The sequence below is a fragment of the Monomorium pharaonis genome, chromosome 3, assembly GCF_013373865.1.
Source record: "Monomorium pharaonis isolate MP-MQ-018 chromosome 3, ASM1337386v2, whole genome shotgun sequence".
Lineage (NCBI taxonomy): Eukaryota > Metazoa > Arthropoda > Insecta > Hymenoptera > Formicidae > Monomorium > Monomorium pharaonis.
This window is the reverse complement of record NC_050469.1, coordinates 24,178,161-24,322,339: the sequence shown is the minus strand read 5'-3', so window position 1 is coordinate 24,322,339 and position 144,179 is coordinate 24,178,161. Positions and strand designations below refer to the sequence as shown.

The following is a 144,179-nucleotide window of genomic DNA, read 5'->3' as shown; positions in this document are numbered from 1 at the left end:
TAAGTCGTTAAACAAGTGTTTGAACTTATTACTCAGCCTATTGACAAATCTGTTAGAAGCGGTGATGACTTTATCGACTCAAAAGTTAATAATATTTAAAATATAATCTTATAAAAAAAAATACAGATTATATTCTGTAACATAAATGAGTGTAAATACTCCTTCTGCGATATAAAGTAAAGATTAACAAACTTAAATTAAGAAGTCATAAAATCAATTTTTATGTTATAAATGCATATAAACGGAATATACAAATATTCAAATTTGGAACTGATTTCTCAACCGTTTGTTCCAAGTGTAATATATTATAATTACAATATAGAACTGCAAAAATTATAGATATAGACATTAATTACACGATTAAAGCTTCATTAATTATAGATCCGCTCCTGACAGGGGTGAAAAGAGAATGAGAGAAAGGGAGAAATAGAAGGGAAAGGAAGGAGAAAGAGAGGAGGCCGGGGGGGAGATAGAAAGACGGTTTCCATGGAAACGCGGAAGGAGGCTTTCCTACGGAAGCAGGACTCGGCTTGTCTCAGACCGCGATAAGAATTTTTAAGCACAATCATGGGGGTGACTTAACGCATTTGCTCTCGCAAAGGTGTCGCCGTAAATGTTCGAAAATACAAATTGCGATATATTTCAATCGCAAAGACGGAATATGAAGGAACTTGTGAAATAATTTGAGAAAAAAATTAAGATTTTTATTTGAATAGGCGCGATTTTTAAAGTAATGTAAATCTAAAGAAACTGACTTCACATTTATTTCCTAAAGAAAATCCATCCTGAATTCAGGCGAGGTCCTCGGGAATATCTCGTAAAATTTTAGACCGCATTGTATCACATTCCCTTGTGAGCCCCGGTGTTCCGTACGCATGAACTTGCGCTTCGCATAAATCCCGTTCCTGGAGCATCACCGACGTCGCGTCCGCGATAAATTTCGGCGGCGACCGTTATATTTACATTAGTTAATAAATTCACGTGCGCGCGCATACGCGCGTGCAGCAGCCAGATCGCACAAATCGCGCATACACTTCCGAGAAGTGAACAGTCGTTGCAGCCGTAATCGCGTTAGACTACCGCTTATGAAGTTCTCGCATGAAGCTCGCGAAACTTCGTCCTGAAACGCGCGCGGAATAATAAAACATAAAAGAGGAATACGGCCGTCTAGACGCGTTGAAAGCGGGAACTGTAAAATGTATAATAATGGGTTCGCCAACCATTATTATTAGTTAAACCGTTCATCGCAGAAGTTTTGCTAAAGTGTCTAAAAATTTAGGTAGATACATTTAGCTAGATCTGAAAAGGTTTGTTAGACTATTAACATAATTATGGATACTCAAGCTAGTTATTAGAGTGTCAAAAAAGTTTTGCAGCGTTACTCATCACGCTTGAGCGTGAGAGATTCTACATAATTATTTTACAATAACACTACAACAAAATTACTTTCCGACTTGTACTTAGGTAAATTTTTAGATATTTAGCAAACTTGTTCTTTTCGTGTGCTTCACGACGAACGAACTATCATTATCTGATCATAAATTTCTTTATTATAAAGAGAGAGAGACAGAGTTATTTTAATATATTATAAGACCGATGTCATACAACATAATTAAAATTGAAAAAAGGTTAGTTATATCTTCGTGCTCAATAATATTTTTTATGTATTTCATATACAGTTTTTATTTCTTCAAATTGCGTGTCATTATTTTCGGTCTTGAAACGCAGGTCTTTGAATCAAAATCATAATATCACAATATTAAATTGTTAACCATGTCAATAATACTGGATGCTACTAAAAATATCATCAATAGATTCTTCTTAGTATCAGCATTATTAAATTGATTATTAATTTAATATTGTTATATTCTGATTCAATATTTAAGAACTGAGTTTTAAGATCGAAAGTAATGGCGTTTAAGGAACTAGAAAATGTATATAAAATTACATAAAAAATGTTATTGAGCAGATCTTCTTTTCAGTTGTGTTATTATAAACTAAATTCTAGATGAATACTAAAATCTTTTCTTTCGTTTGTGCTATTAGATGATTACACACAGAGATAAGGAAAAAAAGTAAACAAAAGGTATTGAGATACTATATGATCAGCTAGTAATCAAAGCTACCTACAATCGATTCTAGGACATAGATTGAGTCACGCTATCCCTAGAAGAAAACATGTTCCACTGCTTGTACATTATGATCATGCGAAAATGCAACTTTTCAACTACGAGTCAAACAATATAAATTATCTCTCTCTCTAGGTTTCATATAGAAACATCAAAAATATCCTCGTTCACTAAATGTTAAACAAGGCTAAAATGACATCTGGGTGCACTCGGAAATGCACGCGGATGATGTTTGTTTCTGTACGTAGCCCCAGAGAGAGATTGTTCACGCGATGCACCGCGTTGCGATTAATATCGCCGCTTATCGACACAATTCATCGGTTGATTCTGCGCGGAGCTACTAATAAAAATATCAATAACCCTATCCGATTAATCGAATGAACGCGGCAAACAACCGAGAGAGATGGATAATAAATCGCGCACGTTAATGGGACCCTTTACGATCTTGATGATAAGGCGCGTGTAAGTGTACATGTGTGTGCGCGCGCCGGTTTATTACGCGAGATAACATCGCTTATTGTCCCTTTAATAAACGGCCGGGATGGTCGCTTAATGGCGACCGAGAAGAAGCAGCCGGCTACCGTTGTTGCGGCTCCTGACGAGTCGCGGATTCCACCTCGATCGCCCGGAGTCGCTTGGTAGCGTCCTCAGAAGCGAGTGATTTACGTTAGTTAATCCACGACGGGTGTACCGCGAGGTGAAATTGGATTTCTCGTTTCACCTCGCGTTATAAATTCGCGAGATGATTCTGCGTCGCGGCGGCGCCGAGGCCAGTTCGTTTCGAACCTAGATTGCTTTGAGGTACTCTTATCTCGGCGCGCGATCTGGCGAACGAGAAAAGGATGATGGGATAGACGGTAGAAATTAGGAATAAATATAGCGGTATTATAGAGAGAGTAGTTGGAAGTAGAGTGGCAAAAAATACCGGGAATAACATGCGTGCAAATTTCCTTTATAAAAAAATGTAAAATGTAAAAAAATTGTCCCTTTCTATAAAAATGTTTTATAAAAATGTGAACCTCTGTAGATCCTTTTTATCCCAGGTCCCTTGTACAGAATCCCTTTTACATTGCCGTTAATCATGGCGTGAATAATCGCCGAGTCGAGTGGAGCACAATAAAGACGCTGTCGACGAGCCTCGACGACGAGGACCTCTTAATGACTCGTGTAAATAGGCTTTTCCTGGTAAACGGAAGGTGGGATCACGCGAGACGCGACATGCAACGACGATCTCTCGAGGCGGCCTCCTCCGGACGATCACGTGTCGACGGAAACGAACACGCCTGTGGGTGAGAGGGAAATTAAGATCAGGCAGGGAAATTGTGCGGCGAGCGGAAATCTGACCGGAGACGAGGGGCAACGAGGAGACGGGGAACTCTGTTTGCAGTCCGCCGAGGGGAAACCCTTTCCTTCGGAAAGCTGGAAATGAATGGCAAGACTCGACCAGGTCGACACGAGTGGAACGACGAGGGCTGACGCGTAACTTCGGCGCGTTTTTCACGGAAACTATTGCGATAGAAACGAATGAGAAAAAGGAACGTTCCTCGTTAACAACACAAAGGAGTTTTTCTTAGACTGGGTTTTTTAATCTAACGAATGTGCTCGCGCGATTTTTTTCCTCAATGAATGTTTATACTAGAACTAGAATGTTTATAATAGATTGAATTAATAAACTGAATGTCTGTTATATATTAGTAACTTTCATATACAAAATCTCGATTAATTAGAATACTGGAAATAGAACGCTCTGGTCCAATCAAGCGGTTGCCCACTTATGTTCCTGTTACACCCTCGATCGGATTTTGTCTTTCGGCTGTGTCGCAGATAAACGGCGGCCCTAATTAATCAATGACCTAAGTAAATGAAATTCACTATTTATCTCTATCAGCATGGACCTTTAAACAATACAGCTACTATCATGCGGAACAGCTTGTCGTTAGTGAGAAAGTTAATGAGAAAGAACAAATTAGGCGTGTCGTGATGTGATAAAGAGCTGAGGCGTGACTTCAACGCGTTTCCCGTGGTAACCGTTACGAAAGAGGGCGAGAAGTATCGTTCGAAAGGCAAGTCTTTGGGCTCTAACGAGCGCGCTCGCGATCTGTTTTCCTTTCAACAACTTTTTCTCGGAAAAAAATTTCGAGAGCAAACTTGTTTAAATACAGTTCTTTTAACAGGATCGAAACAACTTATCTACACGTGATCGTTTTTTAGAAATAGGAGGAGTAAAAAAAAGTTAACGAGAGAGCTGCGAGCAACTTTTGCTGCCTCATATGGCGGCAATGAAGAGACACGTCGGCACGTGACTCCGACGCGATTTTCTGGAAGCCGTTACGAAATAGGAAACGCATCTTCCTAATGTCGGATTCCTTTGACTTGGTCTAACGCTCTGTTTCTCTCTTCGAGAACATTTTCCCTCGGGAGAATTCTTCAAGCAGGAGATTTTGTAATTTTTATCATTTCTTTTAAGTAAAAAGAACTGATATTTATACGTGCATGTATACACTTGTACACATAACAAGGTAATATATATTTTAATTTAACAGCCCTTTTTAAGCGGGACAATTTAGATTACACGATCCTTTTAGATAAAACGATCAACAGTGATTGAGAGATCGACATTAAGCTGAGTGTCTCATAAATACGATGAGAGTCTGCGCGCAGAATAAGTCGGAGTAGTAAACGAAAACGGTCTCGATTCGCGGCAGATGCCGTAAAAATGAACCAGATAGAAGACCGGTCGTGCCTCTGCGATCAAAAATTCGCAAAGAACGCGCTAAAAACGAGTAGGATAATCCCACGCGAGTTTCACAGTTCATTGATAACGGCCGTTAAAGACAGGCTCGGCCCACGTTCAGCAACTCCCGTCTCAGCGAAGTATATCTTCCCCGATATCCGTCGAGCAGGCCTGTCTACCGTTCCCGCTATTCTGCCTGCTTCTCCTCCTCCTCCTGCCTTTTCCATGCCATTTTCAGCCGGTGCAACGCGGCGGTGCGGTTTGTCTACCCGCCCGTCGCCGATGGCAGCCTCGAGAAGCATTCGCGCCCCGGGCGGAGATCATTCCGTTTCTCCCCTTCCTCCTTCCCCCGGCATATCGTTATCGCGCGATACCATTTGCGCTCTCAAAGCGAAAGGTATAAGAGGAACGAAAAAGACGGTCGGTGGGCGATTATCCTTGCAATTTAAATGCGCGAGAACAAAATATTCGCATTTTTTTTTTTTAATCTCTTCAATAGCAGGCAGATAAGGCGATATAGCTAGAAAGCTGACGTTTCGCTAGTCCTAAGAATTTCTATTTGATCTTATCCTATTCGTTTCGCTTGATTGAACTGCTCTCTATTTCTTTGCGTTTGCAACAAATCGGCGATTTTATCAGATATTCATATAACCGAGATTTTTTCGATTTTTCGATACTTTAAAATGTGCTCGTGAAATATTTGACTGTGATTTATCGTAATGGGGAGGGACAAAATTTCCAAATCACTTCTCACGTTCACCGCCCACGCGGAAATACGAACAAGTTGCGACTTGTCGTATTGAGTTTGCAAATTTGAATCGTGTACGTCACTGGCACGTTGCGGATCGAGGTAGTCAAACGTGTCATGAGCTGGTTATTCTAGTTAACATCACCGGAGTACGAAGCTCCTTTCGTATATACGTCGTACGCGGTCGTGTTTCTCCTCTTTGTATGTCTTCAAGAATTTAAATACTCGCAACAAACAGGCAGTGAATATAGTAGTCTATATATTACGAAATGTCTCGTTTTCATAAACTATTAGCAACGCAAATTTCTTGATATAAATTAAACGTAGTTGTCTGAGAGATATATCCAATGTATAAAGAAATAGTATGTATTCATCTCTTTCCGAAGCATAAAAAATGCTTAAATAAAACATGAGAAACACAATATATATATATAAATATTACATTTTGTTTAAGAATTTAAGCTGCATAAAATATAACTTTAAAACTGAAATTAATTGTTCTAAAAATATTTAGCAAAAAGGCTTTATTAAATCATGCGTATTTGTTTTTAATAGAGAAATGTCAAATCCATTTTCCACTTAAAAAAAAAAACTGCACAAAATCTAGCAATGCATTTATAAAGTTATGTATTGAAATTGAAGAGTTTTCTATAAAAACTAAACAAAAAGTTAAGTTTTCAGAAAACAAAAAACTTCTCATCTTCAATACATTATATAAATATAATGCTTTTAATAATAAAGTTGTAAGCTATAATTAATACTTTAAAAATTTATTTAAAGGAAAAAAAACATCTGGACTTGTTCATGCAAAAATTTTATATTTATCACCTATTTATTGCATAATATTTTACATTTACCTTTTTCTTTTATAAAATTTTAAAGATGCTTTTACAAAAATACTTTTTATTTCTCTTTGTAAATGTGATAATTTTTCTTGGGATATATAATAGATATAAAAATAAAGATTTAGACTTTACGAAATATTTTAAGAAGAATCCATTAAAAAAACTTTTAATTTTTTGAAAAGTATATAGTCTAAAGTATTACATATTTCAAATTAAAAAAATGATGTATTTGAAAATAAAAGATATATTCGAAAGCTTCAAGATACAAAACTTAACACACGTAATTATGTATCATGTTTCACCTTTCTATTTCTTATTTCGGATTTACTCATCTTTCCATTACTGTCCTTTAACTTATCCTTTATCATTGATTTATAGTTGTTTCGTGTAACAATTCGGACAGGAGAAGGAGAAAGCACCCGGTCTCTCTACATGTAAAAACATGGACCACGAGCTATTCTCGGAACTCGGAAAAGTAACTGGCGAAAGACGGAAGAAGAGTGCGAGGGTGCGTATCCGAGGAAGAGAGCTTGTGGATGTACACAGATGCAGGATGAAACGCGTCCGCTCTTCTTTGAGCTTAACCGCCCGAGACATTCCATCGAGATGACTCCATGGGATCCCACTGCGTGGTGTGCGCGCGGGTGTGTTCCCATACGTATTCCCGTTGCAGAGGAAACGTTGCAGAGGTGGAGGAGGAGAAGGAGGGGAGAAGCAGAGAGTAGCGACATCAGAAAGTGGAGACATTGTCCAGAATCGGCGGACATATAAGGACATCCGCAGACCCTCGCGTCTGCAAAGATAGCCCTTGCAAGGCATCCTGCAAAATGGGCTTCTTGTAAATCGTTTCGGAACGCGATGGTATGTCACTATTGCGATAGATGGGATGAGAAAGTGAAACGATTTGGGGCAGTTTCGTAGAGAGTGATAATATGTGCCGCGAAGTATTCGAGGATCCATCGCGTATCAATTGTTTTCGAGCTGAAAAATTTACATTCCTGGAGTTATTTGATCGCAAATATACGCGAGAATAAATATACTGACAAGGGAACCTCGCGAAATCGAAAATTCATATTTTAATAAAACTTGGCATAAATATAGAGGGGGTAAATAAATTAAAAAATTTTTAGTTGAGGTGCCCAAAAACGGTTTTAAGGGTAAAACCACCCTTCAAAGTTAAGACGATTTTTGCGGTTTTTCGATATATCTCGTAAATTAAACAAAATATTAAGAAATGTTTCATACGAAAGATTTACAGTATAAATAGCTTTATTTAACTATGCTATTTATTAAAAAAAATATCAAATTTTTACAATACACGAGTGTTGTAAAAAATAATTTCTGCAATAGGCTGATAATTCCAGAAAATATCGAATTTTTACAATACACAGAGTGTTGTAAAAATTAATTTCTGCAATAGGCTGACAATTGCAGAAAATATCGAATTTTTACAACACACAGAGTGTTGTAAAAAATAATTTCTGCAATAGGCTGACAATTGCAAAAAATATCGAATTTTTACAATACACAGAGCATTGTAAAAATTATTTTCTGCAATAGGCTAACAATTGCAGAAAATATCGAATTTTTACAATACACAGAGTGTTGCAGAAAATATCGAATTTTTACAATACACAGAGCATTGTAAAAATTATTTTCTGCAATAGGCTGACAATTGCATAAAATATCGAATTTTTACAATACACAGAGCATTGTAAAAATTATTTTCTGCAATAGGCTGACAATTGCAGAAATAATCGAATTTTTACAATACACAGAGCATTGTAAAAATTATTTTCTGCAATAGGCTGACAATTGCAGAAAATATCGAATTTTTACAATACACAGAGTGTTGTAAAAAATAATTAATGCAATAGTCTGACAATTGCAGAAAATATCGAATTTTTACAATACACAGAGCATTGTAAAAATTATTTTCTGCAATAGGCTGACAATTGCAGAAAATATCGAATTTTTACAATACACAGAGTGTTGTAAAAATTATTTTCTGCAATAGGCTGACAATTGCAGAAAATATCGAATTTTTACAATACACAGAGTGTTGTAAAAATTATTTTCTGCAATAGGCTGACAATTGCAGAAAATATCGAATTTTTACAATACACAGAGTGTTGTAAAAAATAATTTCTGCAATAGGCTGACAATTGCAGAAAATATCGAATTTTTACAATACACAGAGTGTTGTAAAAAATAATTTCTGCAATAGGCTGACAATTGCAGAAAATAATGAATTTTTACAATACTCTGACAAGGGAACCTTGCGAACCTGTAAATTTTGATTTTACTGAAACTTGGTATAAATATAGAGGGGGTGAATACATAAATTTAGAATTTTTTAGTTGGTGCCCAAAAACGATTTGAAGGAGTAAAACCATTCTTCAAAGTTTAGACATTTTTGTGGTTTTTCGATATATCTCGTAAACTAAACAAATTATTAAAAAATGTTTCATACAAAAGTTTTACAGCATAAATACCTCCATTTAACGATGCTATTCATTTCTCGAAAAAAAAAAAAAATTAAATAATTATCATAGTTAAATAAAGGTATTTATATTGTAAAACTTTCGTATGAAACATTTTTTTATATTTTGTTTAATTTGCAAGATATATCAAAAAACCGTAAAAATCGTCTCAACTTTGAAGGGTGGTTTCACCCCTTCAAACAGTTTTTGGGCACCAACTAAAAATTTCTAAATTCATGTACTCCCTCTACATTTATGCCAAGTTTCATTAAAATATGAATTTTCGAGTTCGCGAGGTTCCCTTGTGAGACAAATGTGTTTGATATTTGTGATTACAATTGCATGATAAAATAATTACGGTTTCAGAGCTTTATTTTTATAGTTATTATTGCTAAAATAACAATGTTAGTAAAATAATCTTATGTTTATAGTTTTATTAACTATGACAGAATTTTACTGTAATAACGATATGATATAATATTTACGTAATAACAAAAAATAATAACTATAATTTGCATAGTTAAAACAATTATAAATATATACTGGTACCAAAAATAATTATAAATTATAATTAAATTATGACAATTACAACCGCTTTTTCTTTAATGTATGCAATGTTTGTTTTATGATCATCGATGCGTTTTCTTAAAATTCAAGTTTGATTCACGTTCATGTTAAGTTACACAAATTGTTCAAATTTGATGTGACATGGTATGATAAATTATACGTTACTCATATAAAATTTTATATCAAACAGATTTATGTGTTAATTTCTTGCTTTTAACTCTACGTAAAGTTTACGTGGATATTTCGTTGTCATGGAAAGAAAAAGGATTTAGAGAAAAATTCTAAAAGAGAAAAAACAAAGGATAAGAAAGAACGTTAGGATCCAATCATGGCAAACTAAAACTGAATCTCTCGTATTACCTGCTTGCGTTCCAGTGCAGTCACCCGCGTGACATAGCCGATGCGGGAAAGCACATTCGCGTTACATTGACCCTGCAACGACGACGGCGACAGCGTCGTATTTCTATCGCAGAAACGCGGCACATGCGCGACGACGACGACGACGACAACGACGACGACGGAGATGTGTCCGGATGTTCATCCGTGAAGATCGCGTGCGGAGCAAAAAGTTCTCGCAGCCAGGAAACAAGAAGAGCTCGAGAAACTGCCAGCGCCGACAAGGAGCCAACCGTCTTCGACGCGCTTTAGTACCTCGAAATGCATTGCTCGCGAAAGTCCAAAGTATCGAGACATTCGGAAATAATTCGAGACGAACGTATTGGAAAATATTCGTTCATGTAATAATAATAATTCCATCGCTAGAGAAATATGTACATTAACATAAGTAATTACATTGAGAAGAAAAATATTGTTCACTAAATTGTTTAACTTGATTAAATTTATTTAGTTTAATAAAATACTTAAACTTTAATTCAATTATTTATATATTTGAATTAAAGAAATAAGTTGAAAGATTTAGTCAAATTAACAACTTTTCTTCTCAATGTAAAGACTTAAAAGTAAATAGAAACTTTAAAGGTGAATCGCAGTTAGACTAAAGGAAATTGAAAAAAATTTGAAAGAGTCTTCAAAAAGAAGAAATTCAAGATTAAAATGTTTTGCATGAATACATATGTAATTCGAATAATTTAATTGTCACAGCCAAAAAATAAATTCGAGGGATGAAAAATAAAACAATTTCCCAAACTTTTTATTTGCGTGCGTTAAACCAATTTAGGAGAAATCAGCGATATTTTTAAATTCCGAAAACAAAGAAAATTACTTGCACTCTGACGCTATGTAGTGGACAAACGCAACGCCCTAATCGACCGTATTCATTTAATCGAATCGATGTCAGTGGCAGATGTTAAATCGCGACAGAGCCAGATACGCAACGATAGCTGTGACGACGGGCATTCGGAAGAGCTGAACGAACCAAGTGGTAGTCAGCTGATTTTGACAGATCCTGTTTCAGCGAATGTGAGGGGGCGTAAAAGGTCGGCCCCCACGACGAGCACAATGAACTGTCGCCATTGTCAATTCTGCGGCGCAGAGTCTCTCAATCCGTGACCAGCGAGGCGATATAATTGTTCGACAACCAAAAAAAATCAGGAAAGTTACACGAACGCTCGCGGTTTTGTTAAATAGCTCTCCCGCGTACCGATGAAGAATTGACTGTCACATCCGCGAAAAATCGGAGCGCCAGGATACATTGTATGAAAAATAAACGGTGTTTACACGAACAGAGCTGCACGAGGGAGATAATTTAGTATTCGTATTCCTCGTGGATAAACGAACGTTTCGTTTCACTGAAGTTTCCTGTCGTAGAACGAAATTTATATGCATTTATGACAAACGATTATTTTTCCGATAATCAAGTTTCTAGTTGTCTGAAAGAAATATTTCCAATCTATAATGAGCGACTACTTTATCGGCAACTGCGATTACTTTTTATTATTTGTTATACGATTACGCTTTCAAGCCGCGAAAAACGATGTCGGAAAGATTTATTTTCTCATCATTCGATTTGTAAATTGTCTGGTCTGTAAGTACGTTTATAATTTAAAATAAATTAGAAAAATTATTAATAAGAGAGGGCGCTCTTAATTGCTCTTAATAAATACAATTATTTGAATAAGTAAACTGTATTTTCTCAAATCAAGATTCTTTTCAAAGAAACGTATAAATCTGTAGACCGATCAGATATATCGCGTTTGGGAAACCCTGTTCATTGCGTTTACAAATGATTGATCCCCGGATAACTAAAGTAGTCCCCCGTTGCTCTCGTGTGCCTTTTCAAATCGCGGATATATTAATCCAAGAAGCCAGCTGTTGCAGCCGGACCAATAAAATGCCATTCAAATACGGAGGCACGGGAAGATAATCGTCGTAATCACGTGTTCGTGCAAATCTTTCAGAAATTCACTTTGTGAGCATAAAAAACTCGCATTTAAGTGTAAAGCTAGAGAGTCATAATAATCAAATGGTATTCATTGCGATCTAAAAACACGTTTAATATATTATAGTGTGTATATATATATATATATACGTTACGTTTCGATATTCATGTATAAATAAAAAATAATAATTAAAGTATATGAATCTTTAACTTTTGTTTTTCTTTGTTAGCTAATAATTATGTATCAGTTTTGCAATTGTTCATATATCTGTTACGAGATAACTTTTGGCGTAATTCTAGTTTAATCCAAGCTTACTCTAGGATTGAATAATAACAAATATATCAGTTTGCGAACAAAGACTAGCTCAGTAATACGTAGTAACGTAGTAACGTAGAATCTACTTCCGCTTGCGATTTAAGAATAGGAACAGACGTGTGAAATGCAATGTCTATACATATACATATGTATATAAGTCTATACACATATAGGCATTTAAACGTGCGATTTAAGAATAGTTTCAAATAACTCACCCTGTTGGGTTGTACGTGCCAGCTACGCCTTTTCCCGTGTCTCTGTATGCCATCCTCTGCAATGGTTAGGTCGGCCCTGCTGCCGACCAAACAACCCCCCGTATCGTATTGGCCAACCAGAAGCCTCAATCGATTTCCTGGACAGATGCCCTAGGGCAGAAAAAAAAATAATGTAACAACTACTCGACTCCGACGCGCCGCGTGAATAAATTTTTAATTGTGCATGTTCTGTCGATATATCTTGAACAAAATTCCCTTTCTCTTATAGCTAAAAATGTCTTAAAGCAAAACAAATAAAAAGATAATTTATATTATTGTTACATTTATGGGGTAATTCTATTCAGTTTTAAAAAAATTGCAACTTTTTTATTTATTAAAGAGATTTTCAATTGAGTCAAAGTCCACAATAAATTTTTAAATGTTAAGCAAATAAATTTTGATTTTTTATTATTATTTACATTATGTTGTATTCATCTGTTCTTGATTTTTATCCGCCTACTCTTGCTCCCTAAAAAGGTGTGGTAGCCTTTCGGCCCACTCGTATGTGCATCGGGAAGAACTTTTGAGCGAAAGAAGGCCCCCATTAACCGTTTGTGAGTGCATCGTGAGTTTGTGTAATTTCGTGAGATCGAGACGAAAATAAACGTTACACCCTCCATTGCTCTGTCGCCTTGAGGAACGAGCGTCGTCGCTGACTGATGCATGCCGCGTAACTCATTCGTTTATCTCGAGTGTTGCGAAGCTGTAAGTCATAAATCTCAAGAGATACGCGTTTTCGGTGGAATGGCACTAACGTTACCAAAGCGGGTAAGATCTCGGGCTTAGCGATACTCGTCGAGAGACTTCAGATTTCTTGATATAAATTTTTCAGCAGGAAAAAAAAAACGCGAGGGAATACGTGAGAAACATAGAAAGAGCACCCCCGCGAGTTGAACGTATATTGTTTTTGATCTTGCAGGCAAGCAACTCGTAATTCTGCGCCCCAAATTTTCATCAATCTTTTCTATAATTGGCCTTCACGCTATTTTCATCTGTCCAAACGCAATCAAGGCAGAAGCGTGATGAAACAAGCGAGACTGATAGAATCAAGTTAAAATCAAAGAGTCATTTAATTTTAATTAAGCTTCTCCCCGACCGAGTGGCGAATTTCTCGCTAAAGAAGGATAAGAATCCAATAACTCCAATTCATTAATAGGTCGCAGAAATATCCGTCGTGGACCCGCGAAACCGCCGGTTCGACCGATACTTCTGACAATAGTCTATTCCGACGACATCAAAAGTTTCCAGTTTCCAATAAAGACCAGGAGACCGTATCATTCAATCATCCTCCACCCACATCACGTCGCCTTTACTTTCAATTACCGTCGCACACATGTATCCAAATGGATTGGTAGTGCGTTGGTAGTGGTAGCGACGATGCGCCGAGCGGAGATCATTTCGGGAAAAGTGGCCCGATAAGATCGACGTGTGCGGCGAGGAGGTTGCCCGAGGTTGTGGATCCGATTCGAGGCTACATTGAACGCGGAGATGAACCTTGCGGAATTTTCGAAACATTCGCTACGATGCATGCACACGCGAATGAATCAATCAGGCAGCTTGAAAGCTGAATCAATCATTACGCGAGACGTTTTGTTGTTAGAGAGAAGTTGCCAATACTGATATATTACTTTGTTTTTGGAAAGTGTATTTTCCTAAATGAACACTTTAGAAAATATGCAGAAACTGGAACTTTTTTTTTAATCAAATAATAATTTTTATAATTATATTTATCGTCTTGAATTTTGATATAGTTAAGTTTTTTGTAGGATAAGCAAAATAAAAAATGTCTAACAATTATATCTAATAGTATAAGCCTCAATACCAAACTAGCAGGTAGTGTGAGTACAATATTTTCCTTCTCTTCTCCTTTAACAAGTTATTTGTATAAAATATTTACAAATTAATATATATATAAATTTATAGATGCTTTTCACTTCGACATAAAATATTTTTTGTCGATTTACATAAATACCTTAAGTATGTTGTTATGTAAAAAGCAACATGTACAAATTTAATAAAATGTTGTCTCTTAATGTTGTGTCTTTTGTTTTATCCTATCTAGCTTTCATTATTTTATATACCTAACTTATCGATACAGGTGTGCGAGTTTACGCTGTACTCAGATTTCGTGTAAAACCATTTTCTGAAAAAAATAAGAAAGAAAAATAGACATAAAAGATACTACAAACATGTAAAATGCTATAATATTATCAATAATATTCGCTGTTGTTTGAGTTATGCAATTAGCAAAAAAATCGTGCAAATTTTATATATTCTCGCTTTTGATTAATTTGTTTTAACGGGTTTTATAGAGAAAGCCAAGAATATATGAACTATGAGTTCTATTTCTTTAATTATTTAAGCAAATTATGTTTTTATTAGTATATTAATAAAGTGTAATATTAACTTTTAGAGAAATGAGAGTATTGCTTTAGGAGATTTATGTCAGTATTGGCAATTTTTCTTTACGTTTTATATTGGTTCATCATTACTGAGAAACTTCAAAGACAGTTGTCTGCTTTCCTTATTGTGAATTGTCACGAAACTTTACGTGTGTTACTCTAGACGAGTTTTGTATTTCTAATTTCAAGAGTGGCTGCTTAGTAAATGCAAAAGTATTTACGATAGCTAGTATCGCAGACACAAGCCTGTTGCTATATCGAAGGTAATTGCAATGCACGATCGTTAGTCCCATTTCCGTGATAATAACGTTGCCTCGTCATACCTCAAGAACCTGCGGGGCTGCTTTGGTGCATTGGCTTTTATGCATTATACAGATGTGCATAAGCAGTCTCGTACACGCGAGGCATTTGTACGCAGAAGCCGACGACAGCTTTGTTACCGCTAGAGATAAATTCGCTGTTTGAATGAAGCAGCATCATGAAGAGCAGTCGAGAATGAGGTACAAAATTAAAGGAGCGAAATATTAGGAGCTCAAAATAAGATGGAAGATGTTTCGTACAAAGAAGTATATATGTTGTATAAAATAAACGGCAATAATGTAATTTACAAAATTTATAAAAAAAATTATCTATTTTTAATCTTAAAAATATAATGTTGAACCTAATTTTTCATTTAACAAACGGAAAAATCACACAGGCAAGATACAAAATTATGAAATCAAAGAACAATGAAGCAATTATCAAATTAGTACAGTCAAAAGTAGTACATTTATTATTTAGCAGTTAATTAACTAAATATTTTAAGTTAGTAACAAATTTTCCGGCGCATTTTGTATGCTTGCATTGAATTGCCTTGTCGACGAAACATCATTACTTTGATTGCCAGTATAATTTGGAGGGAAATTTTATTTGATTTTTGTCCGCTCGTTTTTACCATTCTGATTGAACGAGCATATTGCCGATTCTTACTAATTGGTAATCACGTCTATGTACAGTCATGTCTGACATCAGCTCGAAGGCAGAGAACACGAGGCTAGATCATCGCAGTCGGAGGTTCTATTTTCACGTTAGCATCTCTGGGGAGAGAAAGAGAGAGAGAGAGAGAGAGAGGAAATCTCGTTCTGGATCTGCTCTTATGTCTTATGCATTATGGAAACGCGCATAGATAATACGAAGTACGTTCGTGGAAGTATCCGGACATGTGCTCTCGTTAATACGATGGATAAACTCCATTAGAACGTAATAGAACGAGGAGAGACATAGCTAATGGAGATGCGGGAGCGGAATTTCGAAACACGATCAAGTTTCATGTATTACCACGTACACCTAATACGCATTTTCGATTAGCGGAAGTGCAATTGGATCGTAATCGGATTTAGAATTTCGATATTTACAGACCGGGGGGGATACGTAAGATACGGGGATTTAAGGTAAAAACACCGAGTCGATCATCTCTCGAGAGATAAAATTGTAATCTGCAAATAAATTCGTTCGAAGTAGAGAGCTCGCGGACTTATGCGCAGCGACTTCCTACGTTGCACGATGTGATATTTCACCAAGGGATCTCGAGCTTCCAAGAGTTCTGTTTGCGGAGAGAGGATCTGTAGACGTGAAATTTACGTCGTTTAAAATAACTACCTGTCGACCTCGCAGAGCACACAGCCACCATCCTTCAAGACCAGCGGTGTTCTGCTCCAGTACGGTGAGGACGTCGCCTTTTCGAAAAGCCAGCTCGTCGGGCGCCTCGGCGATGTTGTCGTACAGAGCTCGCGCTTTCACGCACTTCTGCTGCAACGCAAAGAGAGAGAAAAAAAATGTGAGCACAAAAAGTTGAAAAATAATAATGGATATTGTTTGGACGGGGAAAAAGTCGTCGCGAGTGAAACAAAATTTACTGTTATTCGCGATTGTTCAATAAATCGATATTCCTAATGTCACCGACGGTGTCTCGTGTGCGAAATGAGCTTCACCGAGAGATCGATTCCCGCATACCGCGGCAACGCGGTCTCCCCTGGAGACACCCCCGATGTGTTTCTGACTCGGCACTTTCGAACTCGGCAGCGGATATTGTGCGATACGTATTGCGGGCAGATGGCACGTCGTCGTATCGGTGCCGCAGAAGCAATTAGTTTCATTCGAGGAGTCAACGAGCCGGTGGTTCCTATACGCGCGCGCCAATTGGGCACGCAGCCCCGGCACACAGAGATGCGCCCTTTGGCCAATTTAAATCCATAAAATCCTAGCACTACATCCAACCCGCCTCTCTCCACGCCACCGCTCACCCATCCATCTGTCGCGTCTATTTCGAGCGATCGTCCGTCCCGTTGTTCCGCCGGCGAGAATGAGAGACGTAACGATCACTTAAACGGCGATCCCGTCCCCCGAAGTGCAGCGCGCGTTAGATGCGAGTTTTACGAGGAAGCTGCGGCGAGAGAGAAAGAGATCGTACGCCCGTCGTCATCTCGAGGTTCAATTGAACGACGCCTGTTGTCCCTCTCGCGTATCTCTAAGAGCTTTTTTTTTCTCTCGCTCACTCGCTGACGTCAGGGTTCTTCGGCGAAGTTTCCGGCGGCGGTCGTCGTGGTATTAACGCGTCGCTACGATCATTAGCGCGGGCGCTTCTATTAAATGTAATTGCCCTGCACTTTCATGAAGACCGCGTGGAAAATCGAGCTCACGTGCGGTGGTGATAATTCGTACTAACGCGGCGCGTTTAAGCGAAAGGAAGATGTGTACACGCGGGGAGAAATGTTCTCTGGGAAAGGAAGTTATCTATGTAATTGTGATTAAATGTAGCAATAAAAATGAGAAATATTTAGGGGAGGGAAAATTAGACAAAGTTTGATACCATACAATAATAATAATAAATTGTAATAGAAGCAAAAAGCTGGAATTCAATTTTCACGAATAAACTGAAATTCCATCAGCTGTTAATCTATATAAATAAAAATGTAAATGTTTGTTCCTCATTTAAGATCTCCGTAAGTTTTTCACCGATTGCTTTGAAATTTTGACACAACGTTGCATTCGTAACTGGGAGTGTTCTTATGGGGTCTGATTTTGGAAATAACATGTGTTTAAAAAATGATGGCCATAATTTAAGTGTAAAAAATAGTTTTTCATTAATATTATTGAAATTTTGACACATTGAGACGGAGAGAGACCGGGAGAGACGGGTAGAAATGGGGAGAGACGGGGAGAGACCGGGAGAGACTGGGAGAGACGGGGAGAGACGGGTAGAGATGGGGAGAGACGGGGAGAGACCGAGAGAGACCGAGAGAGACGAGGAGAGACGGGTAGAGATGAAGAGAGACGGGGAGAGACCGGGAGAGACGGGGAGAGACGGATAGAGACCGTGAGAGACGGGGAGAGACCGGGAGAGACGGGGAGAGACGGGTAGAGATGGGGAGAGACGGGGAGAGACCGGGAGAGACCGAGAGAGACGAGGAGAGACGGGTAGAGATGAAGAGAGACGGGGAGAGACCGGGAGAGACGGGGAGAGACGGGGAGAGACGGGAGAGACCGGGAGAAGCGAAGAATGTTTCTATTGTGTTTAAAGTAAGGTAATAAGAAAAATAAAGATGGCTGTTATTTTATTGAAAAAAAGGAACGTATTTAAAACAGTCTTTTGAATGGATTTCTAAATCCATGGCAGCTTTTAGAAAAAAAAGTTAAAAGTACGTGAATAAATGAATATTAGATTTATTAAAGATAGATAAATGCTTATTTAAAAATAAAATTAAAAGAGCAACAGTAAGGCTCTTGAAAGTTGAACAACGAAAGCAAAGAAAATTGGAAAAAAACGTAGCATAAAAATAGAGAGCCACAGCAACGCGTGGCAGGGCATAGCTAGTCAATCAATAAAATAGTTTTATTCCGTTGCTACTGGTTTGCTAATGGTTTGTCTTTGACAATTAATTTTGATATGTACAATAATATAATGATTGGAGAGGCAAACAGATGAAATTTTCTTGAATAAACTGGAATAAAATTCCATCCGCTGTTAATAAATCGATAAAATAATTCATTCATCACAAAGTTCATTCTTATTCCGTTGCCATTAATGGTTTGGGTTTGATAATTAATTTGTACCAGAAGTATCAAAAAAAGATGGGAATAATTAATCGGGAATTAACGGTAAAATGTGTATGTTCGTGCGCGCGGTTAAATGGATGTCAAATAATATAAATGTTAATGAAGTTGAATTATAATTGCTTTCACAAACAAGCACGAAAGTAACTTTTCGCCACAATCCGTTATAACTCTGTTAGGTTAATAATACTTCAGTTGCATTGAAATTCTATTTTGTACATAACATATGTAATATACAATTCTACTGTTCTATTCGTGTCCCCTTTTTCTCTCACAGTCAGCTCTTTAGTATGGAATCGCTACCGTTTCAACAAGTGTGATAAAGGCTTTCTACTCTTGCATTAGTACTGCACAACGAATACCTCATTGCATTGCGAAGCATACGTTTACATGTACATAACTCGGATAATACTTATGTATAATTCATAATGTACAATATCTAACAAATGCATGAAATATACCAGTGCTATAAATAAATACTTGATTTTCTATGCGAAGCCTCTTAATGAACCCTAAATTAAATATCTTTTAATATTAATAAAGATTAGGGGTTTTAAATACTTAAAAACGTGTAATTATTTATCAAAAAAATAAATAGTTAAAAAAAATTAAAATAAATTTTTAAAATATAAATTTACTTTTCCTCTTTAAAGAATAATCTATAAGATTTAAGATGTTAATTTTTATTTTCTGATAATTCATTTTTTACTTATTTTTTAAACAATTTTTTATTTAGATAATAGACTTTATGCTACTACACAGAAAAAAAATGTAATACAGCCAATAACATATGTGATTGCGGGCTGCCAACTACATAAAATACTCAATACAATAATATTTGCTATTAATGCAAGTACAATGTTGATACTGCAATAGCATATATTATTGTATTGAGTATATTTTTAATTGGCAGCCCGCAATAACATATCTTATTAAATATATTGCATTTTTTTTTCAGTGTATATATTCCATTTCAATTGAAGGGATAGGGCTTATACTTTATCTGTGTATCTATCTTTACATAGAAAGCTTATCTGTATCTCTGATCTATCTCTCTAATGTATTGATATTTCAAGTTCATTGTGGATCGAATACCTACATCGATCCTATTTTCGGAACCAGGTTGCGCGCTGTGAACGCGATGGAAAGTCCGTTAAGAATGCAGTTCGTGAAAGGACTTGTTGCCATAAAAGGACGCTCGTCTGCCCCGAACATTAAGCCAGACGGCGCAGGTACATGCACTCACGACCTTTGCACTGACACGTTTCTCCAGACATAGTTGTGCTCAAGTGTTCAAAGATTAAAGCAGTCTACATAAAATTTTATAAAACAATGTTTTTTTTTAAATAAATTACTACAGAATACTTAATTTACTTAAATTAATAATATACTGACATATATGTGTATGCACGTTTTTTCCAAGATTAAGGCGAATTTTACGTATAAAATATAAAATAAATATGATACAATACACTTTATAAAAAAGAATATTTTATTTATATATAAATGTTATATGTATATTTTAATAGAATTTTGTATTAAAAGATTTTTTTTTAATGTACAATATATTTTTATTTATATATTTTAAAAAGACTTTATTGATGAAAGTAATGAAATATTTTTCACCATATAGAATTTTGTATTTTTAATTTTGATACAAAGTGAATAAAGTCACAAAATTTACAATTAAAATTTTCATGAAATAGATAAAAATACTACTTTACTTTTAACTTTATCAATGTAAAATATTGTAACAGATGTGCTAATATTAATCGAATTTTAAATTCACTGACGCTGCACATAAAAAATTTGATTTTAATAGTGCAGACTGAAATCAAAAGCGACGGGCGTTGATGCTGCGTATAAAACGCCGGTCGAAAAGGGTGGTTCTGTGCTCTACCGTATATTTACGCAGCCTTCCTATTGTTCAGGGTAAAAAAGAGCATCTGCGTTTGTTATTGTTGAACCAAGAGAAAGAATATCCGAAGCAAAGTCAAATGCAGCTCTTTTACGTTTACACTTAACAAAGTTAGTTTCGAAACGCGTCGAGGGAAGTGCAATTTTGTATTTTTTACGGATTCTTTTTCCGGGTCTTTCATCTAACAAATCTAACTGGTTGAAACTCGAGGATTAAAAGATCGCTCAATGATTCACGCACGACTAACTCGATTCATCAAACCGTTTTATCGAGGGAGAGGCACGCTTTGCCGTTCGCGTTAGCTCTTTTGCATAATCCCATCGATAAGAATAATCACATCTATTCGATTGGAAGGAACTGAGCTGACAGGATCGAAATTGGATCGAATTACGACTCGTACTGCACGCAAACGTGTATTTGTCTCACTAAAGGATTTCAAATTTACTATATACAGGCACTAAACAACTGTGTATCTATGAATATATTCATTTAACTTCATTTATTATTTTCCGACAATTTCTTTCTTTTAACTGAATCACTTTTTGAATCAAATCAAAATTTCTATTAAATTAGTTATAGATGTTGAACTTGAGCAATATATAGTTTTGCTGAATCAATCCAATCTATTTTTTCCGTAAAGTTAATGTAAAATTTAAAAATGTTTAAATTAGAACAATTTACAAATTTATAAATTTACAAATTCAAGCTGTATTAAATAATGGTTTTTTTATTTTTTGGCTTGAAATACATATATTGTTCTATTTGAAAGATTATACAGAAAGCGGAAAGAATGCTAAGAGCGGAAGAGCACTAATCAGACGGCGTATCGAATTTTTCGATATACTCCTTAATGACGATCCATTTTGAAATTTAAATTATAAGGGATATTTAGCAGTCCCCATCTTCTCCCGCACACGTATGCGATCCGAACACGTGCGTCATAGGTAAGTAGCCCTATACAAATACTACGTCCAACGGAGCATGTTTTGCGGAGGGTTAAAACCGCTTTGTAGACACGTGCCGTTTCAAGAGCAGGCGAAGGAAGTATCGTCACGGTTACGTGGCTCCGGTTTTTTTCCTGCCGGCATTATTGTTATTGTACGTTCAATGAGTTAATATGTTTCCCTGACTGCACAAAAATGCTCCCACCATTATTACAATGTAAATTACCATCTTGTATACGTCTATAATAAAATGTTAAACCCACGCTAATGAGAAATGTTTATGATATATCTTTATGATATACTTGTCGGAACATATAATGGAATCACTCTTGATATTATCACTTCCTGAGAAATTAATCCTTTTAAATGTTTATTTTAAGGCTGGTGCACTGTCTAATTGTATCATTTTTTTATTACTAGTATTAGATCATACAAATTTTCAAAATTATTAGAATTTATAATAAGATTTTGAAGTACTCTGTACAAAATTTGGAAGATAAAAAGTTTTAAAGACTGTTCAAGCATGATAAGCTACAAAAACTACAAAAAGTTTTGGCATTCTAGCAATCAATTTGAATATCCTATGTAATTATTTTAACAATTCAACAAAACTGACTTTCATATTTGTATCTATTCACATTAGCTAAACTTTCAGACACTTCAGCAAACTCGTTCTTTCCGTACACGCGTAACTAGAATTAAAATTATCGCCATAAATATTATGTAAAAGAGGAGTGACACTTTTGCATCGGAGTGTACGAGTGTTCTGTAAGTCTGTAATCCAATTACAAGTAGCTTATAAGCAGTGGCACGTATTATGAAGGGTCTGTAAGTGTTACTCGCGTGTAATGCCGGGGTTAACGTTTCGTCGAAGCGCGCGTAGCGCGAATAATACGATTTAGTTAATCATGTGTAAATGAAACATGGGGAAGCACGCCTGTGTCAACTCCGATTTTTTGAGCTCAAGTGATATCTCGTTGCACGAACACCGGATAATCTTTATCGTTTGAGATACAATATAAAAACGAGGTGATCGGTTTTAGATCTTTTTTTTTTATCGATCGTTTTAAACATTAAGACATCACAATAAGTTCAAACAGACACATCCTTTTGAGAAAAAGTTTCTCTTCCGAGATTGCACTCAATTACGCTGGTCAAATCAAGAATCTGCGGAAGCTGTATTGTTTATTGCTTTTTTAGGCTCACCATGTTTCCAATTTTGATATTTATTTTATTGAATTTATTAAACATAATAAAATAAAATTTAGCAATAATTTTTGAGACCAAATGGAGACAGCTAGAAAAGAAAAGGGCAAAACAAATCTTATCTGGTCACGTTACAAAAGAGATTCGTTTCCGTCGGGGGAAAACGTCCACAGGGAGAAAGCTTCTCGATCGAAATATCATCGCGAATAATTACGAGGCAATCCATGCGTGAATGAAGAACGAGCGGGTTTCGTAGCTTTCGGACCCCTGGAAAATGAAGAAAGGCGATTATATTAAACCGTCGGCGGGCGGCCTTTCGCTTTTAGGGGTTCCCGCATCGACGGAAACGATTGATTAATGAGGAACGTGCGTGTACGCCGGGACAATTATGCCACAGGCAGACGCATTCGTCGCCCACGCACGCATGATCGCGTGCGTCTCGATGTCAATGGGCGTGCGTGTGCACACCACGCGAAGGCGCCGCGGCGGATCACGCTGCTGGTGTGAAAATAGCAGCGGCGATTTGCACGCGCAGCGGGGGCGTCGCCCCCTCCCTCCCTTTTCACGTGAGCATGCATTTGATTCGCGTGTATGGTTACCTGTGTATAGAGATGTTTTGTGAGATTTCAGTAATACGTTGTTTTTATTATCTTAACTTAGCACGATGCAATGTAATGTAATGTGCAAGATAAATCAATACCAAAACGTTACAGGAGATATAATTTGAACTCTTTTAACGTATTTTCTTTCACACAAAATATAATTAAACATTTAAAATCTATAATTAGAAATCTGTAATTAGAAAACTTACAATTTGAATGAGTTAATTACATAAATATAAAAAAGAAATTATTATTAACAAGTCATAGTTTATTTTCAGAAAAAGTGTGCAAAAATATATCGCAATAAATACAATTCTGAACGTTGCTCGATACAATTTGCATGCCGTATAAATAAATCAAAATATACGCAAAAATAATGCAAAACAAAAACTAATGAAAAATTTGGTTCATGAATCGGAAAAGGATTTTAAGCAAATAACTTTTAAACGAGTAAATGAATATTTTATCTATATAACAAGTTTGATTTAATTAGTAATGTTACTGCCTCATCAAATTTGCAAATAAGTACTGCAAAAAGCAATTTTACATGAAAATCAAAAGTAAATAAAAAATTAAATAACTTTTAAACCAATAAGAAAATTGTATTCAAATTTTAAACAGACATTCAAACGTAAATAACGGAACAATTTATAAAATAAAAAAAATTGATAATACTTTATAAGACATGACACATAAACCTTTAATATTAAAGATTACCGAAATCTGGAAGTTGATATTTTCATTAGAAGAAAATCGGCTACGAAATGATCAGATGGTTCGTAAAACGAAAGGGACGCTGCTAATTCCGGAATACATCCTGTTGCGAGGATCACGTAACGAGGAATTAAATCGCTTCGAAACCGGGAGGAGGGCAATCTTTCGAGTGAGGTTTCACTGCTTCGAATTAGTTTCGCATTGTACCTCGGTGTCGCGATAACAAGGATCCCCGGAATAGTTCAACCGGACGGAGAGGCATCCTGTCACAACGCGGTTGCCTTCTGTTCACGACAGGAGGTGGTCCTCGTGATTACGCCAGCGGCGGCGTGAAGGAGGACCGACGACGGCACACACGATCCCCGGAAATTTCGACACGGGACTGGACGGAGGCTACGGGATGCATTTGCATAATTCAATTCCCGCCTGGCGGCGGGTGCGACGGAAGCTCGAATTGATCTTATCCTGAGCCGGCCGGCCGGCCGTGCCGTGCTGTGCGAGTTCGTCAAAAGCACGTTCTCCCCTTTCACTTGTTACCTTCGTTTATCTAATGCTTATAGAAAACTGACGGTAAATTCAGTCGTGCGTAATCTGATTAAGAAGCCTACTTATGTAATTTAATCGCAAGTATTTTGACTTTATCATTCAAAATTGATGCAGTAACGAAAAAACAAGATAATCAGCGATTCATCACTGTATAAAAAAAAAAATCTGCTTTAATTCTCAGCTATAATAATTGCATTTTGATAATGTATCTTCAGAATTTTGAAAGCGATACATTACTATAATTTCACACGAAAGATGGAAATAATACGTGCGGAAATAGGAAATAATACGTGATTGTCCTGTATATATTATTCATACTGGTACAGCTATTCCATATTCGCTAGTTTAATCATATGATAATTACTATCATTTTACACGTAGGATGCGGAAGTAGGAAATAATACCGTGACTGTTTTGTACACCATTATTCATAGGGTAGCTGTTCCGCAATCGCTACCTTAATGATATGATAAATCAATAAGTTATCGCAGCTATGGTTGATGGATAACTGCTGATTAAAATGAAATAGATAGATCATTTATTAGCATAGCGATGTCTGATGGGATAAGCTAATCAAAAAATTATATGGTGAGTCGAATACGTACGGTTTCCGTTAATGTGCAGTAATACACCATGAATTACTAATAATGAAATCATGAATCATGCCTCTATTTCCACAATAACTACGGCTAAAAGACACGTCAATAATATCATAGCGAGTCCTAACAAACATATTTTACTTGCAATTGGGACATCTAAAAATTTTATTTAAAAATCTCCATTATAGAAACAATAATTATAAAACTCTTTACGTAGTATTAAAATATTTGAAAAAATTATTCGAAATAGCTTTACGTGAGATGTAATTTTAAATGTAAAATATTTCGTATTATTAATGTTTTACGCTGAAATACTGTACGATCTGATTTCTCGAATAATCCCCAGATGAAAAACGTTATAACAGTAATAAAAACTTTAATAACAACGTATATCTGCTTTCTCGCGTGTATTGTAAAATAATAATAGATTTTTATGGCTGTTATAAATGTCCCGAATCCGATGATGAGTGCGAACCAGCGCGAGAATAGGCAAAACGGTCACGCGATGATGTGATGAAAGCAATAAAATCAAGCGAGCACAATGGGACGAACAGATTGTTTGATTGGTGGACGAATCGCCAACCAACGATCTCGACAAGCGACTGGTTGTGCTAGCCGTTCGTTCAATCAACGTTGCACAAAGATTACGTACACACCGAGAATGTAATACATTTCCCAAGTCATAGAAAGTAAATAAACTATCGAGGCAATATTGTTCGTGATATACGAAGCTGAGTACTCGATTCAACCCTCCACGGAACAACACCCTGAGGCATGTAGGAAGAATGAATCATTTTATATTGTATGCTCTACCAAGAAATGGATAAGGTAGCATACAGATTTACAACGCAGAGATAACGAGATACTATCTCACCGAATACAGAATTAAATATTAAAGTAATGATTTAAGTTTATATTAAATATAACAATATATAGTCAGTAGAGAAAAACTACATATGTAGGCTCGACGTAATTCACACGACATAGTTCCATTTTCTGGAACGTTTTATCAGTACGTGGTGTAGGTTAATCGACATCATTACAACTTACATATGACAGTGGAAATAAAAAGAGAAACGATGCTCTGAGTACTCCATTAAGATCGGCTTGTTCCTTTTACCGAGTGCATTTTCATACATCGTTCAGGTGAACCACGTGATTGTGAGTAATCCGAGAGCCTCCACATCGTGGTTGCAAGGATATCAAGTACAAGGAGAGATAAGCCAGGCATGAGATGATAGGCCACGTTTCTCTTCGTGCATAGATTCTTGAAGCGATTTGGTTGAGGCAGAAACAACTTTCTGATAATAATTTCTCAATGCAAAATAAAATTATAAATATTTTCAAAATTACTAAATTAAAATTTGAATTTTTCGTCATGTTAAAAGCGAATTTATAAATATAAAAATTACTATTTTGAATTTTAGTCTAATTTCAATCTAATATTCGAGAATAATTTGCATATAGATTTAATAATAGCGTATATTTTTTCGAGAATGTTAACGACAACGATGTTAAAGCACTAATGTTTCGGAAGAGGATTAAAAGAGGATTAAAATCTTAAGCGATACAAAAATAGATAATAAAACTATATTTTACGCTGAATTTTAATAAATTTTACTCCAACGAATTTTAATCTAAGAATTAATTGGAAAGCTCAAAGTTAAATATTAATAAGTTGCTGGAGATGGAATATTCAAATTCTCAAATCCTTCTAAAGTAAATTTAACTTCAAATTACTTGAAAAATTTGCAGATACTTAGAAAGATATGCGAGAAACCCCGGTCCTTATATATTGACATTGAAATAAGGAGCGTTATCTCCCGCAAAAGATACGGAACTTGAGAGGTGCCAACACAGGCACCGACATCCGATCTTCGGGCTATATTTATTTGGAGTATCTTACCGCGAGGGACAAAGTCTTCTTTGTGAGGGGGCGAGCTGAAAAAAAATGACGGTCTTGTAACCATTCTTCCGCAATGTCGTGCAAATAGACTCTTTGTTCCTGTCCAAGAGCACGTGGAACTTTTACGTCTAATATACGTTGCGGGGATAAAAATTATATCAATAAAATATAAATTTTCTGTAGAAAATTCTGTTTCTTAATTTTAATAAGAGAATTTTTTTTAACAAACTAATTAACCATTCTTTAAGCTGATGAAAATTATAAGCATACTGCATTGAATATACAAGATATAAAGATGTTTTTCATATCAAAGTTACTACTCTTTTCAGTTAAAAGATATCAAGAGGAATTTAATCTGAAATTTAAAAAAGTCCGATTAAAATTGTAAGCATATTTTGCATTAAATGTATAAAGGCATTTTTTTTCATATTTTTTCATAATTATTTCACTTTTCATTTAAAAGATATCAAGAGGAAATTGATCCGAAATGAAAAGAAGCCCGATTAAAATCATAAGCACCGAATATACAAAGTATAAAGGCGTTTTTATATCACCGTAATTATACATATTTTCATTTAAAAGATATCAAGAGGAAATTGATCTAAAATTAAAAGGAGCGCGATTCGTGGAACGTCTTTAACAGACTCGATTCGAGTTAAGTGCCGTAAAGAGCGGCTGAAACTAAACAGCGTACGGTGATACTGATTTACTTGGAAGCCGCCGGTTACGCAATAGGAGCACATGTTCTTAATTAACAATTCATTGATCATGACTAACACATCATTTTATGGGAGATCTTAGATTGGCGGAGTTGCACGAAACGATGACAAGCGATTACTGACTCGTTATGACTGACGTTTTAGGCGGAAGTGCGCCGGCCGGAAACGGCAATTAATTTCATCTTGAAGCGCTTCACCGTTCGTTTCTTCATCTTTTTTTCTTTTCTTGCAGCTCTGTTCCACTCCGCTCGCGTTATATATTCTCGACATCGTCAGTGATTCATCGTCAACGCGCTGCCAACTTTACCAGCGTAATTTTAATTGGTGTATCGTGACCATGACCATAAGGTTCATTAAAATGTGCGTTTCGTCCGTAAATAATTCTAATTATAGTTAACAATCGGATACTTGATACACCATTAAACTGAACGAGTTGTAGATCTCATCAACGAGTCAACAATACTGCATTATTTATCCTGTAATCTGCGAAATTAATACACTGCAAGGTACATAAATGTTATTACTATACAATATGGGCGAATTTTTCGGATTACCGCGCGCGTTAATCCGAAGATAAACGGCTCGACTCTACGGAGTGTTAGCATCGGTAATCCGCTAAATGCTATTATAGACACTTCGAACTCATCTCGAAGGCAAATTCTAGATTCTACAGCCGAGATTCGCTTGGAGATGCAATTACCGACTACTCGTGTAAAGTTTGAAGGTGCAGTTGAGAGAGGGACTTCGGGCTCGACGCGGGCGCTACTTTTCGTCGTTAATGAAAGAGCGGGCCGTGGACCGCCAATAATTGCAGCCGAACGCTGCGAAAGCGTTTAACGATGCTACTACCACGCCACGATCGATACAGCCATAGGCGTCACGCATAAATCGTCGCGTAATCTAAATTTATGACGTGGACGAGAGGGCGAGGGCCGTTGTCGCGGTGCCTCGAATGACTCGTCGCGATTTCTTCGCGACCACGAGCGTACAATCATCGAGATGACAAAGCTCGAAATTGATAGTGCCATTTTAAATTATTTGCCGTTCCACTTTACCGGCAAGTGCGCCGTTTATTGGTCGATTTATAACATAAAAAGCGCTTTGTAAATGTCCTCTCTCCATCTGAACAATTCATATAAGACAAAGAGCAAAAAGTGAGCATGCAGAACGACGTGAGTTTGTCGTGTTTTAAATTTAATGCAAATTTAGATAAATTATGATACAAAATAATAGTGCAATAAATTTCTTTATAGTTCTTCCTTACCCAGAAACAAGATATATACGCAGAGAAAATTTTATAGTAAAAATTACTGTGACATTGGCAATGAACCATAAAAAGAAATTTTAGGGAATTATACCGTAATAGTGTAAATACTATGGTAATTTGATGAAAAACATATTACAAATTTTCATAATTATTACTTCCTTGGTCCGCGCTTACTATTTAGTATTTATAATAATTTTTACCGTAAAATTCTCTCCGTGTAATTATAAATGATTAGAACTGGTTATTTTTTTTCTTTTTTTCAGGAAAGGAGATTTGCATAAAACAGTGCTGCTAGCGTTTTCCCATATCGCGGTGCAAACGAGCGTTAAGAATCACGCCACGTATGCATTGGACGTGATTAGGTGCCCCGGCCTCCAATTCGTTCGGCGGCCACTGATACCTCATAAATATGCATAGGTGCACCTCACACGTGCATCCTGCGAGGAGGCAGGACTCGTAGGGGAGATAGATCGGCCGATGCCGAAAACGTGAAGGCCTTCAGGACGAATGGATAATCGGGAGCCCTTTCGCTTTATCCACGCTCGCTTGTTCCGCCCACTCGCGAGGCCATAAAAGAGCGAGAGATCCTTACTAACTCCAAAGTGTCCCTGCTGCTCGTGCCCACTTTTTTAAAACGAGGGTGCACCGAACGCGAGAGGGAAACCAGCTGCGTCACCGCGTTCGAGAGAATGATTAAATATTTAGCAGCGCCGTCAATGCTCGTTTTGTTTCAGGTAAAATCGCCATCTTGACTCTACGCTCGATTTGCATACGAAACGGCGCTGTGGTAGTTCCGGGTAAATTAACCCCCGCGACATTGTCTGCTATGTATGTATACGTGTATCTGTTATTCCATTACATTGAGTGCGTATGGCAAGCTCATAATATTATTATACATATTTTATGTGAATGCGATAAACGCAAATGTTTCGAGAAACGCATCTTCTCGAAAGCTGCGCTCTCCCTCAAGAGAGGATCTTTCATGATTGAATTACAAATCGCCAGGAATATCTGCCGGCGTGTAAATATTCATGGGGATGAGATAAGTCCTTCGGGAGGTGTCCCTCGCGATGAGCGATGAAAATATTACGATATATCGACAGGTACATTAGGACGAATTCAATGCGAATATCTCAGACGTCCATAGTGAAAGAAAACGAACTTCGAGTCGTTCTCTTGTAACCGTATACCCTAGAAAGTTTTATGTGATACTTTATGATAAAGATCCCATTCGAGGTTCACCTTTCACTCAAAAATTAAGAGTGATAAAAATGATTAAAAAGTGAGAAATTTTATTTAAATATTTTATATATGTATACATAAAAGTATAAAGTTTAAATTTGTTAAATTTGTTAAATTGTCCCTGATTTTAATGAAAGATGTAAATGATATTATGAGAAATCAAGTGTTGCGGTCGCAAATCTTGGTTTCCGACTTATGTAATTTCTTATGATGAATACAAATTTTTATTGACGCGGATCGCGATGTAAACACGTCTAAAGTCAGTGCTGCACACGCATACGGGACTGACGAAACTCGCTTTCTCACGTAACGTAAGCTAAAATTGCCGATCATTAAGAGCATCCGGTCTGTGAAACGCCCGGCTCGAGTTTACGAGACCAGTTTCTGCACCCAAATCAATTTACAAGGGCCGCATGGAGTGTCGTCGGTCCTTTTGCTCGTTCCTATCGTGATTAAGAAGGGATGCTGCGCATATCTACAACGGATGCACGCATACACGCGTAAATACCGCGACAATAATAGTGATTACAAATTTTTAGTGAAGCTAAGTAGAAATGCCAATTATACTTAATGCTCGAAACGTACGTATTCGCGACAGATATATGATTTAATAGTACGCTATGCAGGAAGTATAATAGTTTCGAGAAAGATTAAAATACCTAGAGTTTCATTTAGATTCATAAAATAACTTGACACATGAGCGTAATTATACAATACAGAAGGCACATAAATCCTACGCATATCTGCTACAAATTACGTCGAGATCACAGTTTGCGTGACTCGTTCAATTGATATCAAACTAACAATTAAATACTCGCATATATTTAATTCTCTTTTCATCTTATTTCAGTATAAAGACACATAAATTTACACGGTTTCCTTTCGTTTAACTCTCTTTGTAACACGTGTAGCCATCAACGTTCCGTCGTCACGGTTCTGATGGTCAGATTTCCTACAGTTATGGAGATACGAAATCATGAATGACAACTGACCCTAGAGACTAAAGGTTGAGCACCAGTGAGTGGAAGTACGTAACATTTGGTTCGCACGTGGTAAAAGCGGATAGTATCAACTAACTTCGTTCATTCGCACGTAATCAACTCTTATAAATGCATGCTAACGTATCTGTAACTTCCTCTGCTTCATTTTGCGTGTGATGTACTGAAATTAAATCTTATATTTTTGTGAATTTTGTACACTAATTTTATTTGTGATGTTAGTTCAATTAGTTTAATTAATTCAATTTATAAAATTAAGAAATATATTAAAGAATGTTAATAAAAAATATTAAATAGAAATATTAAAATTCTACATTGCTGCAAAAAAATATCTAAAAAGATTTTAAAGGCTAAAAAATCAATTTAAAAATTAAAGTTTTTACAAAAGTAAAAAATATAGTTTTAAAGATAAGAAAGATTAATAAAACTGTGTGTGTGTGTGTGTGTGCTTTAAATGGTGTGACTTAAATAAAGTCAATAATATTAAGACTACGCTTTATAAATGAGATCCAGCGGTTATATTTTCCATTTATTTATCTTTAACATTTATTATTTTTTTCAGTGAATAAAACAATGAATAAAATCCTAAAATGTCTAACTTAGTGTATATCTGATCTATTATAGCTTCGAAAAAGGAAGTTGTGCTCTACAGAAAACTTACAGTATTCTATAAGCAGTTGTTTTAAGGGCTTCTCAAGTGTTCCGACGACCACCCACGTATACTGTGTGTTGTATTACACGCATTGTCGTCTCTCGTCGCGAATTTTGCACGGCTTGACTCGCACGAAAGAAGAAAAAAAGAAAAAAAAGAATCCTTGAAAAGATCAAGGATCAAGGATCAAGGATGTTTTGTAGGCACTTTTACTTGGTTAAATCGATGTTTAAATACCCAGAAAAATAGCCTGTTGCTTCGTCTGCAGCAGATAAATATGAAATAAAATATAATATATTCTATGTTCTGTATAATAAAAATGGTTAAATTATTGTTTTAAATTATCGGTAAAAAAATCATAATTATAAATTTACAGCGGGGGGTTATATCATAACTTATATTATAATTTATGTTATAATCTTTGTATGTGTGTAAATTTTATTAACCATAGAATGGTAATGTATGTAAATTTTATGTGCAACCTTTATATATTTTATTTTTTCTACCTTAAATCACTATTAAGTACTCTAAGCGCTAAGCTATTCATGGTTATGCTACTGAACAGCAGACAGTGCAATTCTGTCATGTTAAAATTAATAATTAGATTATTTGTGTTAAAGGTCTAAATTATAAATATTTTGTCAATAAAAGTGTGAAATACAATATATGAAAATTTTGTGAATATTAATTAAGAGCAGTTATTTCTTTGGATATAAAATTTACGTGTTAATACTAATGCTATATAATCTATCATTCAATAGCTATACCATTCTATTATTAAAAGGTATTGTTAGAATTGTTTAATGCCGTCAATTGCGCTTTTTAGTTCGTAGTAATTTATGATCCATAAAATCAACGCGTAAGATTTGCTGATTTCTCTGGCAGTCATTTCGAGAATTATAATCAACGAACAAAAGCATTTAAATCACATTTTGTGTAAGTATTTCTAACGAATATTAATTTGAACATTTTTAGGTTTTTATCATTTATTGAATAAATAAAGTATTTGATATAATTATGTTAAGGACATGAAATTCTAACATATATTCTCATATATTTTTCATTCGTTTATCTAAATGTTTTATTTTCCCTGGTAGCGAAAAGAATAGCAAAGATTTTTCTTGTCAATATGGTTGCATAGGACAGTTTTGCAGAGCGTTTTTTTTTTCATGTTCTTTCTTTCTAGATCTTGACTCAGATCGAAATTGATGTGATTAGTTACTTGAAACGGCATATGAAAGATTGACAACAGCCCCGATTAAAATGCCATTTCATGCAACTAGTATGAAATACTTTTCCATATAATAAATAGTTATAATTCACACCGGAGTAATTGCATGAAAAAATTATAACAAATCGCCTTAAATATTTGAAATCGAATAATATATCTATTAAAAAAGATATTTTAATTCTGTATCATTATTAAAATTCTATTCCATTGTTTTTCATTTTTTAAGATAAAAAACACGACTTTTTTTAAACTTACGCAATAGTTTGCCCTCTCGATTTTATATGTTGAATATAAATTTTCCTATGTATCAATGCCCCCTCATTTTATACAAGAATAACATGCTGTTATAAACAGTATCCGTTTACTAAATGGGCATGTAACCCAATACGAGCATGAAATGCAATCCTTTTTTTTTATAGTAGTGCATCGTGATGCGACGGAAAATATTCGCGTTCGTCCGCATTTTCATTTCATGACATATATCAAACGCATCCCGTTGAACGATCAACGACATTCGCAAATAACCGCGTAGGAAATGGAAACCCCACGCGGACGCATACCTACCGGATGCATATTCCGTGTTACCTTTTGTTTGCGCGTGAGCGCTCCGTCCACCCTTAAATTATTGATGGCGCCCCGGCATTCATTCGCATAAAGATCGCGGGAGTCGTTAAAATGCAATCCTGTACGAATGCGCATGGTATAATGCGCGGATACGACATATGCGCGGATATTATTTTAACCCTTCGTATACGCTTCGCTCAATGCTGAGTGAGCGTACGACCTCGAGCGATTTTTCCACGTGTACTTCTTGCAATCACGTTTAACGTTGAGAAAAGAGTACACAATCTTTGTTGGACAGTTTATCATTATTTCAAAATTAATAAACAATTATTGATCCAAGAGCATAAACTGTAATAAAAACACAAACAACGCAGAGTGTGTGCGGTCACGCGCGGTAAATAGCGCGCAAATAAAATTAAAGAATTGAAAACGAAGGTAATCTATTGAATTTCAAGCTTGGATCATTTTCAGTACAAATAAAAGGCAGCCAAATTTTAGATTTGTTTATAAATATTTGCGCATTTTAAATGTCTATAATATATAAAAATAATATAACTGTTATAATAACCGTCGTTTATTTCTATAAATAAATAATCAAAGAAAATGGCCTTCAAGCAAAAGTGTATGTTTCAACTTCTCGCTCTCTTTCACGGTCGAACCGATCACAGCGTAAGGACCCTCCCAACTTTTGTAATCTAAGAAACGCATCAGTGATACGGAAACGAATAAGGAATCTAGCGATATTTCAAATGTCGCCGAAGCATTGATCGAGAGGCGTCGTGTATAATCAAGATAGATGTTCCATTAAAATCGCATCCAGGGCGGACAGACCTGACGCTGCCTCTCGGCTGTCACGTCCTCCGAAGGAACATAGGGATTGCATTCATAAAAATCGTTGCAGTGGCCCTCATATGGCGATGACGTGCCATTGCCGTATCGATTCCGTGCTGTTTCCGTCGGCTTTTTATCTCCTTCTCACGATCTCTCTTTCTCTCTCTCTCCTCTTAGGGTGAACGTTTTTATCCTGTCTCTGCCCGCCTGCATTCCTCCGGTAACTCAATACGGTGCTAAACGACTCTTGTATCGACTTTGCCTTACGTTCTTAATCGATATAGTGATACTGCAGCGTAACGATAAATAATAGTGTAATGATAATAAAAAACTTAATATGCCTAAATAAATTGCTAAAAATCCATAAGTTTTGCAGGGTAATTTAGAATTATGGCAATATAAGTTGTTTTTGTATGTGCATTTGTTTTTCAATACATTAATATAAAAAAAAACATAACCCATGAACAAATTACGAAACCGCAAAGATTTAAACGTTAAATTGAAATAAGATAATTAAAAAAAAAAACGCAAGAGCTGATAATTAATACCGATGTCGAAAGTCTTTATGCATTTTTGCAATAGGAACGCCTGTATTAACACATGCAACGTATTAATTATTCCCGAAGCATTAATATTTACGCCGTGTCCACAAGAAGACTGCTCACAGCTACTTAATTACTCAGCGATAAGAGAAACCGGTACGGTTTACTCTTATCTTTTTTCTTACACGCGTTTTGGAACGGGAGAACGCGACGTCTCGAGTGTCCTCAAGTGGCGGCGTGCGTACCTTTTACGGACGGTTTCCTTACGTGGTTCGTTACTTTACTTTAAGATTGCGCGCATCCTACCCGCACGAAGAAGTTTCGAAGTGGAAACAAACGAGTGGTCTGTTCAGAATTTCGGAAGTTTCCCGAGCGAAAGAAAGTCTCCCGGTCCTCGTCTCTCCAGGTCATGAGGACCCGTTGATAACCGAGCTAATGCACTTCCCCGGGAAGCTGGACGTTTCTCCGGTTTCAAAGAGGCCTTGCTTGCCGCAGTTATTTCTTTCTTTCAAGTGTCCGAGACGCCTCGCCGAGGGAACAAATACGCCATACAGACAGACACAGCCAGTAGGAATTTGAATGACTCAGTTGCAAAAACATCATTCTTCCGGACTGACGTATTTAAGCTCATTCATAAATTTTTTGTACGCCAGCCGTTGAGAAGCGCGAACAGTCTCTGACAATAAGATGTTCAGGCAGGGAAGCTCATTAACTGGATAATAATAATATAATTAATCTGCACGCACCCGTTTTCGGTAACTTTATTTCTCACATTGGAGCGTCCTTTGCTCATGTATACAGTTAATTGCATCATTCGATTTCCAGTGTAGATTTTTTAACTTTAATTCCAGAATCTGATTGTCATAATCAAAGAAGAAATATAAATTTTCTAATAATAAAATTTCCCTCACAATATTTTTCTTTAAAGATTCTTCTTATGCAAATAAGAAATTGAAAATGTCAGCAATGACTAAACAAAAGTGATATAAAATGTAATCTTTGTAAAAACTTCATTAGCAATATTTCAACTCCTGCGTTGTAGCTCTCAGTACTAAGGTTACGAGAACCGTGTCGTAATAAATGCAGAATTTTTAATCTGTAGTAAGACCGTATAATTGTGCCATATATTTCGTCAGAAATTATTAGGAATTTACTTACACTGTTGAAATTTTTCTGGACATTGGGCTCGACGAAAGCATGACGTTAAGGTGCACTTGACTAAATTAAATAAAAAAAGGGAAAAAAGACTAACAGTGAAAGGTCCCAACAGTTAATATGATCTCTCTGTTTCATAAAACCAAATATAATTTACGTAACGCGTATAAATAACTGAGCATTCATTAAATCATTACGCCAGCCAGTAAACTAACCAAAATTAAACAAACCACAGGCATTTCAAGGCAGGCAGATATCCACTATATCCATTATCCACGATTTACCTTAGATGGAATTTCCGGTTAATTAAACCCTCGCGCTTTCAGCAAGGAGATTGACGAATCGTGAAATCGAGGTAATTCGATAGAATTTCCACGTAGGCAAGAACAACGAATATCCGAAATTCGTCTTCAAAACACATTGCACGTTACAATTTTTTATTCTGCAATTTCTTGACGCAAAATTACTTGGAACATATCTTGGAATTAATTGCAAATCATAAGATATTTTTTAAAAATTAAGTCTTCATTAAAGATAAAAATTTTGTTCATATTAGTTACACTACATCGATAGGAAATAAAAATTTTAAAAACCATGAAAAATGTTGATGGAACATATCGTATTTATACACATAATTAAATTACACGCAATAGTTGTGTAAAAAACAAAAGAAAATTTATTTCAACGCTGGATATAATTTATTATAAATTATAATTGAAATAATTTTCTTTCAACGCTCTGACAATTTTATAAAAATTTGCTAGCGTGTGTATACGTGATAGAATTTATGAACCCAAATGTCCGTACTGTAAGCAGTAACAATGAAACCGTTACAAAGCAAATATGATATCGTCGTTCGATTAATTTAAATTTAAATATCATTATTATGCATAATAATAACTTGCGTGACGGGAAAATTCGTGATGCAGAATGATGAAAGCGGATTGTCACATATTTGCCAGTGCACATGCAAGGGATAAAATTTGATTGACCGGAAATACAAGCGATTTCAATGCAGCATTCATGAAATTTAAATTTATAAACGCGACGGAATATCACGAAGGATTTTTTTTTCTCAGGAGATCAATTTTTCAGAAGGATCTTCAAAGAGAAACTGAAACACTCTCAGTTACGTCAAAATTCTAAAAATAAGGAATTAATTTTCTGTTTAAAAAAATATATTTTTAGATGAAGATATCTCACGAAACATTGTGCAGAAAAAATTTTGTATCAAAATTATTAATAAAGAATGGCACCTACGGATCATGAGAAGAAATTTCAGAGAATTATCCCACAAGTAATATAAATATTATACTACGGTAATTTAACAAAAAACAGTAAAAATTTATATAATTTATTCCTTGGTCCGTTCTTATAGTTTGCTATAGTAATTTTTATTATAAAATGTTCTTCGTAGAAGAATACTCCATATGTTTGTGTAGAGCTTCGTTGTTTTGTCGATCAAAGAATACCATCTAGAGGAGAGATTAACGATGCCGCGTTTCAATCATATGTTACCATATCTTTCGGCGCGATATTCGCGAATATTAAATAAAAGATCCAGAATCCAGAAGTTAGCACTCGAGAAGCAGCGTAGAGTATACGCTGGTCGTATGCGCGGCAATAAATACTTTCGAGACAGCGAGGAGAGAAAGAGATTGCAGCTGGTAAGCGTTCAACTGTTGAGCCGCATCGTATAGTAAGTCGGCGAGAGACTTTTGAGATTTTACTACCAGTACGTAATATACATACCGTACGTATATAGGATGCATGCTGCGGGAACTTGTGGGTACGTCGACGACTGCTACCGACAAAATCGTTATTCCTCGGGGCCGCCGCGCATTAATTATTGAAATTTCATCTTGTAACAGCAAACTGTCATTTCTTGATGATTTATGGGTCATTGATAGCGATATAAATGTTATGAAATTATACCCTGTTAAACGTTGCAATATGATTTGTAGATTATAAATGTATCCCGTTATTACCTCAAAAATTGACTTTAGCAAGCACAGAAAATATTTTTAATGTATAAAAATAGAATTTGTTAATAAAATTAATTATATATAGTAAACATAAAAAAGAGAGAGAATGAAGAAAACCTAAAATAAGATCAGTAAGTTTAATTAATTCCTACAAATAGCAGACATTATTCTAATATTTATCAGTTTTAATATTCTTCAACTTATGAATTTAAAGTACAGAAAAGTAAAAATTTTGAATACTAAAAAATTTTTTAAGAATATTATATACGTTTTTACTTTGCGCGTAAAGACGCAATTGAAATATACGTGCGTGGTGAAGACTGTGCAGGATACGATCGACAATATTGTGGGTAGAACTTCGCTGAAGTTCCACGGATAATCCCCCGTTCCTTAACGCGCATCCATTCCCTTCATTAATATTCCAATCAGTCGAGCGCGCGTCGCATTCACGCTTGATATCGATCAGATTCTTTTCCACCGACGACGCACACCGTGGCCTCGAATATCAACGAAACGACGCCATCGATAACCCATGCATCGAGGGGAGCTCTAGGCGTCGGGAAAACTTGCGCTGTCGATGAGAAGATATTAAGCCCGTAGCTACGGTTATGGTTACTCATCTCGATAAGATCAATTTAATCGATAAAATGGATCGTGTATAATACAGAAAAAAAAAAATAAAATATCGACTTCCATCTTCTCGTGTGACTGAGAAATTTGCGCGCGCGAATGACCGATTCAATCTTTAGTGTGGATCTCGAATTTGTTGTCCATTCTGTCATTGTTATGCACGCGTCAAATATATATTTAATTTCTTTATTTAAAATTATTCATATATAACACGTGTAATCAACATCGACGGTGTTTAAATTTAATTAAATATAATGACGTCTTCATTCAATCAACGTAATAATGGAATGCATAGATTTAGATTATTCACTACATTTATGCCAACGATAATTAAAAATTAATTTGACTGAAATTTGTCACGATATTATTACATTTTTATCATTGAGGATTTTTAATAATAGAATGAACAGACACAACTGCACACTTTTATACTAAATCGCAAATGCGTCACATGTTATTCACAGCGAAAAGATATTTCAAATGATCCTACGCATCGCACCTCCACGAAGGGGCGTAAACACATAATAATTCTTTAACGTCGGGACAGCCGGCAGTAATTTATCGAGATAGCACCATCAAGAAAGAAGAAGAAAGAGAAAGAGTCAGATGATAAAAATGCAGATCCGCGTGCTAAATTATTGCCGTATCCATGCCATTGATTATTCGAGCTTCGCGAAATAATTGAAGCACACAAGTATAATATAAATCCCCGTAATATTGAAAACAAAATATTTCACAGAATTATTGTTTGATAATTAAAATTAAATTCGAAATTGTAAGATATCTTCGGTGTTTAAGACTTGTTAGCTCTTGCTTTCAAATAATCAATACACCCTACTATTTGATAACTGTCAAAGCCAAGGAAGGCATTAGAGAAAATATCGTGTCCACGTATACGTCCGGTCGTATCTTGCTGCGCCGTATAATATGAATCGACCCTCGCGCGAGTTACGACCGACCATCCTGCCTGGGTGAGCAGCCTGAGTCAACAGTAACCGTAAGGGTGTGTACACGTGGTCCCCGGGGTTAATCTACTCCCCTTTCGCCCGTCAGCTCCTCGTAGCTGATTTCCGCGAGAAATTATTCTCGTTCGTTTCGTCGCCCAGTCGGCACGGGGAAAACCGACGACGTGATGTTCGAGAAAGTCAATAAGCAAATACGTGTTTCGGCTTGTTCCCCTCTGTGACAATTTAAAATATACATTGCTTCTCATACATTTAAATGACGTAATATATAATGCTTATTAACTGGCTATTGAAAACTATAGAAAATAATGCAACTACTTTTAGTTGTAAATAAACAATTTATTCCAGAAGATGCCGAAAAACGTAGATCATTAACAGGACAAAAAACAGAAGCATCGCGTGCGTTAATGAGAACGACAAATTGCCACCGTGGCGAGTTGCCGATCTTCTTTTCGCGTCTCGTACTGTATCCCTACCGCGGAGGAACAAAAAGATTTCAATTTCTCATCCTTTTGTGTACGTCGACCATTCGATACTCCATCCAAACGGGTCAGGCAAACGGCCAGAATGGCAACATTCGTTGCCTCTTTCCGAGGCAATTCGCAAAGGCACTCGGCCGAAATTACGTCCCGTGAAAAGCCTTCCCACGACTCTTATGTCGAGCTTTCTCGGAACATTTAAAGGACTGCACCAGACGTTTCTGGACCTCAATTTTTTCCGTTAAACGATTCTCGAAGAGTTCTCGAAGAATTTTCTCCTACAATTATCACATATCATAACTGTCTAGAAATAGAATTGAGAATCAAGATTATTGCGTTAAAAAAAGCATCTAAAAAAAAGAAACCTGGTTTAGCCTCTTTTTTATAGTTTTCTCGTATGTAACTTATGATAGAAGCAATCTTTCAAGATAAAACTTACTTTTTTCAATAAATTGAGTTTATCGTATTTTTAACAAAGAAAAATAATAGACATCTAATGTCGTTTCCAAGATTTCAAAATCAAAATATGTTCAATATTATTAATTATCTTTAAACATTGCCGTATTATAGAATTGTCAATGTACACATTTATATCTCGATTTTTTAAATATCATAAATTAAACAAATAAGTAATAAAAATAACAAAGAATCAAAGAAACAAGATAATGAAAAGATTTCAAAAACAAGACAAAATATATCGAATGTATTAAACGATTGGAGACGTGATCCATCGAATAACATTTATCAAACTCTGTTGTAAACTGACGCGACTGATGGGACACATACATTAACGATAAGATTAGATAAATTCTAAAGTGATATATTTATCCAGGCGTGGATCGATATTACGAATATATCATGGCAAAATATGAAATCTAATATCTTGTAAGCGCAGTGATTGAATTGATAATATTGTCAGCAAATAATATTTAAAATCAGAATAATGTATATTTTATCATTTTAGTCATAACTTTATAAAAAATATAAAATATGATTAAGCCAGAAACATGTAAATAAAATATCTAATTAAATAACAATTTCCAAAATTAAATATACCAAAAATATCATAAAACGCTATACATATAAATCGATTCGATTGTTTATATGCATTAAAACCAATTAGTTCTTTTTTTTTAAATTTTTAACTTACAATCAAATTTTCATCATGAAAAATTTGCCATAAATTTGTAGAAAAATCCAACTAGACAGAAATATGATAACCTCGGTGCACAGTTGCAGTGAGAAAGCTCGAGATCTCACAAACGTAATTTGCATGTAGAAAAATTGTTCGCAAGCAAAGATACGCGACGCGCGTGCGTGTGGCAATAAACCATGCCGGTTTTCCACGACAAATCTCGAGACGACGACTTCAAAGCATAACTAGGAGAATGAAATAGAGAAGAAGAAGAAGAAGAAAAGTGCCGTGGAAAGAGAAAGGAAGGAAGAAGCAGAGCACGAACGTGCCTGGCACGAACATTCCGCTTGGAAATCCTACGCGCAGAATGCAGTTGTAACAATGATGACTTAAAGCACCTCCGAGCGAGCATACTGACGAGGCGAGCGGATTAACTTGACCGCCGCGTGAGGAATGGTGTAATAAAATCGCTTGACAAGGGGAGAGGTACCTGCTAATAAAAAGAGATTTTAACTATGCTCAATTAAGTATTCTAATTGAATCAACTACTATATCTTGTCACTGTGATATCAAGAATAAATAATATTAATATTACGACTTGAATCTGAGATCAATTTTTCTTGATAAGAATTAATTAAATTATTGTGTGCATATAAATATAAAATGTATAGAATTAAAATATCAAATGCACAATAAATTTTGATTTTCAAGATCTCTCACTACTCTTTGATATACATTGGCATTAAGTTATTTTTGTAAGTTAAATTACCTCGATAAAAAGTATAAGTTAATATTTAAAAAAGAGATTAAATTAAATTACTATAATCGAGTCATTTCGTTATTGATAGCCTTCAATTATATTTTTCAATTAAAATTCAAAGCTTTCGAGTGTGCCATTTATAATGTATATGCTTCAGGTAACGTAAAATATTCCGACTGTTAATAATCGAGCCTGAGGCTCGTTATTGCTCAACTTAGATTATGCTAATCGGAGCATTTGCAGCAACATTGTAGCAGATGTCAGGATTCGACGACGAGGACAAGCGGGCAATTAAACCAGACGCGAGTACCCTCGGATCTCTCTCCATTTTCCTCTTACGAGATTTTAAACCGGAGGGTGTTACGACCCTCCGCCGTCGCGCAGCGTGATCGCCCCTGTCTACGAAAGATTAGATTCTACCTAGAGGGTGGAAGCCCGGAATATGCTGCAACGTCGCTCGTTGATAGAATTCACGTCGGCTGCTCGTCGTTCCGCCCCCGCACCAACGAGAAAATATTGCTTTCTTACTTTTTTTTCTCCCCTTCCTTTCGATTTCCACGGATGCAGAAATATCGGCAAATTTATTTTTACAAACTCACAATTACACGAAACTTTCTTGAACTCGCTTTATGCAAAAAGTCGCAATGTCCTCTGCTGAACCGATATTGAATTTCAATAATATTGTTCGTGGAACAACTGAAGCGCTTCAATGATATCGAATTGTATTATAAACTAAAGAGTAAATTGTTTTCGCGGTTATGATTTCTTATACATCAGAACGTTTAATTAAGGAAGCGGAATAAATAGAGAGGGGAGCTGCGAATCGAAACTTACACGGCCCCTTTACGTCCCTTCTGGATATGTCGCACATGATAGTTATGACTCATACGGAAAATGAATTTTATATCCATTTCGTTTCCAACGAACCGTTTCATTGCAAGAGAAGACAATGATTATTGGATTTCTATGTTGAGCCTTGATTCTTTTAATGCGGGCTGCGGAACACGAGTACTTCCTGATTTGGCTCGTGAAGGCCGAATTAGTTTTTACCCACATCTGACGAATGTTTCATCATTTGACCCACGACCTATCGCCGTTATGACGTTACAGCCGTGGGACGATGATTCGTCATGGGATCCGTCATGTTACAGTCGAATTATCTCTCGTTTGATTAATTGATCTTCAGATCTGAAAATGCTTTCACGAATTGATTCGATGTAGGCATTTAATTAATTAACAAAATTTCGAGGAATACATGTAAGATATCTCAATCATTCAAATATGAATTATTTGTTACATATATGATATTAATTTTATACTTTATTAATTTATGTACATATATATGTATATAGAGATTATTTTCATGTCCTTTAAATATGCAAACATAGTATTTTCAAAATAATAACCAAGTGGTTTTCGAGAATTTTGACCAAATCAAAATTTTTTCTTCAACTTTGACATCCTGTATTTTTGAAACTAAACTGTTTCGAACGTCATATAAAATCTTGAACTAATATCAGAAATCACTTCTTAATAGAATCTTAGAGCATCCTGTACAACATAAGTATATTTTTCAAAGTTTTGTTAGTTTTATGTCTTGAATATTTTATACTTAAGTGTTTTATTAGTATTTTATGTTACTCTTTTACAGAATAAAAATTTTATTTATATTTTATGTTTTACTCAATAAATTATTTTTATGTGTCTTGTATGTCACTAAAATAATATTTTGCATAATAAAGAAAAATGAATCATGTCCCGAAGGCGAGTCTTTTTTTTAATCATCGAAATGAAAACAACAATTACTTTTATAAGATGCAAGCGAGATAAATCACGCCATTTTTTTTGTCGGTAATTTATTCTTCTCTACTAGTCTCCCTAAGGAGAATAAGGAGGATGAGAAGCAAAAGCAAGTCTTTTAGCGTCCATTTTGAACAATTGCGCCGCTGCTGGTAGTCCGGACCGGTTCAAATAAATACGGATTCCGGACAGTTTTCCTCCGAAAAAACCGAACGGAACGTTTATAAAGGTCGCAGGAAGTTGTAAGAAGAGTTAGATTACTTTCCGAGAGGTTTATCGACCACGGTCACCATTACATAACTTCGCGGCAATACCAGTATGTGTAAAGTTCTGTGTGTAACCTCATTTCTAGAAAATAATAATTTTAAACCTCCTACAATTTTTGTAACTTTAAAGTAAACATAAAATAATAATACAAGATAACAATATCGTTAAAATACCAAAGGGAAAAAGAAGAAATACAAAAAATTTTGCTCTAAATTATATGTATATAAATATATAATTAAAAAATAAAAATAAATCTAAAAATTTATATATATATATAAAATTTATAAAAAAATAAAAAATAATAATACAGAAGATCTAAAAAGAGTTTAAACTGAACAGAAAATTTATTTCAGATGTGCTACGAGATTTTGCGGTGAATTAAATTGACTCTCGTTCATATCGCGCTGTTGCATCGTAACGATAATCCGAGACGTATTCACGTGTAAACGTTTTATTTATGTGCGGTATTAATTCCCGTGGTAAGGAAGATTCTATGGAAGAAAACGAAATGAGAGCGGAGATACGATGATCGCAAAGGCAGCAAGGTAGAGAAAAAGAAAAAGCAGCACCGCCCGCGGCAGGTAAACCGCGCACCTGCTCTATATAACGCAAGATGCGTCAAACTCGACAATGAAGTCTCTTTGAATGAAGAGAGAAAGAAAGAGAAAAAAAGCTCGTGGAGGCTGTGTCGAATAATCTGCCGGGTTTCTCGCGCCACACGATCTTCTACACGATGCTTCAAGAAAAATCTGCCGGAAGATCGGCAGCAAATGTATTAAATGACGTAAGCAGAAAAAAGTTACAAATATAATTAAAAATCAAAAAAGTCAAATAATTAATTACTATATTAGCCTATTCATATATTATCCAATCAGTAAAATTTAGAAGAGATAATTTTGCGTAATTGAAGCGGATGTAAAGAAAAAAATATAGTAATTAAGTGAAAAGTAAATATAAAGTGTAAAGCACACCTTGAGTATTTTTACGTATTAATTCAAAAACCTCGAAATTTTTAACATAAAATATGTAACTGTTTCCAATTTTACAACTGTTTCATTTTCCAACAGGATTCTTGAATATTTTTAAAATGATAAATAAAGAAAAAACACAACGGAAAGTGCATATAGTATCACGTATTTATCGCGAGATTATTTGCATTGTCCCGCGGTGAACGTTCGTCGCGAATCTCTCATTTACATCGTACGCGACACGCAACGGGCACACGTCCGTATAATTCCATCGCACGAGCGTTCCCTCGTGAAACCCGTCAGCGTTTTTTTTTTTTCAGTGCCGTGGGTCAGACTATCCGCCCGGTGAAATATAATTAATTGCGAGTCGCGTTTATCGTGTGCTGATGCGCTAATGAGAATTTCGCGCTATACGAAACGCAGCGCGAAATCAAAAGAAACGTATCGCGAATTTCGATCGAAGGCGGGTCGAAGAAACGGAGCCCGTGAAAAACGCGATATTTAAGACGCGGTGCAATCAGATTCCGTGCAAATACGGTTCTTCCTCTCTCTCTCTCTCTCTCTCTCTCTCTCGAGAGAGAGAGAGAGAGAACCTCACACCAAAGCCGCCGATGCGTTCTGCATCGACCGATAGTCTCAGAAAAAGCGGCTTGAAAAGGTGGCGTGTCGAGCAAAGAGGCGTGGACTCTCGCGTGTATGAAGTACCCTGAAGACCGTGGGAATCGTTACAGATTATCCTCCATATATGTATATCGCCATGTATCCTGAATGTAGGTGGATCAATAACCCGACAGATTGCAATCCTTGTACTGATACAGCCTGTGACAAATACGTTTGTAAGCGCAATCTACACGTAGCAATTTGAATAAATCTAAATACACAAAAATATCGTGTTTTGAATAAAAGAACATAATTGGGGAAAACCAGAAGTAATTTCGTTTTTATAAATAATGCAAACGACATGTAGTTTTGTTTTAATTTATTATTTATGAAATAATATAATCGTCATTACTACACGTAAGATAATCATTTAATAGTCACTTATTTATTAATTTCTTAATTCCTTTCTCGAAGAAGTTGATCTCAGTTTTGATTTGAAAAATGGAGAAGGCGATTTGAATATTCCTTACTTTTACAGTTTTTTTTCTCGTAAAAAATTACAACCGATTAGTTTCTTCTAAAGTGGTTATCGTAGAAAATAAAGAAATATATTAAATAAATAATCTATTATTTTAACAACACGCATACTCTGTTTACAGTATTTATAAAAACGACATTCTGATCTCCTAATAGGTATATAAATTGGAATATATTAAATATTAAATGTTAATGTAAAGAACAATGTAAATATATTCATTCCGGAAGATGGCTGTAAAACATAATTATTCTAAGCATTATCTCCAATGTTCTACTTCTGTCATGAAGAATATCCTTGAAACCGGTGTAGAACCGTGAAAAGCGGTATACATGAACCCGCGTATAAGAAATCCCGTGTGATTTATTACTTAAGGGACACGAGTCCGACCGTAGAAGAAACCGCCGTCGTTACGCAATCCATTGTCTATCTTCATCGGGGACAGTTAGCGACAGTTGCGATAGAGCGGACCTGCAGTGTCTGACAACTTGTTGCTAACGAAACGCGCGGAACGCGCTCGGCGAGACAGCAAGAACAATCGATCGGTTGTCAAGATTTCTCACGGAAACTAGCGCGGCGCGAGATTTTTCAGTCAAGGTTCTCGATAAACTGCCCGCCGGAAACTGAACAATTACGCTCAACTACGTTCCATATCTTCTCTTGAGTATTCACGTCATTTATAAAACCATACGTGATAAAATGCCGCACACAGACTTGCATCGAAATCGCTAAGATTGGAATATGTGCGCTGGTTTCAGCGTATCGGTGTATTTCAGCAATTCGATTTAATGGAATCACTCCGATACTATATCGATAAGATATCGATTTGCCATAACAATCTGCGGTCCGGTAGCTATCTTTCGATTAAAACTCCGCTATCAGCTGCACAAGTGTCGATATTGGTTTTAAAAGACCTGTACGTGTCTCTGAAGCGCGATCGAAAGGATTTACGACGACATAAATAAACGTTCATGAGCTTTACATGAGATAATCTAACTGAATATCTACGATTACTATAATTTATATTCGCGTGGACACAAGAACAGTCGATACCTCAATTGCTTTCGCCAAGCTATTCGCGTAAGTTTATATGGGAATATATGTCGATTATGTTTTTGTCGGATGTGCGCGGATATTTCCGACTGTTGATACCCTTAATATTTAACAAGCTGCACGAGAAGGAAGTCAGAAAGGGCGGTTTCGGAGCATGTCTACGTCGAGCTGATATGCCTCGAGACCGATCGATCGCAGCCTTCTCCTCTCTAGATACCCTCGACCTGACGGGTCTTTGCCACTTTGGTCAATGTCACGGTAGCGTGAAAATCCGCTCACGTTTTCTGCCAAAATAATGAAAAGTGCGAATAAATTACGCGATAATATATCAGTTTAATATTATCAGATTTTTCAAGTTTCTCTTTGTCAGACAATAACACAAATAAGAAATACATATAATTTTTATCTAAAAAAATTATCTAAGAAATAAGAACAAAATGTTTTATAATTTAGAAAACCGAATATAATATTCATTATTCAATAAATAAAAAGTAAATTCTACTAAGATTAAAATAATTCTTAGTTCACGTATCTTTCATTCATCTCATTAATTTCTCTTTATGTGCTTATAATTCAGCTTTTCAATTATTTCTTCTTTATAATTTATTTTTCAACGTGCGAGAGTTTTCTTTATTATTCCATGGTCACTTTAAATAAAATGGCAAATGGCGAATCCCGCAAAACGATGGAGCTTGTCGTCACTAAATGTACGATTCGCTTCTGACCGATTTACTCCTGCATCGCGAGTTCTACGTACCGATTGACGAACGTATATTTATGCCCCACTCGGCGGTCACAAAAAAGAAAGGGAGGAGGGGAGGGATCTGGGAATCCCCCCTTCATTTCTTCGTCTTCAACTCCGGAACCGACACACTCTTCACCTTTCTCCAATGAACGGCAGGTAACTATGAGAGTGCGGCTAACGGTAAATTAAATCGCATTAAAATACGCGGAGGAGCGAGCGGCGGAGGCTTTTAACCAGCGGGGGGACTCCCGCCTCTAATTACGCCACTGTCGACCGCGAAATCTCATTAAACCACCAGCCGATGGTTTCTTCAGAAGAAACCACCGACGAGCTTTTTGGGCCTTAAGCCACTACATCATGCTCTCGTGCTTCTTTTTTTTTTTATCAAACTAATTATGAGGGAACCTTAAGGAAGGCAGGACTTTCTAATATACATAACACCTGAAATTATTGTGTTAAAGTCCGTCATGACATTGATACGGTATTATTAAATTTTGCTACAGAAATTTTGCAAAAGCTGGACATATTAATCGTCGGTAATCAAATAGATATATCATATGGTAGTTAACTAAATTAATGTAAAAAAATGGTTTAATTGATCTCGTTCAAATAATCTTTTGTTCAAAAGTTGTGTGAAAAAACAAACGTTTTACAAAACAAATATAAATCACTGACAACTACGCGACACCAGGCCATTCCAATTTTGGCAGATTCCGATTGCAGTGCCAATAAAAGGCGCAATAAAGTGCTTTATGTACTCCCCCGTAGAGGGTGTTAAGCTATTTCTGCATCGCATTATTCAAGGAAGAACAATAAACACAGAACAAAGAGTAATGAAATCTCATCGCTGCACGTTCGCTGCGGTAAGCAAGAAGTTATAACTAGTTACACAACCTTTTCTCATGTAAGTGCGTCGGTTGTCGCTGATACTCTAATCGCATCGGATTATTTAGAGTTAATATACGGCTATGAGAGCCCTGCTCTCTCATGCCTGGATATAGCCAGCTGTTGATCTAATTACAGTGAAAAATCGTCAATTAATCCAGGATATGCGGAAAGTGATTTTTCACGACAGCGCCACTTTGTACGACACGAGACAATTATGTGCTGACGATTTAGATAGCGCGCTCTAATTTATTAATACACGAGACTCCCGCGCTCTTAGCGCATTTAATAAATTAAATCTGCCTCGAATGTGTACGAGACGTAAGCCGCAAATTTAATTATAACGATCGGCGGAGTTACGCTTCGGCGCGCTACAAAATCATTTTTACCTTCATTTGCAGACTCGTATTACATTTGCACAAAGGTGCGAAACGATCGGAATGATTATTCGAATTTTTTAAAAATAATATTGATTTCATTCAAACATGACTTTATCTGCATTCTCCAAGTAATATTTTTTTTTTGTTAAAAAAAAACAAAAAAAACGAGAATTATGTTTTTTTTCTCTTGGCAAGTGAATAAAATTAATCCTCTTTTGTAAAATTTTTTTCCCTTTCCTTCTCTCTATTATCGTAAAAGAGAATATTAGTTTACATATATGAGATAAAAGGCAAAAAAGATGATCAAAGGGCTTGGGCTCCGATTACGAAGCAAGTATGTTCCTCCGGGATTTCTAATTGTCCAATCTGGGGATTTGTTCATTAAAATTTCCGAAGTTTAATTTCAGAGCGGGACGATTTTGCTCCGCCTTAATATCCACGGTACGATCCGTATGTCGATCGATTGATCATTATCACGAGTCATAGACGAACGGTACCTATTACGACGCTCTTACCGGTAGCTATAATCAGGCGATCGTTTTCGTTATTGGGAAGCACATTAAAGCGACTAAATCACGAGCGCATAATCTCTTGAAAAATCTTGTCAAGCGTAACGCATCTCGTTGAAACTGGTTTCAGTATTATAAAAATATATTATACGCGTTCAAGAATCAAAACTGGATCTATTTTAGTTTCCGCTCTAGATAATTTCATTTATCGAGAATAAAGGATACATAAATATGTCGAAAGTAATCACAAAATACGATATTGGCCCTTATACGATCACTGAAACCGTCCGAATAATTACAGATTTGATGATCACGTTTTTAATTACCAGTGGAATACAATTGAATATCTTTACATACATATATTCACTCACATAAATATTTAATCAAGATGTATTTAATAATTTATATGTGTAAATTTTCGCATATTATAATCGTATTTGGAGATGATAACCTATGCTAAATATACATACCTCAACTTATTTAAAAAAAAAAAGTGTAATGTATATACATTTTTCATACAAAAATCGCATTTTATATTAAAGAAAATATTAAAATGTGCATGCATCACGATGATAAAACGTCGTGTATTTGTAGAAAAGCATAAAGTAAAAATACGTAAAATGGATTTATCTCTTGGAGCAAAAACGCTTTTTAATATTTGCTTTTTATTTTGGAGGTTTACATAGTCCACGATATTGAATAATGTACGTGATGCCGTACCTGAAAAATCTAGCGATAGCATCAACGCGCGATTGTTAATATGAAACCGTACGTAGAAGATATCAAATCCGTATTCACATTAAATTCCTCGTTTCTCCGTTGTTTTTTTTTTTAACCACGAAAACGATCCCGGATTTTTTCTCACGCGTTTCGAACCTGTGCGAGTCATTTTGTATCCCGTTTCTCACGACTGTGTATTTAAGAATGTTATTTTTTTCTCCTAAAAAGTTTTCTCTTTTCCGAGGGAAAAAATAAGTATTAGTGTCTAGCAATTTTATATTGATATTAGTACAATTTATATAACAATATTATTGCTATCACAAATATGCGACACATGTTGCCGGTGCAAAACACATCTTAATCGCATGATATTTATTTACATCTGATATGAAAAATGTTTAATAACAACGTCATCTCTAACATTCTGTAGCTCCAGTTTCAGATTATATTAAGTGGTTTCACGTTCATTGTATTGTTTGTCCGTTTCTCTCTCTCTACCATTTATAACATGAAAATTATATACTCGTGCAAGATTCCCTGCACGTTTCAGTTGGAAAAGGTTTAATTCCGGCGCGGTGCGCGTTCCTAACGCGTTTAATCTTGCAACAATGTATTATTCGCTGTGAGGTCGGTCGGCTCCCCACCCCCTCCTCACCGTAGCAGCTTCTCCAAAGAACCGATGTCGTTTGCATAAAGCGGTATTTGCATAGAACACGCATGACGGAGTCATCGCGCGATCACGAGAATGCCAACGGAGTAGCGTAACGCTATCGCGGCGATGCGCTGATACTGCGCGCTAAACGTTAACTTAATCGTTTCTGCAAATATCATCCTTAATCTTCAACATGGGAGTGGTCGCGCGGGACTAATCTCACCCAGCCAGCGTTCGTGTACGTCTGGCAACTTTATGAGGCACCGTCATTAAACGAAAGAACTTTTGACGTAGAGAGAAACGGCAGAAACTTACACATTTGCGCCGTCGATCATGTCGTCGGGGGATAACGATAACGTAGCAACGACAATTTTACAGTTTGCAAATAAACATAGAGCGAAAACGCTAAAGCTGAGAACTGCTCGGGAGTATGGCGGAACCGTTAAATCTCTCCGATGCCGAGATCGACGAAATGGAACGTTGAAAGGATGATTCTTCGGAAAAGGTGGCGTTGACTGAATCGAAAAATCATCACCGGGCGATGACTCAACGAGATAATTATTACGAGCGACGTTCCGCACCGATTGCGACCGTGTACACCTCTCGCGAGCACCGTCGAGGTGTCGCCTTGTTTAACGTTAGCTTTCGAAACAATCGATAAGGCCCGGCCTCACCAGGAATTCTCTCGCTGAGTACGTCACGCACCTTTCCACGAATGATAAACCTGAGCCACGCGGCGCGCGGTCTCGGCAGAGGAGAGACACCTACGGCCACGACGAAATCGTACGTGGACAAACAGACGCGGTGAAACGTGCTGTGCCTTTCCTCTCGAGTCATCGGCGAGAATACGCGGAAAAGTCAATGCCACTCTCGCGCGAACGTGCCCGAGAAACCCAGTCCGGCTCGTCGAACGTCCCGCGCGAGAAACTCTCACCCGAAACTACGATTAAAATTTCATTTGTCGATAATTTCGTCTCGTAAAAGATAGAAAACTATTTATTACAGAATCTCTTTCCCCATCACCGTTAATAGATGGTTTATATTTAATCTCCTTCAGTTTCAGAATATGAAGTTTTTATCGCATCGATGATAATTAGGATTGTTTCCTAAAATATCAACAAAATTTATTAGTATTTTTAATGAGCATTTTTCTATAATCAAGTCTGAGATTTTTGAGATATAAGAATACATTTTATTCATTCAATTTGTGTTTTTATATGAAAAAGTAATGTAAGTAGACAAATTTCATCGATTCTGTGATGCATTTCTTCATAATTATGTATTACTCATTAAGTGTATTTACGTTTAGCCAACAAATTCGTTTTATAATACGTTTAAAAAAATTATTTTCTTTTCTCGTAATAAAATTAATGTAAAATTTATAAACTGGTAATTTATTTTATAATTATTTTTAAGACGGTGCAAAAAAAGCGTAATCATGGATTCTCAGAAGTAAATTTTACAATGCATTTGTTTGCCGCTTAGCTTCACAAGGTATGTTACATCATGTTGTTGTTACGTGACATTTTTAATTTCTGACCTAGCGAAACTCGGTCTGGGACAACCGATCGGTATTTCGAAACCGAAACGTGCATCGGCGATATGTGAAAAATATGTGCCGCAACTGTTAATCGTTTCGCGCAGTGACAATTGCAGCAATTTCGGCGCGCCTTCAACGGCGTTCAACAGCAAATTTTAATCGCGCGATTAAATACGCCATTATCGACAAATCGATATTTTACTCGATTACGTATCTTGAAGGATCATTCTTAAGTTATATAAGAATAGACTCAGCGATGATCGATAAATCTTTCCTGATCGTGAAGGAGTATCTCGCGTCGCTCTTAAACAATTTATCGAAGACGAGAGATTATCGATTTACGATCCACTTGTTGGAACCCGATGAGCTTCGTGAAAATTACATCGGTTTCTTATCTTTTCAACGCAATTGCAAAATTAATATCCGTATTCTCAGGAATACGAATCTCGCACGTGTAAATCCGAAAAGATAAAAAGAAAGAGAGATAGGGACATGCGGAAGTTTCTTCATTGAATCAAACACGTTTTCTAATTTAATCTTAGTAAATATGTATTATAACAGCAGACTCCCTCCATACGAAGCCTCCCTCCTTGTACCTTTCCCACGCGTTTTCTGCACCCTACTCTCCTCTCTGTTTTAAAAGTAATGAAATTAAAGTAAGAAACTAAAGAAAAACTTTTGTGTATAACTCGGAAACACTAAGGCCGAGCGACGGTAACATGTATTGGGAAAAGTTGTTCAGAATAATGACCCTGACAACATATATCAAGGTCATTGAAATCGGTGAGGTCGCCCTTATTGTGCATAATTACTTTAATCTCTCATTCCAGTGTCTGAAAAATTCAATATCAGGGAGAGGTGCCCGTATTATGGAAAGGCTTTTTTTTTTTATCCATCCGGCCTCCATTCGATCGATTATATTACATTATAAGGGGACAGCATAAGGGATGAGATAAACCACTCGAGCCACTTTACATGATAAAATGTCAATGCTGTCAATGTTGTCAATGTCGCGTCATCCGCTGTGCGGGTAGACCTTCGCGCAATCTTCCGGTTATTATCGATCATGTCTGCCTCTCGTTATATATTCTCTTTTCATCATACGAAGTGTCACGTAAGCTGTCACACGCACTGTTTGGCAACTCGAGTTTCGTCGTAGGCATTTTCGCGGAAAAAATACTCGAAACGTTTCCAATTGCGAAGAGAGCCATTCATACTTCGCTCACTCGATGTGTATTATCATTAGTCGCCAGCAATTTAAGAGTTTTTATGATGAGCAAATGTAATTTTCAAGAAGCTTATCAACCTATACATTTTACTTGTAAAGAAACTTACTCAATCTAACTCAAACATCTATTTTAAAATACTGAATCTTGTAAAGTTAAAATATATTAAACAATATATGACTTATAATAACTTTAAATTTCCCAATTGTTTTATCGGACACTTCCCCTTTTCAGAAAACTTTATACAGAGAAAAACGATTTTACTGCACTAAAAAAATCCTTAGTAAATACATTTAGTAATAATATTGTATAAAATATTTCGTTACTGTAAACAAATATAATAATAATAACAAAACGTTTAATGATAATAACATTATTTTGTTATAATTACCATATGTTTAATTAAAACTATTTTATCAATGGCTTTGGTGAAATAGTTTCAACTAAATGTAAGATGATTATAATTATAGCAAAAGGTTTATAATTATTACTAAACGTTTTGTTATTATTATATTTGTTTTTAGCATCAAAATATTTCAATGTCATTACTAAATAAATTTCATAAATTTATTACAAATTATTTTCAGTATAAAGTGTTTTAAAAAATTTTGCTAGATGCAGATTAAAAAATACTTTTGTTTCAAATCATTAAAATAATTATGTAGGACGCTTAAACTGGTTGCTAGAATGTCGAAACTTTTTGCAGCATTGCTGAAAATCATCCTTCGTAATTATTATGACAATCTAAGAAAGAATTTTCAAATCTCTAACTTAATTTTTAGATACTTGAACAAAACTATTCTTTCCGTATATAACACTACATAATCGAATTTCATGATCAAGACAAAGTTAAAATAAAATTAGTTTCAAAGGAAACACATTTTCATCTTACAGCATCTCTCCCGAGATGCATTGCAATAATATTAATATCAGGTCGCTGAAAACTATTCCACGTAGTTGTGAGATCGCGCGCAAAAACTTCGAGGCGGCGCGGCGGCACGGAGAATCGGGTGAATGGACAAAGTTTTAATTAAAGTTCCCGGAATAGCCGAAACGGAGATATTATCTACAGCCGTGTGAGAGCACTAGAGGCGCGCTTTCGAACCGATTACGTTTGCACGCGTATCCGATATCGCGTTCGAATATCATCGGCCGCGCGCGGATATTAGCTCTTTCCGGGGGAGGAGAAGGGATCGTCGCAATTCTATAATGATCTTAAGACGGACGAGACGGCCGTTGGGCCGTGACAGGATACCGAGACTAATCAATTTCTGCCGCGCGGAACGTCCGCCTGTGTTTGTAACGGAACTTTAAACCGTCCGGCGGGATAAATATGCGAGCATCGGATTTAATCGCGCGCAACTGCGGCGTGAAACGGAAACGACGTGAAATAATTTAGCAGCGAGACAGAGAGCGGCGCTTACTCCCACGAATTAAGCGTTAAATATTTCTCTTTCGCAGATATCTTCTCTCTTCTTTGCGAAACACAATGCGAGAAAGTTGGAGTGACTCTGAAAAAAATCGAGCCAGGTGCCCGAAGTTCTTGTGAAGTTATCACGTTTCATTAATTAAAACAAAAACAATTATAGTTTCAGTACATCGAGAGAAGAGTGTTTGGTATTTGAATGTAATTGCATGAGAAAATAATTGTGATTAGAGGCTTTATTTTTATAGCTATTACTGCTGTAATGTTAGTAATAACAACCTTATATTTACAGTTTAGTTTTACTATAAATAATTAATATAGTAAACTAACAAGAAGAGAGACATCGACGGCTAAAATAAAATAAACATTACTGTATAATTAATGCATTCACAATTATAATAAATACAACTATTTTTAAAACATTTGTTTACTGTTTACATTTAATATTGATTACACAGTTACAAGTTACATTTTAATAATTATAAACATTTCGTTATAATTATTAATTTATTTTATTTTATTATTATTATTATACTTTGCGTTTAGTTGAAACTATATCATCCAAGCTTTCAAAAAAATAGTTTTGATTAAACGTAAGACAATCATAACAAAATAACGTAATTATTATACGTTTTATTATTATATTTGTATGTGTGTGTGTTTAAATATTTCAAACTATATTATAACTAAATGCATTTCGCAAGTTTACCAAGAATTTTTTTCAGTAAAATCGTTTTCTGTCTAAGTTTTGCGCAAAAGGCGAGTGTCCGATCAAATGCGTTAAAGTAGTAATAACAATCAATAGCTGAAATTTGCATGGTTAAAACAAATAAGTGTGTATATATATATATATATATATATATATATATATATATATATATATATATATATAGTGATTGCAATCATTTTTCCTCGCAGCGTAGCACTTTTTGTATAGTCCTACGGTTTCGGATAAATATTCAACAAAGTTTCGAATTTTTAATACCAAAAACAAATGTTTTTTTCGTGCAAATTCTTTTGCTACCGAAGCTATCATGTTTTTTTTTTCTCTAATTAGTAAAACGTGCCAACTTCGCAGACACGCATTGGAACCGGTTTGCTTCCGGCGAGTTCAATTCATCGTCGGTCGTAAACACGGATGGAAGAAAATTATTTAACATTTTCCGCTCCGGCCCCTTTAATATCACCCCATATTGTCCCGGAATCTTTCATTATTAATACGCGAAAGAGAGTAGCGGAGTAGCGCGCGAACGGAAAGAAATAATAATTTACGTCGAGCGAGGCAATGAGTAAAAGAAAAAAAAGATTAATTACGACATAAAGAAGATTAATGAGGTGCGGCGCTCGGGTCGAAAAGCGAATCGCTCACGCCGATACCTCGCGCTCCAGCTTCCACGGAACCTTCGAAATGCCGAAGGACATGCCCCATGGACGCCCGTCAGAGAGACGCCGCCTCTCCGCCGAAGGTGGTGCACCCGATCGCGAGGTGTAAAGCAAGACGGGGGGGAAAAAAGCAGTCATCACGTCGTGAAAACGCGAGAGGAGACTTATTTGGCGCCGAGCGGCGATCCGCGGAGATGTTTGAACCCGGCGAAATTCTACCGGCTCCGATTTCGGCGAAACCGGCGGCGCGGCGGCGTCTCTCCCGGTCTCCGAATCTGAAACGTACGCGCCACAACTTACCTGGTTCAGGGTAGTCGGGATGATGTCAGGTGTCTGCGGCAGCATCGTGGTAGTCGTTCTAGCGTGCCTGGCGCGTTCCTCGAATCAGAGCGGTCCGTCGGCACGCGCGGCCGGTGACATAATAGAGATCGGGAGTGACGGGGGAGGTCGCGGAAAGAAAACACCTTGACGGGTACACACTGTATAGATCGATCACGAGCCGCACTCTGACCGTCCTCTCCTGTTACACACTCTCTCTCTCTTTCTCGTTCTCTCCCCTTCTCTCTCTTTCGCCGCCCTTACTCTCTCTCTCTCTCTCTAGTGTTCCGTAGAGTTTTCGCCACTGTGCCGTATCCACTCGCGGTAACACGCGGTCGTTACACCGACGCTTGAGGGAGTCTGAGGGACAACGCGTGCGTCGGCGGCGTCGGAGGTTCCGCGAGAAAGCCTTCCTGTGGTCGCGTAGTAAAAAGTGAGACGCCGGAGATACAGCGAGACGCGAAACGTATATCCCCACACTCCGAGGGTATGCGCGGGACTGACGGATCCGGGCGGTGTAGCTGCGCGACCGAGTGCCGCCGAGCGCAGCCGAGCACTGCCGACTATCGGCGGAGGCGGTCGAGCGACTGTCATCCCCCTCGCGTGCGCGTATGTATGTATTTATGCGTGTATGTATGTATGTATGTATGTATATATGTACGCGTCAACACGGCGTTTTGGAAACGTTTCGTCCTTTCTTCTGTGTTTTGCACATATTGAAGATGTTTAAGATAATAATGTCAAATCTCAAATATACCAAATATACAAAACTTTCACAGATTGTCCTATTTATTATTATGTTTGAGTACCTGTGTGTATAATTCAAGTACAATTGTCTTATTTGTTAATTTAAAAGTTATTTGTCGTTTGGTTTCTTTGATTCTTAGAGAAGTTTGTTAAATTTTTGTAATATTTATTTGCAAATTTGATTAGAAAGCAGCATTATGAATTGAATAAAAAATGTTCACACGTATTGATAAAACTTTAGTAAAATATTTGTGCGAAAGTTCATTTAAACTTTCCACTTATTCGTTTAAAAATTATTTATGTAAAACAGCAGTAAAATATATGTAGTCATATACACTGCGTAAGCCATTATAAGTTAAATTATTCATAGTTTTGTTTATTGTAGTTGGTTTCAAAGTAAAAACTCAAATATTCACGATCAAAATTTTTTGTCGTTGAGTAAAGACAAAAAAACCATAAAACTATAATAATCTATAAATACATTTTGATAACGTTTCAACTTTTCGATATTCTATGATCAAAACATTTTAAAGGACACACAAAATATGTTTTAAATATTTTTTGCATCTTATATATTTTCCGACAATCTAGTCCTTTTTTTCAAATCGCAACTTTTATCCGCAATTGTAGAAAAAATTAAAGACTAATAAAAAATATATTTGAATTACATTGTTTTCGATATTTGATTTTATGCAGAATTGAAAACGTTATTTTATAAAAATAATCTCATCATTATCGCTACTTTTTATAATATGGTTTGTATTTTTAATGGGAACTGCGCATAATCGTATCTAAACTTGCAAATGACAAATTTCTTTCCCTCCGATCCATCCTGTCTTCAAGAAAAACTGTATATTTATAATACACGTGTTTAATATTCTTGGATTTTTCTAGTTTTTTGTCCGCATATGTTGATCAGCTGTTTGCATTACGTTGCTTGTTTCCGAAATTCCTTTTCTGATCGAGTGTTTTTTAATCAAACACTCCAGCTATTTCTGACCAACATATGTTTTTATCAAGCGTCTACTACATGTGCACAGTATTCTCTAAGTGTTCATTAACATAGAAAAATGACTTAAAAATTATTTTTAAAAAACCTACTCTCTGTTAAACGTCTAATATTAAAAAAAATTGTTTTTATTAATAAACTTACCTAAAAGACTTCAAATTATTTTTGTTTAAAAGTTTAAACATAATATAAAATTTCATGTATATTTACTTTATATAATAATATTTCACGTATAATAATAATGTCGGCTAAAAGCATTGACACGTACGTATTATTTGTTTTTCCAAACTGCCTTCAGTGTTCTTGAATAAAAGTACAAAGGAAGAAAAAGAGGAAAGTAAAATTTATATTTTTATTTTCTTAAATGGATATGTAGAAAAGGGAATGCAAAGATAGAGATAAAGACGTGGGAGCACAGGAAAAAGTGAAACAAAAGGACGCGGTTAAAAATAGTGGACCGGTTACGTCAACCGGTCCCTCCAAGGACCGTGGCCCATTATATTATTCTCTTTTCCGACGTCTCCGCAGAATGTCTCGAAATCCCAGAAACTGAGGTGAGAATAATGATAATGTATCTCACGTCATCGCGCTAGACATTTATGTCTATCGAACAGTTGGAAAAATTTACGAAGCATTGGACAATAGATCGTTGCGTGTGTTGTCACTTCTATAAATTCTCGTGTTAATTCAGGATTTTGCATGTGTTAATTATTGAATTTTAAATACTACTAAAATTGATTTAAATTCTGCAATTGAGACCATATTATAACAGTAATTAAATAGTAGGATTAATTTAAACGTTTGCGACAAAACGTTTTGCATGCAAAATGAATTTCATGACGTCTACAGGGAATACATTGTAAAATTAAAGTAAACGTTTTTTATAATAATGTCACGCATAAATTACACATTAAATTAATTAAAAAATAATTAAATGAATAAAAATTCAATATTGTTTATTAATTAATGATAATTAATAATAATAATATACTCATTAAATGTATAAAATATTTATATGAGTTGCATTATTCAGGTTTAATGGAAATATTTAGTGACAACAAAACATGTAATTATATTGTTAAACAATATAGCAATAATAATATACAGTATGTTAAAATGAGTAAAAAGATTAGTTTAGAAGTAAAAAGACAAATTTTGAATAACGCCATTAAAAATCGACTGATATCATGACGGTATTTCCACACACCACACCTGTTTAAAGTAGATAAGTGGCTACGCGAGATATGAGTCACAGTGGACGAATCTTCATTAATGCCAATGTCAGATGACGTCTTCGTGATGCTCCTTACCGGAATGAGTCGATGGCTTTCCACTGACGACGGAATGTACGAATTCAGTGACGCAATATAAGATCGTAATATAAATGCTGATGCTGTATTAGTCATCTTTTTCAGCTTACCTTCGTTGTTTTATATTTATTGGAAATTCTTCATTAATTGCCAAAAATTGAAGTTAAATTAAAACTAATTGTAAATAACACCAATTTATAAAATCTTAATTGACTCTATCGAGTCAATATTTACATTAATATTTATTACGCGGTTCTATAATAAATTTTGCAGTTTTATAAGTTGACTTTAACGTAGAGAATTTTTAATAATTGATAAAAATTCTTATAATGTCTTATAATATTTTAAAGAACTTTTCGTACGTTACATTTAAAGATTTCTGAAAAAGTATATTAAAATTCTTCAGATTTTATAAGTTTTTCTTAGAGAATGAAAAATTTTAGAAATCTTAGAATATTTCACAATATTCACGTACATAAAAGATTCTAAAAGAAATTTTTTGTAGCATTTCTAAAAAGTATTTCAATTTGTATATAGAAAAAAATCAAGAAATTTATATTACCTATATATAAAAGATCATTAAAAATTCTGGTACTTTTACAGAAACAATTATGTAAAGAATTCTGAGAAAAATATTCATAAGGAAATGTGATAACACATTTTTCTCTTTAGAATGCATCTCTTTCCATTCTGTTATCTGATAAGAATATTTGCATTTGAAAGGTAACGTACCTAATAATCTCTTAGCGATATGCCTCTTGTAGATTGTAACGCTCTGACTATGAGGTATTAATCTCGATATGTTACTATGCATACACAGATAGAGATGCTAGAGAAATTTTATATGCACATATATATTTTCTCTCTAAAGATAGCTATATCTTTAGTATACTAAATTTCTATAGAAATTTAAAAAATATGCAAATACACATAACTATTCTTACAGTATTTGATAGAATAACATTTTTGTATTTCGAGCAATAACATTTCTATACTTTGCACTATACAGGGTGTCCGGATTTTTTGTATAATTTTAAGCTCTTAACAGTATGTTTTAAGAGTTGAAATGAGAAAGAAAAGTTATATAAACATAGCTTTTTATTAAAGCTTGTTTTACAGAAAAAAATCGGGGACACCCTGTATATTATTACACACACACACACACGCACAAAATTATGTACGTACATTTAAATAAATTTTTATAATTTTGCTATATTTTGTTTTATTTTATTTATTGTGTATTGTATCATTTTTTAAACATAAAAAATAATTTGCTAAATTTGAGTTAAAATTTTCATTTTGAAAACTCACGGAGAGCCGCCCTTTTGTGCCCTAACTCGCATGCATAAACCAATCGTTTAAATTAAAATCGCGAGCCACTTTCCTCGCGCAACTTTCTATGACCTACATCCTACGTTCTACCAACGAGATCGCCTTTATTCGATCGTATCATTGAATGTTTAACTTCCGGAATAATTCACACTCGGCTTCCACAGTGTTAAGTGATTTTAAATCAGTCTTCCATTTGCATATCTGTTTGTCTCAGCAATTACGAATTACAACGAATAAACTGTAAGATCGATTTCGTTTTTACATAACGAAATCATCTCGTTATTATTGTAATAAATAGAAATATTTGCAAGGAAATAAAAACGAATATTTCGCCATCTATTCTTTTTGAAAATGCTATATTAGACATTTATCTATACGTGCAAACAATATAATTAGCGCAAATATAATAAAGAAATAAATTTTTATACAAATAACTTGTAAGAATCTATATTCTACGTTACACCAGCAGCGCAGGGCAATTCGGATCAAATAAATAAACGGATAAATATTCAGGGAACGATGGCGTCGTGAGAGGTCCCGAAGTGCATCCATAAAACATGGTCGTTCCCGGTGGAAGAAGACAGAAGACGAAAGAAGGGCTCCGACGAGAGTAAAGAAAACCGAGGATCCTCCTGCCGCATGTTTTTTCCGCAGAAGGGAAACTCTTAGGCGGCAAGGGATATCGTTTTCAGGAAGGGTGGTGGCGTGTGAGGAAAAGGAAAGCAAAAGCGCGGTCTTTGAAAAACGACGCGTCGCACGGATGAGAGCTACGCTCTGCCGCGGAGCTAAAACGACCTCGGTCAATGTCGGAGGTCGTTGCCCGATGTCGCGGTCGAGACGAGTATCGCTTTTCCTTATGTAAACGTAATTAAAAGTCGCCCGCGTAACGACATGAAAATTTATGGCTTACCGTTTTCACAAGTTTTCGCGTTATAATTCCGCAGTTTATTTTAGTATAAGCACGAATCGAGAAACGAAAATTTAATTAAATGTCAAATTCATTAATTAATTATGCCCATAGATGGCATGAGTGCACTTGATATCATTTGAAATCTAATTATCAAATGTAAAAATTAAAAGTACAAATAGTTATTTAATGTATATATTATGCTTATTTGAATAAGTAATTTGTATATGAAATTATAAAATTAAAAAAATGGAATATAATTCTTAAAAGCGTAGCCCCTTAATAATACAAAGTATTATTTGTTGATATGATTCATTTTATTGGAATGTATAAGTATGTGTGATTAAAAAACTCTTGCTCCATTATTAAACCAACAAAGTATTCAAATATTGATACAACATACTGGGTGCAAAGTGCTGTTTTTTTCGAGACAACTCATTATCTCAAAGAGCAAGACTATCGCAACTCAAAGTAATAAAAGAATAGTCCGTATTAATAAAATACTAGTCTTTTAGGAATTGAGTTCTTTTGAATATTCCCTGGAAGCAGAAACTTTTACTTCAAAATATTGTTTCTAACGGGTAAACTAACTTTTTCATTATTTGCGTCGCGTTCTCGGGCGTTTTGTCCGATACAATCAATTTGTCGACAAAAATATAGGAAGTTCAACGACATCGCGTTTCATTCTCGCGTCAGTGTCTCATTTTTTTCCCCCTCGATCTCGGAGTCTACGCTTCGCTTCCCATTAATTTACGCCACGTTTTTTTCATGTAATTGAACCCATACCGATTCACAAGTGCTTTTAGTAGGCACGAGTGCCCCTCCGCATTTTTGAGTGGATCAATTTCTTTTTGTCCGGGGAATGGCGAATGGACCAGTCAATGTCCGGTGCAGCCTCGGCGAGCATCATCGGTGTAACGAAGCATCGATTTCCGAAATTAATGTCGCAGATATGTATAGGATTAATTTAGATTGCAAACCGATATTCTCCAAACGTGTGAATATAGTTTCGCGATTTACGTGGTATCCATAATCTTTCCACATAACATTAGCACCTAAACAATTCATCGCAATCAGTGAAAATCGGAAAATCAATCTGTTGGACAAAGGAAAAATTTTCTTAAAGACTAAAAAAATCGTTACTTTGTCATACAGGTATTAAAAGAAAACATCAAAATATGTTGAGAATTAAATCTGATAAATATACTGAGAAAAAATGTTGTTAACATGACAAATTTGTTCAACTAAATTAAATTTCTTCAATTTATATATTTAACTGAAGGGCTTGAACTTTAATTCAAATATTTATTTCTTTGATTAAAATATATATACTTAAATAAATTTATTTTAGTTGAAAGAAATTTAGTCAAATTAATAATTTTGTTTCTCAGTAAAGATGTTTTAGACAAAACCTGTATGGTTTGTATTTAAAGAGGAACAGTGTGGTAAAATCAATTTTCGAAAAAAAAAACTTTTTCATAGACATATAAAGCCTTTTAAAAAAATATATAAAATATAATATTATAAAGATAATTTCTTTTTACATAATATAATTTTTCTAATTACTGTTATAAAAGTTTGTGGATATAATCTTGTGTGCGACCGTGGGCCAGAGAGTTGTGCGTCTCCATTCAGTACATATTAGTTAAACAACTCGCCATAAAAATTGCGAGATCTTCATATTACAACACAATAGATCGCTTATATGCAGTTCATTGTACACAGAATCCGTGCGTCAGCGATTGAAATTATCTGTCGCCGAGTGACAAACGATCTCGCCGAATCGATCCTTCATCTCGTCCGGACGCTTTCACATCCTAGCTAGACAATTCGCGGAGGGAATTCCGCCGCATGAATGATCGGCGCCAATGAGGACACAGAATCCCGAGCGTCTCTTCGTCCTCGCGAGACAGTTTGCCTTGCGAATTCGCTAAAGCTAGTAGACGCGCCAGGAATTGCATTTAGCAATGCCGGAGGAACGAATCCGTTGGAGCATCAATTATCTCCGCCCTTCCCTCGGCCGAGCGCATCTCGCGATTCTCGACTGCATTTATGCGCCGTGAGGGAAAAAATGAAATATTTCCAATTATGCAAATGCAAGCCGAGCGAGGGAATCAACGATCCACTTTGTCCGTGAAACGAGTCTACCGTCTGCCAGAGCGGAGCGGAAACTTCGATCAAAAGGATAGACGTCGCGGTCTCTCTTTTATTGCTAACAATTACGACGCTCTGTTAAGACGCTATTAATAAAAATACGTTGGTATGTGGCAGACTTCCCTTGTAAACCGCACAAGTTTTATCGGACCTTGTACTCGCGTCACAAAGCGATTTATCACTCATTTCTTTAGCTCTTGATACGAAAGATGTAGCAGATAATAACGTTGTGTTAACGAAAGGCAAAAAGAAGTACTCGGTAATTAACCGTTTTGTTTTTCTCCCAGATGTTACGCGTTAGTTACTCGAGATGCTCTTCAAGAGCAGGCAGGAAATATTGCCGAACATCTCGACAACTAATTCGATCCAGGCGCGCTGGACGCGCGAAGCGAAGCGTTCTGTTACATGTGCACCTGTGTACGTAGATTATCACTCGGCGGCGCTCGAGTTAAATTTGATTTGCTCGATCGTTAATTAGAAAATTGCGTTCAATTAAGAGTTATTATCCCATCGGGTGTCCGCGCGCTCGCGTGCGAATCGCAGCGAGCCTTTCGTCCTTCTCCTTTTTTTTTCTCTCTCTCTCTCGCTCCGTGCCGTGTGGCTTAAAATAACTTGAGAATTTGCACGGGCTGTATTCTGCGCTCTCGCGTTCTCGCGTCGTCGCAAACTTACGTACTTCGTACAAAGAACACCCTGCAGAAATTACGAGAGATATAAAGCGAGCTTAAATTTATATCTTGACGCGCCCTAATGTCGCCCGCGTCCATTCGACGCGGTTGCGCCGACTGCATCATCAAAAAGTAAATCTCTATGATGAAAGTCTTATGAAATAGTATTTAAGAAACACAGCAAAATGTGAAGATCTGTGGAATGTGCTGAAATCATCGCGAACACTATATCTTAATTTCCTTAAAATATTATCAGTGTGTTATAATAAAGATATTCAGGAAATGTAATATCTTACCTCGAAACAAGTAAATGTATACATAATATTTATAGTGGTATCCTAAAGATATCTGAAACATGTAGGAAATCTTTCAAACATCTCTGAGATGTTTCTCATTTATATTGAATTTATATGTGTGGAATAGTAATAGAGCATTTTTATTACAAAAATTTATATGACATAATATATTAGGTTATTTACACACAAATTATTTATGGAACATTTTATTCTATATATGAGAATAATTTTGAAGAATATTATTAAAATATCTAAGATAGTGTGATTTTATACAAAAATATTAGAGTATGTATTTTCTAAAAAAAAGTTTCTACATATATAATTTTTTTTAGTTGGGACATCGGAAAATATTCCATAAATATGTGCAGTTTTGAGATAGTAGATAAAGTATATGTCTCCCAAGTAAGTATAAGTACACACAATTGTCATAATAAATCTGTTCGTAAATATTCAGAGATATTATTAATGAATTAAAGAGAGAAACTAAAGAGTCACGAAAAGTGCAATCAAGATCTAATATTTCTATTCCATATACATATATATTTTTATTTTTTAAATTTTATTTGTTGTTTGTTATACAATTACACAAAAAATTTATATAAAATTTATTGTCTATTAAGTAGTTCTTTGATGTTTGATGTAATTACTGTATAACCGCAGTGCCAAATAACAACACATAGGATCGGCGTTCACTCTGGCGATAATACTTCGTGTAACGAAATATTGTCAGCAAAGTCGAGTATCGATCCATACAATTCAGAACAGTGTAGTTCAAAATCTTACATAACTTGGCATTTAGTCAACATGTTAGGAGTTAAATAGAATCCTTATTTGACTTGTCCAAGTTTAGAGAAGGCTCTGTAAGTTATTTTTGTAATTTTATTATCCGGGATAGCGCGAACGCAGTCCCGACTATCAAAAATTTTACGTCCGAGATATCCACATTAGGGATATTCGCAAGGGTCAGCCCTACCGTAGTGCAATGGAAGAGCCTCGCCCTGGAGGAACCGCCTTCATGATCACGGTAACCTCTACGCCAGGTAAGTATGCTTTTCGCTCTCGTTCGAGCCTTCTTATAGCATGAGATGGTGCATTTTAAATACGAGAAAGCTTGTGTTGCGCGACGTAGTGTAAAATATCCGAACTACTGTCTATATAACCTAAGAGCCTTAGTAGAGGGGAGGGTCGATCCTACGGAGTGGGGAAGCTCATGAATGTGGGTAGGGTAGGGAACGCGTCTTACAGGGGCTTTTAGAGAATTGGCAGAAGGGATATACGGAAATACTAAAAAGTTTTTAAAACTGTACAGTATAAATACAGTATATATACTATAAAAATATTATAAACTTCTATTTTTATAATATAAAGTATATAGTTATAATTATATATAGTATATAGTATATTTTATAATATAAATATACATTATAAAAATATTATAATTATTTATATATAATTTAAATCTATAAAAAATATATATCATTACAATATTATTATATGAATTTTATTTATTCTATTTGTATTATAAAACAAAAATGCAAATATGTAAACATATGTATATATATTTACATTTTTTGTTTTACAGCAAGAAGGAAAAATCCGGGAAAGGGACAATGACGCAAATTGAATGACTACGAGAGGATGAGAAGAGCGCTCGAGCGGAATAGGCATGGTGCAACCGTGCAACATGTCGAAGGAAGAAGCGGCTCAGTAAAATATTCCGGCCGGTGAATAAATCGCCGATGGCAAGGTCGTGGACTAACGGCCGCCAGTCTGGCGTCGATGCTGCCAGTTGTAACGCGCTGGACGCGAGGATGCGTTCGAGTGCAACCGCGGACTTCCCTTTAAATTCGTGAGCAGTATGATGACCTCGTCATTCTCTCGGAAGGCTAAAATTGTTCGTGCAGCTGATGGCGATTTAGAAAGGCGAAAGGACACTCACAAATGCCAAATGCTATTATCAGATAGAACTAATGTAACTATTGTGATAAGACATTTTTGTCATTCTAAGAAATAAAATGAAAGAAAAAAATGAATTAAAGTTTCCGACAAAAGTTTTCCATTCGTTTTTTGACATCTTCAATTGAAGTTAGGTACAAAAATACAATTGAAAATATACCATGCTTTCAGGTTAAAATTTAATTTAGCATAAAAATCAAATAAATTATTTTCGATCATGATAAAAGAAAATTATATAAAATATTTGTAATATTTGCATAATTACACAGTGTGCATATTGTGTTTGTATTTGAAACAAAGGGGTTGTATTAGATTAAATTTCTTTAATGCGAAAAGAACAAAAATGTTTTAAGAATACGAAGTATTGCACCAGTAATTTATTCCATAAATTAATGATATTAATAATTCATATACTAATATACATTTTACTTATCTTAATATTCTCAAAAATTACAGCAAATTATCTTTTAAAAGATATACAAGTTTTAATCGGATAAATTGGAAATGTCAAGACAATGCCCCAATCCAAAGTGCATTGGAAATAAAAATAAGAGTTTGACGTAAGAAACTGTATAAGAAAAATTATATATAATTATGAAATTATTTTACTATATAACAACATAGTGTTTAAAATTTATAATTATATTTTTATTACATAAATATTATTTATTTCTATTTTAAATTAAAATGTAGATAGAAAACAGACTTTAGTTTTTTTATTATTCTGCTCTCTGCTTGAAGTAAATTACATTTTTATTTTTTCTCAAATATTTATTGCACTATCGCTCGAAAAAATGCTTATATGAATAAAATGTGTACTTATGCTATATAAATATAAGTATCCGACGTATTTTGAGTTTGAGTTCGCTAAATCCAAATGACTGTGCGGATCAGTCAATCCTTTCAGGAACACGTCATTCTTGTAAGCTTGTCACGAATCGCAGCATCTCGCGAGGATCCTACTTAGTTTCTTCGTGAAAAGCCGACAGAGTCGCAATCGGATTCTTTAGAAAATGCCACGTCACCGAGCAGGATCTTCATGAAATGCCGCATTTTACGATAAGGCTGTGGCGTATACACAATTTAACTTCGCATACTTGGAAAGTATTTTCTTTACCGCTGATAGCAGTCATAAATACAAGAACAAAGAGAAGGCTCTGAGACCGCCATCAACGTCACGTCGAAGTTCTTCGGACAATTCCACCGCGTCGCGAAATAAAAGGACACCGAAACATAAAAAGCCGAAGTCAAAGCGTTCCAAAGATGGCTCGAAAAATTCGAGGACGTCATTTAACATCGAGTCGAGAAAGTGCAAGAAGTATTAAATAATTCACACCTGACATTATCGAAATATCTTAAAAAAAATTGGTTGTGATAAGTTTTGCAATAAATTGAAAAATAACAAAAATGTTTAGCTAGCTTATGTTTGTCATATGACAAATATTTCATATATAAATCAACGTAAAGAAATGCAAATTAGATTCTTTCAACTACATTTTTGCATTCCTAATTTACTGAAATTACTTTCAGCAAGAAAAACCAGGCTTCGCAGTCGACTTCTGAAAGTTTGATTTCGACATACTCGTCACGAAAATTGCGGTGAGACACAGAATAATAAATTGGATATTGAATATTCAATAACGTTGTACAATCTTCTTTCTTTACGCGAAATTATTTCGACCTTGCTTTCCCTGCGTTCCTGGGAATCCTTTCTTTCGTATCAGCTTACTTACTCAACCAGATTCCTTTCTAGACTAAAATAACAGCATATGACATTAGATACCAGGTATCCTGGTACATTAGTACCTGCTACGGTGCTAATACCCAACACCGTTAGGCAATATTAATGTCGATAACAAAAATGCAAGACAAACAAAATAAAATGCAGGAATATTTTTAAAAATATCAGCATGCAGAAAATGATTATTTTAAGTTCAGTAACTATATATATCTATTCATCGCTCGCATTCGTTTGCATAAAGGAGTTAAACTAAAGAATCTGATGCGTTTATATTGAAGAAGTCAAAGTATGACGGTGCTTTATCGCATTTATCTGAATTATATGCAGCACGACAAGCACGGAATCAAATACATTCGGATTAGCTTCCGGCAGCGATTTTAAAAAGCAAATATGTACCTGTCGCAAAGGTGTGACGGGAAACTTATTAAAAAAAAAAAAAATTTAGACTTGACGCGTCGGAAGATCCGCATTGTTCACCCGTGAATTTTTGGCAGAGCGTCGCAGTAGCGCAAATTCGCACGGACATGCAAATCTGCGGAGCACGTCTGAGAAGAGGAACAAGAGGCAGAGAAAAAGATCGCGTCGCCGACATAAAAAGGCTTCGAAAAGAGAAAGCGCTCGACCGAGGAACAATAACTGTTTCGCGAGACTTTGTGTCTGTATGCGAGATCGCAGTTCGGATGAGTTAAGAGTTTGCAAATGCACGTCATCTCACGGGACTCCTTCGCATCGCGAGTGCTACTCTGTTAAAGTTAATCGTTAATCTATAATAATAACACAAAAACGCGTTAAATTCTAAATAAGGGTTCTTAATTGTTTATCACGGAGCAACACTTTTACATTTTTGGAAATTATTCTTTTTTTTCGAATAAATACGAGATAATTCTTTTTTTAAATAAAAATTAAAATTGAAAAAGTACATTTTATTTTGTTAAAGAATGTATTAAGCGAGGAGCTTGATGATAAAGTAATAAAAAAGGGGATATAATTAAATACACAAAAATATCGAGATAAAGTGTTACAGTGGTGCGAATCATTGACTTTTTACAGGACGGACAAGAAGGGACGAAACGAGTGACACGCAGAAGTACATTGAAGAATGATACACAAGTGGGTAAAAATACAGCAGGCCCATCGAACAGCGAGAGAAAACTCGCATTCAAACGTTCGCACAAATTATCGCTAGCAAAACCAAAGTTAGCACATTTCTTATATAAGTTCGTATTTCTTACTAAGAGATTACGTTTCGTTAACGACTTCAATTTTTTTATTATCAAAATTTGCAGTGAAGAACGGAGCATGATTACCAGAGGATTAAATACTGTTCGCAGAGGAATCGACAGATTTAGTGTTTATGTAATTAGTTTGGTGACAAAATAACATTAATTAAATAATTGGATGGATTGATATTCTCTAAACAGTTTAGAATATTTTAAGATATGTGTATCTATATTTTGTTTCCTATGAAACGTATAAAATCCGAATTCGTCCAACACGAAAATTTTATAACGAGTCTATTTTTAATACTGAATATTATTAAAAATATGAATAATAAGAATATTATTCACATGTTATTCATTACAAGAATGTAAGGATAGGTTTTTTTAAAAATAGAAGTAAAACATTTTAATTCAAAAAAATTAAAACCAATTTTACCATCCATCCAGCTTGTTGTTTCTCATTTTATTGTTATATATGTGTATAAAATAAAGCAATTACAGAGAGAAAAAAAATTATATATATAACAATTTCTTTCATATTATTTTCAAACTCTATAACTGTTGAACCGGTTGCAAGTCTTGATATTTTGAAAAGAGTAAATATCATCTCTTTTTTGACAATTTATTCAGTAATATTATTAAAGAATTCACAAATGTAAAGCAGTCATTGTGTGAATTACACTAAAATGTATCTCAAATTCGGTATATCGAGGGAATTGTAACCTGAGCTGAATCGAAGATTATCAATTGGATACTGAGTACATTTATGTATGTGTTGGGTCAATATTGCTGTCTAACATACATGAAAGTAACAATGTCTGTGTTTAATACGTCATACTATCTATACCTTTCTATGTAACAATTTCAGACGAAGATGATATATAAAATTCGCCGCAACTGCCTCAACATAATCTATGTCATCTATTACGAGGTCCATTTATAAATATTCCACATACATTGCCAGAGGCAGTGGTCATGAATGAGGTCAATCAATGTCATCATTATGTTATCATTTTGTTATATTACCTAAAACACATATTCCTTCGTATTCACTCGTAACGTTCGACTAATCATTATTATCAGAATGTCGCGTATACTCATAGTCATACTACACATGTAAACATATCGCGCGTTTCCATTGAAATGAAATAAAAAAATATTTTGTGGACATGTTCTACATGGGCACAATTTTTTTAAGAAGCGTCAAAAGCTTCGAACAATCTGCTTCGATGCGAAGTTCCGTGTGGTCATCAGGCCGAGACGAAGGCTCGCTGAGAGTAAATTAAGCTATTACATTACGTACGCATGAGAAAATGAGTCTCAAAACTGGAATGATCGGTCTCTCTCTTCAAAGAAACCACCGATCGCTAACAGTAGTAATGCTGTCAAGTTGAACGCGAGGCAACGCTTTTTTTGCGTATTACTCAAAGTATAGCGCAAAACTCGAACGAATTAGGCTAAAAGTGTGCAAGCGTTCGAGTTTGGCAAGTCGGCGAGTAAATATCTTCTACCATGATATTATTATCTCGTCGTCCAATCCCGAAGGAAGAGACGCATTTAAACATTGAGGAAATGCGAATTCATCGCGTGCTACGTCTGCTAGAATTCCGTAACTGTTTCTCGATTTCAAACTGCCGTAGGTCCGCTCTCTGCAAAAAATCTTGCCTTTCTAAATATCCATCCTTGCCTTTGTTGTGAGTATTAAGCTCTTCCTCAATGTTTTCCTGTTTTTTGAAGTTGTCCCAGTCTAACTTGGATTTTTCTAATGTACTAATTTTGGCCTTTTTTCCGATTTGTCCGAGAACTGAAGAAATACCGCCTAATCCGACGCGTCGAATGCCGCCTCGCCCGCGTTCTTTTACCGCGGGAGATACCGACTCCAATGGCTTCGCGGTGGAATTTTCGGCTGTGGAAACAGATAGTCTGGCCTCCGCGGAATCAATCGATACTTCCTTCTCGACCTTCACTTCTTCACCAGCAAATTCAAAAACCTTAGTTATCTTAACCTTTTCTTGGACTTTTGGTTTTTGAACTACTGGTGGCGATCTCTCGTTTGATCTATTTATTGTATTCTGTGGCTTTGATTTCGATACAACAGCTATAAAAAAAATAAAGTGCATGAGACATTCGAATCTTTCTAGATATTACATCAGTCTGATTTAAATGAAATTATTACATTTATATTGATCGTTTTTCTAATTCAAATGACATTAAATCTGAAAATATCCTTAATTGAATTTTGCAAAAAACTTTTAAAGTATAAATATTACAGATATAATCTATATCATTAAATTTTTTTCTTTAAGATAAATAAATCCTTAAGTATTATTTTATACTATTTAATATAATAATAAATTTTCATGTGTTACATATTACATAATTATAAAATACAAGATAATTCTAGCTTAGTACTACCAGTATTTTGTACACTTTACCGGTATCCTTCATAAAGTCAGCCCAAAGAGAATCTGCTCTCTTTTTCTCTTCTTCTTCAGTGAGTTCTTTTTTTTCTTTACATTCTTCATCTTCTTTACTTTCTTCTTCAGATATTTTCGACTTTTCTAAAGTTCTCCTGCGCTTTGTCTTTTTACTCTTTCGACCCTTAGATCTCTTTGCACCTTTTTTCTGTTCAGTTTCTCTCTTGTTTTCATCATTTTCATCCTCTGGACTTTCAATATCACCTTCAGATTCTACTTCAGACACTGGATCACTGTCGGCACCATCAGGAACATAATCTTCGTCATCTTCATCTGAGTCAGAAGGTAACTGATGTTCTTCTGACATGTTTAATATAGATTAATATAAAAGATACCTAGAAATAAATGATAAGAGTATGTATTTATCTAAAAATATATATGTTATATATTATAATTCATTGTCTATACACTATTATATAAAACAATTTTTAAAATTATTTTTTATTAAATTTACAAACATAATGATTTGTATTTCTTTTTACAAATAATAATAATGTATTTTATGAAATACTGTTACATTAATATTTTACATTAAGTATAAAATAGCAAAAATTCACAAAATAAATACTAAATTTTTTCAATTTATTTTATCCATTTTTAATTCGTAAAATTATTACTATAATAATATAATAATTTCCTAAAATTATCATAGAATATACTAGATGCTATAAAAGTGGTAATTAATAATGTTAAATTAACAATTAAAATTTAAGTTACTTTACATTGTCTTAGTCATTATAAAACTACATTTCATAAATAAAAACATTAATTGTAACATTGATGTTTCTTTGTCTAATATTCAAACGAAACTACTGAAGACAAAACGAGCAAGTTAGAAAGTCTTGTAAATTAAAAATTTTATGTAATTACCGCGCTTATTCCTACACTGTTAACGTCATGAAACTTAACCTCTCTTAAAAAGAACAGGTCGATTCTTGGCGAAACTAAACGCGATATCTATTACAATTTCATGACTCACGTTCTTTCGAACAGCGTGTTGTCGATGCCAAAAATTTCACGAGCGGACGTTGGTTCGCCTTCCGGAAATGTCGTTACATCGAGATGCAGTAGTGGATCCGGCGTTTTCGTCGCCGCTTTCATGAATCGTCGTCGACGCGGGCCTAAATCGATCCTGCGCGTTTACGCACGGGCGTGGAGGCACCGGCTGGCCGAAAAATCCGTGAGGAACAACCGAAGAAAAAAAGAGATACGCTACGGTATACCTTGCGACATGTTCGACTCCGCTCGACACTCGCTGCACTCGCGCAAGTGCGCCAGGCACACCATTATTGGCACAACCAGCAGCGCCATCTTAAAGCGGAGAAATACGGCGTGAAGTCAGCGCCGCATTACGTCGTACTGCGACTCACTGACTGAAGTTTCTTCCAATCGCAAATAGAATTGAAATTTATATCGATGATTTTTTATTCAAATTTCTTGTTGATTTTTTTTGTTTAATATCTTTAGATGTTTTCTGATCGAATGGAAGAATCGTCTAGCAAACATAATGACATCGATTTGCACGGTTGAATATATAAGTAAGCATTTTGTTGAAGTTAACACATTACTTATTGTAATTATTTTCATACTTTTTTAAACCCTATAATCTCTCTCTATAATATATAACCTGTTTTTTTTACACATACATAAACTATAATAATTGCTGTTTTTTTTAAATTAATTTACGTGTAATAATTTTAATACACACACACACACACACATACAATATCTCACCCACAGTATGGTTTAATGTACTTACTTTGCTTTCGTATCGCTTTTAACTAAATCTTGTTTGTGTGGTAAATGTAAATTATTACTGTTAATAATTATCAGATAACTGTTAATTTTTAATAATATTTGAGAAATATTATTTGAGATTAAATGAAATGGTAAAGTTTTCGATGAAATATCTCTCATTAATTATGATTAAGGTCTTACTTAATGAATTTAATTATCTACAATCAAACAATCATTTGAACTAATGATTGTAGATTAATCTAGGAAATCTTAAAAAATCATAGAGAATATGTACAGATTATGAATCGTAAATAATGACAGATTTGTACATAAATTTGTAAAACAGAAAAATATTAGAAATCTGTGGAATATTAATTCAAATGTAAATAATGATCTAGAAATATAAATCTGTGATTAATTATGTTCTCAATTAAAAATTGACAAATATTTACAACTATGAATTCTGTCCTAAATCTCAAAGAATTAATATAATATTAATACAAGGTACTAAATCTGTCTACGATATTTTTTTGTTTCTAGAACTAGGTGTTAAGTATACTGTTCTTATTCACGATTTGTTACAAATCTTTTTTAAATGGTTCCGCGAGACACGTTGACGAGAAAAAGGTCGGAGGGTGTCGAATTGCCTAACATCTTTCATGAATTTGTCGAGCAATAACTTAGCGCCTTCTTCAGTATCCTAAGTAGGATTAGCAGGGGCCACCGCAAACCTCGTATTACAGGATCCATTTCGAATCCTAATTTCGACGAAACGGATGACTACCAGTTGACGTGGATTTGCGACGGATTATGGATCAGGCGACCCTTCCTCTCCAAGCAAAAGTTTGAATACATGAGGATGTGCCAGAGAAATATAATTACAGGGCATAATTCGGAGTCATTGTTAGATATTAGTTTAATATTAGAAACCGACGCACGAATGAAATTCCATTGTAGTTATTCGTATACGAAAAATTCTGCGTGCTAATATAATCCAATACGTTCAATAAATTACGTAACTATATGAGTCCAGTGTGAAGACAGTTGTAATAATTATACGTATCTCTAATTTAGCATTAAATATAGTTATACTCTCGAGATAATGAAGGATTCAAGTGAAGCAAATCAAATACAGAGTATCATGTTATATAGTTATGTGGAAAGAGCATTCTCTTTGTTGTATTTAGTGAATAAACATTTGAAATGCAATGTGGCGATAAGAAACTAAATTCTTTCGTATCTGGTAAAATCTGATTATTCTATCTATAATATTCCTTACTACATGTACTTTTTAAAGATATATATGTTCAAAGACATCTTTAATATCTATAAATCACAATATATTATAGAATGGATAAGAATATACGATTCTATTTGAAAGCTAATATTTAAAGAGAGTCACGGACAATATACATTTATATAATTTTTCATTATTGTATTAACATTAAAGTTACAGAATCCAATCAAACAAGAAAAGGGTTGTCACCTATGTAAAGTGGACAATCTCTCAAAGTTTCAAAATCACATTTAGAGCCTAATGTAGGATATTAATACAAATTTTAGTTTCTTCCTCTTTGCATTTTCACCGAGAGAAGGGGGAGGAGAGGGGAGAGGAGGGAGGAAGGATGTACCAGGTGGGTACGAATGCTGCGCGGCGTTTCCGCGGATTGGATCGACCAGCATCTCGGAAAGCAAGATGAAGCGAATGAGACTAGCGACTAATGTTTGAAAGCTCCGCCTGGTTTTCGGGACGTCCCAAATCTCTAGGTCCCTCCAACGAACATATCTTCCGTTTGTTTCTCTTTCTCCACTCCACAGTTTGTTGCTCCTCCCGGTTCATCCTTCAATTTCTGCTCCGAGAACATTGACTAACAATTAGTTGCACACCGTAGTCGTGATCTGTTGTGTTCTATTGTCTTTCCCTGTTAATTGACATTTGCGTGATTGCGAATAATTGACAGGTACCGAGCAATAAGTTACATCATTAATTGTGCTGTTTGGATGCAAGTGACAATGATGATGATCTACGATTTAAGTGTACCCATTGAAAAAAAAACAGATAATTTTTATATTATTCTTCTCACATCAAGTAATATCGTGTAGTTTTGTATTTTAATCTTCGGGGCTGTTTTGATGCAATTAAATTTAATCACGAGTTACAAAATTAAACAGCGATTTGTAGCAGCTCGTTGTTTCAGACTTTGTCACTTGTATTTTATTATACTTGAAATTTTTGTTAATATAAATCCTTCTTGTGGACGTGTGTTAAGAAAAAAAAAAAAATAATAAAAAAAAATAAAAATCTTGTGTTTTTAAAAATGTTATGTGTGCAAAGTGCAGATTTCAATAGTTTATTCAAAATTTATACCTGTACCCCGCAAGGGAAAGGCAAATAAAGCATTATTATTATTATTCAAAATTTATAAAAATAATTTGCATTTTGTCTACAGTTAATTTTTATTTAGTAATGTATTTAAATAATCACTTTTTAAAATTTCGTATAACGTTAAACACAAAATGTCAGATTACAATTTACGGAATTTTTCAAATATATTCAAATTCTATGACATAAAACATGCAAAATATTGCAAAAAATATGCGTTAAAAGTTCACGTAAAAAAAATAAAATTTTTGGATCTTTTTTTAAATAAATTAAATAAAAATTTATTCAACTTCTGTAAAAATAAAAGCGCAAAAAGAAGACTTTTCGTGTTTAATACGTGTATTATTTTCGCTTATGTAAATAATTAAACTTTAAGTTTTAAATCTAGAACTCTTTATTTATTGTTATTAATGTTTTTTTATAAAATAATTACTTTTATTTTTAATTGTTTTTTATATTTAGTAAAAAACAAACAATTATGCATTGTAAAATAGACTTGCTATGATAGTTTGATTGAAATCTCCAATATATAAAAGAGAAAGAATAAAAACTTCATCTCTATTCAATAATTATTTTTTTTAATCAAGTAAAAAATATATATAAATTCCATTTTTTTTAGAGAAATAATAGTTTTTACACATACACAGAAAGACTCGTCCTACTGAAGTATCTACAAATTTAGCTGGATACAGCTTTGAGAATAATCTGAGAATAATTTTGTTAGATCATTAAAATAATTATAAAGAATGTTGAGTATAACAAGCTGCAAAAAAATTTTGATACTTTAGCAATCATAGTTTGAGTGTTCTACACTTTTAATAATCTAGGAAAATTATTTTCAGACCTGTATCGCGTTAAATTTTTAGATACTTTGGCAAAATTGTTCTTCCCGTGTAATATAATAGAATTAGCTTTCTCTTTTTGATTAAATAATTCTAAAAAAACCTATTGCAACAATTTGTTTTGCAATTTTCAAAAATAAAAAATAATTAACAATAACTGTTATGTATATTGATTGCAACAGAATGCCCCGAAAACGGCGTGTTTCGACCTCGTCGTTGGAGGAATATCCTTCCGAGGAAAAATACATGAAGGACGACATGGACAGTCGCGCACCGCGAAACGCTGCTAATGCCCGAGAACGCGCACGAATGAGAATTTTGTCCAAAGCTTTTTGCAGACTTAAGACAACTTTACCATGGATTCCCGCTGACAGCAAATTAAGTAAATTGGACACATTACGCTTAGCCGCAACATACATAGCTCATCTGAGAGCAGTGCTTCGAGATGACGGTGAAGCACATCCTGAAACCACCAAATCTTTGTCGCTGGCCCTGGTGAGTCTATCCTTTTAAAAATTAAAAGTAATTAAAGTACAAGCAAGGATCAATTAGAGTTTAGTTAACTTTAAATTAACGTTAATAGAAATAATCGTATGCCTAGTAATATTGTAAAATTTTATAATAATCTCAGGTAAAAATATTTATTAATTAGTATTTAATAATTAATTAATTAATTATTCATTAATCAGTTATTACTATAAAAAAGATAGATTTAATGGAAAAAAATCTAAAAATAAAATGTAAAATATCTTTTAAAATCTTTCCATAAAGAATCTTAATTAATATTCATTCCTTGATATATAATTGTAAAATACTGTCCACAAATATGGAATTATTAATTGATCTGATTTTAACGGGGATCCAAGTGGATTATTTCCAAACTATTTTTCGCTCTTACAATCAGACTTTCGACTTGATAACAATTCCGTAAAATAACACAGAGACCAGGTGGATCCACTCGGAGTCTTCGAGCGCCGTCTTCGCAGTCATCTACTTTGTTTATGTCTGTCCAGGTGGATCGAATCACTCCAAAACCCCACCCTTTGCCACCATTAATTCTAAGTTAGTTTCGTTATTTGAAGAAGCATACCATTTTCCGTCCGCGAAATAGTTGGTCTCCCGTTAGCCTCCTCTCGCAAAGATCAAAGAACGTTTACACGGAAAGAACGATTTTTGCTAACACATCTAAAAATTTAGCTGGATATAGATTTAAAAATAATTTTTTGTTACATCATTAAAATAATTATGTAAGACGCTCAAACTGATTGTCAAAGAATGTTAAAATTTTTCGCATTACTCACACTTAACTGTCTTTCGTAATTATTTTAATAATATAACAAAATTATTTTCTCTGACCTATATTAAGCTATATTTTTAGATACTTCTGCAAAAATGTTCTTTTCGTGTCTTAGAAACATGAAAAAGTTTTTATGTAGATGTTTTTGAATTTGAGTCGAAATTAAAAAATATGAAATTGTATGAGAATACATGAATAGATGTCTACTATGCATCAATGCTTAATTAATATTTTACAGTAATTAACAAGTTTTATAATATTTGAAGAAAAATTATAAAACATGTGTCGCAATTTAATTTGTAATTAAGGCATTTAAATTCGAGCCAGTAATGCAATAAGAATTACTTTAATTACAGTCATGGCCATTCGCTATTCAAAGTAACAACGGAGCAACGCTTATGAACAACAGTTGCAACGTGTCCTCCTCGACGTCTTCGAGCTGTAATCAGTATCGAGGACAGCAAGCGACTCATGATATCCAAAACTTCCATCATTCAGGTCATCAGAGCGCGTCCGCGCGCCATAATCAGGAGCAACAGCTCTCTTATTACTAACAAAAAACATCTGACAATCCGAATCAGAGCTTAACTACAACGAGCGATATCTATGAAGAGCTATCACCAACTGGGTTACATGACGACGACGGCGATGTCATGTATTCACGCCTTATTTATTCCAAAGTGCCTTATTCTAGTATTTATTGATTTAATCTTAAATATGTATAATTACGATTGCATCTCTAATTGTACAACAAGGAAATATTCGTATCTCTCTATATGTATTTTTTATATGTATATCGAAGAAATGTAATGTATTTTGCATATTTTTAGAAGCTTTAATAGAACAAAATTATATGATAAAAGATAATTTCTAGAAGGGGGAGGGGGTTTCAATAGATTAAAATGGGAATAAAATTGGGTTAAACCGAGCTGAGAATAATTTTGTATTATTTATAATCTAAATATGACAATCATATTATCAAAGTTTTAATTTGATTATAAGATCACCATAATCTAAACAAAAATTATGTCATTATAATATAAAATATTATAATATACAATTGCATAGTAACTAACTCTGTTTATTAGTCCAATTTTATTTTCTTTCAAAAATTATGTAAGTAAAACAAAATTATTTTTTCTTGTTTTATAAAACGTCGAACAAAATGTTGAGAATTTAATGACCTAGCATTTTGATATAAAAAATTTTTCGTAAAAAGATATTATATATTCGCAAAGAGATTATTTCCTTGTCTTATGCGTTCAATTATTACAATATCATATATTGTAATTATAATTGATACCAAAGCATGTTAACTAGTCCAATAAAAATGTTTCTAAGATTTTCAAGAATTCTTTTTGTATTTATTTAATGCTACTGTAATGTTTTGTTTCAGAGATACAATTAATTAAATAGTCATAGTCAAATACCCATTGTTGATAGGAATGCAGCTGTCAATGATTTACTTACTTAATCATAAAGAATATTTTTTTAGTCTTTTAATTAAAAATATTTTTTATAATCTAATTTAAATTATTATATGCTGTGCGTACATGATTTTATAAAAAAGTACGATCAATATTTCTTGTTGGAAAAAACGCCGACTGGCATCCGGAACAGCAGAAAGGAAGTCCGCGGTAAGATAAGAAGGATAAAGAAGTTCAAGTAAAATAAACATCGCGAAGGGCCTTTTGTGTAAACCCAATACTAAAATAATATATCCCACACGGCGACAAATCGACCGGCACTAAACGTATCGCTTAACGTCTCTTTCTACAACAACATACACGGTATTTTGGAAATTTATAAACGAGAGATGGTCTGTTCGTCGTTTTCTGACTACCCTTAAACATTTCCATTACACTATTTCCGACCGCCATATGTCCGAGCGGACACCGGGGGCTGCTCGCAACGATAAAAGCGATCAAAGAAGCTCTCTCTCTCTTCCTCTCTCTCTCTCTCTCTCTCTCTCTCTATTTCTCTCTCTCTCTCTCTCTCTCTCGAAATAAATTAAATTATTAAGATTATTGTTGAAAACAAATAAAAACAAGAATTTGAGATTTTAGAAAAGTAGGAATAGTCGTAAATTTCACGACGAAAAATATATGAAATTATGCAAAAATGCGAATAAAATCCGTATACTAAAATCTGCTAAAAGAGAGTTACCTCATCATTTCATTTACGTTAACTTTGATCTTTTATTTTTAGAACTCTAAAAAAATAAAGAGTAAGTTAAACCCATCAAAATTAATTTACATTGGAATGAATATTAATTTTTTCTATTAACGTTTTGTAGATGCGAAGACCAAAAATTTATCAATAAAGAAAAACAGTCCAAATATATAAAATATATAAAATATACATACAAATATATAAAATACATAAAAATAGAGTAAAGCAATAAAACTATTAAATATCTTTGAATTCTTGAATGTCTTCGCAATTATGAGAAAGAGAAAATTTTATTTAATAGAAAATTTAAGCGTTATAGCTAAGACGACCTCTTCTGTACTATTTGTACTATTCTGCAATTTTTAGATAATTTTTTTACTTTCATATAGAGATATGCAAATCAAGTACTTCGTGTGGAATAAAATTATATTTTGGATTATAGCATGTTCGAAATCAAATCTGAAATTTTTACGTTATTTGAATCAAATCAAATCCTTTTTCAATGCGAATCAAATTCGAATCTTATTTTTTTGCGAATTTATTCTTTAAATCATAATCAGTGGATATTCACTGATTCACAGTAGCATATTTATAACTGTGATTATTAGTGAATATTCACTATCTTTCAGTAATTTTCACTTTAGAATTAGTGTATAGTCACTGAAAGATTAGTGTATTTAATTCACTGATTGATAATCAGTAAATGATTATCTGATTGTGATTTAAAGAGTATGTTACATATTAATTTAAGTGTGAAATATTTTTAATGACGTTGCAGATTCTTTTTAATTGAGGAGAAAATTAATCGCAAGAATTTGAAAAATTGATAAACAATTAGGCTTGAAAATTGATATGCAATAAATCACACAAGAGATCTAGGTAAATAAAACAATCGAAAAAGACAATCAATTAAAAATTCTCAAACTATTTGAATGCGAACCTTTCAAATTCGAAAACGAATAAAATCGAATTCACTGTGATTGGATTCAATTCGAATTCGAATATTCGATATTGGAACAAATGTCTCGAGAGGCGAGAGACGCCGAAAGGCGCGATAAATTCCGTAGACGTGTAACAACTAGACTGCGTCCATGTCAAAACGCGTCGAAAAAATAGAAAGAGAAGAGCGCTGTACTGCGTTGTCAGACGAAGATAGAATGGTGATACGAAGTATTATACTCTTTTCAATTTTTGAGTCGCCTTTCGAGCCGAATGCGCAGTTCAATTATTATACTATGATAAATTGCAAGATTATATCGGGGTGATTCACGCATGGCGCGCATGCTAGCATCGTTCGTTCTCGTTGTTCCTATATGCCAAACAAGGACGGACGCGCTCGTTTGCATCATGCGTGTCGTGCGTGAAACGGAATATACCATCTCGGTATTTCGACGGCATCGCGACGGGATTTCCGGGAAGCGAGGTCGCGCTGATGATTTCGCGCCTTTTGCACCGATCGCGGGGATTCGTAACTGCGCACGTGTGTGACGCCGATCTCGCCACGAGGCGTCTCGCGTGTCGCGCGCAGCCGTCAGAGCGGCCAGAGCAGATTAGCGCGAAGCGCGCAGCCGAACCGAGTGGAAAGCGGGCAGGCGCAGGCAGCTCCGGTCAGTTAATCACAGTCCCGGAGTGTGTTTCGGCCCTGACGCGAGGGGGACACGTCGATCGATCCACGCTACCTGTGTGCCGTTGTTGTTGTTTCTGTTTGTGGTGTTCGTATACGCGCACGATTTCACGATGTAGCGCTAGCGGTAGGTCTCCCCCGCGGTAGGCAGCAGAAAGATCCGCACACAACCGTCTAACCGAAACGACGGTACGTCGTCCTCCTCCTCCTTCGCGAGAGAGACAGAGAGAAGGAGAAAGTGCCTCGCTTCCGTCTTCCATCCTGCCTGCTCCTCTCGACGTCGCACGGTGCTCAGTCCGGTGACTCCGGAGGCGAAGTGGAGTGCGTGAAGAGACATCGCGGGGCCAGGTGTCGAAGTGCGAATCGGCGTCAAGATGGCGTCTGCTATGAGCACAGCTGTTGTTTACCCACAAACCTATGTGGTGCGGGTTGCCACTACCTGTGCCTACTGCCGCTGCTGAGAGTGTGCTGCTGCTGCTGCTGCTGCTGCTGAGGACGAGCGCGTGGCACGGCGCGGCGCGACGCTACGCGACGCGACGCGACGCGTCGCTTGGCTCCCCGTCGGAGAGGACGATGGGAGGTGGTGTCCGATGAACGAGAGTGGAGGGTCGGAGTAACGGAGAGTGAATCGCGCGACGTGACGGGGACGTGACAAGAACGTGACCAGCGACGACGTCGACAACGATAACGACGACGACGACGACGACGACGACGACGACGACGACGACGACGACGACGACGGCGGCGGTGGCGACGGCGGTGGAGGCGGCGACGGCGGCGGCGGCGGAGGTGGCGACGACGGCGACGACGTTGGTGACAGTGCTTGTGTCGGCAGCGGCGACGGTGGCGAAGACGACAGTGGTAGTGGCGGTGGCGGCGGCAGCAGCGACGACGACGACGACGACGACGACGACAACGGTGGTGGTGATCATACAGCTGTTGTTATTATTGGTGGCGGTAGTGGTGGTGGTGGTGGTGCGTCGAGAGAAAAACGGGACGCGCGAAGACGGAGGACTCAATGGAAGAGGGTAGCGGGACCCGCGGCGACGGCAGGGGTCACCGAGTCAGCGCGAGAAACTAACCTAGCTAGGAGGTCCGCCATCGCGCGAGGACGACGACGACGACCACGGGAACGAGAGCAATCTCGGGAGGGTGCCTCCGAGGAAGAGGAGCGGCGAAGCTAGTTCTCGCCTCCGACGGCAAGTGCGTTATCCTCCTCTCTGGCCCCCTCCCCCTCCTCCCCCTTTCTTGACCGTTCTTTCGTCCTGAGGCCTGTCGCGATCTCGTTGCCGTGCCGTTACGTAAAAAGCGCGCGAGCATAGGATCGACTACCGGTCGCGAGATCGAGATCGTCGTCACGCGTCGTCGATCTCCGTGCATTTTCTTCCTTCGGAGCTAGCTGCGCTTACTGTCGTCCATGTGCATGTCGCAGCGTGTACTTCCGTTCCGTTGTATTCTTTCGCTTTGTGGGAATTCGAGGTTAGGCCAGCCGCGCTCCCTGGCACGTTTGCATCGGCCGTCAGTTCCGGCGATGGCCGATTGCCATTGTGTTGTTCTTTAAATTCGAGTCTCGGCACGTGTGTCGATGCTCTCTGTGAGTTTTTTATCATTAGTTTTTTTTTCTCTTTGTTATTGGTTCGACTCGATAACAGGTTATCGTGAATCATTTCTTTGTTAATCCTTTGTCTATCCTTGTGAAATGTTTTGCATTGTCTAATTTGTTGATTTATGTAATTATCCTTAAGATTGTTTGTATATGCCTATTTTTTGTTCTCACACTGGACTACTAAAACCTTTTTATTTTATTTTTTGTGAACTTTAAATATCTATCTACTTTATTTGGAATGCAACAAGTGTATTCTAGTTCAGGTACAGATAAAGAACAAACTTTATTAAGCCTATATCAGACTATGCATTAATTCTAGAATAGTAATGTATCGAATATACAGTATTGATAAATAAATTTTACATGTAAGAAAATAGATTACTCCTAATTAATATTACACAACAAATTTGTATACATCTACACATTTGTTGACAATTATTTATAACCAAACTTCTAAAAACAAATGTCCTAATTATAGGTTTTAATATGGCAGAGCCTTTTTTGTAATAACCTTTAAGTAATAACATATAATTTAGTGTTTCAGAAACTATGCTTAAGATAGAAGGAATAGAATATCGAAGATTATATATAAAATTTACATACATTATTACATTCGAAGGTTAAAAATAGAGAATTGAGAATTGGAGACTGATATATCAGAGCAAAATTGATTAAAATTAAAATGATTAAATTAATAGAATAGTTTTTTTTTATTTGTACTATTTACTCAATTTCCAAAGTGTAGTCTTATACGAGCTTTATAAAATATGTAATAACAAAATATTTTTATTTGACATAATTTACTTCTGTACTACATTTTTCTACACATTCCTTATCAGATGTGTTGGTAATTTTTAATTTTTTGCTTCTTATTTCTCATGTATTATTCATTCAGTATATGTGTTATCAGAAATTGTGGTACAAAGCTATGATGTGTTCCACAGGTATCGCCATGAACGCCAGAACGCAACTGTTTGAATTGAGCATGGAGGGACGTCAGGTGGACGAGGCAGTGGCGAGTATATTCCACAGTGTATTATTCCACCGGAGCCTCGGTAAATTCAAGTACAAACAAGAGGGCAGCTACTCGGTGGGCACTGTGGGATACCAGGATGTAGACTGCGACTTCATTGACTTCACGTATGTTTGCTGCTCGTCGATACACCTCGATCAGACGCTGAAGCGCGAGATATCGGGCTTCTCGGAGGCGCTGCGCTCCACCGACAGCCCGGGTTCCGGCCAGATATCTCTGGAATTCTTCCAGAGGAAAAAGAGCCGCTGGCCATTTCAGCCAGAGTGCATACCATGGGAAGTGTGGACCGTGCGTCTTGAACTCATTAAACTGGCCACCGAGCACGAACGGCAGATATGTCGGGAGAAAGTGGGAGATCTGCTGACTGAGAAGATCCTCTACATTACCGAGGTCATGAATCGGCATGATTACATCCCAAAAGTGCCGAGTCAGGCTGAGCTGGATCTGATCTTCGACACTTCGTATCCAGATATACAGCCGTATCTTTTCAAATTATCCTTCACGACCTCTAGTCCATCGACCACCACGATGGGCAACACCATGAAGAAATTGATTAGAGAGACGCTATCCATTTAGTCGTTATAACATATAGCGTAAACGTTTTCACGTTAGTACAGTTCGTATATAGCTTACTAGAGTCATTAAAAAAAAAACGCAAATTTTACTTTTTCTCTTTCATCCACGATGCACAATCGTTTCTGCATTGCACTATTGCGACTTTTAGACTTTTAGATTTTCGTATCCACTGTGACTTTAACCACCAGCTGTTATATAAGTTCTGGGGAAAGTACTAAATTTGCGTTATAAAGGAAGCAGAATGGTCCCAAGTCTTCGGCCACTCGTTCCCAGTGGAAGCTACTAAAAGGTACTCGAGGTACTTTTGCCTACATAGTAGACTCTGCCGGATTTTGTAAGTTCTGTAGTATCTCTTGATAATGAAAACAATACTTCGTATATATCGCAGGGACTTCCGCTGCTCTGTGTGTCTCTAATGTCTTTATAGTACAAATGAACAACACTGTGACACTTGCTTCTTTTGTACTTTACTATGAACGTCCGTCGCATAATTTTAGCAGGATCACATTAGTCACATTTTATACAATATTTTACTCCTCCTAACTCTACTTAAATCTTGACAGGTGATCGATGTGAACAACATTATGTTCCTCTCTTGCTTCTCATCCTTTTCAAATGCTGTGTATACCATAGAATAGATTCAAGCGGTAATTTTCTTTAATAGATCAAGAATCTTTGCGCGCATTACATAGTGAAGATAATTTGATTTAGAGTAAGAATATAGAGATTTCGAGTCTCTAGTTGAAGAGCAGAATGTCTTCAGATTCTTTAATGTCTAGTAGTCTTTGAGAATACTGAATCTTAAAAGTAACTCGTAACTTATTCCTTGATAAATTCCTCCGACTACACGACGGCTGTATTCGGCGCTATTGTACGCTCTGTTTTTCAGTCATTACAGTGAAAGTCTATATGTATAATTGTCCTAAACTGTCTGACGATCAGAACGCTTAGATTATTCTGCATATAAATACACACACACACACACACACACACACACACAACGTAGTGTATGCACACACGTGTGTACATGCGCGTTGCATTCAAAGCTTCTATTATTTTCATCGTAAGTTTAGTGCTGAATACCCGATCGTGTCTAATACTGGATTTAGTAATATGGAAATTGTACAGCAACCGGGTCACATTTAGCATTAAATGTGCGGAAGAGCAGAACGTTTATTATAATTATGGTGTATGTATGGAAGCGATTGTTATTTATTTTCACGAGTGATGATGATATGACGTGACGTCAGACGTTACGTGTATGCAGATTAGCGAATGCAATTATTTACATGTTGTTCTTTTTTTTCATTGAGATCTTAAGTTATAATAATCAAATTATAAATTATAATAATTATTAAGTACGTAACGCGACGCCCGCAATATCGAAGCGCACTGAGTGATACGAAAGAACCGCACGAAAATTCGCCGTCACGATTACATTTTCCCAGACGTTTCGTGCCTTCGTATCGAATTTTTGATAGGGAAATTAATATGTTAGGGGACTAAAATATGTACCAGATGATAGCGTATTATTTATTGAGCTCGAAGCATCTTTTTCATCTTGTAAAAGTGGAACAGTCTCTCTCGCGCGTGCAGAAGACAAATCTGTGATCCTTCTCGGATTCGAGGCGATTTTGTTCTATTCCTTCTCATACAAGTGACAAATGTGTGCCGTTAACGTCGTGTCGTTTTAGGATTTTCAAGCTGATGGAAGGCGCAACAGCGGATATTCGGAACGACCCGATCGGCGGCGACCCACGCCGCGATCATACATTATTATATTATACAATGTAAATAGCATATGAGGAATATTGCCGTAAATCAAATCACGTCGTACCGAGGGTCTCTGCGTGTTCCGGGATCCGCTCCTTGGCCTTGCCTATGACCAATCAACAAAAATATCACGACGCATTAGTAGCGCACATACCTTACAAATTAATCGTAGACGAGACGTGTACTGTTAATTTAACATGATTAATCATATATCGTCCCTACTGCTTTTCTTTCTCCGCCGATGTTCTTCAGGTAGTTTAATATGCAATTGCGACTTATAGCTGTATGTTCCGCGACTCGAACGTCGATTGGGTCTATCTATTGGGAATGTTTTTTTTCTTGACCATCGATTAGAAAAAAAGAAAAAAAACCACGCAATGGTCGTCTCTCTTTCTCTCTCTCTCTCTTTCTCTATGATTCCGTGTAGAAACGTCGATCGCAGTCTCTTTTCCAGCGCATTATCTGGCCTTTACTTTTTACAATTATATGACATGCATGACATATTGTAAAAAGTAAAATGGCATCGCGGCGTGGAGCCCGATACGACATTATGACAAAGAGAAGCGCGCGTATATAAATATATATATAAATATGGCATATAGAAAGAATACATAGAAAGAGAGAGGGAGAGAAAAAAGGAGCGAAAGAGCGAATGGCCACGTGTGCATGTGTAAAGTTTTGCGAGTTGTCGAATTGCCACATGCTGTTATAAATAAATAAAATTATATAAATATATAAATAATATATATATATATAAATATATAAATAGAGCAAAATAGATAAAATTGAGACCTGTATATTGTAAACTGCGAGACAAATGTGACAAAATGTGTAGTGTATAGCGAGGAAGATGAAATATCTGCAAGTTTTAATTTATCATGATGAGTACGCTGACGATAAATGATTAATTCTTAATAAATTACTGTATTTTATAATAATAGTAGTCTTTTATGAAAAAACCTTCCCGTTTATTTACCAAGCATTTAATTTCACTTCTGTAGCGCAACGAAATGTACATAATTGCTATTACAATTTCATTTATGTGCATTTCGAACATATTAAAAAATCTTTGCTTTTAAAAAGTTTAAATAACTGCATCTTTTTTTGTATATCAATTAAGAATATGATGAATTGAGAATACATTTATGTATTATTTATTCATTATTATATCGTGCAAAAAGTCATGAGAATTGCAATAAGAATATATCATATATTTATATGTATTATATATATTACAATATTTTACAGTTATGTTTAAAATTCTCAATTCTCTTAGTTCTACGCATACATATAAATATTTCTGTTTATTGACGTTATCAGAGAAAAGTTTCTCTTTGACATTATTTCCAATATTTGTTTATTTATCCTGAAAATATCGTGCTGTTATTTTTTTTTAGAAAAAATTAAAAAGTAAATATACGTATGATTTAAAAGTATACTTTATCTCTAATTATCGACGCAAGGTCCAAGTAGTTGACCCAATATGTGATAAGACGTATAATTTTATCGCTCCATTGCATGCTGCGCTCTAACGGGTCATCTACGAGGTTTCGATTGGCGCTCGATCGGCATTGCAATGTAACATCATAAATGCCACGGATTCCTGATTATCAATAACAGATTCACACGAAATACCGACACACGATTTCTCATCGACTTCTTTATTCTCAACATTCGATCAAGGTTTTTTCGCATTGGATGCGGAATTCCTCGAGATTTCCTTGTCGCCCCCGAATGTGAAATAGCATATTTCGTAGCCGGAATCCGCGCATTCGGACGAGCATATCCGAGAGTCAAAGAATTTTTCCGCCATAAGATGCAAATGCTTGATGGAAATACTCCTTCCTGTCCTCGTGAATTCGTCGTTCTTTATTCCCTCCTCGCATCGAAACTGAACCATGCCCGCAGATCTCCGGACGAAGGATATATTTATTTCGACTTTATTAGATTCTGGAGAACACTCCTGGACTCGCGGGAATTTCAAGTATTTTTGCGCCGCGTCGCCTTGACATAGCTCTCGATGCCGCCATGCGGTATGAAGTAGATCGCCATAAATCGTAAAATATAGTGATTCTTATGCGGGATAAATGAATATTTTGTTCCTCGGGTTATTTGGCCGCGACTTACTAAAACTCGAAACGATGGTAAAAAAAGCAAAAATAAGCACCAAAAAGATACAATTATACTTTCATGTTATTTTGTTGGAAGCTTGAATTGGCTGTTAATGGAGTTGCATCATTATTAATGCTGAGATTAATGTTGAGTTTTTATTTTCGTCTACGTTTTTCCTGTTGTCGTTCCAAATGGGAAATGAAAAGACAATTTACTTATACGGAATGGCAATTACAGTAAATATAAGAACGGGTAATTCTATGAAAAATCTTATAATAAACTGTTTTTGTTCCTTTGTATCTTTTTGCAAATTTGGCATGTTAGACTATTCAGATACAGTTTTAAGATTCTTTTTCAAGAAATTTTATGCATGCGTGCGTGCATGTTTCTTATACATAGACAAAAGAATCTTTTCAGATAACAAGGTAAATCTAAAAAAAAATTTTTTTTTTAATTTTAAATTATGAAATAAATTATTTTTTTGTTCCATTTCTGTTCTATAAACAATCTTAAGAGTTGAACAAGTTTTATATTATTAATTCTTTTTCAGATGCAAAAAGGATTCTTTTTATACTTTATACGAATTCTTTTGAGTAATAATATTCTTTTTAGTTTATACGCGATGACCTATTCGGGCTTTTTATTTGAAAAAGCACAAATCTTAATAAAATAATGATATTTACATAGTAAAAGTCTAAAATAAAAGTTATTAAAAAATAAATCTATTGCCGTTTTATTTGAATAAAATTATGAATAATTAGAGTTTTTTAAATCTAAAACTTTTTAAAAAGACATTATTTTAGAGAATGCTAGTAAAAAATACATCGTTCTTTTATGTTTGCAAGAGAGGATTGAAATATTAGAAGGAGAGAAAACCACATTTACATATGTAATATACGTGTCGTTCGACTTAAATAATGTCTAGTTACTTAGTTTTTTATTGCATAAACGATCACCTAAGATGGTTTTTAAACCATAATTAAAAGCCATTAATTATATATTATATGTTATTGATTGTTCTATGATTTATAAATATTTAAGATCATTATATGCGTAAATTTACTTAGAAAAGATGATATTATACGACTACGCGTAATATCTCTGTTATTGGTAAGAAATTTTACTGATTGTTTATTAAAATCATTTAGTAGCCCCCTGGTTATACAGTGACACTTATATGCCATTCCAATATCCAATTCCCGGTATTTATCATAATGTATTTTCCTTTTTGAGCATTTTAAAACTTTATAACCCTACGTTAGGCGCAATATCTATTGGATACGTGTTCAGGCTATAATGCGCGTCGTTGTTTTCACACAATATAACAAACGCAAACATTTTTTCAATTCATTCTAATATTTGTCAATTTGTTTTTTACTGTTTTATAAAATTTAATGTAATAATTTATCAATCAAATATAAATTTAAAAAAATTGTTTTAAAAAGTACAGGAAAATTATAGAAAAAATTATTTGTGATGTACATTGCGACCATTCATAGAAAAAAAAATATTGCGCCTAAGGGTTCGTAAAAAATATTGTAGGGTTAAATACATTTTAGCGTTAAATAACACATATTTTCACATTTTTTAAACTCAAACGTATTATACATAATATACGTATACATAAATATATGTACACTTGATTGTTTTTTGTTCGACTATACACATTTGATTATACAGAGTATTAAAAATTTTTAATACTGTAGCTTATATACTAAAAAAATTACGTACACAATTTACAAAAATTGTGTACGTACATATATTTGCATATATTCTGCAATATATTTTTCCTTCATTTTTAACTAAATATATAATTTTATAAATAAAAAAACTTTTTTAAACAAAACTACTTTTTAAAATCTATTTCAGTGGAGAGGCCACATTACTACCCTTGCTTCTCTTTAATCTATTGTGCAGTGTCACAATTTTATAAATAACATCCTAAGCATAAGATATTTTATAACTTTAAATCTAAAATCAAACAATATTATATAGCGCAAATGGAAATGTTACGATCTTAATTTAAAATATTCATTATTAATAAAGTTATTGTACAAAATGTAAATAAGGGTCCTAATCTCTCACTTTTTCTTCTAATACTGTCTAAAAAAAGTAAGAAGAAATAAAAAAATAGCTTAAGATTATAAATAAAGAACACCATTATGATTAAGCCTCGTTTTCTCGCATCGGTGGGGTGTAAAAATGTCACTTCCACCAGATGACTGTTTCCGGGTAAAAGTTAAGTACCGACATCGTCAAACTCCTCGTCATAAATATCTCCGCGTGTAGGTGTATAGGTAGATGCACAACACAATCATTCGCGATCATACGCCTGCGCGCGAATCCTCCCTCGAAGCAGTCGAAACCGATTTTCTCGCGTCTCAGTCCTCAGTCTGCTTCCGTCGCTGACATAGGTCAGGGAAGCTGGTCCCGCGACGCTTCATATATTGATCATTGATACTGATATCCGAGATAACAGTATCGAGTGAGTACTATAGATCGTCATCTCTCGATCGTGCTCTTGACGCCTCGATCCGCGAGAATTGTCACTCATTGCTGGAGGACGCGGACGCGTCGAGCATCCCGCAAAGGAGATCGAGCGTGGTAGAAACACGTGTCCTCTTTACTCACGTGCATGACGCGCCGCGATCTTACGCTGCTTTGCTGCGTTTTCTTTTGTGTGTGTGTGTGTATGTGTGCGTGTGTGCGTGCGTGAATGTGTATATGTGTGTATGTGAAATGAGCATATATATTTTACCGTGTGTGTTTCTTCGTTTCTTAGATCGAAATAGTAGATCCTAAGAAAAGTGTCATCGTTGCCCCGGCGTTGCACGTCGGCAGAAATTGCTTCAGTCCAATCTCCGACCCTGCTGACTCTTCAACAGGTGGCCGAAATCGATCTCTCACGTATAACGTACGTAATTACTTTTCACGGTGCATCGCTGCACTCTCTTCTCTCTGCTTTCTTTTTCATTGGTGTTATGTTGTTCAAATCTTTAGGATGCGAAAGATTGGAAAAAAATTGGGAGAAGATAGGATTTTGAATAAAATTTGACTAAGTGCTTTTGGAGTACACTTTTTTCATGTAGCAGTTATGGCAAGAATTTTAAGGATATTCGATTATCATTTTAAATTATCGTTAAGTATTGCAGAATAAGATATTAAATGTAGAAGATAAATGTAAATTTATTCATAAAAATATTTCTAACGCGTTTGTTGTCGTCAATTGTCATCCCAATTGATTCCCTGATTAGCAACTAAACTGTGCTTTAAACGAATATCTAAACCTGTTGCTTTGCACCTTCTGATATATTCGACTCGCTTGCTCTAGCGTTCCTTACCTTACAGCTTGGGTCGGTCTGACTTGTTCGTACTTGAACGTAATCTTCTATACACTGAAAAAAAAAGTAATATATTCAATAAGATATGTTATTGCGGGCTGCCAATTAAAAATATACTCAATACAATAATATATGCTATTGCAGTATCAACATTGTACTTGCATTAATAGCAAATATTATTGTATTGAGTATTTTATGTAGTTGGCAGCCCGCAATCACATATGTTATTGGCTGTATTACATTTTTTTTCTGTGTAATCATGGGTGTTTATCCCTATGCCAGTGTCACGTTCGCATTTTCCTAAACGCCTTGGTATGATCGCTGAGAAAGTTGAAATTCTATTGCATTGCTTAAAATGCCATTATTACAGTCGTATTATCCTTATTCCGGATAAATTAATAATTTTCAACGTGTTACGATTAGGAACAAATTTAGATTTCAATAGTACGTTGGCTAAGGATAATTTTGGTATTTTATGCTCGTATTCTTAGTCAGATCTTATCTTCTATGGATTATTTTATTTGCTGAAAAGCATCTAAAGATAAATTTAAGGAGGCCTTGAATGTAAGGAATGACTATGAATATAATACGGGCATTAATTATTCTTCAACCTTTTATCAAAAGCGTGGTGACTCTTCGGCATATTTCTGTGGTTACACGAATATACTGGAATCTATCAATTTTAACGTCGGTTTCGAACGACTTAATTATTATATTATAGTAGAACATTCATAATAAAATACTCTTAATGATTTGTCATACGTCTTCCGTAGCAATCGAATAAAAATCAAATGTTTTTAATTGATCAGATTTGAATCTGAGACCAAGACATCTGATGATCCGGTACAGAGAGCAAACGCAAACGCATCACAATCGCTACACTACAATCATCGAAAGAATCAAATTCTTTGATAATCGAATAATGGATTTTAGAGAGTGTCGTTTAATGACAAGTTCCTCTTTTCCTATTTTTTTCGCGACATCTCGCTAAATGATTTAAACAACAAAATTCGGACTATAGTGACAAAGGTGTGTTCTAAAGGGAGACCCTATTAGCGCTATTTATCGTTAAAGGTTATTCACGGAGCTAGATAATAGTGCTAATAAACGAGATCATGACGTCACTATTGATAGTGTGCTACATTATAATTGTGTACTACAAACTCTATTTCTTCCGAGGTGGTGTAATATTAACATTTGCAAGCTCTGTGAATGCTCTGTGGCTACTGCTATTGGCTTTATGAACAATGTTGGCAGCGTTTGCATTTGTAACGCTATTAGCGTCTCTCGAACGCGGTCAAAATAGCATTTAAATAGCACTAAATTTTTGACCACATACTTGATTTGCGATGATGGGGAGCATCGAGCTTAATAGAGATGAAAATTTATAATAGCTTAATAGAGATTGACGATGGAAGGTTAAGATAAATAACAAAAAGATCTTGAAGAATGCGCTGGATTCTATCGAACATTTAAAATAATCCATTGTCTCTCTTTGTCTCTCTCTCTTTCTCCCTCCCCCCAAGATTCACAAAACATAACATGGTTGGTATTGTTGACCGCTTGAAACTTTCCGAAGCGTTTATTTCACGGCAATGACGACACCGCAAAAGTTTGCTGGTAGTTTCCCCCGTGAGACAATGTCATAATGCTCTTAATTGCTGTCCCATGTCTTCTTTGAACGACAGATATGACCTTGTTCAAAAGTTTCATCGCAAAATATGTTAATTGTTTCAGAACAGTGGATTCTGTTTGGAAAATAATTTTATCGTGAAAATGTAAAAGAGAAAAAACTAATTTGATGTTTTTATTTAGAAAAAAGCGTGAAGCAAATTTTGAACGTTGAAGATTCACGATATAAAAAAGAAACTGAATATTCGATACGATATAACGATCAACAAAAATACAGTGTTATTCATTAATCTATTCTTAAACTGACAGAAAATCAAACTTAAAATAGATGAAGCTTCAGTACCGTGTCAGTGACATCCGTGATATTTTTGTCACTGAATGGCCGTTTCCACGTATCCGTGTAGTTTGATGTCAGTGATTTCCAACATGACTCATTTTACATAAATGAATAACAAATTAATAATGCTATAAGTTCGTGAAAAAGTAAAAATATCGTTTACGATGAACACAAATGTCACTGAACGGATACTGAACTTAGCAGATCACGGTATTGTGCCGGACATGTGTGAACATGTCGATTCAAAAACAAAGGAACAATAGTTATTATAACTGACACTGACGGAAAATTACGGATCTAAGCGGATATGGCACTGATACGTTACGAATATGTGTAAATTTATCTTATGCTTATCTGACGGAACGACTTCCGTCGGACAAAAGTTACAACGCTTGCATATGTGTCAAGCATAATCGATGCTTTCAAACAGTTGGTCCTGCGAGGATACTACGTCGAAACTTTGCTAATCTGCTTATCTGGAACTATAACCCGCTTATCTATTAGAACCTCTTGTCACCTAAGCGTTTACCACGCTCGATACAATAGCATTAATATTAATAAACAAGGAGGCGTGAGAAATAAGTAATCAGCCCACCTTTACAAGATCTAATCTAGAAAATTCAAGATTTTTAAAAATTAACTATTACAAAAAATTCATTTATATTTTAAGACTATTATATATACTGTTACGTACGCGTGAACATATTAAAAATACTAAATCTTACCATAACTTCAATAAATTATTTTAAAATCAGTTTGAAAGCAATGGAATGCGAGGAACAATAGAAGAATATTGATTTCTTATTTTCGATATTGATATCAGAGACAATCGATCGGCATCCGGAACCATTGGAAACCAGATAAGAAATCAATATTTATCTACTGTTCGTCGCATTTCATTGCTTTTAAATTGAGTTATAAAATTTATTAAAGTTAAGATTTGTTATTTTCAATATGTTCACGCGTACGTAATAATACAATATTTAAAATACAAATATTTAAAATTTTAATTATTAAAGTTAACGTTAAAAGTCTTTAATAATTTTCAATTTTTTAAATTAAAAATATTAAATAAACATTGAAAGCTCTATGGTGCAATTTCTCTGCAAAGTTCCTGCGCTGTGGCAAAATCGGATGACAGATTTCTAAAAGCGGTGGTGGTTTGCAATAAAAAAATAAAATGATTTTATGAAAAAAGATAATTTTTTTATAAAGAAAAAATTTCCCATGTATAATCATAAACTCTTCGAATTATAAATATGTATGATTATATATAGGTAATTTCTTCTTTTTTTTATTTTTTCATACTTAATTTTTTGTAAAAGAAACAATGCAAAAATTATCCTTTTAATTTTTTGTCTTTTCAGTATGACTGATATTTTTTTATACTAAACAGAAATTTACAAAAAAAACATACATAATTATATACAAAATATATACATATACTTATATAATTTGTATATAATTATAAATTTATGTATTTTCTTATATAAAAATTTTTTTACTGGGTTTGAATCCTAGTAAGTGAGATTATTTTCTTGTTTGTAATAATGAAACTGTTAGCTCAAATTGGTATTCCTTATAAAATAATGCGTAATAGAATGCATTATCTTGACACAGAATAACCTTTTTGTTTTTTAATCGGCCTTTAACATTTGACTTATTCAACAAGTTCATAATTGTTTCAGTTAGTGTCGCAATCAATCGACAAACAGTTACTCTAAGACTTTAAATTTTATCCTTAAATCCCGCTGATTGTTCAACAGGTGGCCGAAATCGATCTCGCACGTATTAACATATAAAGTGTACTTACATTAATATAAAGTTGCCCAAAAAGACGAAAGAAATAAATTCGAACCGACACATCGAGCATCTCGCGAGAGAGAACAAGCATGACAGAAACGTATGTTTCTGAATAAAATTCACGTGCATAAAGCGTTGCATCTTTACATTCGTTTTCTTTTGTATATGCATGTGTGCATGCGTACGTTTGTGTGTAAAGTCAGTATTTATATTTTACCGTACATGTTTCTTCATTTCTTAAATCGCAGTAGTAGATCCTAAAGCTTTTGCATATCCTTCAAGAGCTTCTGCGTGCATTTTCTTGAGAAAAGAAAGTAAGAGACAAATTGATCTTGCGAGATTACAAGAATGATATGTCGTATATTCATTATTCAATCGAAATTTAGTTCCTGCATCAGAAATTTCAAACACTATTAAATAGATTTTCGTCGAAATGCGTGTGAAAATACAATAGACAATCAGATTAATGTGTTTCTCGAGTCTTCTAAATAGATAAATAATGTCGAAATGCGTGCGAATATGCAAAGACGTTCAGACAAGTATGTTTCTCGATTCTTCTAAATAGATGACGTTGAAATGCGTGCGAAAACGCAAAAGACGTCCAGACAAGTGTGGTTCTCGGTTAGGACTCGTGACGCATTCGCATGGTAATCCAACCCGCTTCCATATGATTTTATATACCTTGGCCAATTTCCGACATCAGGCTTCGCTTAAAATCTCTTCTTAAGATTTGAAACTTTAAGAAAATACAAAAAAATCGAAAATCGATTTTTTCAAACTTTCAGAGTGGACTGATCCTTTAATTCACGGCCCATGGATCGACGCTGCTGGCGAATACTTCGCTTCGGAATTTCTTCCGGATAATTCCCCGAATCGCATTACCGACGAGGTAGAGGCGACCAGGGAGAGTAGAAAGTTCTCTTTCTTTTTTCGAAGGAAAGCAACATAATGGATACCCACAACACAACTGCAGCTAATAACCTGTCGGAGGACATGATGTCGAATCTGATGGTGCAGATAGTGTTCTACGTGATCTACAGTATTATCTTCATACTGGGACTATTCGGTAACGTGTTGGTGATCTTTGTCGTCGGGCGAAACCATCGTATGCACACCGTTACCAATCTCTTCATTGCGAATCTCGCGCTCAGTGACATGCTGCTGTGCTTGTTGGCTGTACCCTTTACACCTCTGTACACTTTCCTAGGCGGTTGGGTTTTCGGTAAAACTCTCTGCCATTTGGTACCCTACAGTCAGGCCGTAAGTGTGTATATCAGCACGCTCACACTGACAAGCATAGCAGTCGACCGGTTTTTAGTAATCATCTATCCGTTCCAAGCGCGTATGAAGATCAAGATGTGCCTAGTGATCATCATGGGCATTTGGTTGATCGCGTCACTGATTACCTTGCCGTTCGGCCTCTACATGCATATAGTGCAGGAAAAGCATACCTTCTGGTGCGCGGAGAATTGGCCTAGCGAGTCATTTCGCAAGATATTCAGTTCGCTGACTTCGATACTGCAGTTTGTCGTGCCGTTTTTCGTGATTGCTTTTTGCTACATATGTGTGTCAATCAAATTGAACGACCGGGCGCGCGCTAAACCCGGTAGCAAGTCCAGCAAGCGTGAGGAAGAGGATCGCGAGAGAAAGCGCCGGACAAACCGAATGTTGATCGCCATGGTCTCGGTATTCGGTGTATGCTGGTTGCCGCTGAACATCGCCCTCATTATTGCTGACTTCTATACAGATGTTTACTACGTCTGGCCCTACTTTCGGTTCTACTTCTTCATATCGCATTGCATCGCAATGAGCAGCACCTGCTACAATCCATTCCTGTATGCCTGGCTCAATGACAATTTCCGGAAGGAATTTAAACAGGTATGTACACATTAAACTGACGTTTCTTTAAATTTCACAAAAATTAAGACCGAATTAAACTTTTCGAAGTTGTTTAAAGATAAGAGACAGCACACTGTTCACGTAACATGAATCAATTCGGCGAGAGTTAATTAATATAATTGGGTGTTGAGTAATAAAATTGATTTGTGTAAAATAGAAAGTAAAAAAACAGTAACATATGTTTGTGTGTGAGTGAAATGTGTATCTGTATGTAAGTGTCCACAGTGCTGAGTTCAAGTTTGCTAAACCTAAAGGATTGTCGAATCAATCTTTTCTGCAGAGACATCTACCCTTCTTTTTCTTCTTCTTTTAATACGAAATCTTTAACAAGAATCAATAAAGTCAAGTCTGCTCTTGGTGCAAAACGATGTGCAAGACAGGAGAAAAAGCATATTTCAGTAACAAGATAATAATATAAAAAGTAAATATAAAAAAGATTTTAAATTGCCTCAGCAAGGGTAGCTAAATTTCAATTGTATAATATATAGCTAGAATTTAGCTACCATCCATAAATTTTTAGTTGCTAAAACTAACTGCAACTAATCTTTTTTTCGAAGAAGTTATAAATTGAACAAATTAGACGGAATATTGCGTTAAATTTACGAGAATGATGTAGTGACGAAAAAGTATTCAGAAATCTTTTCGCATTTTTTGACGCTTTTGTCCGTTCGATTGTACGACACAAATCAAAAACAGATTTTTCGCTATCTTTACGTAGAATGATGTAAACCGTTTCTCAGTTAAGTTAGTCTATAATTAATTGAACAGTCATCATGAATATTTGTTATCGTACACAGTTGTTGGATGTCAGGATTTCTATCTGTCGATGGCCGTTTACTCTGGGGTTCGAGTAGAGAGGATCTTCTAACGACTTTTTTCCATCATGGAAGAGTACGCAATTGTATTAATCTTTGTGACAAGATAGGTCTCTTTCTTGTGCTGTTAAAGGGCAAGCGGCACTTGCCATTCGGAACTTTTAATAACAAGCACACTAGCAGTATTTGTCTTTTTTACTTCAAATAATTAAATCGATGAACGAACGACTATCTCCTTGATTGTCCGAGATATCTTCTTCTATTTTTTTCTTTTATAGTCATAAATATAGCTATATGATTTTAGATCTTGAGTTATTGACTTGGCGATGTGATGTGGCTGTTAGAAGTAATGACGTGTGATGTATGTTTATCGTTTTGACGTCTGTGAGTGTGTAAATTAAAAAAAAAACATGTAAATGTCACACATTTTAATGTATCTTAAAATGAGAGAAACACATTCCAAAAATGTGTGAATGCCCGATTCAAGCTACTGCTGTAGCAGTAGATTGAAGATGCATAATACTTTATACATAAAATCCACTTTTATATAGAAATCGTACATTTGCAGAAATGCAATGTTAAAAATTGAATTTCTTGAAGTTTTTGATGCAAGCAAGTTTTTAAAAATGTATTCATAAAGTGTATTTTTCTCAAAGCTTTTAAAACTTCTACTTAGGCAAGGAAGTTAGATAATATTTTCATAAAAAAGGAATATTAAAGGTTATTAGGGTAAAATATAAAAGTATTGTTTTCAAAGCTTTTTAAAATTTTATTTAAACACAAAAAGCTATATAATTAGAAATTTATATTAAATTTAACACATATTGCATGTCGCAAATAGTCAAATTTTTATATTAATTTAGCATAACATGAATTTGTTGGAAAGTAACACAAATGTTACGTAAAAAATTAACACAAAATATGTAACACTGACATAATTTGGAAACATATTGTATCTCTTCAGTAAAATTAATATTTATAATATGTTGTGACTTGTGACGTATATTTTATTTATTTATTTTAAAATTCACGTTTCAAAACCATATTGTTTTTATATTATTTGTTCATTTATCTACCAATTATGTTATTTTAACACTAAACAGTATTGCATTTAATATAAAATATTCAAGTAATACAATCATGCATGTTATGTTAAATTAATGCTCAGATATATAAAAAATTCAACAGAAAAATTTTAACAAGGATCGGTTTTATATTACATAAATACAAAATGTTCCCTATTGTAAACAACACTTTTATAAAAAAATATATCAAAGCTTATTGCACGCAACAGTTTTCTATGCATTTTTTATTGTATACTTGTGTTTGTATATCTTATACATACAGATATCTCATAACTTTACATTACGACATGCTCAATACCTTTAAAACGAGCTACATGTAATGGTGCGTGTAAAGATGCACTTTAAGTATCATTGGAAAACTGGAATTGTTGAAGGAGCAAGATCCTGACGTGTTACGTCCTCAATTGCAACGTAAGGGGATGCTAAAGTGCCCATTAAACTTGATTGGGGTCGATAATGTAGAGTCATTCGTATACATCATTAACAAGATTTTGTATATATTTCTTCAGTAGACTTGGAAATGTTTTTCCAGAATTAAAGTACATGTATTAATATCAGTATAAATTGGACTTTATACTGAGAATAAAGAAATTTTTTCAGACTGCTCTTTTTATTATCTTGTATCTGATTTGCAATTATAGAAAGTTAAAGGATCTAATCTTCTTTTCTAGGCTTTTAATCTTAGCTTGAATTACACAATATTGTTCGTATCCTTATAGAGGAATACCGTTTTATTTTGTACCTATATGTATATCGTAGATTTTGTATATCAAGCAAATATTGTTATCAAGTGACAGTTTTACGTACCAAAAATAAAATTAAAAAAAATTTTTTATATAAACTCGACCATTTTTCTTTAGATTTTTGTGTATACTTTAATTCTAAGAAGACTTTTGCAATTCTGTAAAGCTAATTAAAAAATTAGTTTATTTTAAAAATGTAGGTAAAATCAACGGTTTTAGAATCTCCTTAAGAAGAAATAAGCAACTGAAATTCTATCACTAATAAATTAATTTGCAATGTAGCTTTTCTTTCCTCCCAGTCTGCATGTTCATGAGATGAAACGCGTTAGAACTAAAACAATACATAACCGCGATATGCATAAACGTATCAGCGTATTTTGCTTGTTGAATGCAACTTGCATTGAATAAGGGTATTCAATCAATTGATTGGAAGATATAGGTACATGATCGGTTTTGACTGTAGCTGCATTTGTCGAGGCAAAATTTTATATATAAAATACTATAAAATTCTTTAGTACAAGGATAAAGCTCGTGCTCTTTATTTTTCTCGCAAAGACTTGAAGATTTTTTGCTACTTGTGAATTCATAGAACAAAAAAAGACTTATACATGACAAAAACTCTTTTATATTCTCTCTCTCTCTCTCTCTCTCTCTCTCTCTCTCTTTATCTTTTCTTATTTCTTGATGTTCTATCGGAAAATATATGTTGGTTTTTGTATCGCACTTCATTTTTGTTATTTCTTTTTCCTTTCTATGTTTTCATTGCACTTCTCTCTTCATTTATTTTTCTTTTAATACATTTATTTTGTTAAAAATATAGGAACGCGAGAAAGATAACATCAATTGATGTAATTTACTGTTTTCTTATACATACTGTTATAATACATTAGAATATCTTGTAATAATTAAAGAAAGTTCATATTAGAGAATTTGATTTCTTATGGAATATATCTAATATTACTTATGGAAAAATGCTTTGGTAATGAGATTAATAAGAGTTCCTTGAATAAGTTTCGGGAGAGTTAAGTAATGAGAATTTTTTTCCGTCTCGTTTGATTAATTTTTCTCAACTTGTATTTAATTAATTTTTAATTTTCTGTATCTGCTATGATACGATTATGCCCTTTCATCAATTTTCAACCTTTAATTTTGCAATAATAAAATATGCTTGCAATTGTCATGTAACGAGTACTTTTATAAATTGCAATTACGGATTAATAATTTCGTCTGAGTGTAAAATTAATTTAACCACGCATTCTCTTGAAGGCTAAACGAGACTATGTGAAGTTAAATATCGTTCGATTAAATATATAGATATCGCGAAGATGATCGGCGTGTTAAGTTAATAAAATTGATATTTAAAAAACAAAGCTAATTTTTAAAAATGTTTCAATTATTTGTAAATATATTTTCCGTTTAACTAAATATAAGTATGTATAAATAAACGTATTAAATTGCTAATTAAAATAGTGTATAAATTAACTTATATAGATCGAACTTGATACAAGTCATACGTGGATAATGGATTAAGTATTAAAATTTCTTGTACTATCAGCTAAAACCATTAAGAGAAAGTATCTAATAAAAAACTCACTTCGTCATTTTTCATGTTCTCATTTTAGGTCCTTCCGTGTTATACAAGAAATGGCAATGGCAACATTCCGAGGGCCAAAGAGACCGTGAGCAGAGGTGACAGAATGGATAACGGTAATAATACCATGCAAGAAACATTCCTGAACAGTACGAAAGCACAGACTATCGAAGGATGTGAGATGACAACGCTGGTGCTGGACAAGACAACGAATATGAGAAGACAGTCAAATCAGCCCTCGTGCTCGAGGGATTCCGACGATGCTCTGTAAGGGAAAGCGCAAAAGGTAAGCAGATACTTTTGTTCTTTCTCTTACAGAGCGTGGTGTTTTCTCACGTAAAACTGCTAGACATGTTAGACGAGGTAAACATTAACTACCACAATGCCGAAAATGTCACGGCAGAACTGAAACTCGATCATTCACTTTTAAGTCGATGACAGTGTGTTCTTTTTTGCGTTCTGGATACCAGCTAAAGTTTATTCTTCATTAAATTTTGTTCCATTTTCTAAACTCTAAACGATACGGCGCTCAGATTAAAAATCACTTTTCCTTCGCACATTGACAATAAAAAAAGTTATCTCTTTATAAGTAACTCTGTACGCGCGTGTGTGTTCACGTCCAGCACACCAAAAAATAGATAAATGAATGTTTGACAGCGCAAATATTAATTAGATGTTTTTTTACATTTTATCATTATATACATGTACTGTCTTTATGTCACGTGCAAGTTCTACGCACTAGTGTTTCGTTGTTATTTTTTCGGACGTGACCATCAACTTAGAACATTTATAACAGATCAGAATCTCATCTCCGTTTTTCGTCAAAGAAATAAAATTTGTTCACGTTATATGTTATATCACAGAGTTTTTACCTTTTGAATCCTTGCTTGCCAGAGGAACTCGATTTTTCAATATCTCTCGGTGAAATGCTTTGATTTCGCAAAGTACATTCATCTCCGTCACTTTTTCCATTTCTTTCGTATGTGTACTTTATGGGATTCTGCGGGCGGAACGACAAATGCCAACTAGCTGACATAGTACGCACGTATAGCGCAAATACTAGGTGGAAGTACCTAGGAGAGGAATCCCCGAGCTTTACGAGATCCGTGAGAGCGACGAGAGCCGTTCGAATGAATCGCGCGATTTCCATCTCCGGTCGAGTTACGGTCTAGAAAGTAGAGCGAAACACCGGGGACTCGCGGAATGCCGAATCCGATGCTTCTCACGGCGGATAAGTTTTTGGTAGTTGACACACACCGCAATTTTGCTGAGAATTCCACCACCCACGGTCTAGTCGTACAATCTGTCTCTTTGTGCACTTTTCCGCTGATGTGGCGTTAAAACACGCTTGCTCCAAACAGACAGATTGACTTACGTAACGACCAGCTTCACGAAGAGTTACCGTTTCATTCCCCGTTCACGTCACAACGCGTGAAACAGAACAAAGTCAGGAGATGCATTAAGAGAAAATTGCTATACCTAGATATCTTCCATCTGTTTGTACAAGTCTACTTATACAGATTGTGTGGGTAGAAAACTTCGCTTACAACGAGATTAGAATAAAACCGATTTATCGCGATGTCAGTAAATATTTTACTCTTGTGTAAATTGTTTAATCCACTTTAGATGATTTGTAAATCGTCTGAAAGAACTCTGTTTATAATCTAATATGCAACTGTAATATACAAAAAATGTTTAAAGGAAATTGAAATGAACGAAAATGAATACGCATACTGAAATACATGTATAAATATAACATGTATGGTATTGCATAAAATATTATAAATAAATTTTTATATCTTGAATTCCAACGCGCTAAAAGCTGTAACGTCTCAAAATTAGAATTGTGACAATTTTTTAAATAAAATATGTAGATATTAAAATATATTTAATATTGGAAAAGATAATTAAAACCCAACAAATCTAATAAACAAATGTAAAATTTAATCATAAATTTATTTTGGTCATTAATTATTGGTATTCATTTATGTTCAGTCTTTTTTATATATGAGTATGTTTTCTTTAAATCATAAACGCATTAATTATTTTAGACTTAAAACGATGCATTTTCTCCTTGCCTTAATTACTTTACATAAATAAAATAATGTGTATACTAAAAAAAGTCTTGTCGCATTAATTTAAAATCTGACAGATTCAATCAGCGTGTTAAAAAACGAACAAATCTTGTTGGGATTATTGGATTATAGGAAAGTCTATCAAACGTTTGGATTATAAAATCTCGAGTTCTATTATAATAATCAGAAATGCATGGTTTCATCAAAATGCATTCAATCATAGAATTTCTTGTTCTTCAACTCATTTTTTTCAGTATATGCAAAATGCTTTTTTTCTCAATAAGACATTTCTAAAAGAAGAATTTTGAGATTCTTATTTTTAGCGCTTAAAATTTTTTTACATTAAGGTTCATATTCTAACATTCTTGCCCTTATTTCGTCACCGATCGTTAACTTCCTATTGGGGGAAATATAACAGGAAGGTAAAAGCGAATAAAAAGTTTTGCAGTAAGCTTCGCGAGATATTTCAGCGTCGACAATATATATCATGATTCAGGCCAGGTGCGAGTCTCTGATCGTAAAAGAGAAGAGAACGGGAAGAAGTTCGGTAACTATGACGTAAATGGCTTTTACGAAGCCGAAAATAATGCGTTTTAAGTCAAAAGTTTCGCGAGAAGGAGGGATGGGTTTTTGTCGAAAGAGACTTATATTAAATCCCGAAGCATTCCCGATACTTCACCTATGCAAAACTTGTTCCTATTTAAAAGCCGCAAATGCAAGTAAAATATTGAACGGGTAAAGCCCCGAACGGCGATATTGAATCGTCCTTTTATAGCGATCTAACATGATATGGCTTACATAATATTTCATTATACAGCGCCGCGTCCCTTCGATGGCTTATTTCGATGGATGTATTGAGCTACGGCTCGATATTGAACTTGAGCTTGATTCTGATCGTACCCTGTAATAAAAATTAGAAAAAAAAAAACATGAGTAACTGACATTTATCGGGAAAAATAAATCAATCGTACAAATAATAATACGCGCGCGTACTCAAGAAAATATATTAAAAATAATATAATTTAGTTACCGCGGCGACTAAACTTTAAATTAAAAATTATTACATTAAAAATAAAGTAACACACAATAATGTAACACGTTTTATTAATTAATTTGGCGATTGATGAAGACTGAAATAAAGTTGAAACTTGTTCCGCTAACTTACACATCGTGTCACATGATTTATTAATATAATTATTATTTATTTATAACATTTATTTTATATATTTGTTCGTTCTTGACTTATATTGATTTAATTCATTTCACAAAGTAATTTTAAATTACATTTTTTTCGATATGCTATAAATGACGACGACGACGAAATATCTTGCGTAAGATAAAATGGAACTGTCATGTCAAATTTTAACAATCAATTGTCAAACTGCAAACCGAAAGCGTATAAAAAATGTACGTTTCATAGAATATACCATTTTCCTCTTGTCGATTTATGTTGACGTTGCAATTTGAATCGTACGATTTGTCCCAACAAATTTCTATTATCGAATGGAATAATGCCGAGGAAGTTGCAGAAATTTCATAATAAAGCCATGTATTATCGAAGTTTTTATTAAAGGGCTTTGCCGATGTTTTTTAAATACGAGGCGATTACAAAAGAATAATGATGAACTTTTGTAATCGCTTCGTATTCAAAAGACATCGGCAAAGCCCTTTAATGTTTGATAAAGATTCGATTCCTAATACAAAAATAGTGTCAACAAACTGTAAAGGTTATAAACTTTCATTCTTATTAAATTCGATGGATTTGCGAAATGTTAATGAGCTCTTTTGTAGAAGTCTAAGAAGTCAAAGTAAATTGTTTTTAAAAGATAAAGCTGTTCAGAAAAAACTGTTTTTCAGAAACATGTACAAGTAAAAATTTTGATCTTCTTATGGAATAATAAAACTTTATTTTATTCAGTATATAATTCTTAAAAACTTTTTAAAAAATATTTAAAAATCCTTAGAATTTTTTTTTCTTTCCAATTTTAATATTTGATAAAAAAATATAATATCTTGAAATTCAATATCTTGAAATACAATAATTTATTTCCATACATATACTCGCTTACAAAATTATTTATACATAATAACTTTTTTCTTGCTCAAATTTATATAAAATTTTATTTTACAAAGTCACCCTAACATGACAGAATGTCATGTTACGTTTTGTAAATCGGTCGATGAAAATTGCAGTATCGTTTTAACGAACTAACGATTTTTTTTTGTCCCAGAGGTTTTGCTTTAGCGCAATTGTGCACATGAATTTAATTATCAGTGAAAAAAAGTTCTAACAATACGTATTCAACAAAACTTGGTTTTGTTTCTGTTAAAACGAGCCGGTAATGAAACCAATTTCCTGAAATGCATTGAACGGGTAAAACGTTTGAATTGCGATCTGTTTCCCTGTGTTAAAATACAACTCATTCGATATGTTACGTTGATCAATTGCCAAATCAATGTAACAACAATGTTATGTCGTCGCGATTTCGTCCACAATGAAAATTATCATAATCTCGCTAATTAAAATTTGATCAAAACGATTACATATAAACGTATTACTTGCGGATTATATCGCGTAAAAAAAAAGAATTGATTGCCATTTATATTTTTTTATTAATAAACACAATTTTTAAAGTAACAGCAATGGAATTCAAGACAGTTAAGTTGTCAAAGAAATTATAATTAAGTTATAGAATCGTAACTTAATTAACGTTGATGAATTTAATTATACTGTTATAGTTGCAACTGTTATAGTTTAAAAATATTTATCTTTGCATAATGTACCATTAAACTGTAATAACATACATTACATACAATATAATTAGTAACAAATTAGCAAAAAAAGTTTATTAAACTTTAAGATAAAAAAATATATGTGCATATATGTGTGTGTATACACACACACACACACACACATAAGTGTGTATGTATATATGTATATACAATTTACTCGTATTCTTAAAAGTTAAAAAAGTTGAATGCTTATTCTGAAACAATGTATTTCTTTATATTAATGTTTTGAGAGATATTTACTTAATCTTTTGAAATATTTACTTCATTGGATAATTAATAAATCGACATATATATGTATGTATGTGTTGTGTATATATATATATATATATACATACATATACATTAGCATCAGTACAATGCAATCAATAAATTTTGTCAATGACTGTCTTTCAATTTACCAATGCATTATGTTTAAGATAAATAAATTATATCAATGCAGTTTATTGTTTTTTAACAGTAACAGCGCGCTTGTTAGCCAATTGAACTCTCACTGTGCTACACATCGTCATGCAAACGCAAATCATGCATATACTGCGATAATAGTTCTGTATTAGCCGTAACGTTATTAGATCGAACACATCAATCCGAATTAAAATCAACTGCTCATCGTACCTCAAAAAGGGCATCCGTAAATTTTTTCGCTCGCTGGTCTGTTCGCTTAATTTTTATCTCGTAATTGCATCGGAGCATTGAAATTGCCCGCCCAATGCAGAATACTCACTGACATTTTCATCAACACGAATAAATGTTTGCGATATTTATAAAAGTTTTGCGGCACCACCTTGCAAACATTTCATATAATTTCGTATTGTTTCGCCGCCGTATTCGCCGAAAAGCAGTATTCGCTAGACATTTAACACTTTTTAATATTATAAAGATGCAAACATGTTCAGAGATGGCATATTTCGTGATTCATCAGTAAATTCAGATCTTGATATATTTCGATGATACATGTTTTCTAGAATATTTTACTATCAAATTCATGCAATAAATTCTTTAAATATGAGACACAATGGCAGTTCTGAATAGTGGTTCAGAAAATATTAGTGATCGAATAGTTTGAATAATTTAAATCTTAAAATCGAACATCAAATAGTTCGAATTTTTTGAACAACTTTTAAACCTAACAAATTTTAAATTAATGTAATATTTTTCGTGTACCTTTTTCATTTCTATTTATTTTAACTAAATCAAAATACTACTAAAAAATTGAATTTGCCAAACAGCAAATTGAATGTGGTTAAACGAACGCGGGTACAGAACTAAAAATAACAACGAAATGAAATAATTTTTAGAATAGGAATACTGAGGGATATCGATAAAAAGCAATTTTATTAAGTAATAGATTAATAAATTAAAAACTAAAAATAGCATGAGTGTGGTTAATCTTTCACTAGATTCATTCTCACTACATTACAAGTAATCAACATTTTTTAACTTATTAAAATATGACATTTTTATATGAATGTCTCAAGATGATGTATTTTCTAAATGTTATCAGCATCATCAAAACTGTAAGTGACAAATAAATAGATAAATTACTTTTAGAATAATTCCGATATATATGTCGCACTTATCAAAAATTTAATTTCTCAAGCATTATTTATTATGTTTAAGATAAATAAATTATATCAATAAAAAGTTTATACTGTTTATTATAAAAGAAATAAAGAAACAAAATATTTATTTATTATAATTAAAAAAGAAACTTTTAATAATCCTTGCATTCTTGCGGTATAAAAAAAAAGTGAAATACATTCATAAGTGAGATAATCAAACCGAACAAAACAATACAAGAGCTAAGCACTTGTATATTAGAATGCTTTATTCTATCTTTCTATACTTATGTATTGATATTAAATAAATCTTTTTTTTTGTCTCTCTTAAGTATACATATAGCATCACAATCAATTGGTTAATTTTACAAACAGTGTCACAAGATGACATGTAACATTTAGCATTTCATTATTTCTTGCTTTATATGTAATATCTATATATGTTTCATGTATGTGCATGTGAGTGATAGGATGTCAAATTATGAATACTCGGATTGCAAATGCTCTGTAACATTTACTTTATGGTGCACAAGTTTAATGTGTTCATTCCCTCTCAACTATTTCAAACATGTGTTCCGACTTTTGCTTGAAAACTGGCAAACTAAACTCGAGCGTCATTACACTAGATGATTTCATTTTAAATAACGCATTGCGCCGAATGAGAGGTAATTCATACTTTTTCTGTTATACGAAACGAGATATCGCGATTTAACAAATGAGAGAAACATGTAGCTCGTTGCCAGCGAGTTGTTCGAGAAAAACATGATGAAAAATATTAAAAGTAATTCTACAAATTTATTTTAGAATTATTATTTACGAAATTATATGAGTAAACTTTTTAATCTCTTATCGCTTCATCCTTAAGTGAAATAGGGTTAAAACTAAAATACGCTTAAAACTTTGCTCGATATCGATTTTAATAAATTTGTTATAATAATTTTTGCATTTTGTCTCTACTTATAGGAAGTTTAATGGATCAACTTACGAATTAACCATCTTATTAGCTTTCAAAAGTCTTAGAGACATGTAAAGTTAGATGACATGTAAATTACGTTTTCGTAATCATTGCAAATGATTAATTGCATTTCAATTCCTTAAATTTTGACGATTGATATTTTTAAATTATAATGTTTTTCCTTAGCATTATGTCATTTGTCACTAATCAAAGGTAACACTGTTGTCTCTCTTTGAGATGAACATGGAACAAAATGTAGACTAACGAGCATAATTTTGCATAAAAAATATTCTCATTAAAATTTATATCACTTAATGATTGCAATTAATGCTTTGTTTGTTAAAATAAAAATAATCTCTTAGTCACTAATAATAAAATTTTCTTAATGAAATAAAGTACTTTCTGTTTTATATTTCTTATTACATTTGCTTTTTCAATTGAAAATCTTTCTCTGCCAAAAAAAATAACCCTTTCTTCTGCACTGATATAAAAATTTGCAGAAAGAAATAATTAAGAATTTATTGCAAAAATTAATTTCAACCATTGTTGTCTCCTTATTTTCTAAAAAATTTTTCGATTTTTCTCTAAGCCAAATACAAACGTACGTTGCGTTGCTTTGCAATGTTTCATAAACGCTATTTGCAGTGAAAGTTACTCGGACTCGATCGAGAGTACAGTAAAATTACGTTATATTCCTTCTGCAACATTGAAGTTAAAAGTCTTTAGTATAACGAGTAGTGCTCTCATCGTTTTACGTATTAAAAACCACCGGCGCAAATGCACACAGCTGGTCGCTTTAATCTAGTATAATATAAATGTAACGACTTCACTGCGTTTTACAGCGACGCAGCCATGATGCAAGCAATAAACGCCTCGTGAGACAAGAGAGATAGTACTAGAATTAATACTCTCCTTGACGCGGAATTTCCCAACAAAACATTGCAACCCAGTTTTCCCATTGCGATATGATAGTCAATATGTTAAACTTTACAAAAAAATAGCGTTAAAATTCTGACGAAACTTTTATATTACGTACTTCATTTTATGAATTCTGTCCCCATCCTTCTTACTCTTTCTGCGTCTTACAACTTCTTTTTGTTTCCTAAAATTAAAAAGAAGCTTAAAGGGAAATAATTTGACATAGAGTAGAAAAAATTCAAAAGATATTGCTAGACGTACTGACGGAAAACGACTTCCAGTGTTTCTGAACATTAAAATCGTGCTGCATCAATGTAGCAGACATTTATTTTAAAGGAATAAAGTCAATTAATTTCTTGTATAAATGTATAATTTATAATAAATAAATTTTTTATCCTACATATACATATATAGCATAATGGATATAGCGTATCGTACGTGATTTCGGATTTCGTGCGACTTTTCTGAAATAAAAGGATACAAATGTATGGATATATATATATATATATATATTGTACATACTTAATATTTGATGAATCTGCACGTTTCTACACACATAAGCAGGTTTCTACAAATAAATAATATACGACGTGGCACTGTTTGCGACTACAATTCGGAAGAAATTTTCGCCGAAAATAGGAAACTAGTTTGACTTGAGATTTCGACGCGAGCACGAAATCTTTTCGAAAACAAATCCGTCGCGTATATAAATTGTCCGGAAATAATCTGCCATCGCATGTCCACGTATCGCTAGGGAAACAACGTGAGACAAGAAGCAAGTATGCGCGGTACTTCTCGTGACGGAACTGCACAATTCCGGAGTTTGCGTAAAGTTGTCACGCGTATCGACGTAATGGCACAATCCCGACACGGTGACATGTTGGAACGCCGAGTATTTTCCTAGTCGCGAATGCCGTGTCAGTGTGGTAATACATCCATAAAATATGATGCGCCGAAACAGTGATAAATTTTGCTCAGCTAAAATACGATTTACACAAGAGTGACTTTGTTCGCGTACAATAGAACGATCCAAGCGTAAAAACAAAATACTTACGAATAATTCCCCAAGAGTTTAAAAATATGAAAAATATTAAAGAAAATTTTTTTATGATGTAGGATAAATTTGTCTTAGTGTCAGTTATAAGGCATAAGAATGTATATTCTTACACGTATTATATATAAATAGATTTTCATCTCTTATGTATATATTAAAACATATAGGGGAGAGTTGCTGAATGCATATCGGTCGCCTAAATCATATAATATATATATACGTTTTAAAATAAAATTTATTTATTAAAAATCATATTTGCAAATTAAATTGACCCCCACACATACATATAATATATATAATTTTTGCTTATTATTCAGATATACTTACTTTTTGTCTCACGTTACTCTGATTGTGAGAGATATGTGTACGCCAGATTCTTTTCGAGTAATTTGTACACGTGGCGACAGAATCGCTTCTGAAAATGCTTGTATCTCAAATTGAATCAATTTCCTGTTTTCAGCTGTAGGTGAGAATTTCCTGTGAATTTGTAGTCGCAAATAGAGACTACGACGTATATTTATTGAAACTGTATTTGCAGAAACGTGCGGATATTCATCAAGTTAAGTGATCAACAGTATTTGGCGGCGGAGAGTCTATCAACATCGTAACACGAAATCTGCGTTTACGGAAATTTCTCATCTTCATGTATATGTCATGTACGAGTATATCGCGATCGCGCGATGAATTATCTCATGAATAGCACAATTCTTGTCGGTAATCGTGATTATCCATTGCGTATGCAGGAGAATACATTTCAACATCATAAAATGCTCTTTGACGAGTTTAAAAATCGTAGAAATTCAGATAATTTTGTGATCTTTGAACAAATTAAATTTACAATTTGCAATTAATAATTTGCGATACAAGTCATAATTTTTTCCATTGTATTTTTTCGCTTTAGAAAAAATACAAAAAATACAAATAGAAAAAAAATTGGAAAGAATTTAATTCGTCATCACGTAGTACTCATCATTTTGATAGAAACATCGGTATATCTTTGAGTAAGAATTAAGCTTAAGGCACGTGTGTCGCATTCGAATAATGATCAGGACATGAATCGCGTCTACGTGCCTGGACACGTGAAATAGAGCGAGTCGGCTATCGGACTATTCTTCTTGCGAAGGTCAGAGGTCGGAGTTTCAAAAGCGTGCTAAAATCCTGAATGCACTGATTTCTAGGAATGCTATTAATTTCCTTACAATCTACAAAGCCATTCCGCCTCACCAGAAATTTTTTTTAGGGACGAAATTGGGTTAGCGTGATTTCCAAGAGGAAAAGTCACTTCGTTAAAGGATTTGTCAACAAAATCTTTAAGTTGAATCAAGTTTCGTGAAAGTTTCTTGTTCGATTATGTCGACTGGTTGGTCAAATCTTTCGAGAAAAATCTCACTGAAAAGCCTTCGAAAAACCTTCTTCGAAATGAAATAAAATAAATAGCTAGCTTTGACGCCTGACTCTTTTCTGATACAATTCACTTAGGCGACATTGGTTGTTATCAGCTGTATTACTACTAGATACAAGATGATACTGAATACGAAAAGATAATTGTTTGAAAAATTATTATTAGATATGAATTTTATTGAATCCCCTTGGGGTTTACAATCTCAACATACTTATTCTATCTTAGACTAACTTATTTCTATCTTAAATCTAATTCCTGGTTGCTTTGGCAGCCGCTGCTGCCTCCACAACCTATCCTACGCACACACACACACCGCCTATCTGTGGACTTCCGTTTCCTCTGCCTTCCTTCAATTAATTATCGATTTTTCCACTCTTCATACTATCTTCGCCTCTCTCTATCCCTTCCCTCTCTCTCATCAAATCCCTAAACCAACTCTCTCCCTCTCCATCTGCCCCTAAAATTCTTCCTACCACCTCCTGCCAACTGTCTCTGCCTAAACCCCAATCTCTACACTCCTCCCATACATGCTCCCATGTCTCTACGCCACCTCCACATAATCTGCATCTTTTCTTCTCCTCCTCCTCCCAATATTTATTGCCTCTCATCTCGTTACCCAATCTACACCTTATAATTCTCCTCCACCTACTCTCTCCCCACCCTTTTTTCAAGTATCCTGGTACGCCCTCCTCCTTTATCATTTTATACCACCTATTATAATCCGAACCTACAATTCTCTCCTATCTTTCCTCTCTCTGCATTTTTCTCTCCTTACCAAATATCGCTTCTACTCTATCCTCCTCTCTTTCCTCGCCTAACTCTTCCAAACTCCCTCCCCTGTCCTCCCAAAAACTTCTTCTTTCCCCTTCCCAGCCACTCCCTACTTTTTTTGTCCTACACCTCTCCTTTATCTCTTCTAAACACATCCTTGCCAACTCGCTACCTCCGCCCTCTTCTAACCTCCTTTCATATTTCCACGCCCTCCTTCCCGCTTTCCCTCTCAATTTATCCCTTTGTATCTCCTCTCTTACCATATAACCCGGCGTGTGCCCATCCAAGCCTAACATCCATCTCAGATACCTCTCCTCTAGCTTCTCTAAACCGTCTCTCTCCTTCCAACCCCAAATTTCCACTCCGTATCCCATAACCGTCCATACCAACCTGTCAAATAGCCACACCCTCCTTCCCCAATCTCCCCCGTACCTTCTCTTCCCAATCCCCCAAACCTGACCCATCACTGCCGCCGCCCTTCTCACCCTATCTTTTATCTGCGCTTCTTGCCCCCCATTTTTTTGAAACACATACCCTAGATAGCAAAATTCTTTCACCTCCTCTATCCTATTTCCTTTCCACCACCAATTTCTTCTACTCTCCCTACCTCCTCCCTTTCTAAACCTCACTATTTTCGACTTCTCTGCATTTAAAACTAAGTTCTTTTCATCCAAGTATCTTTCTAGCCTTTCCAACATACTTCTCATCTGATCCTCGTCTTCCGCTATTAACACCAAGTCATCTGCATATGCTAACGTACACACCTTCACATCTCCCACCTTCACCCCTCCCCACTTGACCCTCCCCATTACCTCTTCTAAGTCTGAAATCAATAGATTAAACAACAACGGACTCAGTGGACAACCCTGTCTTACCCCCCTCCCCGTCCAAAACTCTTCCCCCGTCTCCTCCCCTACCCTAACTCTACTCTTCGTTTCTCTCAATAAGCCTTCTACTCTCTCTATTAAACCTTCTCTAATCCCCCTCTCCCTCATCGTCTTTATCAAGATCCCTCTATCCACCGAATCAAACGCTGCCTTCAAATCTACGAATAATGCTACTAGTTTTCCTCCTTTTTTGTCCACACTTCTATTTACTACGTAGTTCAAAACAAAAATATTATCTATTGTCCCTCTTTTATTCCTAAAGCCTGCCTGATTTTCTGGGATTATTCCCTTCTCTTCAATCTCCTCATTTAACCTCTCTGCTAAAATTTTCGCGTATACCTTATAAAGCGTGGGCATTAACGTTATTCCCCTATACTCCTTCACCTGCTTTCCCTCTCCCTTTTTAACAATCGGTACTACTACACCTTCTTTCCAATTCTCCGGCCATTCCTCTCCCCTCCATACCCTATTCAAAAAACCCCCTATCCACTCCTCTAACCTTCTTCCTCCCCACCTCCATACTTCATTCGGAATACCATCTAATCCTCCCGCCTTTCCTACTTTTAATTTACTCACCACCTTTCTTACCTCCTCCTTGCTTATGCCCTGTTCCTCCTCTCTCCTACCATCCTCTCTATCTTTTCTCTCCTCTCCTCTAACCACTCTAGTCTCTACTCCACCTAACAAACACATAAAGTACTCTTTCCACTCCTCCATTCTTATTCCTTCGTTGACCCTCCTTTTCTTTCTCCTATCCTTATTTACTATCTCCCATACTTCACTCTCATTCCTGGCCTCTTCTGCTTTTTTCTCCCACTTCCTGTTCTCCTCCTCTTTCTTCCTCTCACAAAGAACCTTGTATTCTCTTTTCAGCCCTATATATTTATTCCTATCCTCTAGTCCTTTTCTCCACCTCCTTAATTCCCTCCTCACCTGACTCTTCATTCCTTCACATTCTTTATCCCACCAGCCTCTTTCTACCTTCTTGCTTTTCCCTCTCTCTCTCTCCGTCTTCCCCATTGCCTCCTTAATTCTACTCCTCATCCTATCCCACTCCTCATTTACCTCCTGTTCCTCCTCTTCCTCTATCTCCCCCTCCAAAACTCTCCTAAACAATTCTCTTCCCTCTTCATCCCAGACTCCCCTTATCTCCCTGCCCCTCCTCCTCGGAATTACCTCTCTCAGCTCACTCCTCAACTCTGCCACTACTGGAAAATGATCCGACTCTACCTTATCTATTACACTCATCTTTTCTATTCTATCTTTTGTCTCTCTATCTACTAAAATATAGTCTATCACAGTGCTTCCTCTAGCTCCTACATACGTATACTCTCCTTCCTCATCTCCTACCATCCTTCCATTTAACAATTCCCATCCACATTCACCTATCAGTTCTAATAGCTTCCTTCCTTCCTTATCTACCTTACTATCTTTGGACATTCTCCTAGCCTGCTCTTCCCCTTCTTCACCATCCGAATCCTCCCCCCAACCTCCCCCCTCTCTACCGGTTCTCGCGTTGAAATCGCCCCCAATAATCACCCTCGCTTCTCCATCCTTTGATTCCATCATCCGTCTCAGTAACTGCATAGCTCCTTCCCTACCTTCTTCCTTTATATACACCCCTACAATCCTCCAACTTTCCTTTCCAATCTTAATTCCCACCGACAATAACCCTTCTCCTAATTCAACTATTTTACTTCCTCTATCACTTAGCTCTTTTCTTATTCCTACCACCATTCCCCCCATCGCTCTTCCTTTTCTATTTCTCCTACTAGCCTTCTGTACTCCCCACTCATAACCCTTTGGTACCCTGTTTCTTATCTTTTCCCAACCCCTTGTGTCCGCCCATGTCTCTGATAAAAACATTACATCCCATTCCCTTAAATTATCCCAAAAATCTTTATCTTTATTCCCCAGCCCTGCTACATTCCAGAAGGCTATTTTCAAGACTCTCTCATCTCTCGACTCCTTCTCTCTTGACTTACCCTTCACAATCTTCCTACATTCCCTTCCCCCCCTTCTTCTATCCTCAACTCTCCTTTCTCATTCCTCAAGACTTCCTCTTCTTCATCCCACTTCCACCAATAATCTCCTATCCTAATCCTCCCATATCCTAACCATACCCTATTTCCCCTTTCCTCTTCTACTTTTGCTATTTTTTCTAACCTCCATCTCATCTTCCTCTCCTTCCAAGTCCAATCTTCCAAAATTCTTTCTTCCCTACCTTTCAGCGTCTTCTTCTTACTCCACACCTCTTTCCTCTGTTCTTCACTCTCTAACTTCACCCATATCATCTCTCTACCTTTTTTGCTCCCCTCCCCTATTCTCCTAACTCCCTTCACGGTCACCTCTGCTCCTATCTCCCTGAACACCTTCTCCACCGCCTCTTTCCTATTCCCTTCCTTGACCTCTACACCTCTAATTAATAGATTCTTCCTTCTGTCCTCCCTTTCCTTCAACTCTAACCTCCTCTCTATCTCTCTCACCTTTTTTCCCACTGCGTTATCCCCTCCTACTTCTATTTTCTCTATCTTTCTCTTTAACTCTTCCTGCGCCACCACTAACTCTTTTCTTTCTCTTTCCCATCTATATTCTCTCTCCTTGAAATCATTAATTTCTTTTTTCAACGCATTTATCTCCTCTCTCATCTTTCTTCCCTGCTCCTCCATAATCTCCTTCAATTCTTCCTTCATCTCTAATTTAACTATCTTTAAGCTACCAACAATCTCCTCTTTCCAATCTCTTAATTTCCTATCCCATTCTTCTCCATCCTCTCCCGCCGGTGATCTAGCTAATCTCTTGCTACCTCTCATGCTATCAACCGAAGTGCAACTGTCGCTTCTGGCTCTATCCGTCATTTTTGTCGCGTCTACTGAACCCGCCTTAACTCTATATTACCTCCCTACTCTGTCACTAAGCGGCGCTCCTGCTCCCCCACTCTCACGTACGCACGTCTTCTCTCTACCTGCTCCCTGCTTTAACTCTGTTATTCCCCGAGACACCTAATTAATACGTAAAATCACTCTATTCCTCTCTTTCTCCACTCACCTATCCACCCACACACTCTCTATCGCTCTCTTTCACTCCCACCCGCCTATCCTACCTCTCCTACTCTTTCTAACACCTCTAAATACACTCAATTCACAGCCTGCAACTACACACGTCTAACTTACTCTGGCCCGGAAACGGGAGTCCGAAAAATTATTATTAGATTTATATCTATTTATGCGTTATCTCTTTTCTACAATTTACAAGTTTTTACTTTTAGATTCTACATTATGCAGTGAAGTTGGGCAACTGTAGCATTCAAATTCTTAAAGTGATATTTAAAGTTTCATGTATTTTACATACTTAGTTTAAGCGCAGTTTCATCTTGTTCATTACATAAAAAGTTATACTACATGAATCTGAAATAAAAATTTTTGAACAAGTTTGCGGAAAAAAACTATGTATAATATTTTCGCATGAAGTTGATAGAAAGAGCTTCTTCAGCCGATAATTTGTATTTTCCGATGGAAATTTCTATTTGATACTGAAAAGTGATCTTTTTATCATTAATGGAAACATTATATTAACTCTTTGCAGGCAAATGACAATTTGTTTTTCTCTGAAAATGAATCTCATTTTCATCTCGACAATATTATATCATTATGTGAAATTCTCTATTGTGATACGTTAAGCATTACAAAAACGATGCATTATTATATCTGCATCATTTTCATTAAAAGGTTTCATTAATCTGAACCTGAATTCCCGTAGTAATAATGATATGTCTCCCTTTTATAGCAATAATTCATCGTACGATTAAATGGAAGGATTAAGCATAAGATCAAATGTTTGCTGCAGCAGCCTGCCTCTTGAAACGAAATGAGTACAATCATGTTTTCACTACATTGTGCAACACTGTTATCTACACGACAATCTCTCTCGGAAAGGATTAATGGCGATCAGTGGTTCGAACGCTCTTGAATTAAAGTACGTGAGTCGTATTTGAAATCAGGAGTTGTACTTGCACGGATATCGATCGATCTCTTATCTCGGGCTAGAGCCAGCCTATAGTACTTATGAGTAACATGTGCATGGGCGATAATATTAACGAGATTGTGACAAGAGTTACAAAGTTATCATAATCTAAAATATGGTAGAAAGAGAACAATAGATTCAATCATTCTCCGAATATAATAACTTAATTTACCTAAACAGTTGAATTGCTGTTCTTACTTGGATTAGTTTAATATGGGAATTAAGTTATTACTATATATGAATATGAGAGAAAGATGATTTAATGATTTTTGAAAGTGTCAAGTAGCATTCTTTTCTTTAAGAATGTCGTTGTCCTCTGGAACGGTAGACTAATTGTAAGATTTGCAAATAGATAATAATGTTGGAAATCTTTTGTTACCAGTAAAGTAGTGTCGGATATCGGACACTAACATCGGACACGATTTTACGAACAAAATGTCAGAGGGCGGATTATAGCGCGATATGGATCCTCTTTCAATTAGCGACGGAGAGATATCGACCCTCGTCATCACTCGTCAACGCTCGTTCGATATTTGATTTCATAATACTCAATATTTCGCACGCAACGCACAGTTTTAAAATCTGTTCTAAAATATGTAAAATTTGTCACTAAAATTTCATTTCTCATTCTATCAGATTTTTTGGAGAATTGGAAACAATTTACAAATTTTCTACATACTTTAATAGTAATGTTTTATATTTCACAATATCGAAGTTCAGAAGTTAAGATTTCTGAATTATTGAAACTCATTTTATTGAACTCAGACGATCTCTAATTTGCGTCTCATTTTGTGATAGAAAAATGACTTATATTTTTATAATTCTTTATACATGTTTTTTTCTTCAAATGTTTCTCGTATTACACAGCATACGACATTGTAAACAGAATTCTACCCTAAGAGAATTCTGACATGAGTTAATTTATCCAAAGAAGCCACTGTAACTATATGAACTTCTAGCTTGTTAAACTCACATTAGAACTATTATTCCACGTGCAAATACTTGATTCAATTTTACATTTCGTAAGATAACCAGCAATTGGACCATATCTCTAGAGAATTAACGGGCTGCTTTATAATTGTATACGATTATTTAAAATGATTGCACATTTGAATCGTTGCATTTCAAATAATGTACATGTAATTTTCATATAAAATAATAAATTGACCTATATTAAAAGAAGAATATAATATTACCATAAAATGTTGAAATATATTTATATATGTATATATAATTATATCATTGTAATTAACAAAATTCTAGATCGTGATATACAATATCTGCAGGCTTTACGAAGATTAGCTCTTTACTCTATAGAAGTCATGTTACATCACGGAAACATAAGTCGTAAGAATTCGAATTGTGCTTCCGGATATTGTATAAAAGAAATATTTGGTACTTTTTCATTTATATACTATGTTTCAAAAAACATATTTATAAGATCGTTATTTATCAAATTTCAACATAATGCAAATTTTAACCTCTTTGCATATATATATATATATATATATATATATATATATATAACAAAGTTTAAAAATAAAATATATATTTGTAGATTTTATTCAAATAAAAAAATCTACTGGTAAATCTTAAAAAAAGAAAAAATATCAATTTGTTATTTGTTTTCTTTTTAAGTTTAGTTTGTGTTTCTTTCTCAATTGCTTACAAGATGAAAACTGTTAACATATTTTAATACATATTTTAATACATATTCTTTCTACCCAGAAACCAATTCCAAATTCGTTGTGGAATCTATTGAAAGCAAACTTATGGAGTATCATTCATAGTAACTTTTACATTATGTCCGTCTGTTTTCAGCAAGGATTTAGTGATATTCTGTTATCGTCGTCTACCCTTGTCACTACGAAGACCGTTGTCGAATAAAGTCACGAGTAACCTTCATCTCAGGGATCAGTATCTCGATTCCGACCGATCCCTCGGAAGATTCCATGATGTATATGGTTCTTGTATGGAAATATCTAATAGCCCGTTATACACTTGCTTACGTTAGATTATTCACGTCAACGCGTTTGTCCTCGTTGTCGAACTTAGTCGAGAGAATCGAAATTTTTTGTTCACTGGAGAATTTGATTTGTCATGGACCGAGTTGATTTTTCGAGGGATTGAGGACGCAATCGTCTCTGCCAAACTTTTCCATAACTCAGCAGTGTAGCGGGAATTTGTGAATCTTTTTACAAATATCACTTGTATGAATCTTTTGTTACATTTTAAAATTCTTGAAAGAAGATCTTCAAGAAGATTACACGCTTTGAAAACGAAATTTAATTGAAAGCGAATAAAGAATTTTATTTTTATACAAACATATAAAATGTTGATTACCCTTTTTTTCACACGGTAAAATAAAACAAACGTAATAAACGTAGTAAAGACTAAAGTAATACATAATTAAATATTTTTTAATTACTTTTAGCATGTAACTGTAATAAAATATAATTAGAATAGAATTAGAAATTTGTATGTATGTATTTCGATAAAACAGAAGAAAAAATATTTTACTCTTTACATTCGTTTTATGCTTTTACGATCTATCGCCTCCGGCCACTAGACTCTTCAAAGAACGATCTAGAGTCTCACACAAGATTCTGCGAGTTGAACCAAGTTATTAACTAGTTTCCATGTACTTTCGTAACGATGTGGTCAAGATGTGGTTACTTACCTGACATAAGAGACTAATGAAAATTAGACGCAATTATGTCGTTCTCTAATTCATTAATATCTTAGTATTAATTACTTGATAGATATATTTTATTTTATTTTTACAATTAATTAACAAATTTCTTGATTATTTGTGTTTTTTACATTACACATAATAAAGATGTGGTTCAGTGAATATATTTGCATTATTATGTTTTTATATTTATCGTGATTTAATTAACTATTATTATCGTTTTTAAATTTATAACGCAGTTGAAATAAATCTTCCTAATCCAATTTGTTTGATTAAACTTCCATATTCGAATCCTGCTATTTCTCTTTGAGATGTTTGTAGCATCATTATTAAATTTGGATGATTAAATTAGTTTGAGAATTAATTCTAGCTTCAATTTATGAGTGTGTTTTAAATCCGAGAACCATATCGGCATGTATTAATAAAACTGAAAAATGTAATTATAAAACTGTAAAAATTTTACGATCGAGATGAAAATATTAAAATTGATTCTAAGCAAAAAATATTACTACTTGTTTTTTATGTTATTCCTATATCGATCTAATATTCAACTTTAGTATTGCATTTTACTTTAAATTATTTATTCTACGTACATTTTGTTAAAATAATAATTTATTTTGTATTTCGTGTCCTTTGTACTTCTTTTAAAAAAAGACAGAGCAAATTAAAAATTATATATTAAAGATTTTATCCGTCACGTTCGATATCTACAATGGAAAATTAAATTTCTATTTGCAAACAAATTTCTATTCGTGTTCAATTTTAAAATATTGAATAACGTCGCATTCTTGTCAATACTACGACATAAAAAAATAATACACGCATATAGCAATAATTCGCTTGAATAATTAGTTAATTTGCATTATTCAGTTTCGAAACAGTTCGAAACAGTTGTACGAAGTAACACGATAATAATAGCATTATGCTCACGTCCTCGCAATTAATCTAGTAGCGAACGCGAAAACACTTTGCGCAGGCGAACGGGATTTTTGCTAGATGGAGGAGCGATGGTAAATCGATGTCGTGATACAGACGTTACAAATGGCGTTACAGGTACGCTCGGAATTTCTGTTTGTTTATTTGCTGCAGAATGGCAAACATGCGAGACTAGTAGCATCATTTGTCGCGTATCACCGCGTGCATCAAGCAATACAGATCTTTTTAAAAGACTTTTTTAAAACAAAAAGATCTTTTTGTGAATACAATTTCTTCTTGCTGTTATTACTGTAAAACCAAATGTGTAAACGAGTCTACGAGTATGCGTCTATGATCGTTAACTACGTTTTAACTTTTTTAAAACTTAGAATATCTCATGTTGCTTTCATGTAAAAAAGCATTTTATATTATTGCGCAATCAATTTCCAAGAGATATATTTATTTGTAATAGAATATTGTAATAGAAAAAGATATCTTAAAGTGTCAAAAGGCTGTAAAAAAAGCTGGTAAATACATACACACGCTAATAGAAAGCACTTGATTTAAATAGATATGTTATTAGAACTATTCAAATAACTTTTATTATTAAAGTAATACTATACTAATTACTACTTGGTATAAATTATTTGTACAGTTATTATGAGATATTTAAATAGATCTATTAATATGTATTTATTTAAATCAATTGTCTTTTTTACCTCATTATATGTATAAATAGACAAATAAAAATGATCTAGCTCTCTTATATATTTTTTTAAGATTTAACTACTTTTAGATTACTTATCCGATTACTTTTTAGATATACTTATGAAAACATCTAGATAAGTGTTAACAGAATTCTAATTCGTTGCTTAACTTTGTTTAACCAAAAACATTTTTTTAGCGAGAGATATATGATAAATAAAATTATAACGCCGTTTGTTTGGTTGCAAACGATTTTTCTTCTGTGACTCTCATTTCTTATGCCATTGTGTAATGAAATTTCTGATAATTTGTTCTGCAGCACGATAAGATCTTGTGCGGTCAAACTCGGAAATAACAGGAATTCTTCAAAGAAAATCAACATAAGTCTTCAATTTTCTATAATTGACAAAACAATCTTACGAAATGATTTCTTGTTATTTTATCTTATTACCAGTGTATCAAGTGTCTCTTCGAGTGTCACAAATAATTTATCAACATAGCAATATAATTCAATAATTTCGCAAATGGCTTTAACTTTTCTTCTTATTACTCAATTAAAGATAGAAATAATGCTTCTCGTAAAAGAGTAGTTAGATGTAAGTTACCTTATACCAAGTAATAACATGAAATGAAAACTATTTATCTAATATATTATATGAAATATAACATCGAAAGTATCAGCCATCTACATTTTTCGTATTTTTTATTTCTTATTTTTATTATTTCATATTAAATAGTTATTATTTCTTTGTTTCAAGAACTATTAAAATTTATGTATAATTCTGGTAATAATGGAAAATATAAATCAAAGAATTCTGGATAAACGAAAAGAGAGAATGTAGATATCTACTCCACTTACTTTTGAAAAAAAACTGCATTTAATTTATATCATATAGTATTAATTTTTAATATACATAATGTATATTAAAAATAATCATTTCTCTCATCATAAGATTGAATAATTGTGAGATTAATATAAGACTGCAATTTACCTTTTTTTAAATTCCATATTTTTAGTATATAATTATACAATAACACTATTAAAGATAAATTACCTTTATAACAACTAAAAATCTCAAATCTCAAGATGTCACAAAGTCGCATTTGGTTTCCTATTAATTATATCAATAATTAGCATCATAACTGGTAATGAAATATTCCACAAAGTTAAGTGAAATACTTTAATTAGCGAATTTTTAAAATAAATTTTACAATATATTGAAATAAAGTTTCCTTGTAACAGATACATTCAACTATTGCTACTACCGCTTATTATTACGTAAAAAGTAGGATCGTATCAAAGAGAGCTTTTATCTATTACCAACGTTATGCTCGTTTTGCTCAAGTTTCATCGATCGCGACATCCCTCGGGAACACCTCCATTCAGAACACCTCGATCGCAATGACGTGGAAAAATGGAGTTCCGCGCACGAATAATATTGCGTTTACAGACAATTTTCCACTTTGCTTCTATGTGATGAAACGTGAAATAGATGCGCAAACGAATAAACTAACGAATAATGAAAAATAAATTCCGTGACATTTTATTTGAGTGAACTTTTATGGGGGATAAGTGACGTGTATAAAAAGTATGTATATAACTTTATTATTTATCCGAAGAGTACTACTGGCTCGCCATAACTGTATATCGCAATTGAAAGTGTCAAAACACTTTCAATTGCGATATACAGTTATGAAGTCAATAGTACTTTTTGGATAATATGACACTATGTTGTAACAACGTATAACAACTTCATCAATTCTTAAAAAGTAAAATTTAGTGCACAATTCAATGGAAAGCATAATTCAATCCAAATAAATATGATACAATAAAGAATTTTCACGCAATCAATAATAATTGTTCTCACGCGGTATCTTTATTAAATTTCGCGCGAATTAACAAATCACCGCTTGTCGTTGATGATAAGATTATCTCTTGCGCGAGTCCCGCGTGCGATTACAAAACATAAACCAGTCAGAATAATCACGTGGATAATACTCGCTTGTACAACAAAACGAATAACATCGCTGTACAATAATTTAATTACAAATTGCTATGCTCGTACGCATTTATTTATTGTTAGTCATAATATATTATACTTTAACATGTAATTTTTTTGAATAGTTATATCATTCGTACAGATATAACTTATTCCTCATAAAAGTTCATTCAAATAAAATATCAGAGAATTTATTTTCATTATTCATTAGTTTATTCATGTATGCATCCACATTTTACGTTTCACTAGACATCGCAAACGCGCGCGCTATTTAACTTTTTTAATCAAGAAGATTATTTTAATTACCAAATAGTTTCAATAAATAAATTTCAATAAATAAATAACAATTTCAATAAATAAATAAAAATGTAAGAAAATTCTTTCCCAATTATTCTGATTGTATTAGATATTAATGTCTCTCTCTTTCCTTTTTGTTAAATAAAACTTGGTTTGTATAACATTTTCGGTCATAATTTTTGCTATTCTGTTTTCTGAACACTTAATATATCACTATACTCAAAATTAGAGCACTTAATTTATCACTATACTCTTCCTGGTTTTTAATCAGTGATGATCAAATTTTCTGCGAGTGGCAGAACCGCTGCGTCATATAGAGGATGCAAATAAATGCTAACGCAATTTTTTTAAATGCGAAATAATAAGTACCACTCTCAAGTGATTAGTATACGTCGCGAAATGTCGGTCCACGCTGCGGCGTGCATAAAAGAATTACTATTTTCTCCAGTCACGACTCCCATAAAAGAAATTCGCAGCCTTGAAAATTCGTATCCAGCGAAGAAAGCAAGACTGATTTGCATTTAGAGTGTCTGCAGAAATTGGCCCAGCTGCTTCGAACGCGTGCCTGTGTATTTCAACTGTCTGTCCAAATCTGTTTTTTTTTCCGGCAAGCGCACCTCGCGCGTTGTATTTGTATCAACGTTAGAAATAGAGTCGTTTAAGTACATTGCGACCAGCAGCGAAAGCTTTATGTACTCGAATACGTTACTAGTAAGTATACTAACCATGTGAGGTGAAAGAATTTATAAACATTCTGTTAAAATTCTATTTATGTAGACTGATACAATTGCGTCGTATAATTAAAAGAAAAAAAGGTAATTCACGCGAATATTCGTCCGTTTTTACATACTGGCTCGAACATTTCCAACAATTTTAGGAAACTATAGCTCAAAAATAAATTTGCAGTGAAAATACTTTCTATTTATGATGGACGAATTGTAATCTTGAATTTTCGTTCTTTTTATCTATAGTGTATGTGTATTCCGTGGAAATGTGCCCTCGGGCTTGCGAAAAGAGAGTGGCGCGAATGGTATTAATTAAAAACTATCGAGTGGACACCGGATTCGCTATCGTCTTCTTCGTGGTTCTGCGCTGCTTTTACCGGAGCGCAAACAGTGCTGTCGTTATCAACAGGCTATGCCTGTTGTGTGTGCTTGCTTTCTCGTTTTCCACCCCCGCGTCGCCGTGCCATATCTGTCGTTTGGCGTCCGTATCTATCGCACCTCGCAAACGCTATAAAGGGCGACGTCTGTCAGTGCTTGCAAACGCTCCATGTCACCTCTCAGACCCGGTTTGACTTGGCTTGGATCAAAGACTTGAATCGGATCGTTCGCCGAAAAATTTTCGCGTCGATGATTAATTCCTCGCGTGCAATTTTTATTATATCATTCCAGCTAGTTTGCATCAGCTGGTCAGCCGTTTCTCTTTTTCTCCATCTTTCCTCCTTTTTTTTCCTTCTCTCTTTGTTATCAACTCTCTATAATTTTTTTGTACTTAAACATTTTCATCTCGTATTACATAATGTGTGTAAAAGAATGATAAAAAGTCTTCTCTCGAATACGCATCGCGGAGTTTGTTACAAAATTTCAAGATTTATAAGTTTGTACATGCGCTTTTCAGAGCACATTTTCCCAACATCAATCCCAAATGTAATCTAAATACATTACAAATAAGAGGTCCTGTTATTCTGGATGGCGAGCTATTTTCTGGAGTACGCCAACTACTTCTTTTATCATGAATAAGCATTTATGTGTTTACAGAGCCATGATCTGCCTCAGATTATATCAGACATAGTTATTCAACAAGTGTGTTCATTTAAACAATCGTAAGCCGTGTGTTCATAAATCGCGCATAATCTTCATGTCATACGGTCCCTTTAATCTCCTTAGCTTGAATAATGCGTTAAACACAGAATAAAAAAGTCGGTGTTCTCTTTAATTCGCGTGCTCGTATCGTCATGAATGTTTTGTTTAAAAGCTTCTGTATTAGCGTTTCGTTCTTCACTGGTCTTTGCAGCGAAAATTTATCAAGAACTCTCGAATTTATCGTATTAACAGAATCATATTAATGCGCGTGACATCAGTCCACAGTCACTGCCACGAGAAAACATACGTGAGCAACTGGAAACTGTATTCTAAATGTCGGAGCAATAAACAGTATCACACACGGAAGCACTTTGTTAACAGACTATGCGAAAATGTCCTCTATCTGATATAATTTTGTTTCAAGAACTGTTTATTCATTGAATACATATCGGATTCTCTGTGACTATGCGTCGTACGACCGTGCCTCTCCTCATCGGATTGTTTTAACAATGAATAAGTTTATTTTGAAAATGTAAATTGATCCGCTAATATCTTTACATCGTATTGTACGAATATTTTATTTGATTTTGCAATCGGTATATTTTATAGATACGAAAAGAACTATTTTTAATTACACTATTGCAGTACAGATGTACTTTTTTACTGTGTACTTTTACAAAATTAATTGTGGAGGCAATAAAAAACAATAATCAATAAATTATAAACTGATAAAATGCACGGATATTGGATTGTAATTAAAATACTTCATTAGAATTCAATGAAGTAAAATATAAAACAAAAATTAATTACCAAACCGTTAATTTTTATCTATCGATTAAAATGTACAATATTAATCATTCCAATATAAAGTTTATGAGATTTGAAACTTGATGTACAGATTGTAATAATTAGTACCATCGTTCACACTGCTTCGCGTGTGAAGAATGTCTCATATCAAACAAACGTGCATATAGTGGCCATAGAGTGGCCGGAAATAGTATTCTAAAATAGTATAGAAGGTCATCAATATTGGCATACCACTTTGTTTTTGGATAGTATTTCTTAAACAAAAGCTAAAAATAAAACTATGAAAACATAAGTGTAAATTAGACATTGTTTTCTAACAGATGATATATTAATTTTTGTTATAAGATAATATCGTTTCTTATTTTGTAATAATTTATGTTTTCGCAACATAATAAAAAATAAATGTTTAAGAAATTGGATACCCAAATTGGTATAGTAGGCTATATTTTCCTTTCCCTTTCCTTTAATATGAGTCATTTGTACAAAATATTTAAAGGTTAATGTGTATCAGGATTTCTAGCTTTTCACTTTGATGTAAAATATTTTTTGTCGATTATATAAATACCTTATTCTGCTATTCTATGAGCTATAACACGTATATAGCGCGGTTGTTACGCATAAAAATGAGATTAGGTTAAATTCGTTTTTAATAAATTTTATGTAAAAAAAATCTGGTAAATTAAAAGTTTTTATTTCTTTAAATGTTTAGTTTCTAAAAAATAAAAAAGTGTTACCTATACCAATATTCCTCTAATTGTTCAAAACACATCAAATTTTACAGTTTGCGATGTTCCTACTTCATCATCATGTGACATCGCTTAGGTGATAGATATATGTGCGATGGTCTTGTGTAATTTACACGTGGTACTAACCTCTTGACGTGTCTCTCTTGATTGCCTACTGCTTCGCATGCCTCGAATCGCTATAACAAACCGTGAATGCCAGCAATTGTACGCAAAACGGGATAGTACTTAGATTAATGACGACAGTTCCGGATTAAATTATTAGTAATTATCCGTCAGTACTTAGAGTTTGTAATCTTGAAAATTTGACATTTGTAAATGAATTGTACAATCTCACAGTCAAATTCAATTTTCTAAAACGTTTCCTTAAATTACTATAGAAAGAAAAATTCCTAATTTTTATTATATATTTATATAAAGAGTTACATAAACAACATATTATTTCACCGAGAATTTATTTCTCGTAATAAAGCAGAAAATTCTGTTTTTCTCTTGGGCTGCTTTGTTTTGTTGACGTTCCTACTTTATCACGTAAATATTTTTGCCATGTCCATCTTTTGTTAAACATTTTTGTAAACGTATTCTGCAGTAAGTTTTTACCAATATCGCGTAATCAATCATTCAATAAAGATGATCTTGAATATCTAGCATATTTATTACATATTTATGTCATAATTATTTTTTGTCTAAATTCTTTTTAGGGGAATAATAATGAATTTTTTATCATACCTTTTCTTCGCTATTAAAATATTTATGTTATCTAGAAAATGTAAACACCTAGATGCTGCTGAGAAAAACTGTAGTGTAACCTGCTTTAATAATAAATGCTTTAAGCTTAAAAATTCAACAGAGTAAGATCGATTGGAATAACTTCGAGCCATTTCGTCCAAGTATCTTTAATTGCCTCGCTTATTCGAAAATAGTCCCGAAGGCAAAAAGCAATGTACAAAAAAAAACAATATATCCGTTCATACCGGCTTTTCAACCTTTGTGCAATCCATGAATCGTTCCCTGCGAAAGTATACTTTTTTTTCGGCGACTGCGTGAATAGCGAACACACTGCCAAATTACATAACAGAATTACACAGGTTTTGCGACAATAGCTCGCCCAATTAGTGCATTCTTTCAACCGCTCGGGGTGAATTTATCGGTAGCTGTGCGCGTTTCTGCGCTTTCGTACCGTCGGCCTGGAGGGATGTTCATGACGTAATTTCGCTTCGCTTCGACGATACGGTTACATTAATCAAACTTTGGTCTGAGCAATTGCGAGCTTGTGACCAGCGTTCCTCTACATGCAAGATCATCGGTGCTACGGCGATAATTCTAGATTTGTAGTCAGAATTTGTTTATATAAATAAAAAAAAATGCAACCATATATATATTTTTAATTATAATTTAATTCCCAATATCATGATATACGTTCTTATTTAAAATTTTAATTACGTGTGTTATTTTCTTTTTCTTTTACAACACAGAAGAGAATTTTCAATTAGATTCTATATTTTTTATAATCAAGTAAATCTAGTGGATATTTTAAAAAATTGTCAAAAATTTATAGGATTTGTAGAATATTCGATATCTCTAGTATTTAATTAGAAGAGAAAAATTAGTCTTATTTTTTTATATTATTGTGTAAGATTAATGTTACTAAGTATAATGTTTCATAAAGTACTGAGAAATATAATTTTATAATAATTCATGATGTTTTTAATCATTTTAAGGAATATGTATAAAAAAGAATTATTTTGAATATAACTGAATAATTTAGCTATAATATCATGCGTTTCAAATATACATATTTCAATTAGAGGATTTAAAGAATTAAATAATTATTCTATTATTTGTTCATTTTAGATAAGGTCTAAATTAGATTGTTTCGATGAGCCTTAAACTGCCGCATTAACATGTCACACGTGTTACCATAGTGGGGAAACAAAAATTAAATATCTCGACCTTCATCCTCAAGGCTCTTTCATGCACTGACCCCTTCGGCTTTTCAGCTATTAGGTTGTTAATTAATCCCAGCGTGATCGAACATCCGGCTGTGTTCGACGATGCGTAATGAATTCACCGGACCGGCTGGAAAATACGCGAATGGATAAGTTAGATTAATGCTAATGCTAATGCTCTATCAAATAAATGCGCGCGTAGAACGGGCACTCCATTGATATGTACATTTTTCATAATATGACATAAACCGCGATTCTGTTCGATCAGCCCTAATACGGCACGTGACATTATACGAGAGATAACGAAGCCTGTAAACGTGATATTACAAGGAAAACGTTTCGGAGCTTATCCGCTATTAATTTTAAGCTATAACCACGGCACTTACTAACGTAAATAGCTTTAAAAATTGTTTGTGTGCCAACGCATTCGCGACTGATTGATGCAATATTATTTTATTAATCACGTTGCAATATAAATTTTCTTCGATTATGGAAAGCAAATTTTTATTTGAAACAAACATTTCAGTTCTTAAATTACTAAAATTTTTCTTTTTTGCCAAATCTTGAAAGCAGTTTGAAAATTATCTAAATTGACACAGAATTTTTCGAAACATTTAAAAATCATGAAAAAGCAGAGAGAGAGAGAGAGAGAAAGAGAGAGAGAGAGAGAGAGAGAGAGAGAGAGAGAGAGAGAGAGAGAGAGAGAGAGAGAGAGAGAGAGAGAAATACATAGATATTTCAAGTCGATACATCGTCATAATTTCTGGTTAAAAATTTTAAAATTGCATTATCGGAAAGCACATCTTTCAAATCGTAATAGAAGATAAATGGAAGGAATGTTGTACACATATAAAACAATATACGTGAAAGATTAACGATGTTACTGTAACATGGAACTTGCGGATATAACTTTTGGTGGACATAAGCACTGGCGCCGACTTAGGGGGGGGCAGAGCACTTTTGCCCCCCCCCCCCAATAAAATTATTGGGGGGGGGCGACGCACCCCCAATAATTTTTATTTTTTTGAAAAAGTTTTTTTTTTTCAGAAACCGCGCGCACAGCTTAAGCTCGTATCAGACTACCAACTAAAAATAAGGAAAATAAACTTTCTTTCTTGAATATTTGAAATAAATTTTCTCAATTTTGTGCAATGTAAATAAAAATATATGTAAGTGTATAAGATATTAAAGCTCGCATATTTATATATGAAGCATACTTATATTTGAAGCTATTTTAGAACCTGCGGCATTATTCTTGCGGGCTGTTTGTAAAATGCTAGGAAACTTTCCAATTTTCGATAAGAAATGATATAATGTAATACGTGAAAATGTTTTTAACTTTTATCTCTCTAGCCTAAAAAAAAGGTCGTTAGAAATTTTCCTCTTGCCCCTCCAAAAAGTTTTCCAAGTCGGCGCCATTGGACATAAGTAACAATATTACAGATACAGCTGATCGCTTAGAACGTTGTAACTATGCAAATCCGCAATATCGGCTTAAGGGTTTTGCTGGGGACGAATTTACGACAGAATAGTCAATCACGTGCTTGCTCGATCTTACTGCAACCCTTCCGCATTAATATTCCACAGAATAATCAACTTTTCTCGCAAGTGCAATTTAATACGATTTCTCGAATTTAGAAACATCCTTTTATCCGTTGGAAATCGCGATACTAAATTGAGTCTGCGAAACAAAATGTCTCATACGGAACTGCCGAGGTTAAGTTAAACGAATGTACGACTATTCCACGTGCCCGAAATGCGTAAAACGTGCCTGCAATATAAGCTGCAGCGAAACACGCTACTATTTTACGACTCTCGCGTATCTGGTCGTTTTGATCCGAAACCGAGTATTCGGATAAACAGTAGGAATTCCGATCTGGCTGCAGGTAACACCGTTTCAATTCCTTGACGGAGTTAAATTTCAATTATACACGGTCTATTGGCAGATGCATTCGTAACTGTATTCTTTCCACTTAAACGGGCGCGAATTTAACTTAAATACACGCAAATACTTAAACTTCAATTAAAATATTTATATATTCAACTAAAATGCATTAATATTTAAAATAAAAAAAGTTAATTAAGTTGAAAAACTGAGTTAACAATTTTTTTCCTCGGTGTATTATATCGTTTAGATGAATATCCAGATAAACGGATTCCAACCAGGGACTGTGATAGAAATCGCAAATAGTGTCTGAGTGAGTATTATACATCTCTCGCCATATCGATTGCGGAAATATCTTAGCGTCGAGGGAGTTGGTTATTCTCTGCTCTCAATCTCCATCCGGAGATCATATCCTCTCTTCAAATAAAATATATGAACTTTCGTTTATTCACGTCTATTTGTGTTATGTAATCGAACTGCCGAAAGCTCGTCTAAAGTTTCTTCGTTTCCAACAGAAGTCAAATTATTGTATAGAATATTATACATATATTAATTTGTTGTTAACTCTTAATATGTTTGATAAAAGAAATCATAGCAACATATGTGTCAAATTTCTGTCAATTCTTTTATTTGAAAAATTTAATTTTTTCTCAAAAAGTTACACGTAGATTGTGTGATGACCGAAGCTTCGCGTTATTTTACTATTGTATACAATTTTGATCATTCGGTGAATGATAAATCGAGAATTCATGGTTAATCAGATCGTTTCCGTTACATTTCACATTTTTTTCTCTTGTTCTGGTTGCTACTTTATTACTAAAAGTCGTGCCTCAAGAGCTATTGGTATTACGCATCCGTGCAGTATCAGCACACGTGTATGTTAATATCGTAAAATAACTTCCCAGCGGATGATTACATATGATGTAGACGCGTATGTTTAAGATAATTTACTGTCTATTAATACAGCATCAATAAAATAATGATAACAATGATAATATGGGGGAAACTACTCAAATTACGCGGATCGTAATCAGTGTGATTATGACAGAGACGTTGTTACATCGCATTTGTTTAACTCACACATGCAAACCGTCAATCTACGCGATTGTAGCTTTCATTAAGGCTTTCGTAGTTTTCATTAAAGTCACTCTATTAAGGCTGATACTAACATCAATCAGTGAGTCAAATACCATTTGAGCAAAATCCTAATTAACGGTTTTGGAAGTAAAGAATTTGTTTCAAGTAAGGAATTTTTTAATTTTTATCAAATACAGTCAGATGTTCATAAATAATTTAGATATCATTAAAAAATTTTTATTCACATTTTCAATGTTTGAAATAATTGTAAAAAAAAATTTATTTTTATGTTTATATCGCTTTTTCTTGATTTTTATTTATCATAAAATTTATTTACTATAAAAATCTATATTAACAAAAGTAGTATTACCAAAACTCTGTGTGTGTGTGTGTGTGTGTTTGTATTCTTTAAATGAGAAAAGTATCCGTAGAAGCTAAAAGCAACAAAAGAGTTGGTAATAAATAATTCACTGCCGGTCTTGCACGTCTCGATAAAGATATTCTAATTAAAATTTTTGATCCTTTTGATCGCACAAAACATTCGTGAATTTTTCCTCCTTTGATTAGAACCAACTTTCTCTCTTTTATAACGCACGTTATCCAATTGTGAATAATTTATTATATATACATATATAGACTTCAAAACAGACTTTCTTCCTTGTTTCAAATACACACACAAAGATAATATCGATTACACTTGACTTGAAATAATCACGAACAAGAACTAATGGTTAAAACGTATGAGAGGAACAACTGTTCCTAAAAATCAGTTAGCCAAAACCAATTAAATTCGTTTTCGACAATTCTGTCAAAAATTATTCAGTTTTTCTCAATTTCTCTTTAATATCTTTTTAATAATTCGCGAATTTTATTTCAGATGTATGTGAAACTAGATATTTTAAAATATTTTGTATATATTACTGAGTCACTTTATTTATATTTTTAATAAAGTTCCAAACTTGCTGATGCCTTTCACGTTTATAGATTAAACACTATGTGTGTTAATTAAATCGTTTTTAAATCGATTAAAATTATGGATATTACATTACACATACCATTTTGTAAGTTTTTTCAAACATGTTATTAAAGCGGTTTTAATTTAAGAAAAATACGTTAATGTTTTAACACTTACAATACAATGCAAACGGCATTTATATAAACGGGAATATTTCCTATCACTGTTTCATTTACATATTTAAATTGCTTAAAAAATCTACAAAAAATTCATAAACATACTTTCAAATTTGTAAAAAAAAGTTTGTAGAATAAATGTCTGTACTTTATTTTGAAAAAAATTATAAAATGCATAATTTAATTAATTAGAAATACTCTCATTTGTACGGAAAGGGTTGATTTGATTTATAAAAAAATATTCTTGCGCTTGTCCTTATCTCGACGATTATTTTCACGAGATTATATGATTTAGCGCGACATTAACATATGTGGCAGTGCATAGATCACTGCCGATATCATCCTCTCCTTTTATTTGCAATCTATCCGGCTACTGTTCCCGCATTTCTCTACACAGCGGAGCGCGCCGAGTTACTTTGTTCCGGGCGCGATTTATGTTCCCGTGCAGAGAATCGTCACGTAACGCGAACGTTGCAACTTCCGATAAGTGACGGCGACAATTTATTTACGACTTCAGTCTACGAGTTTGATTCCGGCTACTAGATGAATGATGTAGAAATGTTGAATGTTAGTTGCGGGATTTATGACGACGTTGGTCGTTCACGAGTCTACTATCTAAGTCCGGCAACAAAGAAAGGCGAGGATTACGTGATAATCGATACGCAGAACGACTAAAAGGAAAACATTTCTCGTAAGTCCATCAACAGAAATTACGTAATCAAAAACGAAATTAAGTTTCTTGATTAAAGTTTGTATTCGCCCATATGCCACTTCTATTTGCATAGAAATAATCTTGCGATTTGCAAATCTTGAACTCTAAACTCGATAAAGAAAAAGGCGAGCTTAAAATTAATGAGTCGGAAGAAAAACAATGTCGTATAATAATAATAATAATAATTTCTCTCAATTGCTGAGAAAACGTTTTATAGAATTTCTCAATTGCGGAGGAAACGTTCTAGTTCTATGTGCGGAGAATTGTGTAATTGTCCGAAAAAATGGTAAGAGGTTATAAGAAACAACGTTACATTACTTACTAAATTAAGTAATGTTTTTAAATATAAAATAAATTTTGAGCTAAAAAGGCGATATTAGTGTACTTTCTTTTCCTTCTAACCCAATACATTGCAGTAAGGGTTACAAACGACATGCGATAAAAATATGACAGGAAGAGTAAAACTAATAAGACTAGTTATGTTAGACTACAATAATATAATAAAGCATACAAATAGGATTATGCGCAATGTTATAACGATAATTAAACTTAAAATTGTGTAGTTAGTACATCGATACGTTGGTAAAATTTGATCCTAACAATTGTCCGTCAAGCTTTTGTATTGCACAACTGCAGAGTATCGCTTCAAGCTTGATGATGATACGTCAAGGGAGATCTTCGTCTAACTGCCGTTATGCGCTCGTTCACTTCGCACCTGATTGCTCTATTAAATTCTGATCATGACACACGGAGAACGTTACGTATAGAAAATTTTACCTTCGCTCGTAAAATTCAAAAGCGAGGTTGGAGGAATGTGCGTTATATGAGTTTAAAGTGGCACGCGAGGATAAAATCGACAAGAGCTTTGCATCAAACTGACTCTCTTCGCGCGTACTCCGAGAAACCGTTACTGGTGCTCCTGCAGGAGATGAGAATCAATTGACGTTTATTTACGAGAAGACGAGTCCGACATCTCCCACGATGTGGCTCCCCAGTTCCCATCGATGCAGTTTCCGGCCTCCTTACAAATTTTGTTCGACATCTCTCGCATGCACTGTCTCTTGTGAATAATGTATCGTGTGGATGCCGCGACAACCAACGTTAAAGTTACGGTGTGTGTCGAGTGCGCGCTTCCGAGAAAAGGATCTACGACGAGACGATACTGTCGATATCATTATGTTTGGTCGAACGTACATGTCTCCGCGAGCTCGTCCGCGATGAATGTTTCACCGTGATGAGAATATTTGAATTTCAAACACGTGCAATAGCACAGTTTGATACGGGTGCCCGTAATTATGCCGAAAGTGTTTTAAATTTACGTGGATTAGTGATAAATTACCTGAAATGGAATACGGGTAAAATTACATGTGTAATTCACAATCGACTTTTCGCAGCCAGCCTGTGCTTTTCCCAGAAAAGTTAAATTACATCAATATTTTGCGTTGAAAATGAGAGGATATAAATCTGATTAACTTCACCTCGGAATTAATCAAGTTTACTTTAACAGAAATTTTATTTGAGATTTATTACGCAGTAGAAAATATTATATTTTGCATTTATGTTGAAAATTTTCTTTTTGTTCAAATTTTTTTGTTGAATTTTTAATATACCCGAATGTATGTTAATTTAACATAACGTGATTATGTTATTCAAATATTTTGTGTATTCGACATTTCGTGGTATCAAAATAATATAATTATTATTACAATATTATAGTACATTCATCGTAATGAAAAAGTTCTGACAAAATAGTGACACTTCTATGTAGTTAAGAAAAACTCGATTCTAAATTTGAGCGCTGCGGAATCTATAAAACTTAAAATAGTTTATGTAACTTTTAGAATTGCTAAAATATTTCCATATTTTCGGAGAATATTGTGCTTTATTGATTTTCAGTCCTGCAATTTATTATCGCTCTCTCAGAATAATATGTCGATTTAAAACATAGTTTTAAAATATCTTGACCAACGCAAAAGGAAAAAGATGGCGAGAAATCGTACCAGAAAAATACATTATGATGTAAGTCGCGGGTATGTATTAACTCGTTAAAGTATACATTTTCCTTACACATTTCTTACATTTTTCTTACTAATTTTTTAAAACTTGATACATAGGAATTTTTGGAATTGCAGAATACGCAAAGTCAAATTTGGAAAATTTTTTAAATATTAACAAATTTGACGTGTGCATTGAAAAAGATCAATTAAAACTTGGTATTTTAGAAACAGAAAAGTAATTACTCAAAATCTAAATGTGCTTAGGGGAAATTTTTTAATAGTATATTTTTCATAAAATTAAAATTTATCAAACTTTGAATAAAATTCATCACCTATATTAAGTTAATCGTTGCAAATTTTCAAAGTTTGACTTCAGATATGAATTCAAGATCCTACCAAGTATAAAGTTGCAAAGAAATCGAAATAAATAAAATAATTTAAAATTTTTGAATGCTTTAAAATGTTAAAAATTAATTGTGAAACATTTTTTGTCGCGTCGCAAGCGATGCAATTGACACGATCGTGTCTTTCATTTGCAGCGATTGTTCGCATCGGTCTGCAGCATGTTGGCATTTGTTCCTGATTTGGTACCGTATTATCGGTCTCCCGTTATACAAACCCGCAATCTCACCGCCTGCAGAGAAATCATGTGCGTTCGCACGAACGTACATGCGTGCTTAATAATGCAAATTGGTTTATAGACCGCCTATATTTGATTTTATCCTGGGTGCGAACACACACACACATCGCGCCACTGATGAGCGACATGGTGCACGGGTTTTGACACTGCGTTTCATTTGGATATGTGTCGTCGTATATGATACAAGTGTGTCATAATCATATGTGCAAAGAGTATATCGAGTGGATGATTCGCGATACTTCATCAAGCTGCTGCACTCGTCCGAGAATATTGGGGCTAGATAATGCAGCTGATCGTGTTTACTCCATAATGTTATCTAAAATTGCGTAATGTCTTTATTATATTAACGTTATAACGTTGCGAACTTCTATCTTTACGCTTTATACATACGCATACTACATACGCATAATACACATGTGTTACGTAATAATCTACTTTAATTTAAAAACACACAAAGCAGAAAAAGTATTAAGAACATTTTCATAGAAATTAAAAAAGACAATAAATTATGTTGAGAGATACATAAACTAGATACATAAAAGAAAGGACATCTATTCCTTTTAAAATTAAAACTTTCCCATAAAATTTTACTAAAATATATATACTGTATCTTTTACTTCCATTAGAGCTTAGAAAAATCTTTTGATTTAAAAAAAAAAAAAAAAAAAAAAAAAAAAAAAAAAAAGACTTTTATTTTTACGATATAAAAACAATGTAATATTTAACAAAAATGTTTTTTATACCTCTTAAATAACATAAGAATGTGTGCAACGTTCGTATAATGACGCTAGAGAAGCAAAAGATCAAAAGCATTGATTATTATGATTTTTCGATACAACATTATAGTGAAACGTAATTTTTGCATGTGCGTGTTGTGCGCAGAAGCCGATCGGGAGAAGAGTTCAAAGAATAACACAAACGGCTGAAAAGGGGTGGTTCGGTTACGATAAAAGCGCGTTCGCATATCTATAATGCTTTCTGACTTTTGAATGCAACAATCGTATTCATTTTAATCCGGATAATACACTCGTCTAGCAATTTTTCTTTCTCGCTATATATTTTTTTACATAAGCCCGCTAGCCATTTGCGCAACATAAAATGTGGATGTTTTACGCATTGCTGTGTGTTTTTCCTTGCAACCCCGTGTGCCGCGCGAATCGATTGAATTTACATCGTGAAATCAATACAACATTCGTCACTCGTTAGTTCGCGATAGCGCGGTCAACGAGAAGTGATATCGAATAGAGGCGCGCTCTTTTTGAATCTGAGCGGAATTTCAAAGAGAATTTTTACCGGAGGGCTCTACCACGCGAAAGGCCAGCTGCAGTTACTAACTGTATAGGTACGTGTACTGATTGTTTCTGTGCGAAGCGCTTTGCATGTATACTATAGCTCGATGTATTTCGCGAGGAAAAAACTCGCAAGGCCGACATACTAATACAGTGTGGCGATTTGCATATATACGCCCTGATGTACATACATATTTCATGGGAGAAAACTCGCGAGATTAATGTCCGAATACAATCGGCAACATGGTTATCGGCGTTTAATGAAACATCTTGCTCAACGTTACTTATGCCGCGGTGAGAATATAATTAAAAATTCTCTGCTGAGTTTCGACTGCCGATCTGCGCAGTTGTTTTATAAAAATATGTGCAACGTGAAAGTTAAATAAAAAATACCAATGTTGTAAAAAATTAAAATTTTATGACTTAAGAGAAGATTTATATTTAAAATAAAAATGTTTACAATTTTTTAATTTTATATTTTAAACACCCACACATATTTTAAAATCATTCTGTGAAGTATTAAGGCTACAAGAAATTAAAGAAGCAAAAATTCGATTATGAAGGGATGTAGTCTAAAGTATCGTTACTGTTACATATACATATTAAATTTATTTATTATTGAGTTATTTACATATTACTGAGTGTTTCGTTTGCTGCTTTCAACCTTGTACGAAGGTTCGTTCACCAAGGCGGGGAATCACTGAGCGAACTCAATAAACCATAGGTTGAGTTGGACTTGGTAATCTGAGATCTTTATTTTTAATTGACGAATTACAATACAGACGTCTTGTCGAGAAGACAGGCTTGGTCGATCTGCCTGTGAAAACGGCGCTCATGGTAGAAACGCGATAATCGTGCACCGGAGCGCATTTGGCAAAATGCTGAATCATATGTACGAGAATATCATCTCGTACATACGTGATACCGGCTCGGCGGTACGTGCCAAAGACGAATCTTGGTTTCCACAACCGTGAAATTTAATAATATTGATCGCGTTATCGAGTAGAGGACGTATCCAAGTATGTAACGAAAGCCTCGAAAATTAGGAAAGCGAATCTTCGACAAACGAAAGGATACGCACCGGAACACTGAGTTTAGGAATTAATTATAGTTTGCTGTGAATTACGCACTGTCACTTTAAGAAACAATGAAAAATTTATTCTAATCGAGTGAAAGAATTACTTTACGGTTAATGTTAGTCATTCTTAAAATACAATTTTATTCTGAATGGCAATATTTTCATTATTGATTGGAGTGAATTTTCCATTCGTTCTAAATGAGATTTCACTCTGAAAAATTAAAATGGAGAATAAGCAATGAAAGTCTAGTTAAAAATTATCGTTTATATTTCTCCAAACTGACAAACTGTTATATCTATATTTCAGATAAAAATTTTTAATTCATCAATTTTTTTTCAGTGTAAGTCGCAAGAGGGTCTGCTTCGCTTTCTAATATATGAAAATCTTTCAAACAATCTTCTGACAAGATGTTAGATTAAACACTTTATATAATGACAAAAATTTTAATTTAGTGATTTTTTGGCATTTTCTAACAAAAATTTATATGCAAACACTATTAAGATTGTAACGTTCCTGACCACTTGTATTTTCAATAAAGAACATGAGCCCATTTTGAAAATAATATCACTAACAGAGATAAAAATCGGCAGAAGAACAAAAAGTTTTGCACTATAACAAGCTAAAGAACGCATCAATCATGAAGAATATCGATTTTCTTTCGGGCATGGAAGACTAAATCAGCAAGCTGACCAGCATCGATCGAAGAGATACAAGATTAATCATGCAAGAGACGATTAATTTCTGCAAAATTTTTTGAAGAGAAAGACATATTTTATGCAGTTGGAATAACAGGTTAATTGTAAGTTTAAAAAGTTTGTTATTATTTAAATAGAAAGTATACATAAAACTTTAAACGCGATTTTCTCGAAACTATTTATGATTATGCAAAAACTGCTAAACCAAATGATTTGAAATTTTAACACAATATACAATATAAATGTAGTTTTCGCTTCTACTTAAAAAATATTTTTATGTTTATTTAATCGATTTTTTAATATGATTAAAAGTTGAAAACAACTCAATTTTCAATACTTTTTTTGTAATTATCATTATTTTTTGAATTTTGATCTTACTGACTTTATTTTGCTACAGGTAAAAATTGTATCCATATATTTTTAAAAACTTTTTCATTTTTTGTTTCAGAGCAATGAGAGGCCCAGAATTGTGTCGACAGTCATTATCACTCTCTAAAGAATGACTGCTTTTTCTTTAATAATTATAAATTGAATCTGTCAAATTTGATAAAAAAATTATTCTGTATTTTTTTAATGGCTGAATAGATTATGTAAATTTTAAGTCAATTTGTGTTTTGCGTTTCTTTGGCAAAAAATTCTTAAGAAAATAGACTTTTAGTTGATAAAGCCCCTTTAATAAAAATATCAATGTTTAATGCGCATCACACACACACAAATAATAATAATTTAATAATAATTTAATATACATAATATAATAATTCATTAAAGAAAAAGAGAGAATCAAATTTAAAAAATTCTTAATTAAAAAAATTTATTTTCTACATTGTTTTATGTTTTTTTAAATCATAAAAGTTTATTATTAATAAATTATATTATTGTTTGATAACGGAATATACAAATTATATTTTAATTGTAAATATTATTATTTTCAATAATTAATTTAAGTGATGTATTATAAAAATTCAGATTATTGTAATTTACGGATGGAATAAATTGCGATTGAATAACTTTCTGAAATAAACTTGCGTTCTGCGTTGATCGAGTAATAAAAGTAAATTTCCGTTTGTTTGTTTTGATATTCCGATGCAGCGTTTCTTCCTGGTATACCCGGATTTTCGTTTGCCGAGCGTTATAAATCAAATTTCGGCTTCATAAAACTACCCACCGACCAACGACTTTCGCATCGTTCATTCTCGGATATAACGATACGGTCGGTTTCGTTGCGTGTAACCACGATTTTGACATTCTCCAATACTTGTGGTAAAATACGGCATGCGGTCGCGCTTCCTATTCGATCTGACTTTGTCCGGTACGGGAAATACGGCGGCTGAAGGTGTAAATACTCATAAATATATACAAACAATAAATTCTAACAAAGATTCGGATATCATTTTTCGTTGCCTTCTAGAACAATATTCTATATTCATAGAATTAAAAGGCGTTCTCTTACGCATAACAAACAAATAATAATGGTTATTTAATTGAGTGATTAACGGTGGTTCTCACACATATCCTCGGGTATATACACGAAACACGAGTACATATGACGCGACCGTAGAGATTTACTGGTCCGAGTCTCGTTTGAAAGCGCATAACCACACGAC

The 144,179-nt window shown here is 34.4% G+C and overlaps 6 protein-coding genes, 1 long non-coding RNA gene and 1 other non-coding gene across 15 annotated transcripts in view; 4 read left to right on the top strand and 4 right to left on the bottom strand.

Moving 5' to 3' along the window:
- The window catches only part of LOC105832272 (breast cancer anti-estrogen resistance protein 1), a 71,561-nt gene extending 13,303 nt beyond the window's left edge, over positions 1-58,258 (bottom strand). Inside the window, exons 1-3 of one of the 3 annotated variants that reach the window (XM_012673074.3) lie at positions 57,488-58,256; positions 16,455-16,601; positions 12,376-12,525 (exon numbers count right to left, since the gene is read on the bottom strand). In XM_012673074.3, the coding sequence (XP_012528528.1) occupies positions 12,376-12,525; positions 16,455-16,601; positions 57,488-57,532 (342 nt within the window). In that variant the 5' untranslated portion in view covers positions 57,533-58,256. Of the gene's footprint in view, positions 1-12,375; positions 12,526-16,454; positions 16,605-57,487 lie in introns of all 3 variants that reach the window. The other 2 variants (XM_012673073.3, XM_036284822.1) reach the window with 2 other exon arrangements.
- An 8,556-nt stretch (positions 58,259-66,814) lies between these two features.
- LOC114255649 lies at positions 66,815-66,976 on the bottom strand. The gene has a single exon (XR_003626867.1). It is a non-coding gene; the product is annotated as a U1 spliceosomal RNA (small nuclear RNA).
- A 518-nt stretch (positions 66,977-67,494) lies between these two features.
- Positions 67,495-71,028, top strand: LOC114255530. The gene is made up of 4 exons (XM_028194572.2): positions 67,495-68,444; positions 69,011-69,206; positions 70,080-70,376; positions 70,676-71,028. Exons 1-4 carry the CDS (start codon positions 68,389-68,391, stop codon positions 71,003-71,005), a joined length of 879 nt encoding a protein of 292 aa, XP_028050373.2. The 5' UTR covers positions 67,495-68,388; the 3' UTR covers positions 71,006-71,028.
- On the bottom strand, positions 70,534-74,440 carry LOC105832283 (craniofacial development protein 1). The gene is made up of 3 exons (XM_012673090.3): positions 74,302-74,440; positions 73,281-73,657; positions 70,534-72,943 (listed from the first exon to the last, which is right to left on the bottom strand). Exons 2-3 carry the CDS (start codon positions 73,627-73,629, stop codon positions 72,426-72,428), a joined length of 867 nt encoding a protein of 288 aa, XP_012528544.1. The 5' UTR covers positions 73,630-73,657; positions 74,302-74,440; the 3' UTR covers positions 70,534-72,425.
- Positions 74,441-74,791: 351 nt separating this feature from the next.
- On the top strand, positions 74,792-80,933 carry LOC105832284 (transcription factor 21). 3 transcript variants are annotated; one of them, XM_036284095.1, is made up of 4 exons: positions 74,801-74,860; positions 75,756-77,020; positions 78,467-78,779; positions 79,938-80,933. In XM_036284095.1, the coding sequence occupies exons 3-4, from the start codon at positions 78,468-78,470 to the stop codon at positions 80,133-80,135; spliced, it is 510 nt and encodes a 169-aa protein (XP_036139988.1). In that variant the 5' UTR covers positions 74,801-74,860; positions 75,756-77,020; position 78,467; the 3' UTR covers positions 80,136-80,933. The 3 variants fall into 3 exon arrangements, with proteins under 3 accessions (XP_036139989.1, XP_036139988.1, XP_028048394.1); XM_036284096.1 differs by lacking the exon at positions 75,756-77,020 and having other exon boundaries at positions 74,792-74,860; XM_028192593.2 differs by having other exon boundaries at positions 74,801-77,020.
- Positions 80,934-81,049: 116 nt separating this feature from the next.
- Positions 81,050-89,303, top strand: LOC105837279 (autophagy-related protein 101). Of its 2 annotated transcripts, none has more exons than XM_036284094.1 (2): positions 81,050-84,576; positions 85,928-89,303. In XM_036284094.1, exon 2 carries the CDS (start codon positions 85,936-85,938, stop codon positions 86,590-86,592), a length of 657 nt encoding a protein of 218 aa, XP_036139987.1. In that variant the 5' UTR covers positions 81,050-84,576; positions 85,928-85,935; the 3' UTR covers positions 86,593-89,303. The 2 variants fall into 2 exon arrangements, with proteins under 2 accessions (XP_036139987.1, XP_012537354.1); XM_012681900.3 differs by having other exon boundaries at positions 81,947-84,580.
- A 3,540-nt stretch (positions 89,304-92,843) lies between these two features.
- Positions 92,844-143,181, top strand: LOC105837280 (prolactin-releasing peptide receptor). Of its 3 annotated transcripts, none has more exons than XR_001139137.3 (6): positions 92,844-92,962; positions 93,260-93,391; positions 98,376-99,468; positions 103,755-104,009; positions 142,220-142,679; positions 143,024-143,181. XR_001139137.3 is itself a non-coding variant. In XM_012681901.3 (4 exons), the coding sequence occupies exons 3-4, from the start codon at positions 98,539-98,541 to the stop codon at positions 103,992-103,994; spliced, it is 1,170 nt and encodes a 389-aa protein (XP_012537355.1). In that variant the 5' UTR covers positions 92,844-92,962; positions 93,260-93,391; positions 98,376-98,538; the 3' UTR covers positions 103,995-106,726. The 3 variants fall into 3 exon arrangements, 1 of the variants encoding a protein (XP_012537355.1); XR_001139138.3 differs by having other exon boundaries at positions 92,848-93,081; XM_012681901.3 differs by lacking the exons at positions 142,220-142,679; positions 143,024-143,181 and having other exon boundaries at positions 103,755-106,726.
- On the bottom strand, positions 111,532-118,992 carry LOC105837281. Its single transcript, XR_004962409.1, has 4 exons — positions 118,253-118,992; positions 112,543-118,133; positions 112,282-112,484; positions 111,532-112,204 (listed from the first exon to the last, which is right to left on the bottom strand). It is a non-coding gene; the product is annotated as a probable RNA-directed DNA polymerase from transposon X-element (long non-coding RNA).
- Positions 143,182-144,179: the final 998 nt, after the last annotated feature.

Bases quoted from the DNA above. Each gene is read 5' to 3' on its own strand.
- LOC105832284 (XM_036284096.1), top strand. From the start codon at position 78,468: ATGCCCCGAAAACGGCGTGTTTCGACCTCGTCGTTGGAGGAATATCCT. The intron at 78,780-79,937 runs GTGAGTCTATCC...CTTTAATTACAG, and splicing joins AATCTTTGTCGCTGGCCCTG to TCATGGCCATTCGCTATTCA.
- LOC114255530 (XM_028194572.2), top strand. From the start codon at position 68,389: ATGTCAAGACAATGCCCCAATCCAAAGTGCATTGGAAATAAAAATAAG. The intron at 68,445-69,010 runs GTAAGAAACTGT...TACCGCTGATAG, and splicing joins AATAAAAATAAGAGTTTGAC to CAGTCATAAATACAAGAACA. The intron at 69,207-70,079 runs TAAATAATTCAC...TAGACTTGACGC, and splicing joins CGAGAAAGTGCAAGAAGTAT to GTCGGAAGATCCGCATTGTT.
- LOC105837279 (XM_036284094.1), top strand. From the start codon at position 85,936: ATGAACGCCAGAACGCAACTGTTTGAATTGAGCATGGAGGGACGTCAG.
- LOC105837280 (XM_012681901.3), top strand. From the start codon at position 98,539: ATGGATACCCACAACACAACTGCAGCTAATAACCTGTCGGAGGACATG. The intron at 99,469-103,754 runs GTATGTACACAT...TTCTCATTTTAG, and splicing joins TCCGGAAGGAATTTAAACAG to GTCCTTCCGTGTTATACAAG.
- LOC105832283 (XM_012673090.3), bottom strand. From the start codon at position 73,629: ATGTCAGAAGAACATCAGTTACCTTCTGACTCAGATGAAGATGACGAA. The intron at 72,944-73,280 runs GTAAAGTGTACA...TTTTTTTTATAG, and splicing joins TGACTTTATGAAGGATACCG to CTGTTGTATCGAAATCAAAG.